Source organism: Pan paniscus, chromosome 21 (genome assembly GCF_029289425.2).
Source record: "Pan paniscus chromosome 21, NHGRI_mPanPan1-v2.0_pri, whole genome shotgun sequence".
Classification (NCBI taxonomy): domain Eukaryota; kingdom Metazoa; phylum Chordata; class Mammalia; order Primates; family Hominidae; genus Pan; species Pan paniscus.
In genome coordinates this window covers 49294065-49406279 of record NC_073270.2, presented here as the reverse complement: position 1 = coordinate 49406279, position 112215 = coordinate 49294065, and the positions used below count along the sequence as shown (strand labels likewise).

The 112215-nt window shown below is 46.5% G+C and overlaps 3 protein-coding genes across 11 annotated transcripts; all 3 read right to left on the bottom strand.

Moving 5' to 3' along the window:
• Positions 1–11993: 11993 nt before the first annotated feature.
• LOC100971406 (large ribosomal subunit protein uL15-like) lies at positions 11994–15512 on the bottom strand. The gene has a single exon (XM_055104990.2). The coding sequence runs from the start codon at positions 13132–13134 to the stop codon at positions 12691–12693; it is 444 nt and encodes a 147-aa protein (XP_054960965.1). The 5' UTR covers positions 13135–15512; the 3' UTR covers positions 11994–12690.
• Positions 15513–18383: 2871 nt separating this feature from the next.
• Positions 18384–75111, bottom strand: IFT52 (intraflagellar transport 52). Of its 3 annotated transcripts, XM_003825906.6 has the most exons (14): positions 74793–75111; positions 71025–71149; positions 69333–69420; positions 61958–62087; positions 61589–61664; positions 60787–60858; positions 51716–51842; positions 46656–46742; positions 44767–44835; positions 41520–41674; positions 29525–29612; positions 28285–28393; positions 22894–23039; positions 18384–18675 (listed from the first exon to the last, which is right to left on the bottom strand). In XM_003825906.6, the coding sequence occupies exons 2-14, from the start codon at positions 71141–71143 to the stop codon at positions 18628–18630; spliced, it is 1314 nt and encodes a 437-aa protein (XP_003825954.1). In that variant the 5' UTR covers positions 71144–71149; positions 74793–75111; the 3' UTR covers positions 18384–18627. The 3 variants fall into 3 exon arrangements, with proteins under 3 accessions (XP_003825954.1, XP_024782702.1, XP_054960964.1); XM_024926934.4 differs by lacking the exons at positions 60787–60858; positions 61589–61664; positions 61958–62087; ... (1 more) ...; positions 71025–71149; positions 74793–75111 and adding an exon at positions 60644–60778; XM_055104989.2 differs by lacking the exons at positions 51716–51842; positions 60787–60858; positions 61589–61664; ... (2 more) ...; positions 71025–71149; positions 74793–75111 and adding an exon at positions 47327–47423.
• Positions 75112–75276: 165 nt separating this feature from the next.
• Positions 75277–101374, bottom strand: SGK2 (serum/glucocorticoid regulated kinase 2). 7 transcript variants are annotated; one of them, XM_034947097.3, is made up of 14 exons: positions 100859–101040; positions 100483–100619; positions 99612–99670; positions 99025–99074; positions 98420–98477; positions 98143–98226; positions 96626–96757; positions 95405–95517; positions 95074–95110; positions 94009–94095; positions 91144–91239; positions 89777–89932; positions 85771–85860; positions 75280–80996 (listed from the first exon to the last, which is right to left on the bottom strand). In XM_034947097.3, exons 3-14 carry the CDS (start codon positions 99645–99647, stop codon positions 80832–80834), a joined length of 1104 nt encoding a protein of 367 aa, XP_034802988.1. In that variant the 5' UTR covers positions 99648–99670; positions 100483–100619; positions 100859–101040; the 3' UTR covers positions 75280–80831. The 7 variants fall into 7 exon arrangements, with proteins under 7 accessions (XP_034802992.1, XP_034802988.1, XP_034802989.1 ...); XM_034947098.3 differs by having other exon boundaries at positions 100483–100616; XM_008951299.5 differs by lacking the exon at positions 100483–100619 and having other exon boundaries at positions 96626–96754; positions 100859–101045.
• Between the last annotated feature and the right edge of the window lie 10841 nt (positions 101375–112215).

Here is a 112215-nt window from a genome sequence, read left to right as displayed (position 1 = left end):
TTACTCCACAATCACATTTATCTGATCTTCCAGACCACCACCCAGCCCTGGCCAAAAGAAACGGCCTCTTTGCCTTTGCCTGAGCCATTACCCAGGGCAGGAACACTTCCTGCCCCTCCCACGTGGCTGATTCCTATTTAATTTGGGGTCCACTGCCCACAATCTGCCTGTAGACTTCTGCATTTCCCCCTTTGAACTGGGAGCATCCTGAGGTCCAGGTGGCCTCTCAATGCACACCAGTATCTCCAGGGCCCAGTAGAAGACCTGACATAAGAAGCCCCAGGCAAAGGTTTGTTGAATTGAATTGTTTACCTTGGGTTTAAACTCCCAGAGATTAGCCCAGTTTTAGTGGCTCATGCCAGTAATCCTAGCAGTTTGGGAGGCTGAGGTGGGAGAACTGATTCAGTCCAAAAGTTTGAGACCAGCCTGGGGATCAGAGTGAGACCCTGTCTTTACAAAAAATTAAGAAATTACCTGGCTGTGGTGGTGAATGCCTGTAATCCCAGCTACTTGGGAGGCAGAGGCAGGAGGATTGCTTGAGCCCAGGAGTTCGAGGGGCTCAAGCCCTTGTCATCCCGCCACTGCACTCCAGCCTGGGCGACAGACAGTGAGACTGTCTCTCCTTGAGATTTAGCAAAGGTTTTCTATATTAGATTGACATTTACCAAGTACCAAGGATCAAGTCACACTGGACTTCCTGGGAGCAGTGCTGAGAGGAAGATAAATGAGCTCTGAGACAGGACGCTGAAGAAACCAAACCAAACCCCAGCCTTTTAGCCCCTGTTCAGGCCTCAGAGCCCCCTTCCAGAAGCTGCTGGCCACCTGGGGACAGTCCAGCCACCAGCTGCTGCAAACTTCACTTACCACAGAAGAAGGAAGACTAACTCACATCTTAAGTGCTAGAAGCTTCCACATCACTTAATTCAGGGTTTCTCCCGCCCACTCCCCTTATAAAGTAATTAATGTGGACATGCCCACTTCATTGAAAGCACAGCCTCCACAGCCAAACTTCCTGGGGTTTGAGTCCCAGCTCCACCATTCAGTTGCGGTATCTTAGGCAAATTACTTAACTTTTTTTTTTTTTTTTTAGACCCAGTCTTGCTTTATTGCCCAGACTGGAGTGCAGTGGTGCGGTCTTGGCTCACTGCAACCCCCACTTCCCGGATTCAAATGATTCTCCCACCTCAGCCTCTCAAGTAGCTAGGACTACAGGAATGTGCCAGCATGCCTGGCTATTTTTTGTATTTTTGTAGAGATGGGTTTTCATCATGTTGGCCAGGCTGGTCTTGAACTTCTGACCTCAGGTGATCTACCCGACTCAGACTCCCAAAGTGCTGGGATTACAGGCATGAGCCATCATGCCCAGCCAATTACCTAACTCTTCTGTGCCTCAGTTTTCTCACCTGGAAAAATGGGATTTATCAAAATTTTAGATAGTTTTTAAACTATCAGCCTCCCAAGTAACTGGGGTTACAGGAGCACGCTGCCATGCCCAGCTAATATTTCCAGCCAGCATTCTGTTTATAAATTGTAACTCATTTAATCCTTGTAACAACTCTATGAGGTAGATACTGGGATTATCCTCTTTTAGCAGATGGGAAAACTGAGGCACAGACTTCCCCAAGGTCACAGTGCTAGTAAATGGCAGAGCAGGGATTCAAACCTGGCCTGTCTAGTTCTAGAGTCTATGCTCTTAATCACTATACTTTGTAGGTAATTATATGATTAAATAAATTAATATGTGTAAAGCACCAAAAACAGTTCCTGGCACATAATGAGAGCTATATTGGCCGGGCACAGTGGCTCATGCCTGTAATCCCAGCAGTTCGGGAAGCTGAGGCGAGTGAGTCACCTAAGGTCAGGAGTTTGAGACCAGCTTGGCCAACATGGTGAAACCCCATCTCTACTAAAAATATAAAATATTAGCCGGGTGTGGCGGCATGCACCTGTAACTCCAGCTACTCAGGAGGCTGAGGCAGGAGAATCACTTGAACCCGGGAGGTGGAGGTTGCAGTGAGCTGAGATCGTGCCACTGCACTCCAGCCTTGGCAACAGAGCAAGACTCCGTCTCAATAACCCCAGCCTCCTGAGTAGCTGGGGTTACAGAAGCACTCCGCCACGCCTGGCTAATTTTTTGTATTTTAATAGAGATCGGGGTTTCACGATGTTCCCCAGGCTGGTCTCAAACTCCTGATCTCAGGCAATCCACCCACCTCGGCCTCCCAAAGTGCTAGGATTACAGGCGTTAGCCACCGCGCCCAGCAAAAAAAGAACTATATTACTGTTAGCTATTATTACTACTGTAATTCTTCAGCTGCCCTCACTCTTATCCTTTGAGGTCCACACATTAGTCATCCCATTTCAGGGAGAGGCAGGACCTGACAGCTTGGGCAAGGTATCTGCCCAAAGCAAGAGGAAGGGAACAGCTGCAGAGTGCACTTGCAACCTGGAACTGGGGCCAGTTAACCAATGCCCCAGAGCCAAAGAAGCCTGGAGTCAGTGCTGTGAGTCAGGCAGCAGGGAGATCACCCTAGTGCCAGATGGAATCTGATGATCTTCACACATTTCCTCTCCAGTTATCATCATACCAACAGATATCCCCTGGAGAGAGGATTCCCAGTGTCCCGAGTGAAACCACACCTGGGAGTGGTCCCTGGACTCTGGACTAATAACATACAGAATTTATCTCTGCTGGGAAACTTTTCCTGAACACGCCCTCCTTGGACAGGGAGGCTCCAGGTATTTGGTTATTCCACAATTTGCCCCAACCCCCAGGCCTGACCCTGTGTTGGGAAGATAAGGGTCAAATCAACTTATTAAATGCTCAGGGCTCAGCACCAGCTTGGACACCAAACACTGATTGATGATAAGTAGAATCACATGGCCCTTCTGGCTGGAGTCTTCCCCCTCCACCTCCAGAGCATCCTCCTTATCATTCTTGTCCTCATCACACTTCCTCCACCATTTTATTTCTCTCTCAAGAGAAAGGACAGCCTGTGCACATTTTAAGCTTCAGACCTTTACTATAGCTTGGCTTCTGGTAGGTACTCATGGAAGGGGTTTTACACATTCCATTTAAATTGAGTGGATGCAATGTTACAAAGCTAACATTTGGGCTGGAGAGTTAGAAAGGCTTGGACCTCAAGTGAGAAAGCTGGGAATGCTAGAGTTTGAGTTGTATCTCATAAAATATGGGTCATCAAAAGAGATTCAGGCTGGGCACAGTGGTCATGCCCGTAATCCCAGCACTTTAGAAGGCCAAGGCAGGCAAATTACTTTGAGGTCAGGACTTTGAGACCAGCCTGGCCAACATGGTGAAACCCCATATCTACTAAAAATACAAAAATTACCTGGGCATGGTGGCACGAACCTGCAGTCTCAGCTACTCAGGAGGATGAGGCATGAGAATCACTTGAACCCAGGAGGAGGAGGTTGCCGTGAGCCCAAACTGTGCCACTGCACTCCAGCCTGGGTGACAGAGCAAGACTCTGTCTCAAAAAGAGATTTGGGACCAGGCGCAGTGACTCATACCTGTAATAATCCCAGCACTTTGGGAGGGCAAGGTGGAAGGATTGTGTAAAGCCAGGAGTTCGAGACCAGCCTGGGCAACATAGTGAGACACCCCCCACCCCCCCCCCGGTCTGTACAAAAAAATTTGTTAAATCAAAACCTAAATACCAAGTCTCCTTAAACTATTACATACACCTGTTGGCTGGGTTCAGTGGCTCACATGTAATCCTGTAATCCCAACACTTTGGGAGGCCAAGGTGAAAGGATAGTTTGAGGCTAGGAGTTCAGGACCAGCCTGGATAACACAGCTAGATCTCGTTTCTACTAAAAATGAGAGAGAGAGAGATTTTGAAACAAAGGGATGTTTTTCAGACTCTTCTGTCCCACTCCAGGGCATCAGTGTAGAGAACAGAGACATGGTAGCAAACAAGTGGCCACATAGACATAAGAGGCCAAGGACTCAGCCTGGAAAGGGACACTTTCTACAACAATGTGGATCTCAATGGAAGGAGGAAGGAAAGCAATTCAATTACTTGATTCAAGGAATCAAACTAATTCAATACCTGCTTTTTTTTTTTTTTGACACAGTTTTGCTCTTTTTTGCCCAGCTGGAGTGCAATGGCACCATGATCTTGGCTCACTGCAACCTCTGCCTCCCGGGTTCAAGCAATTCTCCTGCCTCAGCCTGCCAAGTAGCTGGGATTACAGGCATGTACCACCACACCCGGCTAATTTTGTATTTTTAGTAGAAACATGGGGTTTCACCATGTTGGTCAGGCTTGTCTTGAACTCCTGACCTCAGGTGATCCACCTGCTTTGGCCTCCCAAAGTGCTGGGATTACAGGCGTGAGCCACCGTGCCAGGCCCCCAATGTCAGCTTTTACTACTCAAAAGATTGAGATTACATTAATAACCATTTGCAAAACACCTATCTTTGAGTTTCAGAAATGGACTATCAAAGTATTCAGATCAGAAAATAATAACAGCTTGGCTGGGCAAGGTGGCTCACGCATGTAATCCCAGCACTTTGGAAGGCCAAGGTGGGCAGATTACTTGAGGCTAGGAGTTCGAGACCAGCTTGGCCAACATGGTGAAACCCCATTTCTACTGAAAATACAAAAATTAGCCAGGTGTGGTGCCACTCACCTGTAGTCTCAGCTACTCGGGAGGCTGAGGCACAAGAATTGCTTGAACCTGGGAGGCAGGGGTTGCAGTGGGCCCAGATCTTGCCACTGCACTCTGAGCTGGGTGATAGAGTGAGACCCTGTCTAGGAAAAAAAAAAAAAAGATAAGAATAACAGGATGATTTTTTTAGGGAAGACACTATGTGCCTGGCACCATATTGAGTTTTACATTCATTTTGCCTTTTTTTGTTTTTAGAGATGGGGTCTCACTCTGGTTTGAGGCTGCAGTGAGTTATGATGGCACCACTGCACTCCAATCTGGGGAGCTGCAGTGCAATGGTGCCATCATAGCTCACTGCAGCCTCGAACTCCTGAGCTCAAACAAGCTCAAACTCCTAGGTTCAATCCTCCCATTTCAGCTTCCCAACTTGCTGGAGTTACAGGCATGAGCCACTGCGCTGGCTTATTTTGCATTTAATGCTTATTACTCTGTGCGGCAGATAACATTTTAACAACAAACAAATCAAGACACAGAGATATTAAGTAAATTGCACTGATCACATAGCTAAGGGCTGGTAGCTTAAAGCAAAACATCCACAACTTGATATGAGATTGGAGAGTACCATTTGTGATGTATACTCAAAGTCTGAGTCTGGGCTACAACTAGAGGTTAGTCATAACGAGAAAATCCAACCATCCATATTCTCAGGAAGCTCACCAACTGGTACAGAAGATAATGAGTGGAAAATTAGCTCTGTACAGGTGAAGATCAATTGCCAGGACTGTGAGTGCCCACCCAACAGGATCACTGAAGGCTCTTTAGAGCTGGATGATTTAGGATTGCAGTGCAGGGAATGGCACAGGAAATAGCCAGCACATGGCAAGGAGGAGGGGGATTAGGAAGTACTCAGGGATTGGCAAGGGTTCAAAATCATTGACTCTTCTCTCACATCACGTATCTGATCCATCTGTAAATCCTATATCCAGTGGCAAAAGCACATGAAAAGATGCTCAATACCATGTAATTAGGGGAATGTAAATTAAAACCACAATGAGATTTACATGCCTATTAGAATGGCTAAAACTAAAAAGACTAATTATACCAAATGTTGATGAAGATGGGGAGCAATTAGAATTCTCAAATACTGCTGGTGGGAATGTAAAATTGTACAACCACTTTGAAAACTGTTGTTTGTTTGTTTGTTTGTTTGAGATAGAGCCTCGCTGTGTATCCCAGGCTGGAGTGCAGTGGTGAGATCTTGGCTCACGGCAACCTCCGCCTCCCAGGTTCAAGTAATTCTTCTGCCTGGGCCTCCCGAGTAGCTGGGACTACAGGCACACACCACCACACCTGACTAATTTTTGTATTTTTAGTAGAGACGGGGTTTCACCATGTTGACCGGGGTGACTCAGACTGGCTGATCTCAAACTCCTGACCTCGTGATCCACCTGCCTTGGCCTCCCAAAGGCTGGGATTACAGGCTTGAGCCACCATGCCTAGCCTGAAAACTGTTTCTTAAAAACTTAAATAGGGCCAGGCACAGTGGCTCACGCTTGTAATCCCAGCACTTTGGGAGGCTTAGGCGGGTGGATCACGAGGTCAGGAGATCAAGACCATCTTGGCTAACATGGTGAAACCCAGTCTCTACTAAAAAATACAAAAAATTAGCCGGGCGTGGTGGCAGGCGCCTGTAGTCCCAGCTACTCGGGAGGCTGAGGCAGAATGGCGTGAACCCGGGAGGCGGAGCTTGCAGTGAGCCGAGATCGCGCAACTGCCCTCCAGCCTGGGCGACAGAGCAAGACTCCATCTCAAAAAAAAAAAAAAAAAGGGCTGGACATGGTGGTGCGCACCTGTAATCCCAGCTATTCGAGAGACTGAGGCAAGAGAATCACTTGAACCTGGGAGGTGGAGGTTGTACTGAGCCAAGATCACGCCACTGCACCCCAGCCTGGATAACAAAGCGAAACTCTGTCTCAAAAAAAGAAGAAAAAAAAACCTTAAATATACACCTATCATATCATCTAGCCACTCCAAGAAAAATGAATACATATCTCCACACAAAGCTTTTAGATAGCTTTGTTTGTTACAACCCCAAACTGGAAACAACCTAAATGTCAACAGGTGACTGAATAAACAAATTATAGATAAAAAACAAATATATCCATACAGTGGAATACTACTCAGCAAATGGAATAAATTATTGATAAAATATAAATAAGTTACAAACTGTGCTAAAAGAAGCAAAAGAGAGCATACTGTATGATTTTTTTCTTAATTTTTAAATTTTTTAGAGACAAGGTCTGGCTCTATAGTCCAGGCTGGAGGGCAGTGGAGCGATCTCGGCTCACTGCAGCCTCCATCTCCCAGGCTCAAGCCATCATCCCACCTCAGCCTCCTGAGTAGCTGGAACTACAGGTACACACCACCATGCCAGGCTAATTTTTTTTTTTTTTGAGATGGAGTTTCACTCTGTCGCCCCTGCTGGACTGCAGTGGCATGTTCTCGGCTCACTGCAACCTCCACCTCCTGGGTTCAAGTGATTGCCCTGCCTCAGCCTCCCAGGTGGCTGGGATTATAGGCACGAGCCACTGCACCCGGGTAATTTTTGTATTTTTAGTAGAGATAGGGTTTCGCCATGTCAGGCTGGTCTCAAACTCCTGACCTCAAGTGATCTACCCACCTAGGCCTACCAAGGTGGTGGGATTACAAGCGTGAGCCACCATGCCCGGCCTATAAGACTATTTATATAAAACTCTAGGCCAGGCACGGTGGCTGGCGCCTGTAATCCCAGCTACCTGGGAGGCTGAGGCAGGAGAATCACTTGAACCTGGGAGGCAGGGGTTGCAGTGAGCCGAGATCACGCCATTGCACTCCAGCCTGGATGACAGAGTGAGACTCTGCCTCAAAAAAAAAAAAACTCTAGAAGTTACACACAAATCTAAAGTGACAGAAACCAATCTAAAGTGACAGAAACCAATCTAAAGTGACAATGGTTGTGGAGAGGAAGGGATTACAAGGAGACACAAGCACGTTTTGGCGCATGATGGATATGTTCCATTTGCATGACTCCAGGGGCCCCTTCTGAGTCACTGGAAGAAGTGTGGGGCCACTGACTAAAGGACAGGGCCATTAACCCTGCCTGTGTTTTTCCAGGCTCATGCCAGCCCTAGCGGTTTCTTTAGGTATGCAATTGCAAAGGGGGATAATTTAGATCTCTAAGACACCATCTAATCCAAATCCCTTGCATTCCTGAAGAGACTCGGTGCCAGGACCCTGGGCTACATTATACATACCCCATGGCGAGGCCCCCACCCCTGACCTCTACTCTGCACCCTCTGGAGCATCAGCTTTCGCCAACACTTAGTTCTTCTGTCACTTGCAGTTCAGCAATCAAACAGGGAAGGACTTGCGGGGTAGGGAGTTTGGGTTCAAAGTCAGGGAGAAACCGCGGGTGAACGCTAAGGCCTGTCCAGAGGCGGGTGGACCCAACCGCAAGCTCCTCCAGCCTTACGGCAGCTCCTGGCAACATCCTCACCCTCCTCCGTGAAAACCGGAGGGGAATGTCAGGCCTTGGAGTCAACCCGAGAGTCTCGCCGCCCGCAGGTGACCCGGGGCAAGTGACGTGCCCTGTTTCGAGGGGCCTCCCATGTAAACCGAGGCCAAAGGCTCCAGGATGCTCCATGGCAGCGCCCGCGCCACGGGCCGCCAGACTGCACCGTCAGGAGGGCGCAGGGGAACTCCGAGATCCCAGTCTGAGCCCGCGCCTGGGATCAGGCGGCCCGCGGGGCATCGCGGGAGTCGCGTCCCTGACGTCACCGTGGGGCGCCTGTGCGCAGGGACACCTGGAGCCGGGCTGCGGAGGCTCTGGGGCTCTAACCAGCCCCGCGCCCCAGAAGCTTCTTCTCGGTGGCGTGGTCTCGTTCGTGTGGAGGACGGGTGAAAGAAAGTCGCAGGGATGAGAGGGAGCAAGGGAGGGACGTCGCAGGCCTCGGACATTGTGTCGCCCCCGACCCCTGAACCGTCCATGACTTCCCAGTGTGGGTCAGAGGCTCTGGACCAGCCCCTCACACTGCATGCCCGGTGTTCCGTTTGCAACTATTATTAGGTTAATTTCTCTCAGCAATTAGACTGTGAGCTGCGGAAGGGCAGCCCTGTAAGGTTGCCGAAGGGGTTTCACCTTGCCCTCTGCCTGGACACAGCCGATTATCAAGACAGGGCAATTGCAATAGAGAAAGGGTAATTCACGCGCGGAGCGGGCTGTGCGGGAGACCGGAGTTGTATTATTACTCAAATCAGTCTCCCAGAAAACTCGGGGATCAGAGGGGTTTGTTTTTGTTTTTGTTTTTGAGATGGAGTCTCGCTCTGTTGCCCAGGCTGGAGTGCAGTGGCGCGATCTCCAGTTATTTTTACACTGTTACCTGCTAGGACTGGTATATATGTTTTCTTCTTTTGGTTTTGTTTTTGGTTGTCGTTGCTTTTTTATTTTTAAGAGTGAAGTTGGAACACTTGTTTGAATTTAAAAACACCCCTGCGCCGGGCGTGGTGGCTCACGCCTGTAATCCCAGCACTTTGGGAGGCCGAGGCGGGCGGATCTCGAGGTCAGGAGATCGAGGCCATCCTGGCTAACACGGTGAAACCCCGTCTCTACTAAAAATACAAAAAATTAGCCAGGCGTGGTAGCGGGCGCCTGTAGTCCCAGCTACTCGGGAGGCTGAGGCAGGAGAATGGCGTGAACCTGGGAGGCGGAGGTTACAGTGAGCCGAGATTGTGCCACTGCACTCCAGCCTGGGCGACAGAGCAAGACTCCGTCTCAAAAAAACAAAAAACCAAACAAAACAAAACACCCCTGCTCACCACTTTAGCTAGTTAAGCTTAATTTTACTAATAAAAACTAATCTGACATCACCACCTATGAAATATTCTTGCCAAAAATGTTTAATTCACAGTCAAGCCTTCAGACCTAACTTCAGTTTACAGGAAATAAGATAAAGGAACAAATTAATAGACACCATGATGAAGCAATGAGATAAATCCAGAATGTGAGATGATCTGCAAGACCCCTAATTTGATCTTTTCAAAAAATCAGTGTCTGGTCAGGAGGAGTGGCTCATGCCTGTAAACCAAATACTTCGGGAGGGCAAGGTGGGAGGATCACTTGAGCCCAGGAGTTCCAGACCAGCCTGGGCAACACAGTGAGACCCTGTCTTTACAAAAAATTAAAGAATTTGCTGGACATGGTGGTGCACGCCTGTAGTCCCAGCTACTGTGGAGGCTGAGGTGGGAGGATCAATTGAGTCCAGAAAGTTGAGGCTGCAGTGAGCTATGATTGTGCCACTGTATTCCATCCGGGGTAACACAGCAAGACCCTGTCTGAAAAAAAAAAAAAAAAAATCATTTGTAAAAAAAAGAGGGAGACTGTTCTGGATTTAAAGAGACAGTCAAATACAATGTGTGAAGCCTGACTAAATCCTGGCTTGAAAAAAAAATCTATAAAACATATTCTGGGGGCAATTAGGGGACAGTGAATATGTATTAAACATTAGGTAATAGAAATGATAATGGCATTATACAATGAAGTATTTAGGGGTAAAATACTATTCTGTCTGCAATTTCATTTCAAATGTTTGGTAAAAAAGATTATACAGGGCCGGGTGACGTGGCTCACGCTTATAATCCCAGCACTTTGGGAGGCTGAGGCAGGCGGATCATGAGGTCAGGAGTTTGAGACCAGCCTGGCCAACATAGTAAAACCCTGTCTCTACTAAAAATACAAAAAATTAGCCCGGCATGGTAGTGCATGCCTGTAATCCCAGCTACTCGGGAGGCTCAAGGATAATTACTTGAACCCAGGAGGCGAAGGTTGCAGTGATTGTGCCACTGCACTCCATCCAGCCTGGGCAATAGAGCAAGACTCTGTCTAAAAAAAAAAATTGATTATACAGGCCAGGGTCAGTGGCTCATGGCTGTAGTCCCAGTTACTCAGGAGGAGAATCGCTTGAACCCGAGAGGCAGAGGTTGCAGCAAGCCAAGGTTATGCCACTGCACTCCAGCCTGGGTGACAGAGCAAGACTCCATCTCAAAAAAAAAAAAAAAAAGATTATGCATACATTGGGATTTTTTTTTTTTTTCGAGACAGAGTCTTGCTCTGTCGCCCAAGCTGGAGTACAATGGCACAACCTCAGCTCACTGCAACCTCCGCCTGCCAGGTTCAAACAATTCTCCTGCCTCAGCCTCCCAAGTAGCTGGGACTACAGGCGCCCGCCACCACACCCGGCTAATTTTTGTATTTTTAGTAGAGACAGGGTTTTGCCATGTTGGCCAGGCTGGTCTTGAACTCCTGACCTCAAGTGATCTGCCCGCCTTGGCCTCCCAAAGTGCTGGGATTACAGGCGTGAGCCACTGCGCCTGGCCTATACATTGGGATTTTAAGGTCTACATGTAAAAAAATAAAAATAAAAATGATTATACATACAGAAAGCATATATGGCAATATATTAACAATTTTTTAAAGTCTGATGGGCACACTGGTGTTTAATGTAGTATTCTTCACACTTTTCTGTTTCAAAGTGGGTTTTTTATTTTTTTTGAGACGGAGTTTTGCTCTGTTGCCCAGGCTGGAGTACAGTGATGCGATCTTGGCTCACTGCAACCTCTGTCTCTCGGGTTCAAGGGATTCTCCTGCCTCAGCCTCTTGAGTAGCTGGGATTACAGGCGCACACCACCACACCTGGATAATTTTTGCATTTTTAGTAGAGACGGGGTTTCGTCATGTTGGCCAGGCTGGTCTTGAACTCCTGGCCTCAAGTGATCTGCCCACCTTGGCCTCCCAAAGTGGTGGGATTACAGGCATGAGCAACCACGCCCGGCCCTCAAAGTTTTGTGTTTTTTTTTTTTTAATGTAAACAGTTTTATTTAGAAACAGGTACCTGTTTGCATTGTAGAATATAAAACTTGGCTTATGCTCTATAAACAATAACCATTACCCCAATTCAAGAGAGCTAAGCATTCACAGAACACACAATTAGTTTCAAAGTTTTCACATAAATGGGAGAAAAAATATATCCTTGCCACAAACCATCCATGGATGAAGGCGAAAAGCCTACTGACCCTGTGGCAGAACAGGCCTTGCTTCCTCCAAGGCACCTTCTTGGTCAGGAGAGCGTGGTGGGAGAAACTCCTGGTTAGTAGGCAGATTGCCAGTCTCTTCCGCAACTAGGCCTCAGTTATCCCTTTGAAAAGTGAAAGTGGAAGTTGGATTAGATTCAGATAGAACCAAAAAGTTCCTTGTAAGATTATAGGTGTTTATTCTAGTTACCTATTGCTGTATAACAAATTACTCCAAATCAGTGGCTTAAAACTGCCATTTTAAGGCCAGGTATAGTGACTCATGCCTGTAATCCCAGCATTTTGGGAGGCCAAAGTGGGAGGATCGCTTTAGGCTAGGAGTTTAAGACCAGCCTGGGCAATATTTATTTCTATAGATATTTATTTATTTTGGGGTAAAGTGCTATGATGTCTGCAATTTCATCTCAAATAAAAATAAATAAATAGAGATGGGGTCTTGCTATGTTACCCAGGCTGGTCTCAAACTTTTGGGCTCAAGCAATCCTCCCGCCTTGGCCTCCCAAAGTGCTGGGATTACAGGCATGAGCCACTATGCCCAGCTCCCCACAGCCCAAAAAATATATATATAATTTTTAAAATTTGTATTTATTTTTTGAGACGGAGTTTTCACTCTTGTTGCCCAGGCTGGAGTGCAATGGCACGATCTCGGCTCACCACAACCTCCACCTCCCGGGTCCAAGCGATTCTCCTGCCTCAGCCTCCCGAGTAGCTGGGATTACAGGCATGCGCCACCACACCTGGCTAACTTTTTGTATTTTTAGTAGAGACGGGGTTTCACCATGTTGGTCAGGTTGGTCTTGAACTCCCAAACCAGGTGATCCACCCACCTCGGCCTCCCAAAGTGCTGGGATTACAGGCGTGAGCCACCGCACGCGGCCTATTTGTTTTTTTTAAGTAGTTAGCATTTAATGAACCTCCCTCCATGTGGCCTCAAGCCACCAGGACACAGGCCCCCTTGACACCCTTAATCTTCTCAGCTCTTCTGCTGAAGAATTTGGCCTTCACAATGACAGGCTGCTTTGGGAGCTTTCCCTTTCCCAGAACTTTGTAGTAGCCCGATTGCACCACATCAATGAGGGGAGCAGCCCCAGGCTTGTTTTTAGCAGCATTCACCTGTGTCTGCTCACCGACCAAAGTCCACAATTTGTCAAGGCTGACAGCTGGGCAGAAACTCTGGTTTCTCTTTAAGTGGTAATGCCTCATACCAACTTTCCCAAAGTTATCTGGGTAGTATTTGTTGAAGTTGATCCTGTGGTGATGCATTCCACCAGCATTACTGTGGCCTCCGGGGTGCTTCTGGAGCTTGCCTATGCAGCCATGGCCATGGCTCACATGGCCCCGAAGTTTCTGGGTCTTCCTCAGTCTGGATGGCATTTTGGCGGCTCAGACGAAAGACACACACTCTCTCTCTCTCTCTCTCTCTCTCTATATATATATATATATATTTTTTTTTTTTTTTTTCTTTGAGACGAGTCTCGCTCTGTCGCCCAGGCTGGAGTGCAGTGGCCCGATCTCCGCTCACTGCAAGCTCCGCCTCCTGGGTTCACGCCATTCTCCTGCCTCAGCCTCCCAAGTAGCTGGGACTACAGGCGCCTGCCACCATGCCCGGCTAATTTTTTTGTATTTTTTAGTAGAGATGGGGTTTCACCGTGTTAGCCAGGATGGTCTCAATTTCCTGACCTCGTGATCTGCCCCCCTCAGCCTCCCACAGTGCTGGGATTACGGGCATGAGCCACTGCGCCCAGCCACTCAATGTATTTTAAAATACATTTTTAAAAATTAGCTGGGTATGGTAGCATACACCTGTAGTCCCAGTTACTCGGAAAGCTGAAGCAGGAGGATTGCTTGAGCCCAGGAGGTTGAGGTTACAGTGAGCTATGATCACACCAGTGCACTTCAGCCTGGGCAACAGAGCAAGACCCTGTCTCAAAAAAATCAAAAACAAGGCTGGGCGCAGTGGCTCACGCCTGTAATCACAGCGCTTTGGGAGGCCGAGGTGGGTGGATCACTTGAGGTCAGGAGTTTGAGACCAGCCTGGTCAACATGGTGAAACCTTGTCTCTACTAAAAATACAAAAAATTAGCCAGGCGTGTTGGCACGTGCCTGTAATCCCAGCTACTGGGGAGGCTGAGGCAGGAGAATCACTTGAACCTGGGAGGCGGAGGGTGCAGTGAGCTGAGATTGTGTCACTGCACTCCAGCCTGGGAGACAGAATGAGACCCTGTCTCAAAAAACAAAACAAAACAAAACAAAAAAACAAAAATAAAAATAAAAACAAATATAACAAAATGGCAGTGAGGGCACACCTTCCCTCCCATTTTATTATATTCATGGATTCTGGGAGTCAGGAATTCACAAAGAACACAGCAGGGATGGCTTGTCTCTGCTCTATGACATCTGGGACCTAAATTGGGATGACAAAAGGCTGAGGTGCTTGATGGTTGGGGCCAGGAGTCATTTGGAGGTATCATCATTCATGTTTGGCAAGCGATTTATACCAAGATGCTGGTATAGACTGAGATCTCTGGCTGTTGGCCAGAACACCTATACATGGCCTATCCACGTGGCCTTGGACTTCTTACATGGAGGCTTGTGTTCCAAGATAACCAGGCAGAAGCTGTATAGCCTTTTATGAACTAGCCTCAGAGGTCACCAGCATCACTTCTGCCACGGTGCCAGATTCAAAGATTCAGAGGAGGGAACAGAGACCCCACCTCTCAATGGGAGGAGCATCAAGCCCACAGGATAAGAGAAGAGCATTTGGGTTGGGAGACAATCATTGAACACATTTTGGGTATGTATTTGGAACACACTGCCACAGCACTCCCCAGGCCTGTCCTCTAGCTGCTTATCTCCCAGCTTTGAGCTAGAGCCCCGAAATTCTTCTGCCCCTGGAGTGGCTTCCCCGTTCCCCAGTGCCCTGCCCTGGCTGGCAACTCTGAATAAGCCGTGTACTAGGGCTTGAGTATGGGAGAGAATGGAAGCCTATGAACAGAGCTTTACCATGAAGAAATCATTTGAAACTCAGGATTTGACTTGAGCTGTTCTTCCCAAGCTTTTAAATTTCTAACACTACTCTTTGACAAATGATTCTCATGACTTTAATTAACCACTCCATATGAACAACTCCACTCTTGAGACTGGACATCTTTTCTAAGCCTAAATTAGGGATTTCCAGCCATTTACTAGTTATTTCCACCTGTATTAATTGCCATAGTCTCAACTGGACTCTTATGCTCCAAAACCACTCATCCTTCAGACTCCCCATCTTTTTTTTTTAATAGTTTCCCTCGTTACCCAGGCTGGAGTGCAATGGCATGATCTCGACTCACTGCTACGTCCACTTCCCGGGTTCAAGCAATTTTCCCGCCTCAGCCTCCCGAGTAGCTGGGATTACAGGCGCCTGCCACCATGCCAGGCTAATTTTTGTATTTTTAGTAGAGACGGGGTTTCACCATGTTGGCCAGGCTGGTCTAGAACTCTTGATCTCAGGTGATCTGCCTGTCTCGGCCTCCCAAATTGCTGGGATTACAGGCATGAGCCACCGTGCCTGGCCTAGACTCCCCATCTTTTAATAGCTGCCCCCACTGTCCCAGGAAATCAAGCCCCAAATCTTGCCAATCTAACTTTCAACACCCAGACCAAAGTGTTTCAAAATGCCACCTTTCCTATAATACCACCTTAGTCCACATCCTTATTATTTGCTCTTGGGGTTGTATCAAACTCTTCTCTAAATGACCATCCTTCTACCATTCCCATCTTTATAGAACCCACCAGCTAAACTATTCCCATTGTGCAGCAATGGGAATTGCTCCTCCCCTCTCCTCCCCTCCCCCCTCCCCCCTTTCCTCCCACCTCCCCTCCCCTCCCCTCCTCTCCTCTCCTCTCCTTTCTCTCCTCTCCTATCCTCAGTGACTCTGCAACCTTCCATCTGGCTTTCAGAGTTCCCCAAAGCTGGTTATCTGTGTATGTCAGTACACTGCTGTGCATTTCTATACACCAACTGCACCATTCTGACAGGTGCAGTCTCTCCCATTGTCCCATGACAATACCCTCTAGCCTCCTTGGAACAGATGATTAAATTTGGCCCTACATTATAACCCAAGATGATGATAGAACTGAGTGCTTCAGGAAGCCAGAGGACAGGGAAGAAGCGTGGGTGGCCCATTCTGGAGTGCAGTGGTATGATCATAGCTAGTGCAGCTTTGAACTCCTGGGCTCAAGCAATCCTCCCACCTCAGTCTCCCAAAAACCTGGGACTACAGGTGTGTGCCACTATACCTGGCTAATTTTCATTTTTGTAGAGATGGACTTTCACTTTTGTTCCCCAGGCTCAGCTTCTAAATCAGGAGTATCTAATCTTTTGGCTACCCTGGGCAACATTGGAAGAATTGTCTTGGGTCACACAAAATACACTAACAATGGCTGATGAGCTAAAAAAATAATAATGGCCGGGTGCGGTGGCTCACACCTGTAATCCCAGCACTTTGGGAGGCCGAGGCGGGTGGATCATGAGGTCAGGAGATCGAGACCATCCTGCCTAGCACGGTGAAACCTCGTCTCTATTAAAAATACAAAAAATTAGCCAGGCATGGTGATGGGTGCCTGTAGTCCCAGCTACTTGGGAGGCTGAGGCAGGAGAATGGCATGAACCTGGGAGGCGGAGTTTGCAGTGAGCCAAGATAGCGCCACTGCACTCCAGCCTGGGCGAAAGGGCGAGACTCCTTCTTAAAAAAAAAAATAAACACATCTATCTCTTAATTTTTTTTTTTTTGACAGTCTTGCTCTGTCACCCAGGCTGGAGTGCAGTTATGTGATCTTGGCTCACTGCAACTTCTGCCTCCCAGGTTCAATGATTTTCCCCACCTCAGCCTCCCAAGTAGCTGGGACTACAGGTATGAGCCACTATGCCTGACCATGTCTGGCTAATTTTTTTTTTTTTTTTTTTGAGACAGTCTTGCTCTGTTGCCCAGGCTGGAGTGCAGTGGTACAACCTCAGCTCACCGCAACCTCTCCCTTTGGGGTTCAAGCGACTGTCCTGCCCCAGCCTCCTGAGAAGCTGGGATTATAGGCCTGCACCACCACACCCGGGTAATTTTTGTATTTTTAGTAGAGACAGGTTTTCGCCATGTTGGCCAGGCTTGTCTTGAACTCCTGACTTCAAGTGATCCATCCACCTCGGCCTCCCAAAGAACTGGGATTACAGGCGTGAGCCACCGTACCAGGCCTCTACACCTGGCTAATTTTTGTATTTTTTGTAGGGACAGGGTTTCATCCTGTTGGCCAGGTTGGTCTCTATCTCCTGGCCTCAGGTGATCCACCCACCTTGGCCTCCCAAAGTGTTGGGATTACAAGCATGAGCCACTGCACCTGGCCTCATAATGTTTTAAGAGTTTACAAATTTGTAGGCCGGGCACGGTGGCTCACGCTTGTAATTCCAGCACTTTGGGAGGCTGAGGCGGGCGGATCATGAGGTCAGGAGATCGAGACCACGGTGAAACCCCATCTCTACTAAAAATACTAAAAATTAGCCGGGCGTGGTGGCGGGCGCCTGTAGTCCCAGCTACTCGGAGAGGCTGAGGCAGGAGAATGGTGTGAACCCAGGAGGCAGAGCTTGCAGTGAGCCGAGATTGCGCCACTGCACTCCAGCGTGGGTGACAGAGCGAGACTCCGTCTCAAAAAAAAAAAAAAAAAGTTTACAAATTTGTTTTAGGCCACATTCAAAGCCGTCCTGAGCTGCAGCTGCGGGTTGGACAAGCTTGCTCTACATGGTTGTGTCCTATGGGCAACTGGGAGATGAAGGGATGAGATCTATATAAGGAAGGTATCTATCTACTCTTTTATCTTTTTCTTTAGGTACAGTGGGGTAAACAGACTATGGGTTAAGTTCTGTATCCTTTTTTTTTTTTTTTTTTGAGACAAGAGTCTTGCTCTGACACCCAGACTGGTATGTGGTGGTGTGATCTCAGTTTACTGCAACCTCCGCCTCCCAGGTTCAAGTGATTCTCCTGCCTCACCCTCCCAAGTAGCTGGGACTACAGGTGTGTGCCACCATGCCCAGCTAATTTTTTGTACTTTTAGTAGAGATGGGGTTTCACCATGTTAGCCAGGATGGTCTCGATCTCCTGCCCTCGTGATCCACCCAACTCGGCCTCCCAAAGTGCTGGGATTACAGGCATGAGCCACTGCACCTAGCCTCCCATCCCCCCCCTTTTTTTTGAGACAGAGTCTCACTGTCACCCAGGCTGGAGTGTAGTGGCGTGATCTCGGCTCACTGCAACCTCTGCCTCCCAGATTCAAGTGATTCTCCTGTCTCAGCCTCCCAAGTAGCTGGGATTACAGGCACATGCCACCACACCTGGCTAATTTTTGTATTTTTAGTAGAGACAGGTTTCACCATGTTGGCCAGGCTGGTCTTGAACTCCTGACCTCAAATGATCCGCCCGCCTCGGCCTCCCAAAGTGCTGGGATTACATGAGTGAGCCACCGTGTCCAGCCACTGTTGTATCCTTTCAACCGGTCCAGAAAGCTGTACAGTATTTACAACAAGCTTGAGAGTTAATTATGTCTTTGATAAAAGACTCGAATCCAGAACTGGGGTTGAGAAAAAAAATTCAAGACTGTTTCATAGGGTATAAAAAGACAGATGCAACCATACATTTAATTTTTAAAAATGGAATGTATCTTACATAAGGATTTTGTGAAAAATCTTATACCTATCTGAGTATTACAGAAGATGCATATACCTTCCAGAGCTCGTGGAGGAAAGACTGTATAAACAATTTTGATAAGGAGTTGAAAAACAATTTGAAAATAGTTTACAAAGAGAGAATCAGGAGGCAGAAAAAGCTTCAAGAGGCATGGTCTTCAGAAATTGTTCTGGAATGCTGTTTCACTTGTATCGATGTCATGTTCCTGGATGAGAGAATAAGACACAGAATTTTAGTATTTCAGTATAAAGCCTGAAATGTAAACTCTTCAGTGCTTTGGAATTTAGAGATTCTGAATCTTTATTAATTAGGACATATACATAATATCTGGCTTTAGGGCTGAATCCAACCCAAGGATCAAATTTTGATCCTTTTGCCCTACCATGGCAGGGCTTGTGACCACTGCCCACCACCCACCATGATGAGTAACAGAGTTGAAAGCACTGGTGCAAAGACCACACCAGACTTCTTATATTGGCCTTGGGTGTCTGTCCTAGCATGCCACCAGAGTGAGTACTGCTGGGAACCTACCTGACCTCCCATCCCATCATTCACTGCTGAGCAGCCACATCAAAACCCTCATCTCTGGGTTCCCTTCATGGATGGCACTTAGACCACGGTAACTGCCCATACACTTCCATCTCCCACTACACAGAGCTCTGAGAGGCACAGCAAGGACCGCAATCATCTTGTTCACTGCTATGGCCCCAGCCTCCAGCACCATGCTAGACGTGGAGAGTAAAACACTGCCAAATGAGCATCCGGCACAGCCAGCTTCCTTCCAGGAGAGGCTCAGAACCTAATTGGTCTTTCCACTCAGCATCTGAAATCCTAAGCTTGAATTTTGCCTGCTTAAACAACAAAACACTCTTTTTTTGCTGCAAAAGTGACACAGTCACTATAGATTTTTTTTTTTTTTTTGAGACGAGTCTCGCTCTGTCACCCAGGCTGGAGTGCAGTGGCGTGATCTCGGCTCACTGCAAGCTCTGCCTCCCAGGTTCATGCCATTCTGCTGCCCCAGCCTCCCGAGTAGCTGGGACTACAGGTGCCCGCCACCGCGTGCGGCTAATTTTTTTTTGTATCTGTAGTGGAGACGGGGTTTCACATGTTAGCCAGGATGGTCTTGATCTCCTGACCTCATGATCCTCCTGCCTCGGCCTCCCAAAGTGCTGGGATTACAGGTGTGAGCCACCGCGCCTGGCCCACTATAGAAATTTTAATAAAGAAGGAAAATAAAAATTAAACACTATCTTTTTTTTTTTTTTTAAGACAGGGTCTCACTCTATCACCCTGGATGGAGTGCAGTGGCACGATCACCGCTCACTGCAACCTCAACCTCCCCAGGCTCAGATGATCCTCCCACCTCAGCCTCCCAAGTAGCTGGGACTACAGGTGCACACCACCATACCTGGCTAATTTTTGTATTTTTTTATGGATGTGGAGTTTCTGTTGCCCAGGCTGGACTAGAACTCCTGGGCTTAAATGATTCACCTACCTTGGCCCCCCAAAGTGCTGGGATTGCAAGCGTGAGCCACTGTGCCCAGCCCAAGGATAAATATCTTTTCTGGGGGGGGGAACAGAGTCTTACTCTGTCACCCAGGCTGGAGTGCAGTGGCATGATCTCAGCTCACTGCAAGCTCTGCCTCCCGGGTTCACACCATTCTCCTGCCTCAGCCTCCTGAGTAGCTGGGACTATGGGCACCCGCCAACACGCCCGGCTAATTTTTTGTATTTTTAGTAGAGACGGGGTTTCACTGTGTTAGCCAGTATGGTCTCGATCTCCTGACCTCGTGATCCACCTGCCTTGGCCTCCCAAAGTGCTGGGATTAATTACAGGCGTGAGCCACCGCACTGGGCCCCAGGGATAAATATCTTTACGTTATTTTTTTATTATGCAAAATAATTCTATGTGTGTATTGTATTCTGTAAAGAAAGTAGAATCTCTCTATATACTGTTCTTTAGTCTCTCCCCACCACATATTTACTGTATCACGAATGTATTCCCAAGTCCTTAAACTTTTTTTTTTGAGTCTTACTCTGTTGCCCAGGTTGGAGTACAGTGGTGCAATCTTGGCTCACTGCAACCTCCGCCTCCCAGGTTCAAGCAGGCATGCACCACCATGTTGGGCAGGCTGGTCTCGAATTCCTGACCTCAAGTGATCCGCCCACCTCAGCCTCCCAAAGTGTTGGGATTACAGATGTGAGCCACAGCGCCTGGCCCAAGTCCTTAAACATTTTATTTTTATTTTTTATTTATTTTTTTGAGATAGAGTCTCACTCTGTCTCCCAGGCTGGAGTGCAATGGCACGTTCTCGGCTCACTGCCAACCTCTGTCTCCCGGGTTCAAGCAATTCTCCTGCCTCAGCCTCCTGAGTAGCAGGGACAACAGGTGCACGCCACCACACCTGGCTAATTTTTGTATTTTTAGTAGAGAGGAGGGTTCACCATGTTGGTCAGGCTAGTCTTGAACTCCTGACCTCGTGATCCACCCGCCTCAGCCTCCCAAAGTGCTGGGATTACAGGCGTGAGCCACCATTCCCGGCCAAACATTTTTAAAAACATTTTTTATCTTATGGATGTACCCTAGGATACTTAACCAGTTCCCTATTGATGAAGATTTTTCTTCTATAAAATAATGTGGCACTGAGAATCCTGGTTGATAAATCTGTACATATTCCGAATTATATTATTAAAACAAATTCTGAAGATTAGAATGGGTCAATGGTATATACATTTTAGGGCTTTTCAACAGTATTATAAAAATATCTCCAGACAAGTGGAACCAACTTATTCTCCATCAGTAGTGTATGAATGCCTATTTACCAAAGCTGGTTGGGCATTCAATTTTTGAAATCCTGTCAAGGAATGGAAAAAAGAAGGCCAGGGATAATTTTAAAGTTCTTGGTCCTCAGTCAGAGAAAGATGATTTCTTTTTTTTTTTTTTTTTTTGAGACAGAGTCTTGCTCTGTCGCCAGGCTGGATGGACTGCAGTGGTGTGGTCTTGGCTTACTGTAACCTCCGCCTCCCAGGTTCAAGCAATTCTCCTGTCTCAGCCTCCCGAGTATGGGAGCTGGGACTACAGGCATGCACCACCACGCTCAGCTAATTTTTGTATTTTTAGTAGAGATGGGGTTTCACCATGTTGGCCAGGATGGTCTCAATCTCTTGACTTTGTGATCTGCCCGCCTTGGGCTCCCAATTGCTGGGATTACAGGTGTGGGCCACGGTGCCCGGCCTGAGAAAGATGATTTCTTACATAAGGTGATCACCTCATGTTCTACTGCTCTGTCCTTTCCTCTGTTCTCTTGTCACACTGGCATCACTGCTGTTCGTCAAGCATACCAGGCACAGCCCAGCCTTAGGAACTTTGCACACGTCTCCCCTCTGCCTGGGACACTCCTCCCCCAGATATCTGCATGGCTAAGTCTCTCAACACCTTCAAATCTTTGCTCCAATACAACTTTGCAATGAAACCCACCCTGATCTCCCTATTTAATACTCACCAGTCATCATGGCCACACTCAGCACACTTGATTCCTCTTACCCAGCTCTATATTTTTTTTTTTTTGAGACAGTCTCACTCTCTTACCCAGGCTGGAGTGCAGTGGTGCCATCTTGGCTCACTGCAACCTCCGCCTCCTGGGTTCAAGAGATTCCCCTGCCTCGGCCTCCCTAGTAGCTGGGATTACAGGCGTGCACCACCACGCCTGGTTAATTTTTATATTTTTAGTAGAGATGGAGTTTCACCATGTTGGCCAGGCTGGTCTCAAACTCCTGACCTCAGCTGAACCACCTGCCTCGGCCTCCCAAAGTGCTGGGATTACAGGTGTGAGCCACCACACCCAGCTTTTTTTTTGTTTGTTTTTTTTTTTTGTTTTTTCTTGATTCAGAGTCTCACTGTTGCCCAGGCTGGAGTGCAACGGCACGATCTCAGCTCACCACAACCTCCGCCTTCTGGGTTCAAGTGATTCATCTGCCTCAGCCTCCTGAGTGGCTGGGATTACAGGCACGCACCATGATGCCCGGCTAATTTTTGTATTTTTAGTGGAGAGGGGGTTTCACCATGTTGGTCAGGCTGGTCTCGAACTCCTGACCTCGGGTGATCTGCCTACCTCAGCCTCCCAAAGTGTTGGGATTACAGGCGTGAGCCACTGTGCCCAGCCTCCACTTATTTTATACCAAAGCACTTACCATTTTCTAGCATCCTATGTGACTCACTTATGTTTACTGCTTATTGTCTACATCCTCCAGCTAGTATATAGGTTCCATAAGTACAGGGTTTATTGTCTGTTTTGTTCACCTAGTAGATGCTTAATAAATATTTACAGGCTGAATCAACATCATAAAACATGGCAAGCACAGTCCATGGAAGATACCAGTACTGGAGGGGCTCCCACTACACTGTGCCTTGTAGGCTCTGTACCTGGTTCAATTTCTTGAACTCCACCACTTGGAAGAAGACGTGCTCAAGGATATGTTTGGCATCCTGTTGGTCCTTTGGTAGTTTACTGGTTACTCCAAGAATATCACCACACTTCCTGACATAGAATTCCAGGTCTTCTTCAGTACCTAAGACAGTTGGAGTAGTAGTTAGATTAATTCTTAACTTCTGCCCTTCCCAAAGTACAGACTTAGTGTGTTTCAGGTATGCCCTGTCATGTTTCCACATTTCCTAAGATCACTCACCTCTTCCTAAAGTAATGTGACTACAGGATTTCAACACTGAAAAACCCTAGAGCTCTCTAATGTGCTGCTTTTATAATAAAAGCACTCCTAATCAGAATAAAACTGGACTGGTACTGGCTTTCCTATTCCTCAGATCTAGTATTCCTACATTAGAAAGAACAGGTGCAACAGTAGGAAATCAAATTATCATTCCCTGAATGCAACAAAGATGACTATAGAGAAGCATATGGGTAATTAAAAATAGCATTTACTAAAACAATATTGTATTGGCTGGGCGTGGTGGCTCATGCCTGTAATCCCAGCACTTTGGAAGGCTGAAGCAGGTAGATCACTTGAGGTCAGGTGTTCAAGATCAGCCTGGCCAACATGGCAAAACCCCATCTCTACTAAAAATACAAAAATTAGCCAGATGTGGTGATGCAGGCCTGTAATCCCAGCTACTTGGGAGGCTGAGGCAGGAGAATCACCTCAACTGGGGAGATGGAGGTTGCAGTGAACAGAGATTGCGCCACTGCACTCCAGCCCGGGCAACAGAACAGACTCCATCTCAAACAAAACAAAACAAAACAGCCGAGCGTGAAGGCTCACGCCTGTAATCCCAGCACTTTGGGAGGCCAAGGTGAGCGGATCACGAGGTCAGGAGTTCGAGACCAGCCTGGCCAGCATGGTGAAACCCTGTCTCTACTAAAAATACAAAAAAATTAGCTGGGCATGGTGGTGCACACCTGTAATCCCAGCTACTCGGGAGGCTGAGGTAGGAGAATTGCTTAACCCTGGGAGGCGGAGGTTGCAGTGAGCTGAGATTACGCCATTGCACTCCAGCCTGGGGGACAGAGCAAGACTCCGTCTCAAAAACAAAACAAGGCTGGGCGTGGTGGCTCACATCTGTAATCCCAGCACTTTGGGAGGCTGAGGCAGGTGGATCATCTGAGGCCGGGAGTTCGAGACCAGCCTGACCAACATGGAGAAACCCTATCTCTACTAAAAATACAAAATTAGCCGGGCGTGGTGGTACATGCCTATAATCCCAGCTACTCAGGAAGGCTGAGGCAGGAGAATCGCTTGAACCTGGGAGGCAGAGGTTGCAGTGAGCTGAGGCTGTGGTGAGCCAAGATCGTGCCACTGCACTCCAGCCTGGGCAACAAGAGCAAAACTAGGTCTCAAAACAAAACAAAACAAAACAAAACCAAACCCCAAAAAACAAACAATATTATAGAAAGAAAATTAAAGAAAAAAATCACCCATAATTCCACCAACAACATAGCTCTGTGAAGCCATCCTCTGGAGCCCTACGTGTAGGATAGACAGCCATTACTGCCCTTCTCACATTATACTGTAATTTCTTTCTTCCTTTTTTTTTTTTTTTTTTTTTGAGACAAGGTTTGGCTCTATCACCCAGGCTGGAGTGCAGTGGCATGATTTCAGCTCACTGCAACTTCCGCCTCCTGGGCTCAAACCATCCTCCCACCTCAGCCTCCCAAGTAGCTTGGACTACAGGTGTGTACCACCACGCCTGGCTGATTTTTTGTATTTCAGACGGGGTTTCACCATGTCGCCCAAGCTGGTCTCGAACTCGTGAGCTCCAGCAATCCACCTGCTTTGGCTTCCCAAAGTGCTGGGCTTATAGGCATGAGCCACTGAGCCCGGCTGTAATTAATTTATTCTCCCTCTGATTTGCATTTTAAGTTTTGATAGAAATGTATGTTTTTTACTAAGACATTCAAACCCACAGCTGTATCAATGTTTCATCCTAGTTCTACTGCCACCAACTACCTAGAATAATTATTGCTATGTATGCTTCTGTGTGTAAATGTAAGTTTTCACAAAAATGGGATCAAACTAGAATAGTTTTCTAAGTTGACTTCATCATTTAATGATGTATTATGGACATTCCCAATCAAAGTTTATGCCCTGCATTTTTTAAATTTTTTTTGTTTTTTCAGACGGAGTCCCACTCTGTCACCCAGACTGGAGCACAGTGGTGTGATTTTGGCTTACTGCAACCTCCACCTCCCGAATTCAAGCAATTCTCCTGCCTCAGCCTCCCAAGCAGCTGGGATTACAGGCACCTGCCACCACGCCTGGCTAATTTTTTTATTTTTATTTTTAGTAGAGACAGGGTTTTACCATCTTGGCCAGGCTGGTCTCAAACTCCTCACCTTGTGATCCACCCGCCTCGGCCTCCCAAAGTGCTGGGATTACAGGCATGAGCCACTGCGCCTGGCCTTTTCTTTTCTGAGACAGGGTCTTGCTCTGTCAACCAGGTTGGAGGGCAGTGGCACAATCTTAGCTCACCGCAGCTTTGACTTCCTAGGCTCAAGCAATCCTCCCACCTGGGCCTCCTGAGTAGCTGGTACTACAGGAGTGAGCCACCATGCCCGGCTAATTTTGTTTATTCTTCTATAGAGAAGAGGTCTCACAGTGTTGCCCAGGCTGGTCTCAAGTGATCCTCTTGCCTCAGCCTCCTAAAGTGCTGGGATTATAGGTGTGAGCCATCGCACCCAGGCTACATTTTTCTTTTAACAGGTATGTAATATTCTATTTTGTTTCTATTTATTTATTTTTCAGAAACAGGGTCCTTTGTCACCCAGGCTGGAGTGCAAGGTGTATCATAGCTCACTGCAGCCTCCAACTCTTGGGCCCAAGTGATCCTCCCACCTCAGCCTTCCAAGTAGCTAGGAATATAGAAATGCATCACCACACCTGGCTACTTAAAAAAAATTTTTTTTTTAGATGGAGTTTCGCTCTTGTTGCCCAGGCTGGAGTGCAATGACACTATCTCGGCTCACCGCAACTTCCAACTCCTGGGTTCAAGCGATTCTCCTGCCTCAGCCTCCCCAGTAGCTGGGATTACAGGCATGCGCCACCACACCCAGCTAATTTTGTATTTTTAGTACAGAAGGGGTTTCTCCATGTTGGTCAGGCTGGTCTTGAACTCCCAACCTCAGGTGATCTGCCCACCTTGGCCTCCCAATGTGCCGGGATTACAGGCGTGAGCCACTGCACCCAGCCTTTTTGTTTTTTGAGACAAGGTCTCATTATGTTGTCCAAGCTGGTCTTGAAATCCCAGCCTCAACTGATCCTCCTGCCTTGGCTTTTTGAAGTGTTCAGATTATAGGCATGATCCACCGTGCCCAGGCAATTTTTTTTTTTTTGTAGAGATGGGGTCTATGTGACCCAGGCGTATTTCATACTCTTTTTAACCAATCCCACTAATGATGGATGGACCATTAGACTGTTTCCAATTTTTTGAATGCTATAATTAATATCTATATCTTTTTTGTTTTGCATTTCTACAAGGATTTCCATAGGACAGTTGCTAGAAACAGAAATGCCAAGTCAAAGCTGCTTCTTCACCGTTCTGTGATTCCTCCTGGACTCATCACTATGTCCTGCTCATTTTTGACTGCCCAGGACCCACAGCAATGCCTGCCACAGAAGAGAGATGCAGTAAAGGTCTTCGTTTACACTGAACTGTTTCCATTTTGCATACTTCTTTCTGGGCTTTGGGCACATACAGATGTTACTGACATAGCTGGTATCCTCTTGTACATGCAGTTTTATATCTTGCTTTCTTCATTCAGGATTCTCTCTTAAATTCTGTCTGTGTCATATGTGTCATTCCCTAGCCTTTGTGAACCTCTTTTATAATGAATACATATTCTCCTACCAAATGAATGTGACGCATTTTAAGACCATTACTCTGCTAGTGGACATTAAAGCTATTCCCAAATTTATAGTTTTTTTCTATTTTTAAAAATTGTTATTTTTTTTAAATATATTTTTAGAGACAGGGTCTTGCCCAGACTGGTCTTAAATTCCTAAGTTCAAGCGATCCTCCTACCTCAGCCTCCCGAGTTTATTGTATTTTTAAAATAAATAGTGTAGAAGTTGGCCGGACGTGGTGGCTCATGCCTGTAATCCCAGCACTTTGGGAGGCTGAGGCGGGTGGATCACCTGAGGTCTGGAGTTTTAGACCAGCTTGGCCAACATGGTAAAACCCCATCTCTACTAAAAACACAAAAATTAGCCACGCGTGGCGGTGGGCACCTGTAATCCCAGCTACTTGGGAGGCTGAGGCAGGAGAATCGCTTGAACTCAGGAGGCGGAGGTTACCTTGAGCTGAGATAGCACTATTGCACCCAAGGCTGGGCGACAAGAGTGAAACTTTGTCTCAAAAAAAAAAAAAATAATCTCCTTAGATTAGACTCCCAGGAGTGGGGTCACTGCCTCAAAGTGGATGGTTAATTTTATGCCTCTGAGCATATATGTGCAGACCCATTTGCTGTGTTGGAGGCAATTCATGTCAGGAGCAGCCCCAGACCAAAAGTCAGGAGGACCACTCACCGTGGAGCTGTGTGGCCTGGGGCCTCATTTCTTCATCCACATGTCAAGGTGGGCACCCTTGGCTCTCTCTCAGATCCTGTCCAATTTGAAGTTTCTATCATTCTTTGGGCCTTACTCAATTTCCTTATTTAGCTGCTCCTATGACCACTGACTGAGATTTGCTAAGTGGCAGCCAGGGTCAAGATTAATTCTATGGTCTCTCAATAGGTCAGAACTAAGGACTCACAGGGATCAAAGCTGAGACCTTTGGCTTTCTGCTTGGCACTATGTTCTAATTCACTGAACTAAATAGCCTCGAGAAGAACAACCAACATTATTTACATGACATAAATAAGAATGGTAAGTTTATACTCCTATTCATATTTTGTTTTCCCTAAACAAACTCTAAGCTGTCTCTCATAGCATTTCTCAGAAATTCATGATTAAATAAAACTCATAAGAGAAAACAAAGTTTAAAAGTTGGCCAAACTTAGGCCAGGCATGGTGGCTCACGCCTGTAATCCCAGCACTCTGGGAGGCCGAGGCGGGCTGATCGCCTGAGGTCAGGAGTTCGAGACCAGCCTGACCAATATGATGAAACCCCGTCTCTACTAAAAATACAAAAATTAGCTGGGCGTGGTGGCGCATGCCTGTAATCCCAGCTACTCGGGAGGCTGAGACAGGAGAATCGCTTGAACCTGGGAGACAGAGGTTGCAGTGAGCCGAGATCGCACCATTGCACTCCAGCCTGGGCAACAAGAGTGAAACTCTGTCTCAAAAAAAAAAAGTTCGCCAAACTTACACTTATTGGTAATCTGAGCCAGCCGTGCCTTCTCGGAGGAGAACGTTTCATCTAAATCAAATAGCTCCAGAGGAGGAGGTGGTAACTCCCGGAAACTGGGAGGAAAAACCTAAAAGGAAATAAAGTCATTATTTAGAAATGAGGGAGGATAAGGTAAAGGAAATAAAGTCTCTCAAGAAAGAGCTTGTCCAAAGTCATAACTAACAGTGATAAGACACAAGGAGAATAAGGAAGTTCACATCCTTAATTCCTCAGTTGGGAACCACACCACATGGAAACCCCTACAGAACAGTAACTCGGCTCTTCCCTGAGGATGAAATACCCAAACTCCCATCACCTCGTCTACCCTCACCCATTAGACCCATACCAAGAAAGATTATTAGCCCACTGTAAACAACCAAGTGGAACCAGCTCTAATTACCACTAAACTGACCAAGCTGACATACCAATGCTAATTAACTCAGAACGATGACACAAAGCTTGGGGCTTAGGTTTGTGTTGAACATTTGATTGTACAACTTGTTTCTCATTTAATCATAAGTTTTTAGGGATGGAAGTTATTTGGAGAACCAGATGCAGATTAGTGTAGAAAGTATTGAACCTGGAGTCACATTTTGTAGGTATGAACCAATGGTAGGCGGGTAAATGTTTAACTACTTTCAAAACAAAACAAAACTGAAGGCCTGTTTTGTAGCATTTACCATTTTCTGTAATGTAAATCCTCTCACCATGGCCAATTTCAAGCTACCAAGCAAGATCAAGCTAACTGGCTCATAACATTTCAGAATGTGGTGAGACAAGGTAATTTTAAAGGCAAGTTGAATGTTGGACTGAAATGTTGAAAAATAACCTATTTACACACATGACCATAACTATCCCCTGGGCTGTGAGAATTATGTTATGAATCAGGCCCTGACACCTGGAATGGCAGTACAAAGTTTTCTTCCTTTTTATCCAAGAAATCTCATATATGCCCTCCAACCCCACAAGATGAGAATAGGAAATGTTTAATAGCCAGAAGGCTCCACATCCTTGATTCCTCAATTTGGAAGCATACCACATGGAAGTCTCTATAGAACATTAACAAATTTGGTGTCCATGCATGTTTAGAGACAGAGCACTATGACTCCACAAGGACTGCCACAAATGGCACATGGAAGGGACCACAGCGAATGCCTGCTGACAAGATAAGGGCAACAGTGGGGCTCTGCAGTGGGATCTCCCAAGCACACCTACTCACCGCAGGCTGAAGGGTTGGCAGCGGCGTCTCAAACTGAGGCTGGATGAGCTGGAGTGGTTCATGTTTCACATTTAGCTGCTCGTGAGCCCTGTGTTCATAATCAAACGAAAAAGCAGGGTACAAGACACTATAGCTCAGCACGTCTAACTGACCACACTGTGTTGTTCTCCATGAAATACAGTGGTTCAGTACTATTTTTAGAAATACCACTGGACCCAGCAATCCCATTACTGGGTATACACCCAAAGGAATATAAATCATTCTATTATAAAGACACATGCATGCATATGTTCACTGCAGCACTATTCACAATAGCAAAGACATGGAATCAACCCAAATGCCCATCAATGATAGACTGGATAAAGAAAATGTGGTACATACCATGAATACTACGCAGCCATAAAAAAGAATGAGATTGGCTGGACGCAGTGGCTCACCCCTATAATCTTAGCACTTTGGGAGGCCGAGGTGGGTGGATCACCTGAGGTCAAGAGTTCGAAACCAGCCTGGCCAACATAGTGAAACCTTGTCTCTACTAAAAATACAAAAATTAGCCGGGTGTGGTGGCTGGCGCCTATAATCCCAGCTACTCAGGAGGCTGAGGCTGAGGCAGGAAAATCGCTTGAACCAAAGAGGCGGAGGTTACAGTGAGCAGAGATCGTGCGACTGCACTCCAGCCTGGGCAAGAGAGCAAAAATTCTGTCTCAAAAAAAAAGAAAGAAAAAGAAAAAAAAAAAAGAATGAGATCATGTCCTTTGCCAAGGACTTGGATGGCGCTAGAGGCCATTATCCTTAGCAAACTAACACAGGAAGAGAAAACCAAATACCACATGTCCTTTTTTTTTTTTTTTCTCTCTCTTTTTTTTGGAGACAGAGTCTTGCTCTGTCACCTAGTCTGGAGTGCAGTGGCACGATCTCGGCTCACTGCAACCTCTGCCTGCCAGGTTCAAGTGATTCTCCTGCCTAAGCCTCTCAAGTAGCTGGGATTACAGGCATGCGCCACCACACCCAGCTAATTTTTGTATTTTTAGTAGAGATGGGTTTCACCATGTTGGTCAGGCTGGTCTTGAACTCCTGACCTCGTGATCCACCCGCCTCAGTCTCCCAAAGTGCTGAGATTACAGGCATGAGCCACCGCACCCAGCCTACCACATGTCCTTATAAGTGGGAGCTAAATGATGAGAGCACACAGACACATAGGGGAGAATACACACTGGGGCCTATAGAAGGTTGGAGGGTGGGAGGAGGGAGAGGATCGGGAAAAATAACTAATGGATACTAGGCTTAACACATGCATGATGAAATAATCTGTACAACAAACCCCCATGACACAAGTTTACCTAGGTAACAAATCTGTACTTGTACCCCTGAACTTAAAAGTTAAAAAAAAAAAAACACCTCATAAAATAATATCAATGTTACTTAATCAACTCTCTAAATAGAATATGCATTCTAACTTACATAGATTACATAGTTAAATCTTTTTTCATTTTAGATCAGAATATGTTAACGTATTTCAAGGGGATTTCAATGAAATATTTTAATGGAATTTAATTTCATGGCAGTTAGTCTAGTTTCTGTCTGTTTCAGATACTCATGTAGATATGCAGTGTTTCACTTTCTTTGGTGACTGGTTGAAATTTTGAATTTTTTTCTTTGATTTAGTGTAAAGGTTTGAGATTTCCCCTTCCAAAATAATAATACCTATATTAATTCCAACTTTGAAATTTGAATTTATTCTTCCCATATCACTCATATGCATCAATATGTTTAAAGTATTATGTGCTTTATCTTTTTTCTTCTTCTTCTATTTTTTTTTTCATTTATGCACAAAAACCACAATCTAAACACTTACTTTGAGATAAATTTTGACTCTGTCACCCAGGCTGGAGTGCAGTGGTATGATCATAGCTCATTTTAATCCTGAACTCCTGGACTCTAGCTAGCAATCATCCTACCTCAGCCTCCTGAGTAGCCAGGACTACGAGCGAGTGTGCACCACCATGCCTTGCTAATTTTTAAAAAAAATTTTAGTAGGGACAAGGGCTCACTATGTTGCCCAGGCTGGTCTCGAACCCCTGGCCTCAAGAGGTCCTCCTGTTTCAGCTTCCCAAAGTGATGGGATTACATGCATGAGCCACCGCACCCAACCTTTTCTTTTTAAATCAGTTTCTGGTATTGAGATTTGTCCAAAGATGGAAATTGATTTCCTGGGAATGAGGGTCTTCATCATTCTTTACAGCTACTTCAATCTTAAATTTTCTTTTGATTGGTATTAACTGCTCACCTAAGGCAGCCAAATTCTCTTTTATTTATTTATTTTTTTGAGACAGAGTCTCACTCTGTCGCCCAGGCTGGAGTGCAGTGGTGCAATCTCAGCTCACTGCAACCTCTGCCTCCCGGGTTCAAGCGATGCTCCTGCCTCAACCTCCCGAGTAGCTAGGACTACAAATGCGTGCCACCATGCCTAGCAAATTTTTGTATTTTTAGTAGAGATGGGGTTTCACCATGTTGGACAGGCTGGTCTCGAACTCCTAACCTCGTGATCCACCCGCCTCAGCCTTCCAAAGTGCTGGGATTACAGGTGTGAGCCACTGTGCCCAGCCCCAAATTCTGTCTTAATCATAGTGGATTACAAATAATAGTTAATACATGATTTGAAAGATAAATAATTTTGACCTTTTTTTTTTGAGACGGAGTTTCGCTCTTGTGGCCCAGGCTGGAGGACAATGGCGCGATCTCGGCTCACCGCAACCTCCGCCTTCCAGGTTCAAGCAATTCTCCTGCCTCAGCCTCCTGAGTAGCTGGGATTACAGGCATGCGCCACCATGCCCGGCTAATTTTGTATTTTTAGTAGAGACGGGGTTTCTCTATGTTGGTCAGGCTGGTCTCGAATTCCCAACCTCAGGTGATCCACCCACGTCGGCCTCCCAAAGTGCTGGGATTGACAGGTGTGAGCCACCAAGCCCGGCCAATTTTGACTTTTAAAAAGTTAAAGCTATGAATACAATAAAGTCCAAATTAAAAAGAGACAAAATGTGTTGTTATAAATAATGTAATGATCCTTTCAGGAATCTTCTCTACCGTATCATACATTATTACTCATTGAGAACTGAAAAGAAACATTTCTTTGAAGTTTCGTATCAGGTTTCTCCTAAATAAGCTTTTTGTTTTGCCTGATGGACACAGTGAATCTTGCAACTCCTGTGTTTTTTTTTATTTCTTTTCACCATTAAGAGATAGGAGTCAAATCTGAAATCTGTTTCTGGCAAGTAAACAGATCTGTATGATATGCACTTCTGCGTGCTCACTCAACAAATAATTACTGAATATCCACTATGTACCAGGCAGTTCTACACATGAGGAGTACAGCAACAGTAAAAGAAGATGCCAAGGCAGGCCATCACGGAACTTACATTGTAGGGGGAGGGGAGGCACACACTAAACAAAAAAAATAGTAAGATGTCAGGAACTGGCTGAGTGCGGGGGCTCATGCCTGTAATCCCAGCACTTTGGGAGGCTGAGGTGGGTGGATCACCTGAGGTCAGGAGTTGGAGGCCAGCCTGGCCAACATGGTGAAACCCCGTCTCTATTAAAAATACAAAAATTAGTTGGGCGTGGTGGCGCGTGCCTGTAATCCCAGCTACTCAAGAGGATGAGGCAGGAGAATTGCTTGAACCCGGGAGGCGGAGGTTGCAGTGAACCGAGACTGCACCACTGCACTCTAGCCTGGGAGACAGAGCAAGACTCTGTCTCAGAAAAAGAAAAAAAAAAGATGTCAGGAACTGATAAATATTAAGAAGACAAATAGGCTGGGCGCAGTGGCTCACGCCTGTAATCCCAGCACTTTGGGATGCTGAGGCAGGCGGATCACCTGGGGTTGGGAGTTCAAGACCAGTCTGACTAACATGGAGAAACCCCGTCTCTACTAAAAATACAAAATTAGCCAGGTGTGGTGGTGCATGCCTGTAATCCCAGCTACTCAGGAGGCTGAGGCAGGAGAATTGCTTGAACCCAGGAGGCGGAGGTTGTGGTGAGCGGAGATCGTGCCGTTGCACTCCAGCCTGGGCAACAAGAGCGAAACTCTGTCTTAAAAAAAAAAAAAAAAAAAGACAAATCAGAGGAGAAAGAGACAGGGAAGGGGCAGAGTCAGGGAGTGTGGCTTGTCAGAAGAGCCCTGAGTGAGGGAGGGGGGAAGTCACACAGTTATCTTCAAAAGTGTCCCTGGCAGAGGCAAGAGCAAGAACAGGCAGAAGGGTGCCCGGCATTTTCACAGAATAGCAGGCCAGCCAGAGTGACTCCAGCAGAGGATCAGTGTTAGCAGCGAGCCCACAGAGCTGAGCTCATCTTACCCCTGCATTATTTTTCTATTGTGGCTTCTCCTTTGCCTTCATTCTCTCAAACATTCATGTTATCCTTTTGCATTGTATGCAATTTTTTAAGCTGGCTAAACTTTTCTGGGGAAGAGGCAAAGTAAAATATTGTCATCCAGTTTAAATTGTACATATATTTGTAGCCCTTCAAAGTTAAGCTAGAAAACCAAATGCCAATGAGTGGACAAAGATCATGGCAGCTTTTTTCTATGAGTGAGGTCTGTGACTGCAGAAAGATGATTAAATGAGCTCACTGCTGTCACCTCCTCCACTATTTCCAGGTGCTTGGGGAGAATCTTTCCTAGCACTGAGCAACAGATCTCCACAGAGGGAAGAGAAATAACTTTTATCAAGCACCTGCTATATGCCATGTATTATGCCAACCCTGTGTTAGGCACTTAAACTTATTTAATCCTCAATACAACTGTGGAAAGTGGATAATCTCTTATAGAAGAAACTGAGGTACAGGAATGATAAACAGTAGCTTCCCAAAATCATATGGTTAAGATGGGACAAAGGCAAGATCAGAACTCAGACGTAGCCAATCTCTGCCAACCAGAATCTTTACTTTGGTCCGCCCCAAAATCAAAAGTGATTAGGGGCAGTTTTAAACTAAAATTCTTACTACCTGCTCACAAAGAATCCTGCTGCTGAGGCCCAGCCTCGGCTATCCCAGCTGTGAATTTATTTCCGCTTTCCGTCCCCAGAGAGAGCTGACTGTGCTGGAGCAAAGGCTTTGTCCCATTAAGTCTTCCCTTCCTCCACTCTGCTCACCACCTGCCCTAATTATCCTCCTACCATTAGCCAACATGGCTTGATGGGAACCGGGTAAGGGACTGCAGAAACTCATCTTAAAACCAAGGGAAGAACAGATGCAAAAGCTAAATATAAATCTGTGAAATGGCGCTGAACTAGATCTTTCGGGAATGGCCTGACCTCTGGCACTGCGTTTTCACCACTCCATGTTTCAAGCCCCAGCCCATCAGACCATGAACTCTAAGGGCAGGGACTCCACACCATCTGCCTCTACCTCATACTCCACAGGCATTGATAAACACCCAATGGACAAATGAAATTACTTCAGAGCAACACCCTGTAGTTGAAATAAATATTTAAAGCCTAACTGAATTTTAACTCAGAAAAGACAAACTATTGAAAGATGTTACTAGCAAATGAAAATATCTGAGCTTACCATATAGACACCAGAAGTCAGTAACTACTGGCCTCTGCTGTGGTATGTAAGACAAATACAAGAGTTATCTAAGTCTCTGAAACATCCACTATTTGACTCTGCTGACACTAAGACAGTAGGCAGTTCCAATTAATCCTTCATTTAACACTGAAGAATTATCATAATGATCTGGTTTAAACATATCAGGGGAGAATTAGGCCAAAACAGCAGAAGCTGGTCAGACTGCAACTGGCTAGCGGAGTGGTCAGATGTATCTTTTTTTATTCTAAGAAAAGCCCTGAGCTGCAGAGGAGGAAGAGAACACCAGAGCTCAAAACCAAGCAAGTTAAGAGCCAAACATGCAGCCAGGAGCTACAGGATTTGTGACCAGGCTGTCACCTGTGGAAGGGGTGATGCAGATGTCACGCCCTGGTAGCTCTGAAGGCTTTGGTCCTGGTGTTTCTTAAAAGCACCCTCACCTCCTACAGTAACATATTTTCAGATAATTTCTTCCAAGATTCAGAGTTAAAATTGCCTGGCTTCAAATTCAGGTCCCAATGAAAACTAGTTGTGTGATTTCAAGCAAATCACTTAATTTCTCTGTGCCTCAGCGTCCTCAGATGTAAAATGGAGATAACAGCCTCACTGTGGTTGTTACATGATAATGCAAAGTACATAAATGTTAGTTGTTATTAATATTGAAGGAAGGGGAGATGAGAGGGGAGCTAAAGACAATTGTTAGTCAGGGCTTGATTAGTAGCTGTTTAACTTAGAGCAAATTGTCCCAAGCCTCAGCTTCTTAGAAGTTAACTATGGAGCTATTCTCTACTTTTCAGAATTGTTGTAAACGGTAAATGTGGTAGTATTTGCAGGCTCTTGGCAGAAAGTGGGGGTTCAATGTCTGTAAAACTTAAGTTGGGGCCGGGCTCGGTGGCTGACGCCTGTAATCCCACCACTTTGGGAGGCCAAGGCGGGCAGATCACGAGGTCAGGAGATCGAGACCATCCTGGCTAACACAGTGAAACCCTGTCTCTACTAAAAATACAAAACATTAGCTGGATGTGGTGGCAGGCGCCTGTAGTCCCAGCTACTGGGGAGGCTGAGGCAGACGAATGGCGTGAACCCAGGAGGCGGAGCTTGCAGTGAGTCGAGATGGCGCCACTGCACTCCAGCCTGGGTGACAGAGCAAGATTCCATCTCAAAAAAATAAAAAACAAAACAAAAAAACAAAAACGTACAACAGAGCTTTTGGATATGATGTATAAGGTTTTACAAAATAAGCTAATTAAAACCACAATTATAGCAGTTACTGTTTATACTAAAACATGCAACTAAGTAATTCCTGGGCATTTACAAAAGATATTGCCCCTTCCTCTTTATACTACTTGCTTGACAAAATCACAATAGTTAAATCCATGTCTGGGCCCACTCTGCCTGCAGCTACACAGCTAAACAAGTTTGGAGGAAAACATACCACTCTACTGGTTTGTAGTTAGATCCAAAACCTCTAACCTCCCGTGGGATTGGCAAATCCTTCTACAGAAACCTTGTCTACTCCCTCTCCCACTACCCTAGAGGCCTAATATATGCCTTCTCTCCTAAATCTCCACTATCTCTTTGGCAATTTTTTTTTTTTTGAGATGGAGTCTCGCTCTGCCTGTCGCCCAGGCTGGAATGCAGTGGCGCGATCTCGGCTCACTGCAACCTCTGCTTCCCAGGTTCAAGAGATTCTTCTGCCTCAGCCTCCCGAGTAGCTGGGACTACAGGCGCGCACCACCAAGCTCGGCTGATTTTTGTGTTTTTAGTAGAGACGGGGTTTCACCATACTGGCCAGGCTGGTCTCAAACTCCTGACATCGTGATCCGCTCGCTTCGGCCTCCCAAAGTGCTGGGATTACAGGCGTGAGCCATCATGTCCGGCTTCTTTGGTAATTTTTAACTGATGATCTTGTTTCCTATTTCATCAAAAGGACTGAAGCCCTGAGAACTTCCACAATCTTCAATCAACAACTTTTCTCATCCACCAGAGTCTGCACCCATGTTTCCCATCTGTGCTTGAGTAGGCGATTTTCCCTTTACAGCGTAAACAAAGCTGCTGGGAAGTCTGAAGTGGGTGGAGCCAACTGCAGCGCCACAAAACCACTGTAGCCAGACTGCCTCTCTAGATTCCTCCCCTCTGAGCAGGGCATCTCTGAAAGAAAGGCAGCAGCCCCAGTCAGGGTACCAACTGAATGATCCATGCTTCTGTCTAAAAGCTAAGACTGGGCCGGGCGTGGTGGCTCATGCCTGTAATCTCAGCACTTTGGGAGGATGAGGCAGGTGGATCACTTGAAGTCAGGAGTTTGAGACCAGCCTGACCAATATGGTGAAACCCCGTCTCTACTAAAAATACAACAATTAGCCAGGTGTGGTGGTGCACGCCTGTAGTCCCAGCTACTATGGAGGCTGAGAGGTAGGAGGATCACTTGAACCTGAGAGGCGGAGGCTGCAGTGAGCCGAGATCGTGCCTCTGCACTCCAGCCTGGGTAAAGAGTGAGACTGTATCTCAAAAAAAAAAAAAAAAACAAAAACAAAAAACCTCTCTCTCTCTCTCTATATATATATGACATAATAAAAATAAAAGCGAAGGCCAGGCTGGGAATGGTGGCTCACATCTATAATCCAATACTTTGGGAGGCCAACGTGGGAGGACTGCTTGAGCCCAGGAGTTCCAGACCAGCCCGGGCAAGAGTGAAACCTGTCTTCAAAAAAAAGAAAAAGAGCTAAGACAACTTACCAAACCCCCTTTCCCATTGTCTCTTGCTTACTCTCGTGTTTCACGCCAGCCATTTTCCTCGCTCTCTCCTACATTATCCATTTTTCTCTCTACTGGAACATTCCCACCAGTATAAAAATATCCTGTGACTTCTTCCATCCAAAAAACACCTTCTTGACCTTACTTCCTCCAGCTAGTTACTGACCCTGGCCCTTGCCCCTGCTCTGTTCCTCTCTGTAGCAAATACCATAAAAGAGCTATCTATGTTTGCTATGTCCAATTCTCTCTTAAACCAATTTCAAATGAGCTTTCACCCTCACCATGTCATAAAAAAGACCCTGTCTAGATCACCAGTTACCTCCATGTTGCTAAATCCAATGATAAATTCTCAACCCTCATTTTTTATGACCCATCAGAAGTATCTGACACTGCTGATTACCCTTTCCATCTTGACAGACTTTCTTTGCTTGGCTCTCAGAATACCATGCACTTGATTTTCTTCATCTCACACTCGCTGGTGCTTTTCCATCTCTTCTTTTGGCTTTTCTATTTCTTCCTTTCTTTTTTTTTTTTTCTGAGATGGAGTCTTGCTCTGTTGCCCAGGCTGGAGTCCAGTGGTGTGTTCTTGGCTCACTGCAACTTCTGCCTCCCGGGTTCAAGTGACTCTCCTGCCTTACCCTCCCGAGTAGCTGGGACTACAGGCGTGTGCCACCATGCCTAGCTACTTTTTTTCTATTTTTAGTAGAGATGGGGTTTCACCATGTTGGCCAGGCTGGTCTCAAACTCCTGGCCTCAAGTGATCCACCCACCTCGGCCTCCCAAAGTGCTGGGATTACAGGCGTTGAGTCACCGTGCCCAGCTGGCTTTTCTGTTTCTTCCTAAATTCTAAACTCTGGGGTGCCCCAGGGCTCAATAGATGGTCCTTTTTTCTTCTCTATCAACACTTTTAACATTTTGTGAGCTCATCCAGTCACATGGCTTTACATACTATCTACCATATTTCATCAAATCTAAGAATCCACCAAAGGTAAGATGCATCATAATTTATGGTCCATTGAAATAAAAAAAATGCTAATTAAACTCATACATCATCTATTGTTAAGATTCATCCTGAAAAACAGAAAAAAAGGAAAAGAAAGAAAAAAAGGCAAAAAATAAGAAAAAAGATTCATCCTGATTTCATAGATTTGAAAATAGGACCAGGTGCTGTGGCTCATGCCTTTAATCCCAGCACTTTGGGAGGCCGAGGTAGGTGGATCACCCGAGGTTAGGAGTTCGAGACCAGCCTGGCCAACATGGTGAAACCCCGACTCTACTAAAAATACAAAAATAGCTGGGCATGGTGGTGCTACTCAGGAGGCTCAGGCAGGAGAATTGCTTGAGCCTGGGAGGCAGAGGTTGCAGTGAGCAGAGATTGCGCCACTGCACTCCAGCTTGGGCAAAAACAGTGAAATTCTGTCTCCAAAAAAAAAAAAAAAAGGAAAAGATGTATGCTTTAGATGAAGTACAGATGTGCCCCCAAACTCCCAAATTAAATGTGCAGCTCAGATATCTCTTCTGACCACCAGGTTAAAATATAAAACTGCTACTAAACATCATCTGGATACCTAATTGACATCTCAACTCCATATACTTCAAACTGAACTTCTGCTCTTCCTGCAAAATCTACTCGCAGTCTTTCTCAACTCAGTTATTGCAACTTTTTTTTTTTTTTTTTTTTCGGAGACAAGATCTCTCTCTGTTGACCAGGCTGGAGCAGGTCACTGCAGCCTTAACCTTTGGGGCTCAAGCAATCCTCCCACCTCAGCCTCCCAAGTAACTCATGCCTGAGTTACTGTGACCGCTCCCTTCAGGCCCTACCTCCATTCTTGCTCCTTGACGTTCGGGATATAAGGAAGTCATTATGCCATACCTCTGCTCAGAACTCTCAGTGGCTCCTCTTTTCACCCAGAGTGAAAGCCAAGGAAGTCCTTACAGAGGCAAAAAAGTAGGCCAGGCCTGATCTCCCACCATTCTCACCCCTACTCACTCTGCAGTGGCCACAATGGCCTTGTTGCTCTTCCTTGAATGTATCAGGCATTCCTCCGTCTTGCAGTCTTAGGACTGGCTGTTTCCTCTGCCCAGAATACTCTTCCCTCAGATAGCCACAAGGCTAAATTCTTTACCTCCTTCAGGTTTTTCCTCAAATATCTAACCTTTTCAATGAAGCCATCCTGATCACCCTATTTTTTTTTTTGAGATGGAGTCTTCCCGTCACCCAGGCTGGAGTGCAATGGTATGATCTTGACTCACCGCCATCTCTGCCTTCTGGGTTCAAACGATTCTCCTGCCTCAGCCTTTGAGTAGCTGGGATTACAGGTGCCCACCACCGTGCCCAGCTAATTTTTGTATTTTTAGTAGAGACGGGGTTTCGCCATGTTGGCCAGGCTGGTCTCGAACTCCTGACCTCGCGATCTTCCCATCTTGGCCTCCCAAAGTGCTAGGATTACAGGTGTGAGTCACCACGCCTGGCCTGAACACCCTATTAAAAATGCAATGTGCCTGGCACTCCCCTACCCCAGTACTCTGCTTGACATATGTAATCATCTTCTAACATATTCTTTAATTTACATCACACATATAGAAATGTCTTGATGCCTGTCTGTTTTGCTAGATAATAAACTTCAAAAGGGCAAAGATTTTCATTATTGAGGTCCCTGAAGCATCCCAAGATCCTGGAACAGTAGTTGTGCCACAAATACTTGCTGAGTGGATGTATAAGCAAGGCACAGGGAGAATGGCAGCATGCTAATTTCACAAACATCCCCCAAATGCCCAGGATGTGCTGGGCTCTGGGTCTTAGGCAATGAGGATTCCAGGTTGATAAGACATGGCTCTTGCTCTCCGGATACACGGGGGTGAGAAAGGAAGACAAGCTAAACAATTTTCTCCCTGGGCAAAATTCAGGTTAGAAACAGTGAAGATGAGCCCTGGCCCCTTTCTGAACCCCTCTGCTTCTGTGTCATTTCCTCCTCCTTTGCCTTCAGGATGCTGCCCGCTGTCCTGTACTTTTAACTGCTTTTCCCCAGCTTCTGTCTTTGGCCCTCTTCTTCTCCTGCCTCTCAAGCACTGACAGCTGTGAGGTCCTGTCTCAAGGCCAATTCCCATTCTTGTGCTGTCCCTGATGTCCTCATCCCATCCCACGGCTTCCCTAACGGCTTTACAGATCTTTTCATCTTTAAACTTGTAGTTCCACCTGCACATCCGCACTAGACTGAGAGTGCCCAGAACACAGCCCATTTATCATTCCTTTTCCTGCATTCTAAGTGCCAGTTAATAGCATTACCAGTTGCCCAGATACCCAGAGAGAAATGAGGTGACCACCATCTCCATTTACTGAGGGACTTGGGACTCCATTTTCCTGGGACTTGGGACTCTCTGTGCTAAAACCAGAAGTCTGGGGCAAAATGAAACAAGCTGGTCATGCTAAATGCCTGGTCCAGAATCTGGAACACGCAGGGGCTAATAACCTCTGGCAGTTCCTCTACATCAACCCCTCATGCCCAGCCCAGTTTCTTTGTTGACCTCATCATAGATCTGAGAACATGTTCTGCATGCCACATTTACTGTGACCCTAATTCCCGTTCCCAGGTTCATGTTTCCAAACCAAACACTCAGAATGGAGTGCAGTGTGGCTCAGAGGCCCACAGGTACTGACTCGATGACGCTGTGGAAGGAGGTGGTATCCAGCTGGAAGATGGACAGGTCAAAGAGGGTGGTAAAGTCCCTTGGGATCTCATCACTCTCCTGGAGACACTCTCGATTCCGCTTTGATAGGGTGGCTGTGTAGGGCAGCATCATATAGTCAGAAATCTGAAAGCCACAAGAGGGTTCCTTTTAGCACAGCAAGAGCAAGCATTTATTCTGTCAAGTCTCCACTGTCTCAGGTCTAAATCTGCAACATTTATATTCTCTTGCCAAGAAATTTTACTGTTCATGATCACTGACACTAAACCTTAAATAAGCCAATTTATGTGCAAAGAGGAACAAAACTCACTTGGCTAAACCCCAGCACTGGCTAAATCCAAATCTCCAATTACACCAGTACTCACATGGCTGAAAACAGCTGGAGAAACATACAACCCTATCAACTGGTCTTTTAATTTCATCTCTGATCTTGAGCGCTCAGCAATCAACTACATCTCCATAGTGTACTCACTTTCCCATTCTTCTAGATAATAATTCCCTTTTGTCAGTTCAGCCATCAAAATGATTTTCCCAGCTGGGTGCAGTGGCTCACACCTACAACACTTTGGGAGGCTGAGGTGAGTGGATCGCTTGAGCCCAGGAGTTGGAGATCAGCCTGGGCAATATGGCAAAACCCTGTCACTACAGAAACACAAAAAAATTTAGCTGAGCATGGTGGTGTGTGCCTGTAGTCTCAGCTATTTAGGAGGCTGAGGTGGGAGGATCACCTGAGCCCAGGAGGTCAACACTGCAGTGAGCCGTGATCAAACCACTGCACACCAGCCTGGGTGACACAGTAAGACTTTGTCTCAAAACAAAAAAATTGGTTTTCCCTTTCACCATTTTAGCAATGACCTTATTTTCTATTTTAGTAAGAAAATAGAGGAAATCATGAAAGAAAGTCCACAAGCTCCCACCATAACATGTGCCCACCCCCTAGCATCCAGGCCCTATCTGCTTCTTTCCTCCTGATACATGCCAGAGCACCTGTGACACCAGTACAGACAGTTCCTCCACTGGTACACTAGATCCCAGTCCTTCTCCCCTAGCCAAGGACATCCCTCCAGCATTGCTGAGAGCCCTCAGTCATGACACATGCTGTGGACTAGTAAAAGACCAGGAAAACATAAATGCCTGCCAACAGGAGAGTGGTTAAATATATGTATATATTTATATTTACACATAAAAATATGTATATATTTATATTTACACATAAAAATATGTATATATTTATATTTACACATAAAAATATGTATATATTTATATTTACACATAAAAATATGTATATATTTATATTTACACATAAAAATATGTATATATTTATATTTACACATAAAAATATGTATATATTTATATTTACACATAAAAATATGTATATATTTATATTTACACATAAAAATATGTATATATTTATATTTACACATAAAAATATGTATATATTTATATTTACATAAAATATGTATATATTTATATTTACATATAAAATATATATAAATATAAATATAGAATATATATATGTATAAAAAAATTATTTTTTTTGAGAGGAGTCTCGCTCTGTCGCCCAGGCTGGAGTGCAGTGGTATGCTCTTGGCTCACTGCAAGCTCTGCCTCCTGCGTTCATGCCATTCTCCCGCCTCAGCCACCCGAGTAGGTGGGACTACAGGCGCCTGCCACCACGCCCGGCTAATTTTTTTTTTTGTATTTTTAGTAGAAATGGGGTTTCACTGTGTTAGCCAGGATGGTCTCCATCTCCTGACCTCGTGATCTGCCCGCCTCGGCCTCCCAAAGTGCTGGGATTACAGGCGTGAGCCACCGCGCCCGGCCGAGAGTGGTTAAATATATTACACTTAAATAATGAAGCAAAATATCCACATGCTTAATGTTTCCACATAAGGAAATATTTTAGACATGCAGCTCTCCTGTTTCCTAACCCAAATCAGTCTCTGAGAAGCCATGTCCCTAGGTGAGGGAGGAAGCAGTCAGTGGACAGCCATCTTCGACTGTCTTCTCACCTACCTCCTATGACCAATGGCCAGGAAATCATTTTCCTGACATTTCAGAGTTTAAGAAATAGAAAAACAATTGTAGAGTAAGTGCAGTTTGAATTAGGAGACCTGGATTTGGATCCTGGCTCTGCACTTGCCTGCCATTTGAACACACTGCAATCTTGAAGGATTTCAGTTTCCTCATCTATAAAATGAGAATAAGACCACGTGCCTCCCAGGGCAGTTATGAGGATTAAATAAGATGACTTATGTGGAAGTATATGGCATACAATGCCTGACACATTACCATCTATTAACTTAGCCCACACAACCATCCTGTGAGGCAGAGAACACAGGTATTAGTGTTCCCTGTTCACAGATAAGAAAACTAGAAGGCTGGGCCCAGTGGCTCACGCCTGTAATCCCAGAACTTTGGGAAGCTGAGGCAGGTGGATCACTTGAGGTCAGGAGTTTGAGACCAGCCTGGCCAAAATGGTGAAACCCTGCCTCTACTAAAAATACAAAAATTAGTCAGGCATGGTGGTTCACATCTGTAATCCCAGCTACTCAGGAGGCTGAGGCAGAAGGATCGCTTGGACCCAGGAGACAGAGGTTGCAGTGAGCTGAGATTGTGCCACTACACTACAGCCTTGGGCGACAGAGCGAGACTCCATCTCAAAAAATAAATACAATAAAATAATTTTTTTTAATAAAGAAAACTAGGATGAAAAATGGTCAGAAAGAACCTGTATAAGGTCCAAGAGCCGGTGGTGATTTCACTGTGCTGGTTTCACCACTTTCCCTTGTCTGATGAATATTATTATAATGCCTTTAGAACTGTTAAATCTAAAGGCAACAAAATTATAGTTTACAACATAAATTCTGATACTCTTTGTTTCTTTATGAGAAAATTTCAGATTTCTGAAAAAAGTATTTTTCTGCAGATGCTCATTTTGAAAGTCTGGGCCAGAGTGCCCATAATTTAAATTCTAATTTATATACATACTGTATGTATGTATGCTCCCCCTCCAATTAATTCTATGATTAATTACATATATTGTTTATTGACTTATTTTTTACAATATGGCCTTCATCTCCCCCAAATCATTCCTTCGTTCCATCTGTCTTACAGATGAGGTAAGACAGTCATGTGTTCCTTTTGAGCTGTGAGAAGTGGTACTGAGAAGCTGGACTCATTTTTCATTTAAAAGTTTCTAATAATTCGGTGTCTACCTCTGGGTCCTCAGCATCAATCTGGTTTAGGTGGATGTCTCCTGTCGTGAGCCACTGGAAAACAACATCCTAAATTTAAAAAAAAAAGTATATAATTAGGACAGTTGGTTATTTGAAAAAGCTGAAGGTCAGGACTAGAGAATTAAATCAAGAAGAATGATAAAGGAAAAAAGATTAAACCAGTGATTCAGAAAAGGGTAGCCAGCCTTGTCTTGATGCAATCATATGAGAACTCAAAGGTTTTCTTCACCCTAATGCACCTTTTTTTTTTTGAGACAGAGTCTCGCTCCATCGCCCTGGTTAGAGTGTGGTGGCGCAATCTTGGCTCACTGCAACCTCCACCTCCTGGGTTCAAGCGATTCTCCTGTCTCAGCCTCCTGAGTAGCTGGGATTACAGGTGCCTGCCACCAGGACTGGTTGATTTTTGTATTTTTAGTAGATGGGGTTTCACCATGTTGGTCAGGTTGGCCTCAAATTCTTGATCGCAGGTGATCCACCTGTCTCGGCCTCCCAAAGTGGTAGGATTACAGGCATGAGCTGCCATGACCAGCATAATGCAACTTTTATTATCAGAAATTTATAATGTATCTTTAAGCACTCTAACCTCTAACCACAAGCTAAAATTTATTAACCTTTGTTCACAATCCTGAATTAATCCCTATTTACTGTGATGACAGTCTGAAATTAAAACTTTTGAAAAGAAGAATACCTAGGCTGGGTGTGGTGGCTCAAGCTGTAATCCCAGCACTTCGGGAGGCTGAGGCGGGTGGATCACCTGAAGTCAGGAGTTCGAGACCAGCCTGGCCAACATAGTGAAACCTCATCTCTACTAAAAATACAAAAATTAGCCTGGTGTGGTGGCGCACACCTATAATCCCAGCTACTCAGGAGGCTGAGGCAGGAGAATCGCTTGAACCCGTGAGGCGATGGTTGCAGTGAGCTGAGATGGTGCCATTGCACTCCAGCCTGGGTGACAGAGACGCCATGTCAAAAAAAAAAAAAAAAAGTAGAATATCTAGATCTCCCATAATGTGTCTAGAGACATTGAAACTTCATGTAAATTCCACAGAAATAAGATCTTTATCAATCTCCCAATATAACAATTATAAGGCGTTTCTTTCTCTCACTGGAATCACCAATGGACAGCTCTGGCACATGCTGTGCAGACATGTGCTTCCCTACTCTGCCATCTTCCGTAAGACATGTTCCCTTGGCATTTTTTTGACAAAACTGCAATGCCTTTACTTTATTTGCCACATCAGTCAGTGAGTAGTCCTCTACAGAGCCTTTCCTAATTCCCATTCCTACCAGCCCCTCCTCTCCACTCACACCTTGACTCCCGTAATTCAGGTCCCCATTTCTCCTTGCCTGGTGACACCACCACCTTCCTAATTGGCTCTAGGCTGCCTCCTCCTTTCCACTTTCCACACAACTGACAGAAGAATCTTTCCAAAACATTCTAGAAGTTCTTTCATAAACAACAACAACAAAAAAAGAAGAAACACAGATCTGGCTATGCTCAAGGCTGCTGAAAACCCAAGGGCTCCCTGTGGCTTTCAGCATCAAGTTCAAGCTCCTTGGCCTTACACGTGATACTGCTATTGAGCCTGTTCCTCTCCGCTTCTCCAGGCTCAGCTCCCACCCCACCTGACATGCTCAGAAACACCCTTCGGGTTTACTAATTTGTCTCTCTCTCTCTCAGTGTATTACAAACTTTTCCAAAGCAGGGACTGGGACTATGCCTGACTCAACTTTGTATTCTCAGTGCCTGGCATATAATGGGTTCTGAGTAGCTGCTTTTAAATGAGCAAATAAACTTACCAGTATTTTTTTAAATGACATGAAAATAATACACATTGTACATTAATATGACAAAAGAAAAAGCTTACCATGATTTTGCTGTTTTCTTCTTTGTCCAAATATTGATCACTGAACATGTGACATGAACCAAGCACTGCCAGCTTCCCACCTTGGTTCTATTGATGACAAAGCAGGGTCAGATACTCAAATCCGAAAGTGCATCTCATGTATCCTAGTCCCCAGACACTTATCAGAATCATGCTAGCAACTGTCTTATATACTGAAGAGTGCCAATTCACACCCAGATTTTAAAGTTTAGAAATACCAACTATAGGCCAGGCGCAGTGGCTCAGCCTGTAATCCCAGCACTTTGGGAGGCCGAGGCAGGCGGATCACCTGAGGTTGAGAGTTCAAAACCAGCCTGGCCAACATGGTGAAACCCCGTCTCTACTAAAAATAAAAAAAATCAGCCAGGTGTGGTGGCATGTGCCTGTAGTCCCAGCTACTCGGGAGGCTGAGGCAGGGAAATCGCTTGAACTTAGGAGGCGGAGGTTGCAGTGAGCTGAGATCGCACCACTGTACTCCAGCCTGGGCAACAGAGCGAGACTCCATCTCGAAAAACAAAAAAAAGAAAGACCAACTATAATAACTACTACACTTTAACCTGCCTCTCATTTTAGATACTTCTGTATTTTTTTTTTGGCTTTAACGAAAACTAACATAAATTAATTCTACATTAGCTGGGTGTGGTGAGGCATACCTGTAGTCCTAGCTACTTGGGAAGCTGGGGCAGGAGAATCACTTGAGCCCAGGAGCTCGAGGTTACAATGAGCTATGACTGCACCATGCACTCCAGCCTGGGAAACCCTGTCTCTAAAAATTAAAAAAAAAAAAAAAATTAAATTGGTTCTACAGCATTTTCCCATTGTTGTTTATCTTATAAACGAAGATCATAATTTTAAAGGGAAAAAAGATAAACTCAAAGACAGTCTGTACAATTAAAGATACCTATGGGTACCAAAAAAAAAAGTATTTAAGTAAGATCCAAATAGAAAGCTAAAGCAGGCTGAGTGCAGTGGCTCACGCCTGTAATCCCAGCACTTTGGGAGGCCAAGGTGGGCAGATCACCCTGAGATCAGTAGTTCAAGACCAGCCTAGCTAACATGGGAGGCAAAACCCTGTCTCCACTAGAAATACAAAAATTAGCTGGGGTTGGTGGCACACGCCTGTACTCCCACAGCTACCTGGGAGGCTGTGGCGGGAGGATTGCTTGAACCTGGGAGGCGAGGTTGCAGCGAGCTGAGATCACGCCACTGCACTCCAGCCTGGGCAACAGAGTAAGACTCAGTCTCAAAGAAAGCTAAGGCAAGGCTGGGCGCAGTGGCTCATGCCTGTAATCCTAGCATTTTAAGAGGCCGAGGCGGGTGGATCACTTGAGGCCAGGAGTTCGAGACCAGCCTGGCCAAGATGGCCAAACTCCGTCTCTATTAAAAATACAAAAATTAGTCAGGCATGGTGGTGCATGCCTGTAATCCCAACTACTCAGGAAGCTGAGGCATGAGAATCACTTGAATCTGGGAAGCGGAGGTTGCAGTGAAGCAAGATCGCACCACTGCACCCCAGCCTGGGCGACAGAGTGAGACTCCGTCTCAAAAAAAAAAACCAGAAAACTAAGGCACAAGCATGAGAGAGTCATAAAATAATGACTGGTTAATAAGAAAAATTTTCAATACTTGTAACTTTTAACAAATAAAAACAAAGTACTTTTTCCTATCAGATAAATAAATATGAAAATACTATATAAACAGCGCTAGTCAAATTTTAGTGAAATAAGTTCTTTCACACATTGTTGCTGAAACTATTAACATATGCAACAAAAGCAGTCTGAAACATAAAAAATTCTATGCCCAGTTGTGTAGTTATAGTCACAAAAAATTAGAAATAAATCCAAATGTTCACAAAAAAGTAATTCAGAATGATGCAACCTTCTTCAGCAGTTAAATTTCATATTATAAAGGGTTTTCAGTAACATGGGAAAATGCTTCCAACACATCATTCGGTTAAAAAAAAGTATACTATAATTTTTTTCCCATTTTTAGAGATAGGGTCTCACTCTGTCTCCCAGGCTGGAGTGCAGTGGCACAATCATGGCTCACTGTAGCCTCGAACTCCTGGGTTCAAGTGATCCTCCTGCCTCAGCCTCCCAAGTAGCCAGGACTACAGGAGCATAACACCACACTCAGCTAACTTTTTCGTAGAGACAGGTCTTGCTATGTTGCCAAGGCTGGTATCAAACTCCTGGCCTCAAGTGATCCTACCTCCTTAACCTCCCAAAGTGCTAAGATTATAGGCATGAGTCACCATGCCTGACCTATACTATAAATTATATTGCTATCCTACTTTAAAGCTTACGAGGCAAATAAATAAAAATAAGGCAAAGCAAAAGTAGGAGAAAGTGAATAATATGTCAACCTGGGCTGTCTTAGAGTCTTGGAGTAGTGCGATGGGGGAGTTTTTTTCTTCTGCTTTATCTCTGTATTGTTCATTTTTTCTACAATTATTGTAACATTTCTACAATATTACTTTTTTTTTTTTTTTTTTTTTTTTTTTTGGAGACAGTGTCTTGCTCCACTGCCCAGGCTGGAGTGCAGTGGCATGATCTTGGCTCACTGCAACCTCCGCTTCCAGGGTTCAAGTGATTCTCTTGCCTCAGTCTCTGGAGTAGCTGGGATTACAGGCACTCACCATCATGCTGGGCTAATATTTTTGTATTCTTAGTAGAGACAAGGTTTCACTATGTTGGCCAGGCTAGTCTCGAACTCCTGACCTCAAGTGATTTGCCCGCCTTGACCTCCCAAAGTGCTGGGATTACAGTTGTGAGCCACCACACCCAGCCCAACAATGAGCACATTATTACTTTTGTAATGAGAAAACCAGTTCAATAGTAAAAATACAAAATGAAATCGGTTTTTTTTAGCTACATCACATACAGGGAACAGGCATAGTTATAACTTCCCCAGGAAAAGAATTATACTAAGCCAGAGATGTCAAGAGACATAAATACACACATTCCATAAATTTTTTAAAAATTGGTAAAAAAAAACACTCTGATTTGTACCAGGTTAAAAGCAAATGCTGCAAAGCCTGCCACCGTGCCTGGCTAATTTTTCAATATTTTTTTTTTTCTTTGAGACAGAGTCTCACTCTGCCTCCAGGCTGGAGTGCAGTGGCACAATCTCGGCTCACTGCAACCTCCTGGGTTCAAGCAATTCTCGTGCCTCAGCTTCCTGAGTAGCTGGGATTACAGGCACGTGCCACCACACCACGCCCAGCTAATTTTTGTAATTTTAGTAGAGAGGGGGTTTCACCATGTTGGCCAGGATGGTCTCAATCTCCTGACCTCGTGATCCACCCGCCTTGGCCTCCCAAAGTGCTGGGATTACAGGCGTGAGCCACTACGCCTGGTCAATTTTTGTATTTTTAGTAGAGACGGGGTTTCATCACGTTGGCCAAGCTGGTCTTGGACTCCTGACCTCAAGTGATCCACCCACCTTGGCCTCCCAAAGTGCTGGAATTGCAGGTGTGAGCCACCACGCCCAGCCCGAGAGCTTTTAAATAAGAAGGGAAAGGTAATTCCTAGGTACCACAAAGAAAAATAGGATTGTTCAGAGCTAGAGACACCTAGGTCCCTAGAAAAAAAATTAGGAGATCAGCTGGTGAATTCTGTCTTAGGGGGCAGATGAAGGTAAATTCAGCAAAATGTGAATTAAAACGCAGTGGGGGCTGGGCACAGTGGCTCATGCCTGTAATCCCAGCACTTTGGGAGGCCGAGGTGGGGTGGATTGCCTGAGCTCAGAAGTTCAAGACCAGCCTGGGCAACATGGTAAATCCCCATCTCTACTAAAATACAAAAATTAGCAGGGTGTGGTGGTGCAGGCCTGTAATCCCAGCTACTTGGGAGGCTGAGGCGGGAGGCAGAGATTGCAGTGAGCCAAGATTGCGCCACTGCACTCCAACCTGGGCAACAGAGCTCATGCCTGTAATCCCAGCACTTTGGGAAGCCAAGGTGGGTGAATCATTTGAGGTCAGGAGTTCGAGATCAGCCTGGCCAACATAGTGAAACTCCATCTCTCCCAAAAATACAAAAATTAGCCATGCTTGGTGGCAGGCACCTGTAATCCCAGCTACTCGGGAGGCTGAGGCAGGAGAATTACTTGAACCTGGTAGGCGGAGGTTGCAGTGAGCCAAGATCATGCCACTGTACTCCAGCCTGCACAACAGAGTGAGACTCCATCTCAAAAAAAAAAAAAAAAAGAAAAAGAAAGACAATAGGATGTTGGGTCACTGCCTGGGACTAGCTGTGCCCACATTTCTATGGGGTCTCTAGGAAAATAACTGGAAAAATAGTTTTCTGATATATTTTCCTAGTATAAACTAACAGCAACATAATTCTGTGCTATTTTGTGTAATATGTTAACTCCATCTGTTCCTGAATGTATTCTCTTTACACTGAGGGTGACAGCCCATAGTCACAGACAGGATTAAAAGTTATTTTCATCAATATGCTGCCATGGGATCAAAAAAAAAAGTTATTTTAAAAGTTATAATACAGCACTTCGGGAGGCCAAGGCGAGTGGATCACGAGGCAGGATGGTCAGGAGATCGAGACCATCCTGGCTAACATGGTGAAACCCTGTCTCTACTAAAAATACAAAAAATTAGCTGGGCGTGGTGGTAGGTGCCTGTAGTCTTAGCTACTCGGGAGGCTGAGGCAGGAGAATGGCGTGAACCCGGGAGGTGGAGCTTGCAGTGAGCCGAGATTGCACCACTGCACTCCAGCCTGGGCAACAGAGTGAGACTCCATCTCAAAAAAAAAAAAAAAAAGTTATAATACAGGTAGCCTCATGCTACAGTGGAAAAGCTTTGGGTTTAGAATAATAAGAGCTAGGTTTAGGCCTTAACTTCATCAATTACTGGACAATCCACTGTTTCCCCATAAGCAAAATGTATATAGCTGAAATACTACTTTGCAGGACTGGCAGGAAGACCAGTGAGAAAACATATAAAAGCCTTCTGGAAATGGTAAGGTGGTTTTTATTATTTCAACAATAAAAATAACATCTATACCCATATCTAAGAAAAGCTGTACCTTTGAGTGATAGAAAGCCAAAATGGGTCTGTTAAGTGGGAAGCAGACAGAACCTGTAGACAGAACCGCCACTGCTGGTTTCATGACACTCAATGTGGCACCAAAAGGATACACAAAGGTGAGAGCCCTGTAAGAAATTAAAGAAACACATTCAAATTTTAAAAACATGAATACAAAAATTCTGAAAATAATCTCAATGTTTCTTGAGTAACACTCTTTTTTGAAACAGTCTCACTCAGTCACCCAGGCTGCAGTGCAGTGGTGCCATCTTGGCTCACTGTAACCTCCGCCTCTCAGGTTTAAGCTGTTCTGCAGCCTCAGTGCCTGCTATCACGCCCAGTTAATTTTTGTATTTTTAGTAGAGCCAGGGTTTTACCATGTTGACCAGGCTGGTCTTGAACTCCTGGCCTCAAGTGATCTGCCCGCCTTGGCCTCCCAAAGTGCTGGGATTACAGGCGTGTGCCACGGTGCTCAGCCGAGTAACACTCTTTGATTCATTATCAAACAAAAAATTTTTTCTAAGCTTTGGTTTGTTAACTTAAAAACTGGGACAACCCTAGCTACACATTTAATAAAGCATTTTAAAAAACATGAAAGTAAATTAACAGGAAAGTGTAAATGACTGTAACTGGGAGAACTAAAGAAGCCCCTGATGGAGGGAGGAGGAAGAGGATGGGGCCTCATCCAAGAACTGAACTCAAGCTGCTCTGCATAACTATATCTTAGTGGTAAATACGTTCTTCTTCCTTAGGTTTGGCTAGTGCTATCTCTAAGAATTAATGTATGTCACTGGATGGGTGTGTTACCAGTTAAATGTCACATGAACAGAGGCATAAATATACGCTACAATGGACACTTCTACACAGATCTGCTTTGGAGTCCCTCCTCTACTCTCCACTGTCCTAACAAAGACTTGTCTTAGATTATCTAGAGTGAATTGGTCTGACCTGGGGCAATGTACTCCTGGAGAGGGTGTGGGATAGAGGAGCAAAGGTGGGGTACAGATTCTGGGGTGAAGCCAACCCATGTAGGAGGGGCTAGGGTTTTACTCAAAGATGGAGCTCTGCAAAGCTTGAAGGAAGTGCTCTCAGAATGGAGAGAAACACAGATCTCAACACCAGAGCATAAGGTTAGAAACTGGGGGAGGGGGTATAGGGGAAGCACCCATGAGGGGTTCCTCATAGAGATTTTAATTTCCCTTTTTCTTTAGACAACAAAAATTCTTTTTGGCTTAAGTTTAAAATTATTTCCCTCTAGTGTTTTTGTTTGATTGTTTTGTTTTGTTTTGTTTTTTAAGACAGGATCTCACTTTGTTGCCCAGGCTGGAGCGCAGTGGCATGAACATGGCTCACTGCAGCCTCAATCTCCTGGGCTGAAGCGATTCTCTTGCCTTAGTGCCCTGAGTAGCTGGGACCACAGGTGCATGCCACCACACCTACTAATCTTTATATTTTTTGTAGAAACGGGGTTTCACCATGTTGCCCAGGCTGGTCTTGAACTCCTGAGCTCAGGCAATCCGCCCACCTTGACCTCCGAAAGTGCTGGAATTACAAGCATAAACCACCGGGCCCGGCCTCCCTCTGGTGTTAATCTTCCCCATTCCTTCAGTAAAATCTCATCTACCCTATGACTTTTGTTGTCATACTATGAAAGAGAAGTGGTACTTGGCCCACCTTCTCCAAACTCCACCTTCTACCCTTACTCCAGCAGTATCCCAGCAAGGTGGATTACAGCCCATGATCTCTGGGCCAGAAGCAGAAGAAAACAAGCAGTTGTCCATGGAGGAAGAAAAAGTAGGTGGGAGAAATAGTCATATGGAGGTCAATGCACATCTATCCCCCACATTTTCCCAAAATGCAATCAATGGAAGATGATTCTCAAGGCATAAGGGAGAACGGACACTTGAGTAGCAAGATAAAAACTATCTGCTATTATTATTATTATTATTATTTTTTGAGATGGAGTTTTGCTCTTATCACCCAGGCTGGAGTACAATGGCGTGATCTCAGCTTACTGCAACCTCTGCCTCCTGGGTTCAGGCAATTCCCCTGCCTCAGCCTCCCGAGCAGCTGGGATTACAGGTGTGCACCACCACGCCCGGCTACTTTTTGTATTTTTAGTAAAGATGGGGTTTCACCATGTTGGTCAGGCTAGTCTCAAACTCCTGACCTCAGGTGATCCACCCGCCTCAGCCTCCCAAACTGCTGGGATTACAGGTGTGAGCCACTGTGACCGGCCTATTTGCTATTATTTACACTCCTGTATTTCTTTTATTACTACTAAAAAAATCAATGAGACTAGGCCAGACTAACCTGAGGTTAGGAGTTCAAGACCAGCCTGGCCAACATGGTGAAGCCCTGTCTCTACTCAAAATACAAAACTTAGCCGGGTGTGGTGGCGGGCACCTGTAATCCCAGCTACTCGGGAGTCAGGAGAATTGCTTGAACTCAGGAGGTGGAGGTTGCAGTGAGATGAGATGGTGCCATTGCACTCCAGCCTGGGCGAAACTCTGTCTCCAAAAAAAAAAAAAATGAGACTGACATTTTGATAAGACTAAGTATAAACTTAAACACCCATCCCCAAAACAGAACTTTCCAAACCATGTGAATGAATAAGATTAGCTCAGTGAAAAGTTTCAGAAAGAGTTTTCCTAAAAGACGGAATAGCTTGTGTAAAGTCCCTAAGATGAATACAAGCTTCACTTATTTAAGGATTGAAACAAAGTCAGTGTGGCTACAGCAGAGTGAGAGAAGGGAGAAGGGACATAACAGGAAATAAGGATAAAGGAGAATCTGAGACTCCAACAGGCAAAGATACTTCAAAGCAAGAAGCAGGACTAGCCCATACCTCAAAGCCTACCAGGAAGCTGTTTCCTGGATAATCCAGGAAAGGAACAACTAGACATATTCCCTTCACTATAATTAATTACAAAGTCATAACGCAACAACAGGTAGGGCACTAGGCTTTCAACTTTACAAAGCACTTTCACAAATATCACCTTACTGAAATTTTCCAACAATTTTGTAAGGTTAACATTATCCCCACTACACAGATAGGGAAACAGACACTAACAGTTACTATGCCTTGGGTCACCCTTGGCAAGTAAGAGAGGGAATCAGGAACTTCTAACAATTCCTTCTAATTCCAAGTCTACAGTTCTTTTACCTATACCAGTTGGATAAGCTGACACAAAGTGAAATAATTAGATTGATTCCTTTTTTTTTTTTCTTTTTTTTTGAGACGGAGTCTCGCTCTGTCGCCCAGGCTAGATTGCGGTGGCGTGATCTTGGCTCACTGCAAGCTCCGCCTCCCGGGTTCACACCATTCTCCTGCCTCAACCTCCCGAGTAGTTGGGACTACAGGTGCCCGCCACCACGCCTGGCTAATTTTGTTTTGTTTTGTTTTTAGTAGAGACAGGGTTTCATCGTGTTATCCAGGATGGTCTTGATCTCCTGACCTCGTGATCTGCCCGCCTCAGCCTCCCAAAGTGCTGGAATTACAGGCATGAGTCACCGTGCCCAGCCTAGATTGATTCTTGACAGTCAAAAATATTAACTCTGTGAATTATATTGCTATACATATTCCCCCTTATGACTTTACTTTGTTTCTACTAAGAAAGGTCTTCCCTACTCCAAGAATTTAAAATATTCACTTATTTTTTTTAAGGTTTTTTTTTTTTTTTGCATTGGTATCTCGCTCTGTCGCCCAGGCTGGAGTGCAGTGGTGCAATCTCGGCTCATCGCACCCTCCGCCTCCCGGGTTCAAGCAATTCTCCTGCCTCAGCCTCCCGAGTAACTGGGATTACAGGCTTGTGCCACCATGTCTGGCTAAGTTTTGTATTTTTTAGTAGAGATGGGGGTTGGCCAGGCTGGTCCTGAACTCTTAACCTCAGGTGATCTGCCTGCCTCAGTCTCCCAAAGTGCTGGGATTACAGGCATGAGCCATCGTACCTGGGCTTCTTTAAGTACTTCTATGCTTTCTTTTAAAATTTAATTTAATTTAATTTAATTTAATTTAATTTAATTTAATTTTTTCGAGACGGAGTCTTGCTCTGTTGCCCAGGCTGGAGTGCAGTGGTGCGATTTTGGCTCACGGCAACCTCCGCCTCCTGGGTTCAAGCAATTCTCCTGCCTCAGCCTCCCGAGTAGCTGGGATGACAGGCATGCATCACCACGACAGGCTAATTTTTTTTTTTTTTTTTTTTTTTTGAGACGGAGTTTCGCTCCTGTTGCCCAGGCCGGAGTGCAATGGTGTGATCTCGGCTAAATGCAACCTCCGCCTCCCAGGTTCAAGTGATTCTCCTGTCTCAGCTTCCTGAGTAGCTGAGATTACAGGTGCCCGCCACCATCCTTGGCTAAATTTGTTTTTTTTTTTTAATATAGATGGGGTTTCACCATGTTGGTCAGGCTGGTCTTGAACGCCTGATCTCAGGTGATCCGCCCACCTCGGCCTCCCAAAGTGTTGGGATTACAGGCGTGAGCCACCGCGTCCGGCATATGCTTTCATTTTTAATATTAAAAATTTTAGCCTATCCAGAATACATTTTGGGGTGTGGTATGAAAATGAAACTATTTCTCCAAATGTTTACCCAGAATTATGCCATCCATCTCTAATATTTGAAATGCCACTTTTACTATACACAAATAATCCCCACCCTCCATATATGTTTTTGGTCTAATTTTAATCTGTATTATTTATTTTTTTAAAACTATTTCTGAACTATGACCACATTTTATTATTTTTTTGAGATAGTCTTGCTCTGTCATCCAGGCTGGAGTACAGTGGCATGATCACAGCTCACTGCAGCCTCAACCTTCTGGGTTCAAGCAATCCTCTTGCCTCAGCTTCCAGAGTAGCTGGGCCAATGGGTGTGTGCCACCACATATGGCTAATTTTCAGGGTTTTTTTTTTTGTAGAGACAGGGTCCCACTATGTTGCCCAGACTGGTCTTGAACTCTTAGCCTCAACCCATTGGCCCATCTCGACCTCCCAAAGTGCTGGGATTATAGGTGTGAGCCACTGCACACAGCCAATCACATTATTTTATTTTTAAATTTCATTTTATTTACATATTTTTTGAGACAGAGTCTCATCTGTCACCCAGGCTGGAGTGCAGCGGCGCGATCTCGGCTCACTGCCACCTCTGCTTCCTGGGCTCAAGCAATTCTCCAGCCTCAGTCTCCTGCGTAGCTGGGAATACAGGTGTGAGCCACCAACGACCGGCTAAATTTTTGTATTTTTTTGTAAAGACAGGGTTTCGCCATGTTGCCCAAGCTGGTCTTGAACTCCTGAGCTCAAGTGATCTGCCTGCCTCAGCCTCCCAAAGTGTTGGGATTATAGGGGTGAGCCACGGTACCCGGACCACATTATTTTCACTACTAAAACTTTGTAACATGCTTTAACTACATAAGAATGTCAATTTTTATTGGGTAAAATATTTCAAAGTACAGAGGTATTATAAATGAATGCGAAAAGACAAACCATCAATTGAAAAATGGCCAAAAAGCAATGAACATGAAGTTCACAGAAGAAATACAATCAGCCAATAGACTTTAAAGGTCATCCTATGCACTAATAATTTAAAAAAATGCAAATTAAAAGAAAGAGATATGTTTACTAGAATACTCCATGCTGGCAAGAGAGGAAAAAGGTGTGTGCTCATAGGGACTGTAAGTGGTACCACCTCCCTGAGAGACATCTGGTAACACATTACATTTGGTAACCCATCTGTTGGAAGACCTCTGACCCAGAAATTTCAATGCTGAGAAATTTACCCTAAAAAATACTCCCACTCCCTCTCCCTCTCCCCACGGTCTCCCTCTCCCTCTCTTTCCACGGTCTCCCTCTGATGTCGAGCTGAAGCTGGACTATACTGCTGCCATCTCGGCTCACTGCAACCTCCCTGCCTGATTCTCCTGCCTCAGCCTGCCGAGTGCCTGCGATTGCAGGCGCGCGCCACCACGCCTGTCTGGTTTTCGTATTTTTTTTGGTGGAGGCGGGGTTTCGCTGTGTTGGCTGGGCTGGTTTCCAGCTCCTAACCGCGAGTGATCCGCCAGCCTCGGCCTCCCGAGATGCCGGGATTGCAGACGGAGTCTGGTTCACTCAGTGCTCAATGGTGCCCAGGCTGGAGTGCAGTGGCGTGATCTCGGCTCGCTACAACCTCCACCTCCCAGCCGCCTGCCTTGGCCTCCCAAAGTGCGGAGAGTGCAGCCTCTGCCCGGCCGCCACCCCGTCTGGGAAGTGAGGAGCGTCTCTGCCTGGCCGCCCATCATCTGGGACGTGAGGAGCCCCTCTGCCTGGCTGCCCAGTCTGGAAAGTGAGGAGCGTCTCTGCCCGGCCGCCATCCCATCTAGGAAGTGAGGAGCGCCTCTTCCTGGCTGCCCTCCCATTTAGGAAGCGAGGAGCGTCTCTACCCGGCCGCCCATCATCTGAGATGTGGGGAGCGCCTCTGCCCCGCCGCCCCGTCTGGGATGTGAGGAGCGCTTCTGCCCGGCCGCGACCCCGTCTGGGAGGTGAGGAGCATCTCTGCCCAGCCGCCCCGTCTGAGAAGTGAGGAGACCCTCTGCCTGGCAACCGCCCCGTCTGAGAAGTGAGGAGCCCCTCCGCCCGGCAGCCACCCTGTCTGGGAAGTGAGGAGCGTCTCCGCCCGGCAGCCACTCCGTCCGGGAGGGAGGTGGGGGTCAGCCCCCGCCAGGCCAGCCGCCCCGTCCGGGAGGAAGGTGGGGGGGGTCGCCCCCCGCCCAGCCAGCCGCCCCGTCCGGGAGGGAGGTGGGGGGGTCAGCCCCCCGCCCGGCCAGCCGCCCCGTCCAGGAGGGAGGTGGGGGGATCAGCCCCCCGCCTGGCCAGCCGCCCCGTCCGGGAGGGAGGTGGGGGGGTCAGCCCCCCGCCTGGCCAGCCGCCGCGTCCGGGAGGGAGGTGGGGGGGTCAGCCCCCCACCTGGCCAGTCGCCCCGTCCGGGAGGTGAAGGGCGCCTCTGCCCGGCCGCCCCTACTGGGAAGTGAGGAGCCCCTCTGCCCGGCAACCGCCCCGTCTGGGAGGTGTACCCAACAGCTCATTGAGAACGGGCCATGATGACAATGGCGGTTTTGTGGAATAGAAAGAGGGGAAAGGTGGGGAAAAGATTGAGAAATCGGATGGTTGCCGTGTCTGTGTAGAAAGAAGTAGACATGGGAGACTTTTCATTTTGTTCTGTACTAAGAAAAATTCTTCTGCCTTGGGATCCTGTTGATCTGTGACCTTACCCCCAACCCTGTGCTCTCTGAAACATGTGCTGTGTCCACCCAGGGTTAAATGGATTAAGGGCGGTGCAAGATGTTTTTGTTAAACAGATGCTTGAAGGCAGCATGCTCGTTAAGAGTCATCACCACTCCCTAATCTCAAGTACCCAGGGACACAAACGCTGCGGAAGGCCGCAGGGTCCTCTGCCTAGGAAAACCAGAGACCTTTGTTCACTTGTTTATCTGCTGACCTTCCCTCCACTATTGTCCTATGACCCTGCCAAATCCCCCTCTGCGAGAAACACCCAAGAATGATCAATTTAAAAATATATATACTACCACAAGTGCACAAAACTGTACATACAAAGATGTTCGCTTATCCCAGCACTTTGGGAGGCCGAGGCAGGTGGATCACCTGAGGTCAGGAGTTCAAGACCAGCCTGACCAACATGGTGAAACCCCATCTCTACTAAAAATAGAGAAATTAGCTGGGTGTGGTGGCAGATGCCTGTAATCCCAGCTACATGGGAGGCTGAGGCAGGAGAACCACTTGAACCTGGGAGGCGGAGGTTGCAGTGAGCTGAGATCATGCCACTGCACTCCAGCCTGGGTGACAGAGTGAGACTCCGTTTCAAAAAAAAAAAAAAAAAAGATGTTCATTTGTGCTTTATTATCTATAGTGACAAATATAATTTTTTTTTTTTTTTTAGACGAAGTCTCCCTCTGTCCCCCAGGCTAGAGTGCAATGGTACGATGGCAGCTCAATGCAACCTCCGCCTCCCAGGTTCAAGTGATTCTCCTGCCTCAACCTCCCCAGTAGCTGGGATTATAGGCGCCCACTACCACGCCCAGCTAAATTTTCTATTTTTAGTAAAGACGGGGTTTTGCCATGTTAGCCAGGCTGGTTTCAAACTCGTGACCTCAGGTGATCCACTCGCCTTGGCCACCCAAAGTGCTGCGATTACAGGAGTGAGCTACCACACCCAGCTATAAAATTGTTTATAACAACAATACGGAACAGAAGTTAAGAGTGCAGGCTCTAGAATAGACTGCCTATGTTTGCATCTAAGTTCTGACACAGAGTAGTCATGTGCATTTGGGCAATTACATCTCTGTATCTCATCTCTAACTTTCCAGAGTTGTAAGGATTAAATGAGGTAATACATGCCTGTCACACAGTCGATGCTTGACAAACATTAGGTGGTATTATTAAAGAAAAACATTATAAACTACTTAAATGTCCAATAATAGGGAGTTGGTTAGATAAACTGGGATATATCCAATTTAATCCAGTCATTAAAAATGAAAAGGTACTCACCTATAACTTTATACATGGAAAAAAAAAAACCTAGAAATCTAAATACTATACTATATTTTTTTTGAGATGGAGTCGTGCTCTGTTGCCCAGGCTGGAGTGCAGTGGCATAATCTTGGCTCACTGCAACTTCCGCCTCCGGGGTTCAAACAGTTCTCCTGTCTCAGCCTCCCGAGTAGCTGGGACTACAGGTGCACACCACCACGCCTGGCTAATTTTTGTATTTTTAGTAGAGATGGGATTTTGCCATGTTGGTTACACTTGTCTCTAACTCCTGACCTCAGGTGGGCCACCCACCTCGGCCTCCCAAAAGTGCTAGGATTACAGGCGTGAGCCACCGTGCTGGGCCTAAATACTATATTAAGACTACCTTCAGGGGGAGGAGCATGGACTTACAGTGCAGAGCTTCTACTTTTTTCCTCTTGAACTGTTCAAATTCTGATTATTTTTGTAACCAGAAACAAAAGCTCTTTTCATTTTGAAAAAGAAGACTCCAAAACGATACATCTTCCTCATGTGGCATCAGAAAACACACTCACTGGGCATTGTTTCCACTGCTTTCCTCATCAATGATCCCAGGCACAGCCTTTCCTGCAGCTCGGCTAATTTCCCTTGAAGAAGAAAAATTAAAATCTAGTAAACAAAAAAAATTTGAGAATTTCACACTGCATTCATTAGTACAGCAAGTATGAGGCTAAGGTGGGAGGATTGCTTAAGCCTGGGAGGTCAAGGCTGCAGTGAACTGTGTTCCCACCACTGCATTCCAGCCTGAGCAACAGAGCAAGACTCTGTCTCAAAAAATACATATATATATAAACAAAAAATAAATTGAATGTGAAGTAAGTTTCAAAAGATGAAGAAAAATAATTTGATGAATGAGTAGTAGTAATATAGTAAAATAAATTATAATAACACAAAACAAAAAGGCAAGAAAGAAGAAGGGGCAGTGAAAAGAATGTATGAGAAGAGACGAGGGAAGATTTATGTAGAAGAAATGAGAGTTATGTGTAAGGATATTTCTGCTTTTTTTTTTTTTTTTTGAGATGAAGTCTCGCTCTGACAATGGTGCAATCTCAGCTCAATGCAACCTCTGCTTCCCGGGCTCAAGTGATTCTCCTGCCTCAGCCTCCCGAGTAGCTGGGATTACAGGCGCCTGCTACAATGCCTGGCTAATTTTTTTTGTATTTTTAGACAGGGAGATGGGGTTTCAGCATGTTGGCCAGGCTGGTTTGGAACTCCTGATCTCAAAATGATCCATCCGCCTTGGCTTCCCAAAGTGCTGGGATTACAGGTGTGAGCGACGATGTCTGGCCAAGATATTTCTGCTTTCAACATGCTTACCTGTTCAAGACTCCACTGGAAACTAGAGCTTCTTTAGGATGGAAATATTTGTGATATACATTTCTAACCACAGCATCTATGAGGGAAAAAGAGAAGGAGGTATATTTTAGGTTAGAAATAAATTCGATATTATAGACTCATACCAATTTTGACCTGAAGGGCACCCTGGAACTTGGTTCCAATCCATCTCGCTTTATAAATGGAAGCAGCCCAAGCCTAGGAGGCTCAGACTGCTGATGAGAATGGAACATTAAAACACGCACACACAGCCCAGGGCTTTTTCCATTATGCCACTGGACCTAGAGGGCTATGATATCAAATAATAGATAGAAAAGTACTGCCTCTACTGAAAATAATAATACTAATTACCATTATTAACCATGATTCCATATTCTTCTAGTAAAAAGTTAATATTGGTGTCAAATCTGGATTCTCCACCTTCTCCTAGCATCACAAAGACATCTCCACCGGTGTCAAGATATTTCTTCAGGATTTCAAACTACACAAAGGAAAAAAGCAATCTATGAATATACTTGAAAGACTTTTGCCCGAAATACCATGAATAAGACCTTAACTAGATGAAAAATACATATTTCAAATCTGTAAGGCATTTACATATAAATGTATATAAGATAAAAAGTACTCTCTATGTAGGATCTCCAAGCTTGTCTTTGAGCATAAAGCTCCAAAATACTCAAAGTAAACTGACAATTTCAAAGCTGACTATCTAGAGAGCAAGTCAAAAGTGAAAAACTTAACTAAAGGAAGCACTCAGTTCTCCATTCAGCAGCACCCCTGGTCTCCACCTACTAGATGCCAGTTGTACCTACCTTCCCCTGGCAACCAAAAATGTCTCTTGAGATTGCCACATGTTCCCTCAGGAGAAGAAGAAATAGAATCACCCCTAGTTAAGAACCACTGATTTAGACAATGCCTTCTCTTGACTGCCCACAGAGGATATCAGGATGAAGTCATTTCATACCACACCTGGGAGGAATTCTGTTCAAGGTCATTGACCAACCAAACCACAGAGAGAAACGCATGTTTTCTGCTTATCTCCTGGAAGCTCTCTCATTTTCACAAAGCTGGGGAAGGGAGAAAAATCTAGGGTTGATCTTGCTGGTCTAGCCTGAGAAAATCTGGGGTGGGTGGTCCAGACAAATAGTTTCTCAACTTTCTTCATCAAGCACTCCAGCAGAAAAAAATCTGAACATGTATATAAATACATTCAATATGTATGTATCTCTATATAAAATATGTACTTTATAATTCAAAACAACTCCCAAAAAGGAAATGTTTTAAGGGTAATGAAAATATGAATAATAAACATAATTTCCTTTTGGCACCCCACTGATTCATCACATGCATCCTACTTTGGAAACTACTGCCCAGACTAGATTTGCCACAGCACGGCCCTCTCGCTCTTGTATGCTCCCTGAATTTTCCTCTCCCCCTGCCTTCCCCACACTGTATAAAACAAATGAATCTTCAGAGGCCAAGGTAGGCGGATCACTTGAGGTGAGGAGTTCGAGACCAGCTTGGCCAACATGGTGAAACCCCCGTCTCTACTAAAAATGCAAAAATTAGCCAGGCGTGGTGGTATGCACCCGTAGCCCCAGCTACTTGGAAGGTTGAGGGAGGGGAATTGCTTGAACCCAGGTGGTGGAGGTTGCAGTGAGCCGAGATTGCACCACTGCATTCCAGCCTGGGCAACAGAGCAAGATTCCATCTCAAAAACGAAACACAATAAAAAAAAAAAACAAAATAAAAAATGAATTATTTCAAAATCAAAATTAAGGCGGGGTGCAGTGGCTCATGCCTGTAATCCCAACAGTTTGGGAGGCTGAGGTGGGTGGATCACTTGAGGTCAGGAGCTCGAGACCAGCCTGGCCAACATGGTGAAACCCCGTGTCTACTAAAAATACAAACAGCCAGGTGTGGGGGCAGATGCCTGTAATCCCCGCTACTCGGGAGGCTGAGGCAGGAGAATCAGTTGAACCTGGGAGGCGGAGGTTGCAACGAGCCGAGAATGCGCCAATGCACTCCAGCCTGGCGACAGAGCAAGACTCTGTCTCAAAATAAATAAATAAATAAATAAATAAATAAATAAATAAATAAATAAATAAAATAAAAATCAGCTCAAAGTCCATTTCCTCTGGACCCAATAATCCAATGCCTCTTTTCTGTGTTTCTGTAGAAATGTGGAACATAGAACATTGATCATTATTGGTAGATGGTCCATTTGTGTCATTTCCCCTAGACTATCAGTTCCTCGAGTGGAGAGATCATGTGCTATTTGACTTTGATCCCTAGCGTTAGTCCTAGGACCTGTTACTAGGTGTGTAACAGATCCTTAGTAAACATTTTTTGGAACAACAACAGAAAAACAAAACAAATGGGTTATAACTGCATGATCCTGGACCCTGAACAACAGACTGAATCTCTCCCTAAATTCATCTTCCTTTTCCTTCCTTTTGATTTCCTCTCAAACTCCTCTTCCCAGATAGCCCTAAATATATGCTATGTTCTATGACTGATAATAGCAAGCCAGGTCTAGTTTGCAATATATATTCTCAGAACATAGCTTTTGCTTGGGAAATTCTACTGGGACTTGGTTTTCATGATTATGTGGTTCTGGGATTTGTCCATGTTGCCTAAATGCAATGAGTATATAGTAATTATTGGTATCTACTGTGTCCTATTGGCCATCTGGCATTTTAAGAAAAAGATACATGAAGGATGTGGTGTGCAATAACACAGGTGGGCAAAAGTTGAAGGAGCTTCCATGAATTATGACCCAGTTTCCAGCTATGCACGTAAGTGAGACCCTTCTAACAAAAGAATGGATATTTGGTACAAACTGGAGGTTTCTTATTTCTTTATGGCAAAAACAGGAAGAAAGATTAATTTTGCAGACTTAAATTTTAGAAATTGGCTTAGAATGCATTCACACTGTTAGTGTGGCAGCAAATGTGAGGTATTTCCGGTAATCGAGACTGGATGATCCAGGCCAGTGGCTCTCAGTGGAGGCATTTAAACCATCTAGCATGTATTCTGGATCACCATAATATTAATATTAATATGGCAAAATATTAATGCCATAATATTAATGTTTAAGGACATTTTAGTGGGTGAAGGGCAGGGAAGTTAAGGTCCTGCAATATTCAGACCAGTCCCACATAGTAAAGAACTATTCCACAGCATTTGAATATCTTCTCAGATAGTCACGTATGTTTAAAAAAGAAAAAGCAAACAAACAAAAGAAGCTTAGCCTAAAATCTAACTCCAATTTCTTTATTTTTTTTGAGATGAAGTCTTGCTCTGTCACCCATGCTGCAGTGGCTCAATCTCGGCTCACTGCAAACTTCGCCTCCTGGGTTCAAGTGATTCTCCTGCCTCAGCCTCCTGAGTAGTTGTGACTACAGGAGCCTGCCACCACACCTGGCTAATTTTTGTATTTTTAGTAGAGACAAGGTTTCACCATGTTGGCCAGGCTAGTCTCAAACTCCTGACGTCTGGTGTTCCACCCGCCTCGGCCTCCCAAACTCCTGGGATTACAGGAGTAAGCTACTGTGCCCAGCTCAAATTCTATGTAAGTACTGTACAAAGTATTTTTTGCACGATTTAACATATACTGAATTCGTAGGTACCCAACTACCATGTAAACTGAGAGAAGAATTATACTCTTTTTATTAACAGAACTTTACCAGAGGCCAAGGCGGGCAGATCACAAGGCCAGGAGATCGAGATCACCCTGGCTAACACGGTGAAACCCCATCTCTACTAAAAATACAAAAAATTAGCCGGGCGTGGTGGTGGGCACCTGTAGTACCACCTACTCGGAAGGCTGAGGCAGGAGAATGGCGTGAACCCGGGAGGCGGAGCTTGCAGTGAGCTGAGATCACTCCACTGCACTCCAGTCTGGGCGACAGAGCAAGACTCCGTCTCAGAAAAAAAAAAAAAAATAGAACTTTACCAAGAGTTAGTCAGTATTTTGGAAAAATCACATCACCGACAACAACACGGCTCATGATTTGAATTGCCAATACATCACTTCCACCAGTCTGCATATGTACCTATCCCATTCATCGGAGTTCTACATACTTATTAAACATTTATTTCAAAATGTCAAACATAAAGAAGTGTTCTAATGCATGTATGACCAAGCATTAACAAACTGAAATATGTATATTCTTCTAGTATATATATGCATAAACATTTACAATTTGAAATACACATATTCTTTTATAAATCATCCTTTAATTTCTGTACATTAAAGTTAGGAAGTTATATTGCTTTACTTTTTTAATGGTGGTGGGTTAGATTATCTTTGCATTTCAATTCAGGGTAACAAAGTTGGCATCTGTAATATAGGTGGATGCTGGTCTGTTAGGGTTGGAAAATACTCGTCTCAGCCACGTGGTTACCTGGTCGTAACTGAATACCACCACAAAGCTAGTGTAATGCGTCAATGTAGTTGAGGTGGAAATAAGGAAAGACTGTTCAGCCTAGTTTCTAGCATGATACTAGCATCTAATATCAGACATATGATGTCTGTCCTGTCACAGAAGTTTCTGGAAGTCAACATGAAAAAGGCATCACACAGCTCTCCAGGGGTAACAGTCTAGGAGGCCAGCAGCAATGACAAGGAAAGCAGTGATCTCACAAGCATGAGCCCATTGGAAGAACTGTAACACAAAGGAATGCTGATTCCTAGAAAAAAAGCTAACAGCTTTTTTCCCTTTTCTTCCCACCTCACTCCAACTCTAAAGAGAAGGTATGGTGTCAGGGACTGGTCTGGGAGAGGACGTTTTATTAGGCTAAAGTTACATCAAATTTGCCTCTCGAAGGACTTGTGTCTCTTGGATGCATCAGCCTACCATCCCTGGAAGCCCAAACTAAGGCTTGGCCTGGCACCCATCTCCACTTGGGAAAAGGCCCAGGCACCAGGTTCTGACCCTCTCTTTGGATGCCCCTGTGTTCCTGAGGCTGGTTGGTCCCTGGCAAACATCAGGCCAACTCTCTCATTGGCTTCGCTAGGTGGATGGGGAGATGGAGCCGAAGCCCAACAAGCAATAGAGTGTTGCTCTGCAGGCCACTGCCCTCTGTGTGTACATATCCCTCAGGGTCTCAGTGGGTAGGAGTTGCTGGTTACCTCCACATTCCCAATGGTAATTTCTACTCCTTCTGTCAATTAACCTGATCAAACAATCATGTCCCTCTCCATGCCATTCCCAGCGGGGAAGGTCACCTTGCAATCAAATTGAGAAACAAAGTGCACTAGAAATGCTCCCCAGTGGACCTCTTCCCCATGGCACCACCCAGAGTAACAGCAGGAGACCTTGGCCTGCCTCAATCTAAGGACCACATTGGCCTTGCCCTGCCTCAACCTCTCTACTCCCCATATTCTCTCTCAGCACAAAGGTACTTCCCATTCTCTGTAAAATGGCTCTTTCTATGTTCTGGGTTTTTTGTTTTATTGACTGTGAAAAAACACACCTAATCTTTCCTAAATTTACCATCTTAACCATTCTGAAGTATATAGTTCAGCAGTTTTTGTTTGTTTGTTTTTTCTTTTCAGACAGGGTCTCTGTCGCCAGGCTGGAGTGCGGTGGCGCAATCTCGGCTCACTGCAACCTCCGCCTCCCAGGTTCAAGCGATTCTCCCACCTCCACTTCCCAAGTAGCTGGGAGTACAAGCATGTGCCACCAAGCCCGGCTAATTTTTGTATTTTTAGTAGAGATGAGGTTTCACCATGTTGGCCAAGCTGGTCTCAAACTCCTAGCCTCAAGTGATCCACCCGCCTCAGCCTCCCAAAGTGCTGGGATTACCGGTGTTAGCCACCGCACCTGGCCTAGTTCAGCAGTATTAAATATACTCACACTGTTAGGCAATCAATCTGCAGAACTGTTTTCATCTTGCAAAACTGAAACTCTATACCTATTAAGCAGCAACGCTCCATTCCCCACTTCCCCCAGGCCCTGGCAACCACCACCCTTCTATTTTCTGTCTCTACGAATTCGACTACTCTACGTACCTCATGCTTGCATAAGTGAAATCATACAGTATTTGTCTTTTTGTGTCTGCCTTATTTTCATTTGGCATAATGTCCTCAAGATTCATCCGTGTGTAGCATGCATCAGAATTACCTTCCTATTTAAGATTGAATAATATTCCATTGTATGTATATACCATATCTTATCTACTCATCTGCCGATGGATACTTGGGCTATTTCCACCTTTTGGCTATTGTGAATAGCGCTGCTAGGAAGATAGGTGTGCAACTATCTCTGAGATCTGGTTTTCCATTCTTTTGGGCATATACCCAGAAGTGGAATTGCTAGATCATATGGCAGTTTTTTTTTTTTTTTTTGAAAGAGTCTCACTCTGTTGCCAAGGCTGGAGTGCAGTGGCCCGATCTCTGCTCGCTGCAACTCCGCCTCCCAGGTTCAAGTGATTCTCCTGCCTCAGCCTCCCAAGTAGTTGGGATTACAGGCGCACACCATCACGCCTGGCTAATTTTTGTATTTTTAGTAGAGATGAGGTTTCACCATGTTGGCCAGGCTAGTCTCGAACTCCTGACCTCAAGTGATCCACCCTTCTCAGCCTCCCAAAGTGCTGGGATTACAGGCGTGGGCCACCACACACAGCCATCATATGGCAATTTTATGCTTAAATTTTTGAGGAACTACCATACTGTTTTTCATGGTGACTGCATCATTGTACATTCCCACCATCAGTGTGGAAGGGTTCCAATAACTTCCCATTCTCACCAATACTTGTCATTTGTATTCTGGGCCTTACATTTATCATTCTTTATCCATTCCATGAACTAGAATAATAAACACTTTTATTTTAAATGAATTCCTATTTTCTTTCTTTTTTTTTTTTTTTTTGAGATGGAGTTTTGCTCTTGTTGCCCAGGCTGGAGTGAGATGGCGCGATCTTGGCTCACAGCAAGCTCCGCCTCCCAGGTTCAAGCGATTCTCCTGCCTCAGCCTCTCAAGTAGCTGGGATTACAGGAATGCACCACCACGCCTGGCTAATTTTGTATTTTTAGTAGAGACGGGGTTTCTCCATGTTGGTCAGGGTGGTCTTGAACTCCCGACCTCAGGTGATCTGCCTGCCTCGGCCTCCCAAAGTGTTGGGATTACAGGTGTGAGCCACCGCGCCTGGCGGAATTTTCCTATTTTCAAAGCAAAAATATAGCAAAGAAATGTGGCTAGTGGCTGGGCTCGGTGGCTCACACCTGTAATCCCAGCACTTTGGGAGGCTGAGGTAGGCAGATCACAAGGTCAGGAGTTTGAGACCAGCCTGGCCAATATGGTGAAACCCCATCTGCACGAAAAATACAAAAATTAGCCGGGCGTGGTGGTGGGCACCTGTAGTCCCAGCTACTCAGGAGGCTGAGGCAGTGAGAATTGCTTGAACCCGGGAGGTGGAGGTTGCAGTGAGCCGAGATTGCGCCACTGCACTCCAGCCTCGGCGACAGAGCGAGACTCTGTCTCAGAAAAAAAAAAAAAAAAAAAAGAAGTGTGGCTAATATTTAATTGGCCCACACTATGTGTTTGGTACTTTACATGGAGTATCTCAGTTAATCATCACAACTCCATGATGAAAAGAGAGATGAAGTGACTACCTTAAGGCCACACAGTAAGTGGTGAAGGGGGATTCAAATCCGGTATTTCAAAGCTCAGACTCCTAATCATTTCACCATATTCCTTCTTTAGTGGATATTTCTTACCTCAGCTGCAGTAAATTTTTCCCTTGGCCCAGCTGTAATCCACAGTTTCACTCCATTTAACTTCTCAGATGTGATTTCATCTTTTAAGCTAGAAATACAATTTTAAAAGCAAATATGAGGTCCATAATTTAAACCAATTTATGTATTATTTTAGTCTCTTAACTATTTGGAAGCAGAGGCCACAGAGGCTCAGAGATGAAGGGATTTAGAGGTAACTGGTCCAGTCTCTCTCCCAAAGTGAGAATTCCCTCTACAGGCCTGCCCCAGAGTCATCTGGCCTCTGTTCAAATACTTCCAGTAAGTCAAGGTGTTCAAATCAAGCCATGCTAAAGCATAAGGAAGTCTTCAACTACTAATTCAATCAGCCCTACCATTAGCTTGTATGATTACATATCCTCACCTATTAAGAAAAACATGCACATACACAAAGTTATTCTCATTTAATTCTCATGTTTCCTTTCCCTAGTACTGACCTGAGTCAAAATACGAAGAAAGCCTCTAACATCTTAAAAAGCTACATGTGTATAATTAGAATAATCTTTTGGCTTGTGATTTGGAAAACAACTTAATAATATGCTGCTTTAATAATATCCTAATTGCTGATTTCGAAAGACATTTTTTTTAATTTTTGTTTTTGACAGAGTCTCCCTCTGTTGCCCAGGCTGGAGTGCAGTGGCATGATCTCGGCTCACTGCAGGCATTCACTTCCTGGGTTCAAGGGATTCTTGTGCCTCAGCCTCCTTAGTAGCTGGGATTATAGGCATGCACCATCATGTCTGGCTAATTTTTGTATTTTCAGTAGAGATGAGGTTTTGCCATGTAGGCCAGGCTGGTCGCCAACTCTTGACCTCTAGTGATCTGCCTGCTTCAGCCTCCCAAAGTGCTGGGATTACAGGCATGAGCCACCGCGTCCTGCCCAAGAGACGTTTTAATAAGAATTTATTTCATTCTGAATAATGTTTTTTTATTTTTTTAGACAGAGTCTCGCTCTGTCACCAAGCTGGAGTGCAGTGGCGCAATCTCGGCTTACTGTAACCTCCGCCTCCTGGATTTAAGTGATTCTCCTGCCTCAGCCTCCCGAGCAGCTGGGACCATAGGCACGCACGATCATGCCCAGCTGATTTTTGTATTTTTAGTAGAGACAGGGTTTCGCCATGTTGGCCAGGATGGTCTTGATCTTTCTTTTTTTTTTGAGACGGAGTCTCACTCTGTTGCCCAGGCTGGAGCGCAGTGGCACAATCTCGGCTCACTGCAACCTCTGCCTCCCGGGTTCAAGCAATTCTCTGCTTCAGCCTCCCAAGGAGCTGGGATTACAGGCGCCCACCACCACACTTGGCTAATTTTTTTTTTTAATTTTTAGTAGCGATGGGGTTTCACCATCTTGTCCAGGCTTGTCTCGAACCCATGACCTCATGATCCGCCCACCTTGGCCTCCCAAAGTGCTGGGATTACAGGTGTCAGCCACCGTGCCGGCCAGTCTTGATCTCTTGACCTCGTGATCCGCCCGCCTCAGCCTCCCAAACTGCTGGGATTACAGGTGTGAGCCACCACGCCAGACCTAATTCTGAATAATCTTTAAATTGAGCTTCTCCCACCTAAACAATCTATGTTACCTAAGAAAATAAAGACTTCTCAGCTTTATCAGCAGGACAATATCATTTAGAAGGGAAAACAATATACATGGTCAGTCACCTCTGAATCTTCCAATTACTCCGAAGTTTTTTCTGCATGGATTTATAGCCATTGTTGGTGGTAAATATCTCCTTTTTGTAGGCATTGAAAAGAATGGTGCTCCGCAGCTCTTTCTCCATGGTTACCTTATGGAAGAAAGATGGGATCAGAAAATCAATAAACAATATTCCAAAGACCCTAAAAGTAATAAATAGTTGCCTTCTACTACTAATTTATCAAGAAAGGGTATACAACTGAAACCTATCTAGGAAACTCCTACAATTCTCAAAGGTTGAGAGTGAAATGCAAAAGCATAGCACAGAAACCTAAGACCAAAACCAACCCAGCCCTCCCCTACCCGCTTTTGCTTTCTGCCTCTTGCCCAGATCCTCCCAACAGCCTACACCTATGGCCCTGCCCTGCCATCACCCTGCTCTTGTGTCCCAAGACCATGTTTCCAACCTGATTCATTACTGCTAACTACTGTTAAACGTGGGGTATAGTCTTCTAGATTCTATTTTTCTTTTTTTTTGAGACGGAGTCTTGCTCTGTCTCCCAGGTTGGAGTGCAATGGTGTGATCTTGGCTCACTGCAACCTCCATCTCCCGGGTTCAAGCGATTCTCCTGCCTCAGCCTCCTGAGTTGCCAGGATTACAGGCACGTATCACCATGCCCAGCTAATTTTTGTATTTTCAGTAGAGACGGGGTTTCACCATGTTGGTCAGGCTGGTCTCAAACTCCTGACCTTGTGATCCACCTGCCTTGGCCTCCCAAAGTGCTGGGATTACAGGTGTGAGCCACTGCACCCAGCTCGAGATTCTTTTTATACATATATTAACTTACAGTTTTATTTTATGAAATAGGATCTTAACATATGCATTATTCTGAAACACCTGTTTCACCTAACCTTGTATATTTGACATCTTTCTTTGTCAGTACACATGGATCTACCATATTCTTTTAAACAGCTACACAGGGCTGGGTGCAGTGGCTCACGCCTGTAACTCCAGCACTTTGAGAGGCTGAGGTGGGAGGATTGCTTGAGCTCAGCAGTTCCAGACCAGCCTGGATAACATGATAAAACCACATCTCTACAAAAAAAATTAGCAGGGCATGGTGGCACATATCTGTAGTCCCAGCTATTTGGGAGGCTGAGGTGAAAGGATTGCTTGAGCCCAAGAGGTTAAGGCTGCAGTGAGCCACAATCACGCCACGCTGCACTCCAGCCTGGAGAACACAGCAAGACCCTGTCTTTAAACAACAACAACAACAAAAACAGCTACACAGTATTCATTTTATGGATCTACCATAATTTATTTAACCAGTCATCTACTGGCTGACATCTTTTATCAAATATTTTCTAAAACAATACTAAAAACATCAATGTTAAACAACATGTTTTTCTGCAATTTGCATATTTGTAGAGATTCTTACCTATTGAATGGCTGAGTAAATCATTTCCAAATTGCCCTCCAAAAAGTTATACTCATTTATATTTCCACTAACACACTTCTGTTTCCACACAATCCTATTTCCAGTCTTTGTCATGTTTGCCAATAAAGGGCCAAAAAACCCCCCTCATTACTGTTTTAATTTCCACTTTGAAGTTAGTGAGATAGTTGTCTCTTGCTATAGATTTTTGCCACTTGTATTTCTTCTGATTTTCTTGTCCAGGTACTCTTGATCATTTTTCTCTTTAAATTTTTCTTTTTAAAAACTTCTTATTATTATTATTTGAGATAAAAGTCCCACTCTGTGACCCAGGCTGGGAGTGCAGTGCTGCAATCACAACTCACTGTAGCCTTGACCTCCCAGGCTCAAGCAATCATCCCACTTCAACCTCCTGGGTAGCTGGGACTACAGGCGCGCACCAGTGTCCAGCTAATTTTTAAATTTTTTGTAGAAGCAAGGTCTTGCTATGTTGCCCTTGAACTCCTGACCTCAAGTGATCCTCCTACCTCAATCTCCCAAAGTGGTGGTTTACTGGCATGAGCCACTGCACCCAGTCGGGTTTCATAATTTTCTAATTGATCATTAAACAAACATTTTCATAACTTTATTTGGCTTCTGGTAGTTTTTTTGGTTTGGTTGAATTTTGCAGGCCATATAGATTTTAAATTTTATAGAGTTAAAAGTATGAATCTTTTCCTTTCTGGCTTCTGGATGACATGAAACATTTAGAAGAGTTTTTTGTCATTCTAAGATTATAAATAAATTCAACAATGCTTTACTTCAGTACTTCATGACGTAATTTTTTTTTTTTTTTGAGACAGAGTCTGCTCTGTGGCCTAAGCTGGAGTGCAGTGGCACGATCTCGGCTCACCACAACCTCTGCCTCCCAGATTCAAGAGATTCTCGTGCCTCAGCCTCCCAAGCGGCTGGGACTACAGGCGCCCAAACACACCCGGCTAATTCGTGATGTAATTTTTTAACATTTAAATTTTAGTCCATTTGGAAATTATTGTGGTGCTCAAAATGGGCTTCATTCCTTTTTTTTTTTTTTTCCTTCTTTTTCAAAGCATAGTCTCGCTCTGTCACCCAGGCTGGAGTGCAGTGGTGCAATCTCGGCTCGCTGCAACCTCCGCCTCCCAAGTTCAAGCAATTCTCCTGCCTCAGCCTCCCCAGTAGCTGGGATTACAGGCGCGCGCCATAGTAGAGACGGTGTTTCACCAGGTTGGCCAGGCTGGTCTGGAACTCCTGACCTCAAGTGATCCACCCGCTTTGGCCTCCCAAAGTGCTGGGATTACAGGTGTGAGCCACCTCGCTCGACTGGTTTAATTATTTTCTAAATTGCTAAAAAAGCTGCCTGACCCCAATTCATCTCTTCAATGCTGATTTGAAATACAGTACCACCTCGCCTATATAATAAATCCCTATATATAAATCGCTCTTATTCTGAGTTCTAATATATTTTATCTACCTGTAAGCTCCTGCTGAGTTCCAAACTTTTTAAATTAATTTATTTATTTTCAGAGACAGGGTTTCCTTTTGATACCCATGCTGGTCTCTGACTCCTGGGCTCAAGGGATCCTGCCGCCTCAGCCTACCAAGTAGCCAGGACTACGGGCCCACACTGCTGCACCCATCTTCTATGCTAGTTTAATTGCTATACCTTTATGTTATAATATCTGGTGGTTCTGGAGAGCTAATCTCCCTTATTAGCATTAATTTTAGAATTTTCCTGGCTACTTTCACATATTTATTCTTCTTTAAGCACTTTAACATCATTTTGTCCAGTTGAAAAACTGCCCCCTCCATGGTCCCACCACCGTGATACATCTATCTTTTTTTGTTCTGTTAGTTCAGCCCCTGGTGAGAGTAGCAGGTCTGCGTTCCTGTACTGTCAGACTTAGTCAGAAATGCATTTCCTTAATAACAGTATAAGGCCTTTAAAACTATAAAAATAACAAATATTTGGGTAACGCTGCCAAACCATTCTCTCGCTTTCTCTTCAATAACATTACCAGTCAAATCAGTATTTTCCCACATGAATACCGAGGGGTCGCAGCCACGACAGAAGAGAGATTAAGACTGTACGATTCCTCGTCCCATGCTCTTTCATAGTCAGCGGAACGACTAAACACCTGCACCACCCGAGGCCGTGGAGATGGGCGCCCAGCCGGGGCGCCAGGAACCCGGGCTACGTCCGCGCCCACAGTTTACTTCACCCCGGGGGACCCTGGATGTTCTATGACCGGCCCAGCGGCCTCGAAGAGTGTGGCGAGTCCCTCGCCAGCTCCCAGGCCGCACCAACGCCCCAGCCGGCCCACCACTGTTGGAGCCCTTTACCTGAGGCCCAGCGACCACCGGTCACCTGACGCCGCCCAGCATCCCGCGGCCAGGTATCCAAGGCCGCTTAGTAACCGGAGAGGCGCGTCAGTGCGCCGGGAGGCGTGGCCCAAGACGCAGCGCTAGCTCCGGCCGACGTGATGACGACATCACGGAAGGCGCCTCTCCGTCGCAGGCGTCAGGGGTAGGCAGCCTGACTGATGTGGGGCTGTACCATTTGGTGCATGAGGGGCAAATCCAAACATAAGGAGAATTAACTTTTCACCAAAAATAAACCCATTTAATTTTGTTCTTTAGTCTCAATTACGAGTAAAGACTAATAACAACGGTAGGACCCAAGTGCCCAAACTTCCCTCCACCCACAGGGAGGAGAATAGTGAAGGCTTCCATCGCGGGGGGGTTGGAGAACGCCCCAGCTTCGATTCCCAAGGCGCAGGAGCAGAGTGGAGCCAGGCGAGGGCGGGGCCGGGCGGAAGGCTGGGGTGGACTATTGGGAACTACTTAACGGAAAAGGGTGCGCAGGTTTAGTGTTGAGAATGATAACAGCGTATAATTCTGTTTTATTAACTCCGCATCTTTGCTTGCCATGGTACTAGGCTTGAGCGCCGGCGAGCATGGCGGGGAGTTAGAACTTGAATAGATTCTACAAAAATGTGAAAACTATGAACTGTATTAGGGAGTCTAACGACTAAGCTGGTCAAAAAGGCGCCCCTGTTGAGCAGAGATTTGAAGAGAGAGTGGTATTCATTAAGGCAAAGGCTGGGGAAGGGCGTTCCGGGCAGAAAGAACTGCTTGTGCAAAAGCACCACAATACAGGTTGCCCTGCCATCTCCATTAAGGTGGGAAACCAGAAGCCTGCAACTACCAACAGGCCACCCGACTACCCAGGAAAGCGCTCTGTGCCTGCCTTTAGAGGTGTGTGGATTTGTGAACAACGCTGCAGCAGCCTGGAAGACCCAAACTGAAGATTGCAGAGAGCGCTGACAGTTTTTATTTACATTTATGTTTGTCTTCGAGTTTAGGATATTAAAACACATACAACTCGTGTTGCTTTCCACAATTTCTGTCACTGGAAATTTTAAAAGTGGAGACGGGCCGGGCGCAGCGGCTCTCTCCTGTAATCCCAGCACTTTGGGAGGCCGAGGCAGGTGGATCTCTTTAGCCCAGGAGTTTGAGGCCAGCCTAGGCAACATGGCGAAACCCGGTATCTACTAAAAATAGGAAAAATTACCTGGGCGTGGTGGCGCGCGCCTGTAGTCCCAGCTGCTTGGGAGACTGAGGTGGGAGGATTGATTGATCCTAGGAGGTTGAGGCTGCAGTGAGCCGTCATGGTGCCACCGCACTCTAGCCTAGGCAACACAGTGAGACTTTGTCTCAAAAAAGAAAGTGGAGAAGAGGGTGATTTGAGAATTCTCTTTGGTCAGATGAAGTGGCTTCTGCCTGTAATCCCAGCATTTTGGGAGGCCAAGGTGGGAGGACTGCTTGAGGCCAGGAGTCTGGGACCTGGGTAACAGTAACACCTTTTCTCTCCAATAATAATAGTAATAATAAATAAAAAAAGAAAATTAGCCAGGCATGGTGGCACACACCTGTAGTCTTAGCTGCTTGGGAGGCTGAGGTGGGAAGATCGCTGGAACCCAGGAGTTCGGGCTGCAGTGTGCCATGATCGCTCCACTGCACCCCAGCCTGGGCAACAGAGTGAGACTCTGTCTCTTAAAAAAAAAAAAAAAAAGTTCTCTTCTTGGGGATGCTGTATTTTGGTGCAGAATTGGGTGAATACAGTTTGCAGTTAGGGTAATAATGGAAATGAAGTATTCTCACTGAAGAGAGAGTAGGCCGTCCCATTTGAAGGCTGGGACAAATCTTGGGATCTTTCTGCCTGATATGCAGTCAGTGTTTGCTACAGCACCTGCCCAGAGCATTTCTCCCACTGTTGGAGATTGCAGAAAGAGTAAGAGTTTTGGCCGGGTGCAGTGGCCCACGCCTGTAATCCCAGCACTTTGGGAGGCCAAGGCAGGTGGATCACTTGAGGTCAAGAGCTCGAGACCAGCCTGACCAACATGGTGAAACCCCGTCTCTATAAAAAATAAAATAAAAATAAAAATACAAAAAATTAGCCGGGTGTGGTGGCGGGCGCCTGTAATCCCAGCTGCTTGGGAGACTGAGGCAGGAGAATCACTCGAACCCAGGAGGCAGAGGTTGCAGTGAGCTGAGATTGCACCATTGCACTCCAGCCTGGGCAACAAGAGCATAACTCCATCCCCGCCGCCCCCCCAATAAAGCAAGAGTAAGACTTTTAGAATCAGTAGTTGTCACCAAGTTCAATTCCTCGCTGTGACTTGTACCAGCTGGGTGACCTTGGGCAGTTTTCATAATCTCTGAGCAAATGTATCCTATCTGTAAAGTGAAGTTAGTAATTTCTTTCTTTCTTTTTTTTTTTTTTGCCGAAACTGAGTCTTGCTCTGTTGCCCAGGCTGGAGTGAAATGGCATGATCTCCGCTCACTGCAACCTTCGCTTCCTGGGTTCAAGCAATTCTCCTGCCTCAGTCTCTCAGGTAGCTGGGATTACAGGCACCCGCCACCATGCCCGGCTAACTTTTGTATTCTTAGTAAAGACGGGGTTTCACCATTTTGGCTAGGCTGGTCTTGAACTCTTGACCTCGTGAATTGCCTGCCTTGGCCTCCCAGAGTGCTGGGATTACAGGCGTGAGCCACTGCGCCCAGTCTGAAGTTCATAATTTCTAAATGCTGGCTTATAGTGAGGATTGTAGATAATGCATATAAAACTTGGAATGTGCTCAATAAACACAGGTTGTAGCATGTTCCATTCAACAGCATGGTTTTTCATTTTTATTTTTTATCCTGATGAAAATAATTGTGCTTTTACAATCTCAGAACAGATAGAACCATTATATGTTTCACCGTCCACAGCTGATTGTGTGCTTCTGACACTACTATTACGTTTCTGATCATTATACTCTTGTTTTTTTGCTTTGGGAAGTTAGGGGGATTTTGACCTCTTCCTCATCTTGTCCCATATTTGTCAATTATCCGGCACTATTAAGATGGAAATCAGTGTGTATCTTTCAGCGTTCTTAGCACATGTGAAAGCTTAACATGAACTCTTCCTGACCCAGTTTTGATCTCTAATAGCTCAGTGTCATTGGTGTTTTTTCTATGGTCTCCCAGACTTCTTCCCCGTGATTCCTGGGGCAGGGGGCTGGGTGAACAAGACTTGAGGAAGGGAAAGAGTGGGATTGAATTAAGAGGAAAAGGCAATAAAATCACCAGCACACACTGATCCAAGAAAGTTCCTTCCCTTGTCTCCCAACCAAAAAAGCTAATAAGGCCACCCAGGAGTATGAACCACACATTTGTAAAAAAACAAACCACTTTTCGTATTTATTTATTTATTAATAAGACAGTCACACTCTGTCGCCCAGGCTGGAGTGCAGTGGCACGATCTTGGCTCACTGCAACCTCTGCCTCCCGGGTTCAAGTGATTCTCGTGTCTCAGCCTCCCGAGTAGCTGGGACTACAGGCACGCACCACCACACTCAGCTAAATTTTTGTATTTTTAGTAGGGACAGGGTTTCACCATACTGGCCGGGCTGGTCTACAAACTCCTGACCTCGGCCTCCCAAAGTGCTGGGATTACAGGTGTGAGCCAGCACGCCCAGCCGAAACGAACCACTTTTCCATTGAAGTAAGGAAGCACAATCCATCCCACAAGTGCAGAGTGTTCTGAATTTATGAGGTGTTACTGCTCACGTTCTGTCCGATCAGAATTATCTTTAGAAATGACTAATCTTGGCTGGGTGCGGTGGCTCATGCCTGTAATCCCAGCACTTTGGGAGGCCGAGGTGGGCGGATCATCTGAGGTCGGGAGTTGGAGACCAGCCTGACCAACATGGAGAAACCCTGTCTCTACTAAAAATACAAAATTAGCCAGGCCTGGTGGCGCATTCCTGTAATCCCAGCTACTCAGGAGGCTGAGGCAGGAGAGTTGCTTGAACCTGGGAGGCGGAGGTTGCGGTGAGTCAAGATCGTGCCACTGCACTCCAGCCTGGGCAACAAGAGCGAAACTCAGTCTCAAAAAAAAGACTAATCTTGAACATATGGAGCTCCATGGTGGTGGCCAGGAAGCTCTAGGCATCAAGTCTGCAGCAGCCTCCAGCTCTGTCCAGCTCTGAGCTCCCCGATGTGCGGTGGAGCACGGCATGAACCTGGCAGCCAGGCTCAGACCAGGAGCGGCATCCCGTTCAATGTCTCCTTTTCAATACCCCATTTCTTATACTTGGCTTGTTCCAGCCAACTTTTGACTTAGCTCCTCACTAGAGATTTTGGCAGTCATTCTGCCTGGACCTAATAGCCAGGGTGAGAAGCAGATCAGCACAAAAGTTCAATGTGAGAGCCCTGGAGCCAGCTTGTAGGGCTCCAAGTCCCAGCTCTGGCCCTCATTAGCTATGTGACCTTCAGGCAAGGAACAGCTTCTCTGACTCTGCATCTTCATTGGTAAAAAGGGGACAGTAATAATTCCTACCTCAGGGTTGTTTGGATGGAAAATTTGTAACAGACATGGAAGAGTCTAGTACAGCAACTAGCCAAGCATAGGCAGGCGATCTAAAGCTAACTTTGGCCAATTAAGCAAAAAAGGAGTGTGTTAAAAAGGATCAGAAATTCTCAGATCATTTGGAAAGCTAGACAAGACTTGAGGCTTGGGCGGGTGCAGTGGCTCGCACCTGTAATACCCGCACTTTGGGAGGCTGAGGTGGGAGGATCACTTGAGGTCAGGAGTTCGAGAACAGCCTGGCCAAAATAGCGAAACCCTGTCTCTGCTAAGAATACAAACCATTAGCCAGGTGTGATGGCGCGTGCCTATAGTTCCACCTACTCAGGACGCTGAGGCAGGAGAATTGCTTGAACCCAGGAGGCGGAGGTTGCAGTGGGCTGAGATAGCACCACTACACTCCAACCTGGGCGACAGAGCAAGACTGTCTTAAAAAAAAAAAAAAAAAAGACTTGAGGCTTCCAGGAATGACATTGCAGGGCTGGTCTGATGGCGTTGCTGCCACTGAGCACCAACTGCTACAGTTTGCATCCTTGCCACTTCTACACCAGGAACTCAATTTTGCGGGTACTGTTATCACAGTTACCACACAAAAGAGCGCTCCCGATCCCTTCCCTGAGTCAAAATGTGGCACAGGTTTATCCCTGGTCCCCATGCCTGGCCCTAGCTAAGGGGAGGCTGGGAAAGTCAGTGTCTAGCATTTTCAGGTACTCTTAAGTGGAGGTAGTTATTGCCCCCCCCATGAAGTCTCATAAAATAGGGGATTCTCTGGAGACAAGAAGGGGTTCAGATACCAGGCACCCAGACCCAATAACAAATGTCCAGTATTACCCACAACAAAGACAAATATCATCAACATAGAACAATAAGAGATATTGATACCCTATGAGCTTGTTACATCTCTGTCATTTTACACATCGAGATCAAAATCCAAACACCAGGAGGCCCTCTGGTAAAAGAGTGCTGGCTGCCTACCCAACATTCTCCCCTTCTGTCTTAGTGTCAGAACCCCTTTGTTATTAGGGATAGTCACGTACCCAGCAAATAAGCCACATCTCCCAGCCTCCATTCCAGGTAGGGGTGGGTGGTTAGTGAGATGGAAGCAGAAGTCATTGGGTGGAGCTTTTGGGAAAGCTCTTTAAAAGCGCCCTTTGCTCTTCTCCCCTTTCCTCCATTTTCCCTTCCCTAAACACAAAATTGGCAGCTAGAGCTCCAGTAACCATCTTGTAGCAAACCTAACATTGGAAGCCATTTGTCAAGGTTGGCAGGGCAGAAATACAGCCTCTGAGTATCTGATGACCTGTCCTGCCAGTCCTGGACTCCGAAACATTATTTTTCTTTTATGTGGTGGAAAAAATAAACCTGCTTCTCGTTTAAGCCATTGTTAGTTTGAGTCGCTCTTCCTAGCAGCTGAAGGTAATTCCTTACTAATACCAGCTGGCCTCAGTAGTTTCACAGGTCCTTCTCTTCTAGCAATCCAAGATGTCATCATCCTCTGGCGCATAAGAAAATCCCAGGAATGCACTTGAGGCCCCAGAGCTGCTGGCCACAGTGTCAGGGGTACAGCCAATGGACTTGGACACAGCTTCCTGGGTGAACTCTGGGTCAAAATGCTTCAAGTCAGCAGGTCCTGTCTGTCAATAAAAGCCAATGATGAGAAGAAAACACCGGGGTCAGAGCTGCCAAAGGAGCCCAGATCCTCAGAGAGGGATGTCAGGCCTCTGTGAGTGCCCCATGCTTCACAGTCATCCATACTTGACTGTCACTTTCCTGTGCATTTACATTGATCATTTGATTCCTCTCACCCCCTGGTATTCTGCCTCCACACCAATCGTTAGGCAAGTCAGTTAATCAACATAACACTTACTGAATGCCTACCAGGTACTGTTCACGGTGCTGGGAACACAGGAGAACAAGATAAAGTGAGCCCCTGCATTCATGGAGCTTACATTGTGTAGGGGGTAGGAGGATTGATAATAAGCATATGTACAAATAGGTAACTTAGGATGGTGATAGGTCCTATGAAGAAGATAAAATAGGGTGATATGGTGGAGATTGACTGGGGCTGCTTTAGCTATTTTGGAGGAAGACCTGTGAGGGAGATTACAAAAATGTTCACAAATTCTCCATTTCCCATCTAGAGGTGGAGTCTATTTCTCCATTCCTTTAATGTAAGTTAGCCATATGACTTGGTTAGGCCAATGGGACATTACCAAATATGACACAAGCAGAGGCTTGAAAATTGCACATCAGGAGTTGCTCTCTTGCTGTACTTCTAACCCTGAGGCCACCATGTGAACAGCCCCAGACTAGCCTGCTGGAGCGTGAGAGGCTCATGAAGAACTCAGTTGCCCTGGCTGCCTGCCAACTCCCAGGCATGGGAGTGAGGCAATTCTAGATCAACAACTGCCAACTGTCCCACTAGCTGACCACAGATATGAGAGAGCTCCACAGAGACCAGCTGGCCTGACTCAGACTTTAAAAAAAACCACATAGAATCCAAACAAAATAATTTTTTTTAAGAGACAAGGTCTTTTTTGCCTGTCACCCAGGCTGGAGTGCACTGGCATGATCACAGCTCACTATAGCTTCGACATCCCAGGCTCAAGCGAGCCTCCCACCTCAGCCTCCTGAGTAGCTGGGCATGCAGCACCACACCTGGCTAATTTTCTATTTTTCTATAAAGATGGGGGTCTCGCCATGTTGACCAGGCTGGTCTTGAACTCCTGGCCTCAAGCAATGCTAACAGCTCGGCCTCATAAAGTGCTGGGGTTACAGATATGAACTACGATGCCCAGCCAAAAGATTGTTGTTTTAAGCCACCTAGCTTTGGAGTTGCTTGTTATACACCAAGAGCTAACCAATACAGTCTCTCTGTGGAGGAGGCCTGGGTTTTATGAAGTAAGCAGGTGAGGAAGGGGAAGGGCTTGCAAATCTGCTTTAGTGTGCAAATAGGTCTATGGAGCCAAACAGATCACAGTTTCTAGCTTCTCAATAAGGCTACAAGACAAGGTAGTCCCAGCCCAGCACTCAGAGTTCCAAGATCAGAATGTGCATCCTGGCCCTTATTAGTTGTGTGACTGTAGAAGAAAATGATACTAAAGAGACTTACTGAAGACCTCACAAATGGTAGGTGACAAAACCAGGAATCCAGCTCCGGAGTGTCTCATTCTAAAGTCCATTCATCTCTGCCTAGTATTCCATGTATGGTTCTCTCTCCAGGGTATAAGTCTGACATTATCTTCACTGTCTTTTTAAAATCCCAAGGAAAAGAAGCTTTTCTGGTGCCTGGCCCGAGTGTATCCTATCTGATCCAGTGCCCAAAGACAAGTTCATGAATAGGTAATTAAACAAGTGAGAAATGTAAATGGTGAATTAACCTTGGCAGTGTTTGGTATGCAGGTTGTTTCGATGGAAGGGGCTTGGCACCATGCTTTACAGGTAGACCACACAGCTTCACACGCCCACCTCCAATAGGACTCCTTTCATTCACACTGCCACTACCAATTAACATTGCAAAACTAGCACTTTGGGAGGCCAAGGCAGGCAGATCACTTGAGGTCAGGAGTTCGAGACCAGCCTGGCCAACATGGTGAAACTCCGTCTCTACTAAAAATACAACAACAACAAAATTAGCCAAGCATGGTGCTGAGTGCCTGTAGTCCCAGCTACTCGGGAGGCTGGGGCATGAGAATTGCTTGAACCTGGAGAGGCAGAGGTTGCAGTGAGCTGAGATCGTGCCACTGCACTCCAGCCTGGGCAACAGAGCAAGACTCTATCTCAAAAATAAAAAAATAAAAGCCAGGCGCGATGGCTCATGCCTGTAATCCCAGCACTTTGGGAGGCTGTGGTGGGCAGATCACTTGAGGTCAGGAGTTCAAGACCAGCCTGGCCAACATAGTAAAACCCCATCTCTACTAAAAATACAAAAATTAGCCAGGTGTGGTGGCACATGCCTGTAGTCCCAGCCACTCGAGAGGCTGAGGCAGGAGAATTGCTTGAACCAAGAAGACAGAGGCTGCCATGAGCTGAGATCGTGCCACTGCACTCCAGCCTAGGCAACAAAGTGAGACTCCACCTCAATAAAATAAAATAAAATAAAAATAAAAATAAAAATGAAAATAAAAACTGGCCAGGTGTGGTGGCTCACACCTGTTATCCCAGCACTTTGGGAAGCTGAGGGGGTGGATCACTTGAGCCCAGGAGTTCAAGATCAGCCTGGGCTACATAGAAAAACATCATCTGTACAAAAAATACAAATTAGCTAGGTGTGGTGGCACCCACCTCCCAACTACTCAGGAGGCTGAGGTAGGAGGATGGCTTGACCCCAGGAGGTGGAGGTTGCAATAGGCAGAGATCATGCCACTGCACGTCAGCCTGGGTGATAGAGTGAGACCCTGTCTCAAAAAATAAATAAATTTAAAAAACTAACCATCTTTACTATAAGACAAAGAAATATAAATTAAAACAATTAAGAGATGCTGTTTTTTACTTACCAAATTTGCAAAGTAAAAAACAATAACCACACATGCTTCAGAGTGCAAGCAAGATGAGAATTCTCCAGCAAGTGCCGCTGGTAGGAAGTAGATGGTTCTCCCTTCCACACAGTGAAAAGGTGGTGTGAATCCACAACCTAAAAATGGCCAGGTGCGGTGGCTCACACCTGTAATCCCAGCACTTTGGGAGGCCAAGGCAAGTGGATCACTCGGGGCCAGGAGTTCGAGACCGGCCTGGCCAATATGGTGAAACCCTGTTTCTACTGAAAATGCAAAAATTAGCCAGGCGTGGTGGCGCATGCCTATAATCACAGCTACTCGGGAGGCTGAGACATGAGAATTGCTTGAACCTGAGATCGTGCCACTGCACTCCAACATGGGCGATAGAGCGAGACTCTGTCTCAAAAAAATAAATAAATAAAATAAAAAATAAAAAAAGAATCTAAAAAATATTAGCATTGGGAATTCCCCATAAGGAATCCATCTTAAAGAAATGACCAGAATTCTGGGCAAAGACATATACTTAAAGCTGTTCATCAGCACATCATGATAAAGAAAAAACATAGTAACAACCATAAGATTGCCATTAGGAACATGGGTAAGTAAATTATGTTACCAACATAAGATGGAAATATTATGCAGCCACTAAAAATTGTATTTATAAAATTTTGTATGACATGAGGAAATTATAACATAGTTTTTAGCCAAAAAAGGAGGAAGATAATATAGATGAATAAACACACACACACATATAGATACTATAAAGTAGGACCTAATTAGGTTAAAAACAAAACAAAACAGGCCAGGCACGGTGGCTCACGCCTGTAATCCCAGCACTTTGGGAGGCCGAGGCGGGCAGATCACGAGGTCAGGAGATCGAGACCATCCTGGCTAACATGGTGAAACCCCATCTCTGCTAAAAATGCAAAAAATTAGCCGGGCATGGTGGTGGGCGCCTGTAGTCCCAGCTACTCAGGAGGCGGAGGCAGAAGAATGGCATGAACCCAGGAGGCAGAGCTTACAGTGAGCCGAGATTGTGCCACTGCACTCCAGCCTGGGCAACAGAGTGAGACTGCATCTCAAGAAAAAAAACAAAACAAAACAAACAAACAAAAAACACATAGAAAAGTGACTGGAAGGAAATATGCCAGTGGTTTCCCTTAAGTAGTGAGATAATAAGCGTTTCCCCACTGCTACTTTAAACTTTTCTGTTTTACATACATTCCCTTTTTTTTTTTTTTTTTTTGAGATGAAGTCTCCCTCTGTTGCCTACACTGGAGTGCAATGGCATGATCTTGGCTCACTGTGACCCTTGCCTCCCAGGTTCAAGCTATTCTCCCACCTCAGCCTCCCGAGTAGCAGGGATTACAGGTGTGCACCACCATGTCTGGCTAATTTTTGTATTTTTAGTAAAGATGGGGTTTCACTATGTTGGCTACACTGGTCTTAAACTCCTGACCTCAAGTGATCTACCCGCCTCAGCCTCCCAAAGTGCTGATACTACAGTCGTGAGCCACTGTGCCTGGCCAGTGTTTTACATACTTTTTATAAGGATATATGTCATTTTTATTATCAGGAAAAAGTCTATAAATAGAAAAGGATAAAATATCTCTAGAGGGCTTGGCCCTATGTGGGTGTGCTGTGCGACACAGAGCACTTCACAAACTGTAAAAGTCTCTGCAGCCAGAGTTATTTATTGGTGCTCAAGACAAAGGAGCAGCAACATGGCTGTTTATCCAAGAGCTGCACCTGTAGTCAGGCCCAGTTCTGTCTCTGACTGACTGTGTAGCCTAGGACAAATGACTGAGCTTCTTGGACCCCCAATTTTTCCATCTAGATAAGGAGAGTTGGCAAGCATAGCAAGCTCCCCCAGCCCCGGAAATCCAGAGTCTAGAATGCTGTGACCTCTTACCACATTTGGGTTGAAGGGTGGAGTTAACCTCTTGTGGTACAGGTCATCCCAGTTTATGGGGCTGAAGAATACATGGTTCTTAATCTCAAGCTGCAGGAAGTGCAGAAAAAAGGTTCTGGTTAGAAGTAGCCCTCCCCATGGGTGCTCTCACCTCACCCCCACATCCTCCAGAGCTCCACCAGCAACTGGCTGTCAACTGGAAATTAACTTGCAGTTCTGGCTAGTTTCCTGGGACAAGAGAGTTTTGCAGCCAAGTTTCTCCCATCATCCAGAATCCAAACCCTTCTCCCCACTACAGCATCTGTTTATTCCAAAACTATTTACTGAGCACCTTCTCTGGGCACCGACCCTTTGCTAGGCTTTGGGGGTGTCAGTGAATAATACATCGGAATCTGCTCTGGGGGTGGGGGAGTACCAGTGGGAGCTTGGAGACCCCTCCCCTCACTCTGCTTCAGTACATCTTGAGTTTTCCAGGATGCAAACCAGAGAAGTAGACTAAATCAACTCACTAGGGAAGGTTTGAAAAATAAAGCCCCCAAGAAGACCTTCAGATTCCCAGACACCCAGATTTTAGGACTCAGCCCTGGTCATGATTCACCACCTTTCCTAATCAAAATCAACATTGGCACCAACTTCTTTCCATCACATCCTCTATCTGTGTTTCTCAAATAATTATTCTCCACCTCCCTATATCAGGAACCCCAGTGGGCTGGTTAACAACCCAGATCCAAAATATCTCCGTAAGAGGCTGGGTGCAGTGGCTCATGCTGGTAGTGCCAGCACTTTGGGAGGTCAAGGCAGGTGAATCACCTGAGGTCAGGAGTTCACGACCAACCTGGTCAACGTGGTGAAACCTCGTCTCTACAAAAATAGAAAAATTAGCCAGGCTTGGTGGTGTGTGCCTGTAATCCTAGCTACTTGGGAGGCTGAGGCAGGAGAATCGCTTGAACCCGGGAGGCAGAGGTTGCAGTGAGCCGAGATCATGCCACTGCACTCCAGCCTGGGCAACAGAGCAAGACTCTGTCTCAAAAAAAAAAAAAAAAAAAAAGCCGCCAAAAGAATGCCCAAGAGGCCGGGCGCGGTGGCTCACGCCTGTAATCCCAGCACTTTGGGAGGCCGAGGCGGGCGGATCACGAGGTCAGGAGATCGAGACCATCCTGGCTAACACGGTGAAACCCCGTCTCTACTAAAAATACAAAAAATTAGCCGGGCGTGGTAGCGGGCGCCTGTAGTCCCAGCTACTCGGGAGGCTGAGGCAGGAGAATGGCGTGAACCCGGGAGGCGGAGCTTGCAGTGAGCCGAGATCGCGCCACTGCACTCCAGCCTGGGCGACAGAGCAAGACTCCGTCTCAAAAAAAAAAAAAAAAAAAAAAAGAATGCCCAAGAAATTGGTAACATTGGTTGCCTCTGAATTGAGGAACTGGGTGGCTGGAAGGACTTTTTCTAGATACTCTTTTGTACCCTTTGAATTTTGATCTATGTGAATGTATAACTTATTTTAAGAGTCATACGTATTTTTTTAAGATACAAATTTTTGCTTGGAACAGGAGACATCTTCACGGAAGCTCCTATTCTTTAAGCTGGCCAGGAATAGGCAGCAGATGCCCTAAATGTTGTTACGATTTACAGTAACTGGAATGTAAAGCTTTTGGTACAAACACTTAAAAAGCACTTATTGTGTGCCAGACACTGCTGAGAGTACTTTGCATACATTAATACTAATCCATTTGATCTTCAAAACAGCTATGTTAGGTGCTGTTATTACAATGGGGAAACTGCGGCTCACAGACAGAAATTAAGCAACATGTCCAAGGTCCTGTAACTAGTAAGCAGTGAAGGAGGGATCTGCTGAACCCAGGTAGTTTGCCTCATAGTCCATTCATCTTTTTTTTTTGGAGATAGAGTCTCACTCTGTTGCCGAGGCTGGAGTACAGTGGTGCCCATCTCAGCTCACTGCAACCTCCACCCACCCCCAGGTTCAAGCAATTCTCGTGTCTCAGCCTCCTGAGTAGCTGGGATTACAGGCACCCACCACCACACCTGGATAATTTTTGTACTTGTAGTAGAGACCGGGTTTCGCCATGTTGGCCAGGTTGGTCTCAAACTCCTGACCTCAGGTGATCCGCCCGCCTTGGCCTCCCAAAGTGGTGGGATTACAGATGTGAGCCACTGCACCTGGCCTAGTCCATTCATCTTAACCACTATGTTAGAAAAGAAAGCAAACTCCTGGTGAGAAAATATTGCGGCCTTCTTTTTGTAAATCCAAATTACCTTGTGTTGAATAAAAAAGTAGGATTATTTTTAAAGTGCCACTTTAATGAATGAATATAATGAATTTGCTAAGAATGGACTATGAATCATTTATCCCTATATCCCATTTGCCCAGCCTGGGGTCTGGCAAGGAAGAAGTACTCAGATATTTGTAAAAAGCAAGTGCTGGCTGGGCGCAGTGGCTCATGCCTGTAATCCTAGCACTTTGGGAGGCTGAGGCGGGCAGATCACTTGAGGTCAGGCGTTCGAGACCAGCCTGTCCAACATAGTGAAACCCCGTCTCTACTAAAAAAATACAAAATTAGCCAGGCATGGTGGCGGATGCCTGTAGTCCCAGCTACTCAGTAGGCTGAGGCATTAGAATTGCTTGAACCTGGGAGATGGAGGTTGCAGTGAGTTGAGATCGTGCCACTGCACTCCAGCCTGGGTGACAGAGTGAGACTCAGTCTCAAAAAAAAAAAAAAGGCCAAGCATGGTAGCTCACTCCTGTAATCCCAGCACTTTGGGAGGCCAAGGTGGGCGGATCACAAGGTCAAAAGATCGAGACCATCTGGCCAACTTGGTGAAACCCCGTCTCTACTAAAAATACAAAAATTAGCTGGGCGTGGTGGAGGGTGCCTGTAGTCCCAGCTACTTGGGAGGCTGAGGCAGGAGAATCGCTTGAACTCAGGAGGAGGAGGTTGCAGTGAGACGAGATTGCACCACTGCACTCCAGCCTGGCAACAGAGCAAGACTCTGTCTCGAAAAAAAAAAAAAAAAAAAAAAAGCAGATGCAGTGCAGTCCACTCTCTGCAAAGAAGCCCGAGGAATCTTCTAAAAACTTAAATCAGGTCATGCCAGACCTCTGCTCAAAACACCCTAAAACTGGCCACTCTCCTCCTTGTTCCCATAGCAGGACTTCTGCACATGCTGTGCCTTGTGTCTGGGGAGCCTTTGCCCAGCTGTCTTCATGGCTGCCTCTTTCTCATCCGTCAAGCCTCAGCTTAATTGTCACCTCCTCAGAGAGAACTCCCTGATCATGCCGCTATTAATTTGCCCCCCCTCCCATTATTGTCTATCTCAGCTCATTATTCATTTTCTTCCTGACACTTGTCATACCTTGTGATAATTGTATATAATGTTTGGGGTTTTTGCCTGCCCCCAATCCCAAACTTTTTTTGTTTTTGTTTTTGAGGTGGATTTTTGCTCTTGTTGCCCTGCCTGGAGTGCAATGGCATGATCTCAGATCACTGCAACCTCCGCCTCCCAGGTTCAAGTGGTTCTCCTGCCTCACCCTACTAAGTAGCCAGGATTGCAGGTGCCCACCACCATGCCCAGCTAATTTTTGGTATTTTTAGTAGAGACAGGGTTTACACCATTGTTGGCCAGGCTGGTCTCGAACTTCTGACTTCAGGTGATCCACCCGTTCTGGCCTCCCAAAGTGCTGGGATTACAGGCGTGTATGCCGCACCCGGCCCCCACCCCAAACTTAATAAGGGCAGAGACCCAGCCTATTGAATCCCTAACACCTAGCTCAATACCTGGCACATAGTTGGTGCTTAGTAAATATCGATTGACTAAGAGAACTAGACTAGAGAAAGTAGTCAGCTAGTAGCAGTAGTGAATTTCCAAATGAACAAGTGAGCAGCGCCTGGTTTTAGAAGGCAGCAGGATGCGTGTTAATGTGCTTCTGAGCTGCCTCTGCAGGAAGCTGCGAGCCCCATGGGGGCCAGTGCTCCACTGGTAGGTCACCTACAAAGTCTGCTTTGGAGCCCAGCCGCTGCCTCTGGTCCTTGTGGAGAAGGCTTTGCAGGAGGTCACAGGCGGCCACCGTCCGGCCCCCGGGGATCTGTAGCGGCTGGTGCAGAATGTTCTCATACATCTGGGATACATCTTGGCTGTAGAAGGGCGGCTGGGGAGAGAGGGAGAACAGCTGGAGGATCACCCATGCAAAGTGAACACAGGCTCGGGGAGACTTGGAGCAAGGTGGGCGGCTGGGAGGATTCAGTATGACCCCTGTCTTGTGCAATGGCTCGCATGGCAGACTGGAAAGAGACAGGACTCCAGGCTTCCGGCACATGGAGAGAGTTGCTAGGAAGGTCAGAAGTCTCTTCCCACCATCGTGAGGCCCATCTCTTTTCATCTAGCTTGTGCACCAACTTTGCATTTGGCAACATTTGCACTTTCACCTTAATCATTTCACCCCAGCCTCATAACCATCCTCCAAGAGAGTTGTAATTTTTCAGATAAGAAAACAAGGCTCAGAGCAATTATGTGGCACAGTTAGGAAGACAGCCAGGCCCCAAACCATATCCAGGGTCCCCTTCTCTTTCTTACTATTCTTCCTCCCACACCTCTTCCAGCTGTTCCTTCCCCTTAATCCACAGAGCCTGTTCCTTCCTAGGGACCAAGCTATGCTGGTGAAACCACTTCAAAGCAAAGCATGGCCTAGGGCAAATGTACACATGCCTCTACCTAAGCAGGCAGCCTAGGACTGGGGTCAGGGGTTGGCTCCACAACCTATCAGGACTGTGATCTCTCTTGGTCTCAATTTCCCTATCAGCAAAATATGAATAACTCCATTTCCTGCTGTGTCAGCCTCCAAAGGCTATTTTGAGGTACCCAAGGTGAGACAGTGTGTTGTAAACTAACTTTTTTTTTTTTTTTGAGACAGAGTCTCCGTCACCCAGACTGGATGTGCAGTGGTGCGATCTCGGTTCACTACAGCCTCTGCCTCCCAAGTTCAAGTGATTCTCCTGCCTCAGCCTCCCGAGTAACTGGGATTACAGGTGCCCGCCACCACGCCCAGCTAATTTTTGTATTTTTAGTAGAGATGGGGTTTTACCATGTTAGCCAGGCTGGTCTTGAACTCCTGACTTCAGGTGATCCACCTGCCTTAGCCTCCCAAAGTGCTGGGATTATGGGTGTGAGCCACCGCCCCTGGCCTAAACTAACATTATTGAAAAAAAAAATTCGCATATTCGCCCTGGCGTTATCTTTTTTAGTCTGGAATGAAGAGATGGCTTGCTCATTTTCCTGGACAGAGCTTGTGTAGACCACATGAGAGATAGACCCATCCCTACCTAGCCAGATGGCCCTTGTAGATGGCTACCCCTGACTCACCAGGCCATGGAGCATCTCGTAGAGGACTGCCCCCAAGCACCACCAGTCCACTGCCCGATCATAAGGCTCTTTCCGAAGCACTTCAGGTGCCAAGTACTGTTAGAAGGAAACACACTTATTTGAAATAAGTCGTTAAACCTCAGTTGCCCCAGCTGTAAATAAGGCACTTGGAAGAAGATGACCAAGAGCTGACCCTGCTGTGCGTGTGCTCTGTGGCTGTGTGTGTGTTCATGCATCAGTCATTCAGCAAAGGCCTGCTTTCTGCAGGGCCCTTTGCCATGGGTTGGGGATGTAGAAGAGGTCAGCCAGGACTGCTTTGTGCAATTTACATGGTGTGTACCACACAAAAGCACCAGCCAAAAGGGTAAAGGGGGCTGCACTCATGGCTGTAATCCACTCACCAAGCCGCAACACTAGTTCAAAGGTATTATCTGGCAACTTTATTTTTGTTTCAAGGGGTGCTTTTTCTAATTTGTCTGCCCGGAGGGGATGCCTTTTTCTATTTTTGCAAGGGCATTCAACTGGCTATCCGTGTCCTGGGAATGGAAGGCCCCGGGAGTACTCTCACAGGGCAGTGTGGAGACTAATGTGAGTGTAAGTAAAAGTAAATGTGGCATATCCTTGTGCTGGAAACCCTAGGGTCAGACGAGAGGGTCAGGAAGGAGGGGGTGACCCCTGAGCTATTGATAAATAAATGTACACCATGTCTCTATGCCTTGCATGAGGAAGAGAACCTGGGAACAAAAAAAAGAGGCTTACTGACTTCTTAGCCTGGTGTCTCTGCCACCGAGTCGGGGGCAAGGTCTCAGCAACAGGAAAAGCTGCTCTGAGAGACTGTGTGGGTCTAGGGAAGGGCAGAGTCACACAGACCTGAGCCGTGGTTGGTACGTGGTCTCAGGCAGGGCATTTAACCTCTCAGACCCTGGTTTTTTCATCCTAAAAATGTGAAGATACCAAATCCCTCCTAGAAGCTGTTCTAAGATGCTAACATATGTGCTGGCCCTCAAACAATGGGAGCAACCATGGCTACTCTTGCCTATGCCCCCCAACACCATGGCAGTGGCTGAGTCGTGGTAAAGGTGATGTGTTGGGGCCACATGTCTCCTACATGAGCTGGGGTTCCATATCCTTTGTTCCCGTCCCTAGCAACGTCCAAGGAAGGGATGGCTGGACTGTCAGGCTTTGGGGCGCTGGCTTTATCCAGCAAACACCACCCACCATACCCAAACACAGACCATGGCTCCTGCTCAGAGAGTTCATCCGACCATCAGCTACCCTAGAACCAAAGTGAGGAGGCCATTAGATCTAAGACCCAGCTTTTCAAGCATATGGAGAAAAAGAGAGCAGCTGAGGTCCTGTCTCATGCCAGGTGGGGAGGAGTCTCCCAGTCTGTAGCCTCAGCCCTCCAACCCTCACCCTGACGTCTGTCTAGCCACTGGGGACCCCTTCAGGTCCAAGGTCCAAGGTCCAAGACTGGTGGGAGTTCAAATAAAGTTTTTTGTTTTTTTTTTTGAGACAGAGTCTCGCTCTTGTCCACCAGGCTGGAGTGCAATGACCCGATCTCGGCTCACTGCAACCTCTGCCTCCCAGGTTCAAGCGATTCTCCTGCCTCAGCCTCCTGAGTAGCTGGGATTACAGGTGCCTGCCAGCACACCTGGCTAATTTTTGTATTTTTAGTAGAGACGGCGTTTCGCCATGTTGGCCAGGCTAGTGTCGAACTCCTGACCTCAGGTGATCTGCCTGCCTCGGCCTACCAAAGTGTTGAGATTACAGGCGTGAGCCACCACGCCTGGCCCAAAGAAAGGTTTTAACTTCAGGGCTGCAGAGAGACCTTGGCGGGACATATAGACATGTCTAAATGACTGCTGAGATCTGCAAATTGTAACCCTCCAGGCTCTTGGCAGCTGGAAGATGGACACGGACCTGTGGTTTACACTTGCCAGCCCAGGTCTTAACGCTCAGGCCAGGCCCTCTTGTTGCACGTGGCCTTCACCCTGCAGATCAGTAGTGTACAATATAGCAGCCACTGGCTGCACATGGCTATCGAACACTTAAAATGTGGCTGCTCCAAATTGAGATGGGCTGTAAGTGTTAAAATTCATGCCAGATTTTCAAGACTTAGTTAGAAAAAAAAAAGGAATAAAATATTTCGACCAGTTTTATATTGATGGTATGTTGAAATGAGAATATTGGATATGTTGGGTTAGATAAAATACATCATTAAAATTAATTTCACCTGTTACTTTCTTACTTTTTAAATGTGGCTGCTGGAAATTTTTAAAGTGTTTATGTGGTTTGAATTTCTTTCTTTTTTCTTTTTTTTTGAGATGGAGTTTCACTCTTGCTGCCCAGGCTGGAGTGCAGTGGCACAGTCTTGGCTCACTGCAACCTCCGCCTCCTGTATTCAAGCGATTCTCCTGCCTCAGCCTCCCGAGTAGCTGGGACTATAGGTGCCCGTCACCGTGCCCAGCTAATTTTTTGTATTTTTAGTAGAGATGGGGTTTCACCATGTTACCCAGGCTGGTCTCAAACTCCTGACCTCAGGTGATCTGCCCACCTCAGCCTCCCAAAGTGCTGGTATTACAGGCGTGAGCCACTGTGCCCAGCCTGCGTTTCTATTTCTATTTCTACTGGATAGCACTGCGGTAGAGCTTCACCAGCAGCTAGCTGGCTGGGTCTCAGCAGTCCTAGAGCTGGTGCCCCCATTACATAGATGAGGAAACCAAAGTTCAGTGTACAGCCCACTCAGGAGAAGTGTTTGGGTCAAAGGAGTGAGTCCCCTTCACTGTAACCTGTTGGCTCTAATCAGGAGCTGTGGCCTCACCCACTCATGACCTCCCCTTCTCCTGGGATGTTTACGCTTACCTCAGGGGTACCACAGAATGTGGATGTGGTGTCTTCAGGCTCTACACCTTCCTTGCAGAGGCCAAAATCCGTCAGCACCACGTGTCCCTGAGAATGACGGAGGGCATGGGCTGGAGGGTGGTATGAGCCAAGGGTATGGCCAGGCCTAACCCCCAAAGCCCAGATGCCACACCCCAGGGCAGCAGCTGTGGGATCTGATGCTCAGGCACAGGCTGGAGGCTCCACTCCAACCCAGGGCTCCTGGACTGGATGCCAGGAGCAGCACAGGGGGCCAGGTGGGCACTCCACTGTTTGCCCACGGCTCATCACAAACTCAGACCCACCCCTACAACAGTGGCAGCTTGTGGACAGAAAACCCCTAGACAGAGGCTGGGGACTCAGAAAGCAATCACACCTTGTGGCAGCTGGGCAGGAAGGTAGAGTGAGTAGATACTGTGGGGTTCTGCCTGGATCCCTCTTCTGAAACCAGGCTACAGAAGAACCATGCCTATCCCCATCCCCCTGCTGCTAGAACATTGCCCGCACCCAAAGTTATGCCCCCTCCCTAGGAGCAATCCATGTCCAGGGGCACAAAGGCCCATCCTCTTTGTCTCATTTTGGGACAATCCTAGAGACCCACCCCAGCTCAGGCCCTCCCCCTGCCGGCAAGATCAGCCGAGGCCCCACTGGCAACCACAATGCAGGTGAGCTTCTTCCTTTGCCCAATCCTGTTTTTTTACCCCTTTAAAAGTGTTATCTCTTGAGAATGTTCCCCAATAAAGCTTCTGCCTCCTCTCCATCTCAGAGTCTGTTTCCATGGAGCCCAGTCTAAGACAAACTCCACCAGCCTCCACCTGGTTCCACCTCTGCCCCTTATGTACATGCATGCACACATATACATGTACAGTCTCATGTGCACATATGTATGTGTGTACATGTGCATGGGCACACACACATATGCTCAAATGCCTCCTCTACCTATATGCATACATGTACAATGCATGCACACCCATGCACACAGACTCATGGTCAGATAGTGTACCTGTGCAACCACATACACACACACACACACACACACACACCAACCTGGCAGTCCAAGAGAATGTTCTCTGGTTTCAGGTCCCTGCAGAAGATAAGAGAAAACAGCCTTGAGGTGTCTCAGCCATTTAGTGAGGAGAGTTGGAGACCTGGGCGGGGGGTGGTCCCGGCAGGAGAACTATTCATGGAGGTTGCCAGAGATGCAGAAGGAGAGCCCAGAAAGGCTGGGCACTTGGACCTCGGAGGAGGAGACTCCAACCCCACCCAAAACAAAGGACCAAGTCCACCAGGATTTCATCAGGATTTAGTGTCCACACAACCCCTAGCTGTTGGAGCAAGAAGGGCTTGGTCCTGGCTCTGAGCCACAGGCAGGCCTCACCTGTAAATGATGTTGAGGGAGTGCAGGTAGCCAATGGCGCTGGCCACCTCAGCAGCGTAGAACCTGGCCCGGGGCTCCAGGAACCGGCGCTCCCGCTGCAGGTGGAAGAAGAGCTGGAGGGGAGGAGGAGTGTGACAGGAGTTATTGGGTGGCTGCTGTAGGGCTAGGGTGCACCTGCTCCCTGCCCTGTGCGGCTGCGAGCTCACTCCCTCTCTGACCTGCAGCATTCTTCCTACCAAAAGAGCGCATGCTGGCCCCTGCCCACACAGCAGTCCCGGGTGTCCAAAGAGTCAGCAGAAGAAGAGATGAGTTAGCATTGCTTAAGCACCTCCTGTGTTCCAGGTTCCAAGTCAGGCCCTTCCACATCTCCTATTTAATCCTCATGACAACCTTCAAGGTACAAGTGTCATGCTAGTTTCATGTAAGAGGAAGCTAGGAGGGGTCAGAATGGTTAGGTGACTTGCCCAAGGTCATGTAGCTTATAATTGGCAGAGCTGGCATTTGAACCTGCGTGGTTCAAAGATTATGCTTTTCCATCAATCCAGGCGATAAGATGATACGGCTGTCAGACTGAGCTCAGGTTAGATCCACCCACGGGCCAATGTTTTTGGACTATTTTGCTGGCATGGAAAGCCCTTCACTTAGGGATGCAGGACAAAAACCCCCCTCTTAGCATCATTCTGAAAGGCAAGAGATCACGCAGGTTAAATCTGGGGTCACTGACTGGAGCTCCACTACATTTTGCATCTTGACCAGAGAGACAGAGTGAAGCCCAGGAGGGAGCTCTGCTTGTCCCAGCTGTGCTTCTGGGTCACCAGGTGGCCTGAGGTCTCTGTTTACCACAGTGACCAGTCAATCCCACCCTGTGGCCTATGGGGCAAAATGGGAGCACTAGAAACCTTGACCACGAGCTCCTCTTAGCATTGACCTTTCCCGGGTCTATCAAAGTGCGTCTATGGGCAACTCGGAATGAGGAAGGCAAGAAAGCATTATGGTGGGGAGTCTAACAGACCTGAATTCAAGTCCTGACTCTACCAGGTATGGGCTGGGTGGCCTTGAGCAAATGATTACCTCCCTGAACCTCAGTTTCTTCAGCTACAAAATGGGTCTATTGTAAGATGAAGTGAGATCATTCCAGAACTTGGCATGCAGTGGGCATGTGGGATGGACAGCTCCCAGCCGAGAGCCAGCCCAGGGAAGCCTCCCTGTGGGCCCACCCACCTCTCCCCCGTTGACATAGTCGAGCACGAAGTAGAGCTTCTCAGGTGTCTGGAAGGAGTAGCGCAGGCCCACGAGGAAGGGGTGCCGCACATTCTTCAGAAGCACACTGCGCTCTGCCATGATGTGGCTCTGCTGTGGAGTCACAAAGAGAGGGGTCCATGTCACAGCCCACAACAGCCTCTTTTATCCCGGCTCAGCCCATATAAGCTTGTGGGTGGGGGTCATCCTACCCAGGACTTTCTCATGCCCCTGCTCAAACACCCACAATGGCTCCCTATTGCCCTTAGAGCCAGGCCCAAGTTCCTTCCTTAGTATTCAGGGCTCAGGGTGGTCAGCCTCATCCTAAGCTAGTTCATGAGGGCACAGCTCTAGCCCCTGTATCAGAGCTTCTTGCCCTTGGAGTGAAAAGCAAAGCATGTGTGATGCCTACATAAATGAGTTCCTGAGGGAAAGAAGCCACGCACTATCCATATTCATGCATTTGCTCATGCTATTTCCTCTTCCTGGATGTCGCACCCTCTTTTCAGACCATCAGAATCCCACCATCAAGGCCAGCTGCACCGCTGCCTCCCTCAGGAAGACCTCCCATTCCACCCCCAACGGAGACCTTGTTAACATTAATCTCTCTTTTCTCTGAGTCCCCCGATCTCCTATGCAATCCTCTCTCTGGGCCTGCTCTGGCCTACTAATGGAGTCAGGTGTTAAAGGAACTCAGGTCAGCTGAGGCATCAAGAAATCCACGATGGGGCTGAGTGTGGTAGCTCATGCCTGTAATCCCAGCACTTTGGGAGGCTGAGGCCAGCGGATCTCTTGAGGCCAGGAGCCTGACCAACATGGCAAAACCCCATCTCTACTAAAAATACAAAAATTAGCCAGGAGTGGTGGCGGGTGCCTTTAGTCTCAGCTACTGGGGAGGCTGAGGCATGAGATCACTTGAACTCAGGAGGCGGAGGTTGCAGTGAGCTGAGATGGTGCCATTGCACTCCAGCCTGGGTGACAGAGCAAGACTCTGTCTCAACAACAAAAAAAGAAGTCCATGATGTGCTGTGCATGTAGGTCATGCCTCTAATCCCAGCACTTTGGGAGGCTGAGGCGAGAGGATTGCTTGAGCCCAGGAGTTTGAGGCTGCAGTGAGCTGTGATTGCACTACTGCACTCCAGCCATATGGCCTGATGGCATGAAGGGTCTTCAGAGAGAATAAAGTGGGGCTCCACATTATACAGATGGGGAGCCTGGCACTTGGAGCAGGCAGAAGACTTGTCCATCGTGGAGCCTGTGTTTCCCAGGGGAAGGCAAAGCCAGGCTGGTTTTCCTGAAAGCCCTGTGGTGAGGTGGCTTGGCCTGCTTTCTTTGAGAAGGGCCAGCATCCTGCGTACCACCTCCCCTCTACCCTTTGTTGTGACCACTTCTGCACCCAGCCCCATGGGCCTGTCAGAGGTGGGACCCATCTTTGAAAGCCACCCTAGGCTGCGGTTTGAGAAGCAGAAGAAGAAATGCCTGTGCCCGAGCTCTGGTACCTCTTTCTTCTTTAAGATGGACTTTTTCTGTAGTACCTTCACTGCATAGAACGCCCCATCAGACTTGCGCTTGGCCAGTAGGACCTGAGCAGAAACATGAATTTGAGGCCCTGTAGGTGACTTTGGACTTCCCAACAGCAGTACAAGGCCTCCCGCCTGCCCCTGCTTTTGTCTGCAGGTGCGAGTGCTCTCTCTTCATACATACAAGTGGCAGCAGGGGCTGGAAGAGGCTGCAGAAGGGAAGACCCAGGCTTCCCACCCTCACCAAGTCACTCACCTTCCCGTAGTTCCCTTTGCCGATGACTTTGAGGAAGTCGAAGTCCGTGGGCCGGGCACTGGGGGAAGAGGGAAAAACACGGATCAGCATTTGCAATGTCTGGAAACCTGGTGCCTGAGAACAAACCTGGGCTTCTTTTTAACTTTAGAATGGGGAGATACAGAGCGCCTTCCAGGAGCCATGCCTCCTCACCCCCGAAGAACCCCATGTTCTCCCAGCCGAAAGAGGGCTTGTAAGATTCACCCTGGCCCCAGGGGAACTCAAATTCAAGTTAAACAACAGGCAGAGGGTAGAGATAAAACCAGACATACTGCACAGAAGGCCTGCATAGAAGGCAGGGTTCTGGTACCCAAAGCCCCTCAGAAGGACCTGAAGTGTGGGGAGTTGCTAACAATGCAGACATTTCGGTGGCATTGCAGGAAGAGGGTTCAGCATGGGCAGAGGCTGAGGAATTTGTGGGAGATAAAGCTGGGGAAAGGTCCTGGGCCCAGATGGCAGAGAGTCTTGAATGCTAGACCAGAGAATCTGGATTTTATTCCCAAGGCAAGGGGAGCCAGGTATGAGGGGAGTCAAGTAGGAAAGGTGCTTGAGGGACCAGAACTCACTTTGGGTTGGCTGAAGGCCCCAGGTTGATGTTCCCATTGGCCCTGGAGGGCTAAAGAAAGAAGTGATTATGATCAGCAGATCCCTACTCCTTGGCTACCTCCCTTTCTCCTGGCCCAGGCCCTGATCCCTTCTCCAACAACTCTACTAGGCCTGCCTGCCTTTTTCTTTTCTTTTTTTTTCACCTGCCCGCCTGCCCGCCTCCCTCCCTCCCTCCCTCCTTCTACCCACCCACAAATCCACTTATCCACCATCTTACCCACTTCTCAAAACAGCCTTGGGAGGCAGCTGGCTGTTGTGCTAATTGAATAGGCGAGGAAACTGAGGCCCAGAGAGGAGTTGCCCAGGGTCTCACAGGCAACCAGGTTGGGATACGACCCAGGTGTCTCCATGACAAATCTCATGATTTTTCCAGTTCATCTTGAAGCCCTATTTCAAATCTCTACTCTATTCACCCTGCAAGTGGCTCATTTCTATGTGCTCGCAGTAACCCTCTCAGTCCCTGACATTGTCTGGGACCCACAGATTTCCTTAGCCTTGGGAAGAAGTGAGCCCCCTGATGATGGGTGGGGGACCAAGAACCACTCACCTGTGGACTTGGGCTCCCAGCTGGGCTAGAGTTCATTCTGTAGCAATGATCAGGCAGCTCTGGGGGGACAGGGAGGAGCAGGCATGAGAGAGTTGGTGTTGGGGAGTCAGCTCCGCCCATCCAGGGCTTCAGGCACCACTGCCCTCTCCATCCTCCCCTACCTGTGCACCTGCCACCACCTGAGGGTTTCCTACCCCAGAGGTAAGCAACCCCTGCATGGATGGAACAAGAAATGATATCCCCTGGACCCAGACTTCCTAACAAACATCTCAGAAGGGATAAAGGGGGATGGTCAGGGTGTGGCCCCTCCCAGGCTGATTCTTTTCAAGAACTGGGGACACCCAGGGCAACAAGACCCCTGTGAGCCAGGGTAGCTCCAGAAGTCCAAGATGGCCAGGGCTGGAAGGATCTTTTCAGGACATAAAGTCTGAACCCATCCCCCATTTCACAGATGGAAGGCCTGTGGCCTAAAAAAGGACCTTCCTAAGGCCACATAGCCTTGTGAAGCACAGGCTGGGCTCTCCGGACTCCCATAGAGGAACAATGGCAACCCTGAATTACTGTGCGCAGTCCCAGCTGGGCTCTGTGCTACGATCTCCTTGCCACAAGGAATTCTGCCCAATGCCTCAGGAAAGACAGCTGCCCTGGAAGCCTTGGGCTGGGGCCACAGAGAGACCCAAGACTGGCCAATATCTATTCGGGGCCAAACAACAGAAGGTGTGACCAGCTGATCTATGTGGCCAGGAATAGTGTCTTCCTTGCTTCCACCCTGCAGGGGAGACGGGGCCAGGGTGCCCAGGCCCCGCCACAGATTGCTTGGGGCCCCACAGTCTCATCCTTGCTTGGCAAAGGCTGAGAGCAGAGAACTCACCTGAGAGCCCAGTTGCCGCGCATCTCAAGACCTTAGTCTTGGCCCACTGTGGGGCCTGGGCTGCAGCCCAGCCTCTCTGAGTAGAGATTTCCCATCTTTACAAGGGGGGGTCCTGGAGGCACCAACCTCATGGCCTTCTTGGGAACAGAGAAAGTGAAGGGGAACTGAGAGGATCCCCCAGCCCAGGCTTCCCTCAGAGGCCCAGCCCTGCCAAGCCTTAAGAGCAAGCTGCAGAACTGCTAAGGAAGCACAGCCTGCCCCTAGCCAATGCCAGATGTGTGTGCTCCTGCAAACAGCCCACAACACTGCCACACCCTCTCCTGGGCTGACCCCAATGGCCCTTCGGCCAGGACCTGGCCTCCCTGGTCCCACATACCTGCGAGTCTGAGGAGAGGCCTCTAGGAGAACCAGCAGTTGGAACCGAAGACAGGCAGTGGACAAGAGAGCCTCTCTCTGTTCTCCCAACAAGGGCCTAAGTGTCTGTGCCTGGTGCCGGCCTGGCCCCAGCACAGAGCTCACAGCTCCCGGCAGCCGCGAGGGGGCTAGCTGATGTCACGCGGGATCCAGCAGAGCTTAAGATGGGACTGGAGACTTCTGTTCCCTGGGGAACACCATCTCACCCTAGCGGGGACGGTGGGAGGGGTGGGCAATAGCCCCAGGGCAGCCCTGGAGACCCTCAGGGCTTGTTAGACTGTTTGGGTCAGGGTATGTGCAGCATGGTGTGTACTGTGTGAGTGTTTTGTGCATAGAGTGCTTCCGTGTGTGTCTGTCTGTGGCTCTGTATTTCAGGTATTTGTGTCGGTTTCTATGAGTCTGCGTAGATGATTGCATGTATGTGTCAGTGTGACCACATTTGTACATTTACATCAGCATATGTCTGTGCATCTGTGACTGTGTGTGTCACTGTATCTCAGTGTGTGTGGTGTGTATATGGATGTGTTTCAGCGTGTCTCTGTGTGGTACATATCAGTGTGTATCTTTGTATGTGAATATGCTGTGTCAGTGTGTGTGTATGTGGGTGAGTGTGAGTCTGTGTGGATGTCTGAAGGTGTGTGTTAAGAGCAGTATGGGTGTCTATTAATGTGTGTATAGGTAAGTCATTGTGTGTGTTCATAGTGGTGTATATCAGTGAATTTACTCTGGGGTGTGTGTGTGTTATGTGTGTGCGCGCGTGCACGCACGCATGCGTGCGTCTAGGGGGCCTGTGTATACGAACCCTGTGTAGACTATCTGGAGCTGAAGAAAAAGTCCCCAGACATCAGCCATGGCAGCTGAGAGCCCTTCGCCTCCCAAAAACCTGCAGATGTTTCAGAGGAAGGAACCTGGAGCCTGGGTGTCTAGCTCAGTCCAGCCTGCCTTGGTCTTTAATGAGCACTTGGTCCTTTCGGCCTTTCCCTGCGGGCCCCTCAAGGGCTCTGGCCCAGTCCTCAGGGCAGGCCTGGTTGGCCCACGACTCTCCTGCTGCGTAAGAAACGGTCCCAGAGAGCACCCTGGCTCATGAAGGCCTTGCTGCCTGGGGCGGTCATTAGGTTCTCACAGGGTCCCTTCCTCTCCCCAGGATCCCGAGGGGTAGGCAGATGTTCTCAAGAATAAAGGAGTTGATGGGCCCACAGCCCCTGCCCTTCTCAAACTTTCTGTGTGGCTACAGTATACTACAGGGGAGGGACACATGGGGCTAGGGCCCAGAAAGTTGGTCAGGGAGGGAACTGAGCCCAGGGGCCTCAGGGGTTCTCTGTGGGTTCTGAAATGCGGAGGATCTGGAAGTGTTGACCAGAGAAAACCTGAGTGCACAGTATCAAAGCCTTCCATCTTGAACAAAATAGAAACGTGGAACCAATTCATGATCAGCAGGATGTCATGTTGACAAAACACATACCCAGAACAAGGACATTTATTTTCAAAAACAAGATCCTGATGTGGCCTTCATTCAGCAGCACTATTTATAACAGCAAAATAATTGTGCTAATAGTAACCTAAGTGTCCCACCACAGAGCACTTCAGAACACTTGCCAGCTGCAAGAGCTCCCTCTCTTGACCATATACCGTGTCCAGATATGGTCCCATTTCTTTGTACCCCTTTTCAGCTAAACTCTTTGAAAGAGTTGTCTGGACTCCTTGTCTCCAGTCCTCTTCCTGTTCTCTTTTGAGCCCGTTCCAAACGGGCTCTCATCCCAACACTTCAATGAAACCGTGGACCAGTGACCTCTATGTGCCAAAGCCAGTGATGAGTTCCTCATCCTCATCTTAGTCAACTTCTCTGAAGAATTTGGTGCGCTCATGTTCCCCATTTGGCTTTAGGAACTCTTGGTTTTCCTTCTAGCTCACTGACTGCTCTTCCTCCATCTCTTGTGCTGGATTTTCCTCCTCTTTTTATCCTTAAACACAGGCCTATCCCAGGGCTTAGTCTTTGGGCTTCTGTCTACACGTACTTGTTCTTTAGTTGATCACTACCATTTTAATGGTTTAACCAACTATACTTGTCAGTTCCCAAATCTTTTTTTTTCTTTCTTTCTTTTTTTTTTTTTTTGAGACAGAGTCTTGCTCTGTCACCCAGGCTGGAGTGCAGTGGTGCTATCTCAACTCATTGCAACCTCTGCCTCCCAGGTTCAAGTGATACTCCCGCCTCAGCCTCCTGAGTACCTGGGACTACAGGTGCCCGCCACCATACCCGGCTAATTTTTGTATTTTTTTAAGTAGAGATGGGGTTTCGCCATGTTGGCCAGGCTGGTCTCGAACTCCTGACCTCAAGTGATCTGCCTGCCTCGGCCTCCCAAAGTGTTGGGATTACAGGCGTGAGCCACTGCGCCCAGCCTAGTTCTGATTCTCTCCTGAACTCTGGATTTAAATATTTAACTGCCTCCTTGACAATTCACTAGTCAGATGTCTAGAGGCATCTCAATCTTTATTTATTTATTTATTTTTTAAGAAAGAGTCTCACTCTGTTGCCTAGGCTGGAGTGCAATGGCACAATCCCGGCTAACTACAACCTCCGCTTTCTGGTTCAAGAGATTCTCCTGCCTCAGCCTCCCGAGTAGCTGGGATTACAGGCACCCGCCACTGCGCCTGGCTAATTTTTGTATTTTTAGTAGAGACTGGGTTTCACCATGTTGGCCAGGCTGGTCTCGAACTCCTGACCTCATGTGATCCACCCACCCCTGCCTCCCAAAGTGCTGGGATTACAGGTGTGAGCCACCGTGCCCGGCCAAAGCATCTCAATCTTTTTTTTTTTTTTTGAGACATGGTTTAGCTCTGCAGCCCAGGTTAGAGTGTAGTGGAGTGATCTAGGCTTTCTGCAATCTTTACCTCCCTGGATCAAGCTATTCTCCCACCTCAGCCTCCTGAGTAGCTGGGACTATAGACACAGACACACACCACCAGGCTTGGCTAATTTTTTTTGTACTTTTTGTAGAGACAGGGTTTCACTATGTTGCCCAGGCTGGTCTTGAACTCATGAGCTTAAGCAATCCTCCTGCCTCGGCCTCCCAAATTGCTGGGATTACAGGCGTGACCCACTGCGCCTGGCTGGTATCTCGAAGTTAACATGTCCAAAACAAAGGTCTTGACTCATATTCCTTCCACTCTGCCCCAGTCTGCTCCTCCCTCAGTCTTCAGCCTCAATAATGGCACTACCGCCTACTCAAAAGTTCAAGCCAGCAACTTTGAGTTCATTCTAGAAAGCTTGCACCCTCACTCCGCCTCCACTCCATCATAAAATTCCATTCAAAATATATCCAGAAACCATTGCTGCTCACCATCATTGCTGCAACCGCCCTGCCTGAGCCCCCGTTGTCACTTGAATGGATTATTGCAATGGCTTCTCCACTGACCCCTGCTTCTCCATTTACCCACTACAATCTTTCTCTATGAAAAGCCACGGTAAGTCTTAAAATGTAAATCAGATCATGTGCCTTAGTTGCTCAAAAACTCCAGTGGTTTCTCAACACACCTAGAATTAAAATCCAAAGCCTCAGCTGGGTGCGGTGGCTCACACCTGTAATCCCAGTGCTTTGGGAGGCCGAGGCGGGTAGATCATGAGGTCAAGAGATCGAAACCATCCTGGCCAACATGGTGAAACCCCGTCTCTACTAAAAATACAAAAATTAGCTGGGCGTGGTGATATGTGCCTGTAGTCCCAGCTACTCAGGAGGCTGAGGCAGGAGAATAGCTTGAACCCGGGAGGCAGAGGTTGCAGTGAGCTGAGATCACGCCACTGCACTCCAGCCTGGTGACAGTGCAAGACTCTGTCTCAAAAAAAAAAAAAAAAAAAAAAAAAATCCAAAGCCTCTACCATGGTTTATGAGATCCATATGACCTGGCTTGCTGTCTCCATCTCCTCCTTGGCTTCCACTCCCCTCCTTCCTGACTGCCCTCAGCCTCTCTCCTTTCTCTTGCTGTCCCTCAGACACACTAAGTGCTCTCTGGCCTCCAGCCCCTTGCACTTAGTTTTCCCTCTGCCTACAACACTCTTCCCCCAGGCACCTGCATGGTTGTTTTCCACTAACGTCATAGAGGCTTCCGCTTAAAGTCACCTCTTGGAGAGGCTTGTACTGATTACGGGTGACAGGTCATCTTGGTTTGTCTGGGACTGATGGGTTTCAGTGCTAAAACCGCTATAGTCCTGGGCCAACCAGGATGGTTAGTCACTCTGATACCAGTCCTGCTCATTCCCTATACATTTTGTCTACTTTATATTTTACTCTGTAGCACTGATGCCTTATCACGTATTTATTAGTTTTTATTTTCTATCTCCAACTAGAACATCAGCTCCAGGAGGGCAAATACTTCCTGTTCAACTATTGAATCCTCAGCACTGAGCACAGGGCCTGGAATATAGTAGATGCCCAGTACAATTTGACTAATGAATCAATAAATGAATTGATAAATGTTGGTACATATATAAAGTGGAAAATTACACAACCAAAAACTATATAAAACCTATATAAACCAAAACAGGAACATACATGTGATACAATATCAAGCAAAAAACCAAGTTTCAAAATAGTAGGTGTTGTAGGGGTACCAATTTTGTAAAAGAAAAACAAAAGACATGTCTGCACGTACACATTTGTGAGCACAGCTGCCAAAAAAAGACTGCAGGGTCATGACCCAAGGTCACAGCGGGTTCTTAGGTTAGGTTATTTTAACTTTTTTTTTTTTTTTTGAGATGGAGTCTCGCTGTGTCGCCCAGGCTGGAGTGCAGTGGCGCAATCTCTGCTCACTGCAACCTCCGCCTCCTGGGTTCAAGCAATTCTCCTGTCTCAGCCTCCCGAATAGCTGGGATTACGGGCATGTGTCACGACGCTCGGCTAATTTTTGTATTTTTAGTCGAGACGAGGGTCCCCCATGTTGGCTAGGCTGGTCTCGAACTCCTGACCTCAGGTGATCCGCCTGCCTCGGCCTCCCAAAGTGTTAGGATTACGGGTGTGAGCCACTGTACCCGGCCGGTTATTTTAACTTTTATCTTTGTACTATTGTGTAAAGCTTCTCAAGATATTGCTGTTGAGTTAATATTCAAGTACTGAGTTCCTGGTGGGAACCTGGCATGCCCATGGCCCATCACACCCTCCCCCATCACCTTGACTGTGACCCCCATGCCTAAGCAGCCCTCAGTTCCTAAGGCTTTCTTCTCTCTCGCACCACGGTGTTCTAATTTTCTGGCCAGAAGCTGGACATCAATATATTCTCCTAACTCTTCAGACTCCGCAAACTCCCACTCAAGCCCCTCCATGAGTCCTCAAGCCTGTCCCTTTCCTAACTTGCCACAGCCCAGACTTGCCTCCCTCTGTCCCACTGTTACATGGACCTGCTTACAGCTCCCTGGCCCTGCCAAATGGGGTGTGGGGGTGGGACAGTGTCACACAGTTCTCTCTCCTTGGAACATTCCCCAACAAACCTGGTCTTTCCAGCTCACCTTTTCACCTGTTCTCATTGCCTTTCCTGGAAGCCAGATGACCCTCCGATCCCATGCACCCTCTCCTGCTGCTGTCCCTGTCTTCACTGTAACTTGTTCATTTACACGCCTGCCCAGTTCAAGTGCCAACTTGATCTTATTTTGTTCCCACAACCCCACGGGTTAGGAACTATCATAGTCCCTGTTTCAAGGAGGAGAAAACTGAGGCAAGGACCGGGAAGTGACATGATCAAGACAGTTAATAAATGACATAACCAGGATTTGAACCCAGGCCATCTGACTGCAAAGCCCATGGCCTGGAATTTCAGGAAGACAATAGAAAGCTAGAAAAGGAAAAAATGAAGTCAGTGGGAAGGAAGTGAGGATATAAGTTGGTTAGTTAAGGAGGAAGAAAATTAGGCAGCCGAGAAAGCAGATAGTTGGGAGGGAAGGAAGGAAAGGAAGGAGGGAGAAGGGAAAGAAGTTGCCAAGGAAGAAAGGAAGGAAAGAAAGTAAACAGGTACTAGGAAAGATGTTAGCTAGGTAACTAGTCAATCTGGAGACCAATAGGCCAGCAGGCAGGTATCCTGCTCACAGGTGAGCCTCTCACCTGAAAACTCCAGGTTCCTGCTCAGGTCCTGGGGAGCAGCCCCATGCACGGCTCTGCCCTCTTCTCTCTCTTCATGGTCCTTCTGACTGGAGGCACAATCCTGACTTGTCAAGCAACCTTCCCAGTCAGGAATGACCTGTCACCCACTCGCTCCTGGCTCCCAAACCGGCTCAAGTTCAACCTCCCAGCCCTGCCTGCTGGAAGCTGGCTTCGGGGCCTTCCAGTTACTAATTAACCACTGGACCTGAATTACCAAGCTGGCTGCACACACTGGCTCCTGGATGGGCCCTGCCTGGGGGACTCTCTGAATTTTTTAAAGCACAACTTGTTATGTGACCATGGGCAACTGACTTCAGCTCCCTGAGCCTCATGTGAATTGGTGATGGATGGTGTGTCCTGCTGGAGGGACGGTTTCTGAAGTCCCTTTCAACACTGGAACTGCCGCACTCTCTCAAGGTCCAGCTTAAGTGCTGACTCCTACACAGCCTTCCCTGATTCCCTCCGCTGAGTCATCTTCCCTTTCGCTTGGAACCTAGTGAACCGGCAACTGAAAGGTTGGTCTCACACAACACTCTCCTCCACCCCTTCCCTAATGGGGGCCACCAGCCCCTATGTTCAGTCATTTCATGGAAACTTCCAGGACTGGGCAGCTCATTTCCCCCTGAGCCAGCCTCTGGCAATTTCTTGTGTTAAGCCGAAGACTGCCACCCAGAGCCTACCCGACCTAGCACTGCCCTGGCACCGTTCTGGGAGAATCACAGCTGAGTTGAAACCTATGCCCCACTCTGCCCTTCAGAGATTTGAGGCTCAGGAACCAGAGATGAGCTCACCCTGGAGAACAGGGAAGGCTTTCTCAGGGGTTGACCCAAAGCTTCCCAGGCCCTGGGTTCTTTTTTTTTTTTCTTTGAGACAGAGTCTTGCTCTGTCGCCCAGGCTGGAGTGCAGTGGCGCGATCTCACTGCAAGCTCCGCCTCCCAGGTTCACGCCATTCTCCAGCCTCAACCTCCCGAGTAGCTGGGACTACAGGTGCCCACCACCACGCCCAGCTAATTTTTGTATTTTTAGTAGAGATGGGGTTTCACTGCATTAGCCAGGACGGTATCGATCTCCTGACCTTGTGATCTGCCCGCCTCGGCCTCCCAAAGTGCTGGGATTACAGGCGTGAGCCACCGCGCCTGGCCGGCCCTGGGTTCTAACTCAGGGCACAGGCAGGGCCTGGACCCCTGGACAGGTAAGGAAAGCTCTGCCCAGTGACCCCTCCTGAGCAGGCTGACTTTCACACTGCTTCCTCCATTGCCTTTCCATTAAAATGTCAACAACTTTCTGGTAATTCTGGTGCCTTAAACACCGGCTGCTCTGCTGTGCTCCGGAGGAGCCCCGCATGGCCACACACCCCACCTCCACCAACACACATAGCAGTATGTGTCTGGCCATGGTCCAGATAGGGGAGGTGGCTGGCCCAAGTGCACAGAGCAAATCAGGGCAGCGCACAAGGTCCTGCCCTTTCCAGAGCTCCTGCTGCTGCTGCTGTGCCACCAAGCTCCCTCTCCTCTGCTCTTCCAGAGCTGGTTAAAAAAACCCCAAACATGCCACATACTGGTATTGGTTGCATAAAGTGTATCAAATAATTCCAACTTACAGAAGAATGTCAAATAAAAAGTGAAAGCTTTCCCTCCAGCCCATCTTCAATCTCATTTCCAGAGGCAGCTGCTGTTAACTAAAGGGTGACAATCCGGCTGGGCGCCATGGCTAATGCCTGTAATCCCAGCACTTTGGGAGGCTGAGGCGGGTGGATCACAAGGTCAGGAGATCGAGACCATCCTGGCTAACATGGTGAAACCCCGTCTCTACTAAAAATACAAAAAGTTAGCCGGGCGTGGTGGCGAGCGCCTGTAGTCCCAGCTACTCGGGAGGCTTAGGCAGGAGAATGGCATGAACCTGGGAGGTGCAGCTTTCAGTGAGCCAAGATCATGCCACTGCACTCCAGCCTGGGCGCCAGAGCAAGACTCCGTCTCAAAAAAAAAAAAAAAGGGTGACAATCCTTCCAGACTTTTGTCTATGTCTTAATCTATATGTATATTAATCTTAATCTATATGTATTAATCTATATAACTGCATCCATTTTTTTGCAGAAAATGGGCCATCAGTAATTCACTTTTTTTCATATATACATCTTTTAAGCAGCTGCACCACACTTCATAGTGTGGAGTTTTCACAACCCCTATTCCCTATTCACTGTTCCTTCTGATGGACATTTTGACTGTTAGCAGTTTCACAATATTTCAACAGGGCTGCAGCAAACATCTCTGCTTTAATATCCTGTGGCCTTCCGCTAGTATTTCTGACAGATGAACTCCTGTTAAGTGTGAGTGCTGGGTTAATTATGAACTCTCTACCAAATGACTGTAACAAGTTGTGCCAACCAACGTGGCTAGCAGCAGTGCTGAACTTGCCCTTCCCCCCAGTGATACTGCAGGAAATAGCCAAGGTCACTCGTGCAGATATGTGTAGATAGGCCACTGCAGATATGCGTCTCCTTCCCATCTTCCTCTCTTCCTTCTTTCCCCTCCCACCCTTCCTGGCTAGACTTTGTTGTTTGGGTATGAAGGTAAAAGTCACGTTCTCAGGCATAAGGGAAAAGCAAGAGACTTAACCAATGGAAATCTACCTCCAGAAATATTCCCTTCACTTTGACATTCCTCAGCCCACTTTTCTGTCCTTAGTCTGGCCCCAGCCCTATTCCCACCCCCAGCCCCACCTGCAGATTCACCCATGGGCAAAGGGAATAACAGACACCGGGCCACCAGAGAAAAATCTATTACCCACATGGGCTAACAGACTCTTGGGCAACAGAGCTCATACATAGCCCAGATATGGGCCCCAGTTTGCCTTCTGGAAACATTTTTAGAAAGTGATAATTGTACAAAGTGTAAAATCAAATAATGAAAAAGATCGGTTCCTTGCCCCATTCCTCATCTTTTTAAGCTGCTTTCTTTGGTATTTACCTCCATGTATCTTAATAGCCTTATACTTCTATTCTTCCATTTTTCAGTTTAAAACATTTTCAAGTGGCTTCTTTCCTACTATGGAACATGAATACTTAGATTATGCCCATCCAAACACACATTTCAGCTTTTCCTGAATTTATAGTTGCTTCATTTGGTTTTAGAAATTGAACATATTCAATATATATAATTATTAGAGAATTATATATAATTATGTGTATGTAACGTTCTGATAAAGCTAAAATATCCTCTTGATACATCAATATACCAGTTTCAGTTTGTTTTTTCCCCCATTTTTCTTAGAGCCGTTCATCCTCATACTCTCACCTAGACAGCTGTCCAGAGGTGAACCTGGTCCTTCCTTTGCCATCACTCTGGAAACCCGTCCCCACCTCCGCCTTTTTTTTCATTTGAAGTAAGAGTCTCTCTGTCGCCCAGGCTGGAGTGCACAATCTCGGCTCACTGCAGCCTCCCACTCCCGGGTTCAAGCAATTCTTCTGCCTCAGCCTCCCAAGTAGCTAGGATTACGGCGCTCACCACCACACTCAGCTACTTTTTTGTATTTTTAGTAGAGACGGGTTTTGCAGTGTTGGCCAGGCTGGTCTCAAACTCCTGGCCTCAAGAGATCCACCTGCCTCAGCCTCCCAAAGTGCTGGGATTACAGGCGTGAGCCACCGGTGACTGGCCTGCAAATCCCCTTTGTCTCTTTCCTTGGTGTGTCTTGCTTCCTGGATCCTATGTCTTCCTCTTTTAAAGGGAAATTTATTGTGGTAAATATAAAATTTGCCATTGTAACCATTTTTTAAGTGTGCAATTCAGTGTCATTAAGTATATTCATGATGTTGTATAAACATCATCATTATTTAATAAAAAATCTGTTTTTATCACCCCAAAGAGAAACTCTGTAATTATTAAGCAATGACTCCACATTTCCCCTTCCTCACAGTCCCTGGTAACCTCTAATCTGCTTTCCATCTCTATGAATTTGCCTATTTTGGATATTTCATATATGTGGAATATTTGTTCTTTCGTGTCTGTTTTTTATTTTTTTGAGACGGAGTCTTGCACTGTCGCTTAGGCTGGAGTGCAGTGGTGCGATCTCGGCTCACTGCACCCTCCCCCTCCCGGGTTCAAGTGATTTTCCTGCCTCAGCCTCCTAAGTAGCTGGGATTACAGGCGCCTGCCACCACGCCCAACTAATTTTTTGTATTTTTAGTAGAGACAGGGTTTCACTATGTTGGCCAGGCTGGTCTCAAACTCCTGACCTCATGATCCGCCCACCTTGGCCTCCCAAAGTGCTGGGATTACAGGCATGAGCCACCATGCCCGGCCTCATTTATTTCACTTAGCATGTTTTCAAGGTTCATCCAGTTGTAGCAAGTATCAGAACTTTATTCTTTTTTGACTGAATTAAGATTCCACTGAATGGATAGACCACATTTTGTTTTCTGTTGATGATGACATGGGTTGTTTGCATCTTTCGGCCGCTGTGAATAATGCTGCAATAAGCATAGGCATTCAAGTATGTTTTCAAATCTTTTGGGTATATACTAGGAGTGGAATTGCTGAATCATGTGATAGTTCTATGCTTAGCTTTTGAAGGAACTGCCAAACTCTTTTTTTCAGCCTACATCACGCTTTGAATGCCAAACTCTCTTCCATAGCAGCTGCACCATTTTATGTCTCCACTAGCAATGTACAGGGGCTCCAATTTCTCCACAGCCTCACCATTTTACTTTCCTTTTTAAAAAAATTATAACCATCATAATGGGTAGAAAGTGATATCTCATTGTGGCTTTAATTTGCATTTCCCTAATGTCTAATGATGTTGAGCAACTTTTCATGGGCTCACTGGCCATTTGTATGTATTTTTTTGGAGAAATATCTATTTAAGTTGTTTGCCCATCTTTTAACTGGGCTTTTTGTTGCTTAGTTTTAGGAGTTCTTTATATATTCTACATGTTAAACCCTTGTAAAATTTGCAAATGTTTTCTTCCATCCTGTAGGTGCTTTTCACTTTTTTGATAATGTTCTTTGATGCACAAAAGTCTTTAAATTTTTATGAAATTCAATTTTTTTTTTTTTTTTTTGAGACAGAGTCTTGCACCGTTGCCCAGGCTGGAATGCAGTGGCGAGATCTCGGCTCACTGCAACCTCCGCCTCCCGGGTTCAAGCGATTCTCCTGCCTCAGCCTCCCGAGTAGCTGGGACTACAGGCGTGTGCCACCA

Coding starts and splice junctions, on each gene's coding strand:
- SGK2 (XM_034947097.3), bottom strand. CDS start 99,647: ATGAACTCTAGCCCAGCTGGGAGCCCAAGTCCACAG. Junction 95,518..96,625: donor ACTATGTCAACGGGGGAGAG/GTGGGTGGGCCC, acceptor CCTCCCCTCCAG/CTCTTCTTCCACCTGCAGCG. Junction 80,997..85,770: donor CACCCTTCAACCCAAATGTG/GTAAGAGGTCAC, acceptor TTTTATTGACAG/ACAGGACCTGCTGACTTGAA.
- IFT52 (XM_003825906.6), bottom strand. CDS start 71,143: ATGGAGAAAGAGCTGCGGAGCACCATTCTTTTCAATGCCTACAAAAAG. Junction 62,088..69,332: donor AAAAATTTACTGCAGCTGAG/GTAAGAAATATC, acceptor TCCTTTGTGTAG/TTTGAAATCCTGAAGAAATA. Junction 18,676..22,893: donor AGTTCAAGAAATTGAACCAG/GTACAGAGCCTA, acceptor TCTCTCATCCAG/GAACATGACATCGATACAAG.
- LOC100971406 (XM_055104990.2), bottom strand. CDS start 13,134: ATGCCATCCAGACTGAGGAAGACCCAGAAACTTCGGGGCCATGTGAGC.